General features: G+C 41.3%; 1 protein-coding gene and 1 pseudogene across 1 annotated transcript; one reads left to right on the top strand and one right to left on the bottom strand.

Moving 5' to 3' along the window:
- Positions 1-59,371: 59,371 nt before the first annotated feature.
- CWH43 (cell wall biogenesis 43 C-terminal homolog) lies at positions 59,372-131,688 on the top strand. Its single transcript, XM_002745854.5, has 16 exons — positions 59,372-59,555; positions 61,548-61,739; positions 64,852-64,972; positions 65,282-65,436; positions 67,983-68,184; positions 72,634-72,722; positions 84,870-85,127; positions 88,319-88,444; positions 92,264-92,343; positions 96,823-96,928; positions 98,008-98,143; positions 99,745-99,894; positions 105,691-105,835; positions 110,561-110,622; positions 120,794-120,949; positions 131,422-131,688. The coding sequence occupies exons 1-16, from the start codon at positions 59,513-59,515 to the stop codon at positions 131,498-131,500; spliced, it is 2,100 nt and encodes a 699-aa protein (XP_002745900.2). The 5' UTR covers positions 59,372-59,512; the 3' UTR covers positions 131,501-131,688.
- On the bottom strand, positions 91,423-92,175 carry LOC100392279 (triosephosphate isomerase-like; annotated as a pseudogene).
- Positions 131,689-135,642: the final 3,954 nt, after the last annotated feature.

Here is a 135,642-nt window from a genome sequence, read left to right as displayed (position 1 = left end):
GCTTTAGAGGGAGCAAGTCCCAAGCCTTGGCAGCTTTCACATGGTGTTGTGAGTACACAGAAGTAAAGAACTGGGATTTGGGAACCTCTGCCTAGATTTCAGAAGATGTATGGAAACTCCTGGACGCAGAAGTTTGCTGCAGGGGTGGGACTATTGTGGAGAACCTCTTGATAAGGCAGGGTGGAAGGGAAATACAGGGTTGAAGCCCCCACACAAAGTTCCTACTGGGGCACCACCTAATGGAGCTGTGAGAAGACGGCCTCTGTCCTCCAGACCCCGGAATGGTAGACTCACTCACAGCTTGCATTGTACACCTGGAAAAGACACAGACACTCAACACCAGCCCATGAAAGTAGCCACAAGGGCAGAGCTGTACCCTGCAAAGCCACATGGGCAGAGCTGTCCAAGGCCATGGCAGCCCACCTCTTGGCAGCTCACATCCAGTGTGACCTGGATGTAAGACGTGGAGTCAAAGGAGATCATTTTGGACCTTTAAGATTTGACTGCCCTGCTGGATTTTGGACTTACATGGGGCCTGTAGCCCCTGTGTTTGGGCCAACTTCTCCTATTTGGAACTGCTGTGTTTACCCAATTACTGTATCCCCTTTGTGCTTTTGATTTTACAGGATCATAGGTGGAAGAGACTTGCCTTGTCTCAGATGAGACACTGGTCTCTGGACTTTTGAGTTAATGCTGAAATGAGGTAAGACTTTGGGGGACTGTTGGGAAGGCATGACTGATTTTGAAATATAAGAACATGAGATTTTGGAGGGGTCAGGGGTGAAATGATATGGTTTGGCTGTGTCCGCACTTAAATCTCATTTTGAATTCCTACATGCTGTGGGAGGGACTCAGTGGGAGGTAATTGAATCATGGGAGCAGATATTTCCCATGCTGTTCTTGTAATAGTAAACAAATCTCATGCAATCTGATGGCATTATCAGGGGAAGATTCCTTGCATAAACCCTCTTCTCTTGTCTGCCACCACGTGAGATACACCTTTCACCTTCCACTGTGATTGTGAGGCCTCCCCAGCCACGAGGAACTGTGAGGCCAATAAACCTCTTTCTTCTATAAATTGCCCAGTCTTGAGTATGTGTTGAGAAATGCTGAGTGTGTGATTGCTGAGAAATGCTGACTGTATGATCAAATATATTGTTTGCTAAGAAGAGCAGCAAGGAAAACCTAGCCGCTCCCCACCCTAACTGGAAAACTGCTTGGGGCATTCTAAAGTAGCACAACAGTATATGCATATCATACACCAGTGAAAACAATTCTTTAAGCATGGGATATGTGACCCTGCCCCCATGGCTCCCTCATGGGGAATACTTTTTAGTTTGTCTGTGATCAGTGGTAGGCAGGCACCAGTTGCCTACCTGGTTTATCTTGGTTCTATGAGAAAACACCAAACACCTGTTTGTTAATAATAATCACTGTTCAGAGAGAATAAAAATGTGGGTCAGAATCTGCCTGAGGCCTTCACGGAATGCTGTCAGCCCCCTGCGGCTCTCAGCTGGGAGGCTGTGGCCCTCCGATAGTCCCACTTTGCTGTTCTGTCTGGGTGTCTGCTTCTTAGTGCCTTCAGCGCCGCCTGGGTGGGGGTCTCTACGGCCGAGCTTGTCTAGGTAGGTATGTCTTATCAGCAGCATGAAAACCAACTTATACATTTGGTGAATTTTTTCTTTTTTTGTAGAGACAGGGTCTTGCTATGTTTTCTTGCCTTGTCTCAACCTCTTGGCCTCAAGTGCTCCTCCTGCCTCGATATCCCGAAGTGCTGGAATTACGGGTATAAGTCACTGTGCTTGACTCCTACCCACTGATTTAAGAATTGCACTGTAACAATTCTAAAACCTTGCATGAAACACCACCATATAGGATTTCCAGTTTCATGGTTTTGGAATTGACTTCCTAAAATTAAATGAGTAGCTCAAGATTAAATACAACCTACTTGTCTCTCTGTTTTCAATGATCTGAACTGTTGTATCCTACTTGAAACTTAATAATTGTTTCTGGAAATTAGTCCCTCTTAAGCTGTCCCTTAGCGATTTCTGAGTGAGCCCCAGGATGTACTTCATGTCTCCTCCCTGGCCCAATCCTCACAGGATCCTTCTCTGTCAGATGAGGCTGTCCTCTACTGCTAACTGATGCCACTGTCACCGCCTTGTGTAGGTGAAGGGGATGCCATTTACACGCCTGTCTCTTATTTCCCTATGCCTATACATTCTAAGGATATTTTCTTGGAGATCTGAGAATAATAAAAGAGGTGTACAATACAACATGGGGGACCAAACCAGTACTCAGCTCCTCTAACAAATCCACTCCCCTGTGGAATCCCAGGTCTCCTTTCACCAGGTTGGGGAGGCTCATCCTTTGCTGGAAAGTTCTGAATGCTTCAGGGTTTGTGCCAGTGGTCCTCCAGCCCTAGAAAGAAAAGGGAGTTTCTTCCTCTCTTCTATCTTTGGCCTAGTTCTTTTTTTTTTCTTTTCTTTCTTCTTCTTCTTCTTCTTTTTTAGAGGGAGTCTCACTCTGTCACCAGGCTGGAGTGCAGTGGCATGATCTGGGCTCACTGCAACCTCTGTCTCCTGGGTTCAAGTGATTTTCCTGCCTCAGCCTCCTGAGTAGCTGGGACTACAGGCATATACCACCATGCCCAGATAATGTTTGTATTTTTAGTAGAGATGGAGTTTCACCATGTTGGCCAGGATGGTCTTGATCCCTTGACCTCATGATATACCCGCCTTGGCCTCCCAAAGTGATGGGATTACCGGCGTGAGCTGCTGCGCCTGGCCCTCTTTCTTTCTTCTCCTTCTTCTTTTTTTTTGAGACAGGCTCTCACTCTGTCACCCAGGGTGGAGTGCAGTGGCATGATCACAGCTGAGCACAGCCTCCACCACTCTCTGGCTCAGGTGACCCTTCCACTTCAGCATCCCGAGTTGCTGGGACTACAGGTGCATGCCACCATACCCAGCTAATTTTTATATTTTTTGTAGAGATGGGATTTTGCCATGTAGCCCAGACTGGTCCCGAACTCCTGGACTCAAGCAATCCACCCACCATGGCCTCCCAAAATGCTGGGATTACAGGCATAGACTACTTTCCTTAGAAGTAATCCCCTGTCTGAATGACTGAGAGTTGGAAACGCTCATTCCCCACAAGGGAAAGTATACAGGAGAGAATGGTCTGGCCCTGTGGTGTCAACAAGATACTCATGCAATGGTTTGATGTTAGTATATTTCCCAAAAACTGGTTATTTGGACTTAAAAAAAAAATGTGAAATATCAAGAACCCAATCCAGGTTTAGTTCTTTCAAGTTCAAGCCAGTTAACTCCGTCTCTTTTCATCAGGGTTTATGAAGGGGTAGGGGTGAGGGTCTTGTCTTTCCTGAATCATCTTGCTACATAGACAAACATTCTTCAATGTGATACTTTTCTGAATATGGATAGAAAAGTGCCCTCACCATGAAAACCGCACTGTACAGGTGCCTCCATGTCATGGCTGAAGTGTGAGCATCCTCTCTTCCCTCATCCGTGTGCATTCTTCCTAGAGCTGCAGGCCTGGTGGGACAAGGAAGCCCCATGGGGAAGTCCCTTTGGGTGAGAGAGCAGGAAAGAAAGAGACATTGAGTGAATTTGAGGGGACAAATGGAGAAGAATCACCACCAGTGCCTGACATGAAAGTATTTGGGGGAGATTCTGATTCCCTTCTGGGAGGCTTAGCACATCTTAATTCAACCCAGACCTTGATTTTGCTGAAGACGGGATGCATTGCTGCAACCTGGCTGTGTGTGTGTGGTACGTGTGTGTTTCCCTGAAAGCAAGGGTAGGCTGGGACAGAGAAGAGGAGAAGCTTCTGGGGCTGAGGAACTCACACTCTGGATGATTCTGAGTCCATGTGGCGGTGGATACTCCAAACTGTGCTGCCCAGGCATCGTGCGCAGAGCTGACTGGCAACTGGAAAAGGGATCATGGGAGTCTGAATGGCTGTGATTTTGGTTATTCAAGGCAAGTTTTGGCTGGCACAATGGAAAGAGAAGGAGCTTCTTTCCTAGAAGAATCATCAGGCCAGGCCTGGCCTTAACAGTTGAGGGACCCTGTGCGAGAGTACAAATGAGGCCCGGTACGGTGGCTCACGCCTGTAATCCCAGCACTTTGAGAGGCCAAGGTAGGCAGATCACTTGAGACCAGCCTGGAAAACATGGTGGAACTCCATCTCTACTAAAAACACAAACATTAGCTGGGTGTGGTGGCGAGTGCCTGTGATACCAGCTACCCAGGAGGCAGAGGTTGCAGTAAGCCAAGATCATGCCACTGCACTCCAGCCTGGGCGACAGAGAGACTCTGTCTCAAAAAAAAAAAAAAAAAAGAGTACAAATGAGGCTGGGTGTGATGGCTTATGCCTGTATAATCCTGGCACCTTGGGAAACCGAGGCAAGGAAATTGCCTGAGCTCAGGAGTTCAAGACCAGCCTGGGCAACATGGTGAAACCCCATCTCTACTAAAAACACAAACATTAGCTGGGCCTAGTGGTGTACAATTGTAGTTCCAGCTACTCGGGAGGCTGAAGCATGAGAATTGCTTGAATCCAGGAGGCCGAGGTTGCAGTAGGCTGAGATCATGCCACTGCACCCCAGCCTGGGCAACAGAGGGAGACTCTGTCTCCAAACAAAAACAAGAGTACAAATGAAAGCCCACAGAAGTTGCAAATTACACCATACCCACGATCTCTGGCTTGGTCCTGACCTGGGCCACTGTGCTCCCCAGGGACTGTCCTGCAACCTAGAGGTTGAAAGAGCCACAGTCTGCCAGCCTGAGTGGAAGCACAGCTCTGCCTGGGCAGGCGGGGTAGACGGGGGTCCAGGCTCAGACAGCTGTGCATGAATTCACCTGCTGAGGCTGGGGCAGGGACTGACCTGGGCCAAGCTTCTCACGGAGTTCTCAGCGCCCAGTGCCTCTACCATGAAAACAGAAGAATGTCACTGTCAAATTGCTCTGGGAAACCCTGCCTGTTAACTTCCTTGCCCATCCCCTTGGGGATTCATATCTTATATTACACTCTATAGTAAAGATTCTGACAGATCATAAGATATAAAAACCTGCTTAGCTTTGTTTAACTCAGCATTTTCCACATGGAATGCTTTTTTGGGAAATCTTTCTCTTTTTTCATAAGTCTTAGTAATATCTTTTTTTCCCCATAAGTCAGAGATCTTCAACACACCTAAGGAACTGCTGTTTCTGGAAAGGTTTTTGGACCTAAAATGCAGAGCACTGAATGAATCATACTCCTCAGTTCCTGGCACACAATTATCACTGGTTCCTACAAGGACCTGCTGTCATTTATTTATTCAGAGTCACATCAAGCACAGAAAGCACAGTATCACAGTATCTTAGGGCTCACGATACATTTAGGGGCCCAGGAATACATATATATATATGTACATATATAATAGAGACAGGGTCTCACTATGTTGCCTAGGCTGGTCTTGAACTTCCAGCCCCAAGGAATCCTCCTGCCTTGGCCTCCCAGAGTGTTGCAATTACAGCCGTGAGTCACCATCCCTGGCCCAGAGAAGATGTTTTAATATATAATATTAATATATTTGCCGTTATACCAACATAGCTGTAAAATATGATTTTTAAATACTTTTCTAATGGAGGAAAGGACCCACGAAAGCAAAAGGGACTCGGGCCATGCATTTATCCAATTCCCTTTATTTCATATCCTAGTCCCATTGTCCCCAGTCGATAATCCTTTTAATGTGTATGTTTATTTCTATTTGAATGTGTCATTGAAAAGCATGTATTACTGATTTGTGTATTGTTCAAGTGATGTTGTATTTTATATTGTTCTGTTTCTTGCGTTTTTTACTATGTACCATATTTTAAAATCAGTTTCTGCTGCTCTAAGTATGCCCAACTAATTGCTTCTACCCACTGCAAACTACTCTGTGGTGTGCCTGTACCACGTTTTACCCATTCCCTCTCCCAGTGATGCCAACTCCCTGCCACCACCATGCTGTAATGATCTGCCATGTACATTTCCCTCTTGAGCCTGCCTGGGAATGTTTCCAGGACATGCGCTCAGCAGCAGAATTTCTGAGTCAGAGGGCACCTGCATATTTAATTTGGCTATGTAATGCTAGAAGCCTCTCTAAAATAAATGTTGTTTTTATATTTTTCTTTTCTGTGCTGGTCATGTTGGGGTCTGCTATCATTTATGTTAGCTTTGTAGAATAAATTGGATAATTCTTTTTTAAATCCCGGAACATTTTATATTGGACTGGAGTTAACTGTTCTTTGCAAGTGTGAGACCATGGACAGTTTGACTGCTTGATACTAAAACCCATATATAGAGGCATTTCTTGAAAATATTTTCAGTTTCTTTCTTGATTATTGGTTCGAATAAATTTTTATGGTTCGAATACATTTTTATCTGATATTGGCATCTAGGCAGGAATAACTAGGTCCATGAGACACAGGCACAAATATGTGTATTGTTTTGGTTTTGTTTATGACTTTGGGACTTGCTGTAATACCTTAGGAAGGCACACTGTGCCCAGGAGTGCTCAATAGCACCATTGATGGGCTTGAAATTATTGGCCTCCAAATGTACATGGCAAGGGTTCATTCTCTGCATGTCACGTAAGTCTGCCCTGGTCAACGAATAGGCTTTCCCCCCTCTTTTTATAGTCTCTAATTTTTGCTTTTAAATTAACAATGATGTCATGCACTTTTTGGCACTTAAAAATATATACATGATATATATACAAACCCTCAAGGATTTTTCTCCTCTGAAGAAGCCAAGGCTGGCAAATTACTACTTACAAATCATGTAATACTTTTGGAGTCTGAATTGTTCTGACTACCTGGAGAACATTGCTTTCTTCCTTCATAAAAGTCATTCCAAAATTGTACTTGAGTCACAAAACTGCCCTTTCCTGAATCCTATTTCAGGAACAACTAGCTCAGAGAACATGTACCCTTTCCTCACTAATGACTGCAGCTAAGATTAGTACCTTTCCAAAAAAGAAGCTATAAGGAAGAATGATTTATGTGTGTTTCATTTCTGAAGCTCACTTGGCAGATACAGATATCCCTCATTTTAAATAAATCCACTGGACCTACATTAGAACTTACAGAATTATAAAGTAGGAGGCTCATGTGTTTCAGTTGAATCTAGCAAGAAATTATTCTTCCCCCCCACCTCAGAAAATGTACCACTAATTTTGATAGTCATTGAGAGAATGAGATTTACTCTTCAGATATTAATGCTATAACTCATGTTGCTGGAATATGACTGTTATATAACAGAAAATATATGACAGTTGGATAGCAGGATCCAAAATGACTCAGAGGCGTTTCTTCTTTCCCTGACATTTTTCAAAAGTAACCTAAAATCCTCATGTTTAAGGAAAGTTTCCAGACGAAAACCCTGATATGAAAGCAACTTTGTGAACTTCATAAACCTAATTTTGGGGTAACATGTACAAGGTCCATTTTCTAATTTTAATTTGCTTATGCCTTCCCATTGTAGTGGCAGACTGAAAAAAAATGAAAAAATTAAATTTGCTTGTACCTGACTGGCGGTGTTTTCTTGCATCATCGAGAGTTTGTTGCTTTAATCCATTAATTTCTCCAACAAACATTTGTTGGTCTTTATTCTTTTTTTTTTTTTGAGACGGAGTTTTGCTCTTGTTACCCAGGCTGGAGTGCAATGGCGCGATCTCTGCTCACGGCAACCTCCGCCTCCTGGGTTCAGGCAATTCTCCTGCCTCAGCCTCCCGAGTAGCTGGGATTACAGGCACGTGCCACCATGCCCAGCTAATTTTTTTTGTATTTTTAGTAGAGACGGGGTTTCACCACGTTGACCAGGATGGTCTCGATCTCTTGACCTCGTGATCCACCTGTTTCAGCCTCCCAAAGTGCTGGGATTACAGGCGTGAGCCACCGCGCCTGGCCTGTTGGTCTTTATTCTATGCCAGAGAGATAGTGGTGAACAATAACAACCACAGAAAAGCAGCGCCCACCTTCCTCAAGCTTGCATCCAATGGAGGAAGTAGGCAGCAAACAAAGAAATCTTCAAGGGCTGTTAGGGTTCCCTGGGGTTGCTGTGTAGAGAAAGGCATGTGATATCACAGGGGAGAAGAAAGAGAAATGGTGGCTTGGATGAGGTAGCTATGGAGATGATGACAGATTGGATATATCATTTGAGATAGAGTGACAAAGACAGATCTCCAACAAACTCTGTGTGTGTGTGTGTTAGATCAGGCTCCCTGGAAACAGACTCTGAGATGGAGATTTGATGGTGAGATGAGGAGAGCCCTTGGATACCTGTATAGGAGCGAGGGGCAGACAAAGTTGAACTGCACGAATAAGAGAGGCCTCAGGTGATCTCAGACGGAGAGCAAAAGCTGGGATGGCCCTTCAGATACGCCCCACATTGAAGCAATGAGGGAGTGGGTCTTGGTACCCACCACATGGACCAGTCGTTGGAAATGGGTGGCTTCCAGAGTGAGAACAAGGCAGCTCCTTTCACGGGAGGGCAACCCCTTGGGAGGGACTCACCTGAGAGCTGGGAAGAGCCACACTCTCCTTCCCCAGCTGGAGAAGCGAGTGTATAGGTCCTGATGGCATTTGGGCTGAACACCACACAGAGTGGAGATGATGCTAAATTCTAACCCAGGTTGATGAAACACCACTCTGAAATTCTAGGTTCTCCAATTTTCTTTCTTTCTTTCTTTTTTTTAAGATGGAATCTTGCCCTGTTGCCCGGGCTGGAGTGCAATGGCGTGACCTTGGCTCACTGCAACCTCCGCCTCTCAGATTCAAGTGATTCTCCTGCCTCATCCTCCAGAGTAGCTGGGATGACTGGTGCCTGCCACCATGCCTGGCTAATTTTTTATATCTTTAGTAGAGACGGGGTTTCACCATGTTGGCCAGGCTGGTCTCAAACTCCTGATCTTGTGATCCACCTGCCTCGGACTCCCAGAGTGCTGGGGTAACAGGCATGAGCCGCCGCGCCTGGCTGGTTCTCCAATTTTCTTGCACATCAGAATCAGGTGAGAAGTTTGTGTTATGTGGCCATTCCCAGATCCAGACTCCCTGGAGATTGATTCAGAGGTCTGTGGGGTGACCAAACAATCTTCACTTTTAATGAGTTATCGTCAGTTAACATTCTGATGGCAGAGTCTGCAGAAAACACCATGAGAAACAAACAAGCTCTGTGGTAGGCGGAATTAAGAAGCCACCAAGATTTCCCACCTGTGGTGCACAAGACCTGCCTAATCCCAGGACTGTGAATTTGGTGGATTTTACCCACATGACTAGATTATGATATATGGCACGGTTCTTCTTAAAATAGGGAAATTATCCCTGTGAGCCTGGAGCTGGACCTAATCACATGAACCCTCTCTCTCTTTCTTTGCTTTGCTTCTTTCTTTCTTTCCCTCTCTCCCTCCCTCCCTTCCTTCTTTCCTTACTTCTTCCTTTCTTCTCTGTTGCCCAAGCTGAAGTGCAGTGGCACAATTTTGTCTCACTGTGGCTTCAAACCTTTGGGCTCAAGTGATCCTCCCACCTCCGTCTCCCAAGTAGCTGGGACTACAGGTGCGCACCTCCATGCCTGGCTAATTAAAAAAAAATTTTTTTTTGGTAGAGATAGGGGTCTTGCTTTGTTGCTTAGGCTGGTCTCGAACTCCTGGGCTCAAGTAATCCTCCTGCCTTGGCCTCTCAAACTGCTGGAGTTACAGGTTTGAGTCATTGTACCCAGCACATGAACTCTTTAAGAGGAGAGCGTTTTCTCTGACTGGTGGCAGAAGAAGAGATCAGAGGTTAGAAGTACAAGGAGGGTTCAATGTGCTGTTACTGGCTTGAAGATGAAGGGATGACAAGGAACGTGAGCAGCCTCTAGGAACTGAGAGTGGCGCCCGCCTGGCAGACAGCAATGAAACGGGGATCTCAGGCTGCAGCTGCAAGGAACTGGATTCTGCCAATGACAAGAATGATCTCAGAAATGAATTTTCCCCAGTGTCAGCCCAGCTGATACCTTGATTTTATCCCTGAGATATCAGAGCAGAGTCCAGCCACTCTGTCCTGGACATGTGACGGACAGAACTGCAAGCTAATAAATGGGTGTTGTTTTAAGCCACTACATTTGTGGCATTTGTTATGCATCAGTAGAAAATTAATAGAAAAACCATTGTGTTAAGCACATGTTAGAGAGAGAAGAGAGAAGAAATAGAGAGACTCAGTTCTGCCACTAGTTGGTCCAGGTGAGAGCAGACAGGAGAGGGAGCTCCCTCCCAGGTTCTCCCTGGTGGTGGAGATGATGTGTCTACTCCGCCTCCCTCATGGAGTTGTTAGGAGAGTCAAATGAGGTATAAACGTAAGACAGGAAGAACGGAATGGTTATGAAAATACAAGTTCAGGGACTTTTATAAGATTCTTCTCAGGCACTCTTGTGAATAGAATATATGGACTTTTAAATGAGAAATTTATTGTACACCCAAAGATGTACAGAAAGTACTTCTGTTAAAAAGATTTTTTGTTTGTTTTAGCAACAAGGACTCCCTATGTCATCCAGGCAGGAGTGCAGTGATGCGATCATAGCTCACTGCAGCCTGGAACTCCTGGACCCAAGGGATCTCCCTCCTGTGCCTTCCAAAGTGCTGGGATTATGGCATGAGCCACTGCACCAGGCCCGGAAAGTACTTCTCTATGGCAGTGTTAAAACAAACAGAGCATCTCCCTATACACTGGGGCTTGCTGCCAAGTGCCGACAGACCACGGCTGGCCTATGAGGATGGATTCAATGTACCCTGAGCCTGGGGCGACTCCTCCCTTCTCTTTGTGAACCTGGATCAAGATCTCTCAATGGGACAAGGGGAGTGAGTGGAATCTAATGATGAGTCAGGATCTAGCCAGGGAAGCAGAAACCACACTGGCTACTACAACAGAGGGAAGCTAATGTGATGACTCGGTGTTGGAGGGCTAAAGGAGCAGAGGGAACACCCACGTAAACAAGAAATAACCCCAGCAAGTAGCTCCTGCCCCATAGGGCTGCGAGAACAAAAGGAAGTTGCTGGGATTATTAGAATCTAGACATTTCAAGGAGGAATCTTTTGGAGCTGGGATGGGGATCCCTGAGGAGGAAGCCATATCCAGGTGGTGCTGGCATCACTGCGAGGGTAAAATGAGGCCGGCTCCTGGTACGTGGACAAAAGCTGGAGTCTGCAAGTGTCTGGCTAATCTTACAGCCTCTCTAGTGCCCCCTATTGGCAGGACCTAATAGAGGAGCAAGCAGGCCAAAGAACAGAATTTTTTTTTTTTTTTTTTTTTTTGGCCAAGTTCAGCCAGAGCTTCGCAAAGCACTTTATGAAAAATGGGTTTGGAGCTGAGAAACAATACCTTAATAATCAGCTCAAGTGGTTTCCAGTGCAAACCGGAGAAGCCCAAACTTATTTGAAGGACTCTAACCGTGGTAGGAGATGGGAGGTGGGAGGGCTGGATTATTTTGAACTCCTTCTTTGCTATAAAAATTTCTCTAAGATTTCAAGGCATCTGAAAGGCAGCTTTCTCACAATAGTAACCCCGGGGTGGAGATAGAGAGGTAGGGGGTGGGGCTGAAGAGTACCTGTTAGTGCGTCTGGTAGAATCATATTCTCCAGCTGCGCTGGGCTGATGGTCTAAGCTTTTGCTTCTCTAGCAAGAGCACTTGTAAGGTGTTTAGGGAAAATATTTTCACACCAAAAAGATGAGCAATTGTATCATCTTGGATCTGTTCAGAGGTCACTCTTAATAAGGAATGGGGCACAAAATTTACTTTTAAAGATAATATTTCAGATATCCAAGCGAATGTATGTTTCAGCTGGCCGCCTCGACAGTCACCCATCCTTCCGGGGTCCTTGAAAATGTTTGAGAAGCGTTCCCTAGTTATGTGATCTGTCACCTACATTAAAAAAAAAAAATGCTCAGGGAGGTTTTTTTTTTGGGATCAGGAAAGAACTATTTGTAGGATTTTTTGTTCATATTTAAAATTTTAAAAATTTTAATTACAAATATTAAGACTTAGTTTTTAAAGCCTTAAATTTAGACATCTTGTTAGACTTTTTATAAAGCTAACGAAACAAGAACGATCACCTTTATTGGCCTCAGATTAATGTTAGAATAACTGAATGTTAACAGATTAAGCTTCCCTAAACATTGCTCCCACTTACAATATTAATTCAATTTCCTTAAATGTTTGAAACTACACTTGTACATACATTTATTTTTTGAAAGTCCTTCAAGTGCCTGACAAGGAAAATTTATGACTGAACAAACAAAAGCCTGCCTAAGTACTTAGACTAACTCTTGTGCATACAATAAATCACATTCATAAAGTATAGCTATCCTTTTGTTCTCTTAAATATTCAATGCTGTTTAAATATTTATTCCAGATTAGTTATGCTTTTCAACCTAAAATTAGAAGTCAAACCCAATTACACCTTTCAGATGGAAGTCACAAAGCTAATCCATTGAATTTTCTAATTTGCTATATTCTCAAAAACCTTTAATTAAACCTTTAGGTTGTCCTAGTGATTACAGATGATTACAGACCTGATTGCTAAAGCAAACATAAAGCTATTAGTTTTTTAAGCTTTTGGTTTACTTCATCATCTCTATTTAATTCCAATCTTTTCCAGAATTGAAAAGGCAGTTACACAATTTCAGGGAGCAATTGTACCATCTTGGATTGGTCCAGAGTACAGGGTTAACCGCTCCTGACTGTGATAACTTTGGGGTTTAGAGCAGGGACCAGACCTGATGGCTCTATGCTCCCTGTACGACAGATGATCATGTTGAACCTTTCTTATAACACTTGTGAAGATGGAGTTTTGCAACTCTCTCATGGGCTCCATTTAATAAATATGTTTGTTGGCAGATTCAATTCTCTATTCTTTCATTTTCTCCTCTTGTCTGATATTTTAATGACTCCTCTTGTCTGAATCTGTTCATAATTTAAAGACAGTTTAATTTCTCATCTTCTGATCTTCCAGCAGAGCATTATACTCTTGCTAGTAGATGTGAAAGTTGATTATGTAAATTGAATCATTCTTGTCATACCCAACCGTATTCGTCCATTTTCACACTTCTATAAAGAAATATCCAGGACTAAGTAACTTATAAAGGAAAGAAGTGTAATTGACTCGCAGCTCATCGTGGTTGGGAGGCCTTGGGAAACTTACGGTCATGGTGGAGGGGGAACCACGCACATTCTTCACATGGTGATAGGACAGCGACAGTGAGTGAAGGGGAAAGAGCCCCTTATAAAACCATCAGATCTCGTGAGAACTCCCTCGCTATCACGAGAAGAGCATGAGGGAAACTGCCCCCCTGATCCAGTCACCTCCCACCATGTCCCTCTCTCCACACATGAGGATTACAATTCGAGATGAGATTTGGGTGGGGACACAGAACCAAGCCATATCACCAACTAGATCAGAGTTGAGGGGCTGGGTGGAAAGTTCTTGGGGCATATAGTACTTGCTCCCAGAATTAAATTTTCCACAAGCCCAGCTGATGAAATGGCCTGCTGTAACCCTGTGATCAGTTTTACCTAGTAGCTGCCTAAAAGAACTGCTGTGACACTAAGACTACTACTGTCATTCACCAGTTAGAGCTGGCCAGCTTCCAGAAGCTTCTCTAGTGCCAGTGAGAGTTTTTTCTTCAAAACAATATGTAACAGTTGTCTTTCTAATGAAACTTCCAACCTTCTCTTTGTTCTTTGGAGATACTGAAGACCGCCTGGTCTGTGTGTCTGCCCTGAATTCTAATTGTTGCTTCACAATAGAGTATTTTAGATTTAGAGATATGTCTCTATATTTTATTTGACTCTATCAAAGTGGATAGCAGATAGAGGTCCATGTGGGAGAAGACCTCCAATCCCTCTTTTGCCATACAATCTGCAGTACGAATAATCAATTCTTCCTCAAGGCGAAGGAGCCAATGCATTTGAGGGGGAAGAGGTGAGAAACTAAGTCAACATCTTTCTCCCATGCTCTCTTTTCTTTCTGTTGCTGTCCCTGCAGGATGTAAAATTTGTGCTAACCAGAAGGGGGCAGAAGAGAATATGGGGCTTGGGCTCTTAAAGTGCCTCTTGACATATCCCAGGAGGGATAAAATAGATGTGAAGTTGAACCTTGCCTCCATAACTTAAGAAAAGCATGACTGGGGAAATGTATCTAACCGCCGAACCCTATTTTCTCAACTTTAAAGTACCTAACTCACAGAGTAATTATCATCGAGATTATATACATAAAGCAGACACCTCTGGGCCTGGCATGTAGTTCATTATAATTGCCAGTTTATTGATTCATCTATATAGCATAGTCCGCATCTATTTTGGTCTGCGTGCTATCTCTGCCACCAAGCACAAGGCCCACCAAGAACAGGGATTTGTCAAATGACTCTTCCTCTCCATGACAATATCTGGGCCACTGTTCCTGGGCTGCAAGAACTGTTAATGCTGGATGCAGCTTGTATCTGAATGACTTACCTGGGGCCATATATGGAGCACTGGTGTTAAGTGGGTGTTGTGATTGTTTTGCATAATGCGCGTTTATGCTGTTGGATGAGAGGGTGAAGTCACAGTTGCAGTCATGGGTGTAAGGAATGAGGTCATACCTGAGGGGTGAGATTATTCATTGCATTATCAACTGGACAAAGGGCCTGTACCCCAGAACTGCATGAGAATAGTGTAGGTGGATGACATCAGGAGGATGTTCCCTTTTCTGGACTTGAGCAAAGAGAGATGAGGATGACTAGGGGAGGGGTCATGAGAAGGATGCCTTTACATGACACCCTTCATGTGGGGACAGGTTAAGAGCCGAGAAAAAAGAGGTCCCAGGCCTTTGGAGCCAGGATGTAGTTGTCCCAGATGGCAATGAGAATAAGATAGGGCTGGGATTCAGAGAGTGGCTCCCTAGAGTTAGGAATCATATAAACTGAGCAGGGATTCTCAACCTCATCGCTATTGCCATTTTGGACCAGATAATTCTTTGTTGGAGGGGGCTGTTCTGAGCATTGTGGGACGGCTAGCAGCAGCTCTGCTGTAGGCACTATAGCAGGGATTCATGGGATGTTCTACTCCCTGGAGACCAGTAGTACCTAAGCAGTTGTGACAGTAAAAAATGTCTCCAGGCACTGCCAAATGCCCCCTAAAGGAGTGCTGCTTGAGAACTACTTACCCAAACTATTTCTTATGTTTTCTATGTTTGCTTCCTCTGTGTGCCTGTTGGCATTTTGCAAAATCTTTTTGAAAATTCTTTCCTGTCTCAAATGTGTTAAATGGTAAAGAAATGTTTCTTGGATATGCATAAACCAGGCCCTTAAAGAAAGAACGAGCAGGGCTTGGCAGCTGCTGGAGTTGGTGTCAGTAGAAATCAACGTGAAAGATTCTTAAGGGAAAATGAAACTCAGAGTTCTGTTTCCCACCTAGAGATCTCTTCAAGAGTTTGGCACTTTAAGAAGGGATGGTAGTTTTGCTTATGTTGCTCTTCCTATGAGTGTTTGGATTTTTTCCCCCTATAAGGCAGGTGCATATCTAAGAAGTTCTGAATAAGTGCCATATCCATTTATTGAAGCCTAATTAAAGATGTAATTAAAGATGACTTTCATAATGTTTAATGGTAAAATTTTAACTGGGAAAGGAAATACAAAGGGTAAAATACAAAGGGTAAAGAGTAAAAAAACCTAGGGTAAAAGCCCAAGAAATAAACATGCAATATACTTTATGGTCTTTCCAGCTCTATCAGAAATTAAGAGAGAATGACGGTGTAGTTTTCTGGGGCCCAAGCATCTGGAAATGTTTTCCCCTTGTTTTTATGGGCACTATGGTTGACTCCCAAGGGACTCCCCCTCTTGGCATGTTTGACATGGAATGCTAGTTGCAACTTGTTGGCACAGATAAGACTTACGAATCTTTCAATTCCCAACACTTTCCATCCCTGGTCTATCCAGGATCCAATATGCAAGCCAATGGAACAATGCAACAGGTGGCCTGCAAAGCATTTGCAAAGTTTTGGAAAACTTTCCAGTGCAGGTATCCTTGGACAAGTGACAACCCAATAAATCAATGTTACTAGCACTAATTTCAATTTGTAAAATATGAGATATTGTAGGATAGGCAGGGCTGTTGCTAGGAGACACTTCTTATTAGTTCAAGAAACATGATTAAATGAGGCAAGGGAGTAGGCTTAGGCTAGATGCTGGCTAGGGGAAGAGATCACTTTTGGGAACATACTCATTGTTGTAAGCAAGTGAAGTCAAGCATGAATGTAACCCTGATAACGCTTTAATACTTTGTAGATGGCCAAAGGCTATAGGAGGAAAGAGGAGGGGGAGACTATTTCTGGTTCAGAAGGGTGTGGGATGATTTAATGGAGGAGAAGTCATTTGAACTGAGCCCTGAAATTTATGAAGGATTTTGACAGATGCAGATGGCTGGATGTGGAAGGGTGCTATAGCAGGGAGGAATAGAATAGCATGAGCAAAAGAACAGAGATGAGGACTAGGGTATATTCTGGGATTTAAGCATGGCTGAAGTTTAAGATATGTTAAAGGCAAGAGTAGGAGATAAAGCTGGAAAGACACATAATAGATGTTCTATAAATAAATAGCCACTACATGAATAAAGGAAAGGTAGGCTGTAGTCAAATTAAGAAGCTGTAAATGCCAAGTGAAGGGGTTTGAACTTTTCATCTGTAAGCAACGTGGGGCAGTGGGCACTGACAATGTTTGATCAGGAAAATAACATCAGATTGTATTATAGGAAGATTAATTTAGCAAAAGAACGTAGCCTGGATTCTGGCAGAGTTTCTACAATATGGTAAGTGCTCCACTGGTGACATGGTGCAGGCTCACACCCAGACAGGAAGAACCAACGGAGCCCTACTACCCATTCATATTACCTCCGCAGTTCTGGGTTGTTAAATATTTCAAACATGACCTCTAGGTACACAGACACATTTAAAAATGTTGATAGTTGTATTCCAATGTGAATTTAAAAACTACTGTAAAAGCCAGGCACAGGGGTGTGTGCCAGTAGTCCCAGCAACACAAGAGGCTAAGATGGGAGGATCTCTATCCTCCCATCTTAGCCTTGAGTCCAGGAATTCAATCCAAGGACTCAAGACATGAGCTTTTAAAAAGAATTTTAAAAGTTATATATTTTAAAAACTACTGTAAAAAAACTACTGTGTAATATAAAATTTTCCTTTAAAATATTTATTTAAGAAGAAAAAGTTAGCTAATTAAGAGAAAAAAATTAAGAGAAGAGGTGGATAAGGAAAAACCCCAATGTGGGCATGTAAATGACTGAAGCTTGGGAAACACCAGGCGAGAGGGACAGGAGAGCAGGGGACTGGAACTGGTTACTGGTTAACAGCCATTTGATCCACCTCAGTGCAGGCAGCTCGATCATGACCAGGCTTGTCCCATAGTATGATAGTTTGCAGTGTTTAGCTCACCCCAAACTTAACGTCTAGCCTTTTATCTTTGCTGGTGCATGAAAACTTCTATTCCAGTCAGAGGATTACGGAGCAACGTGGAGAAAACTTGTAGGACCAGCAATGCCCAAAATGTCAGGATGGGACTTTTTGTTGTGGGAAGGCAAATGCTACTGTTACTGGTTAAGGGTGTCCAGGTTCTTGGTATCTTGAACAAAGAACTGGACAAAGTGCACAAAGAAAACAGGAAAGAATGAGACAACAAAAGCAGAGATTTACCAAAAGCGAAAGTACACTCCACCGGGTGGGAGTGGGCCGAGCATAGGGGCTCGAGAGCCCCGTTACAGAGTTTTTGGGGGTTTCAATACCCGCTAGAGGTTTCCACTGGGTACTTGGTATATGCCCTATGTAAATGAAAAGGATGAAGTTAAGTTACAAAGTCATTTACTCAGTGTAGGCCCTATGCAAATAGAGAGAATATTTCCTGTCATACCTGAAGTGTTTCCATTTGATTCAGTTCTAGGAAGTCTTATGTTCCCTGGTCTCCAAACCCTATTCTACTGTCTCATTATGATCCTCTAAGAGTGAATTTGTGGGTAGGGTAGGAAGCTAGAAAAAAATAGTCTTTAGTTTCTTCTTTCTTGGGGTAACTGCTCACCCAGGAAACCATAACCCAATTGTGGCTGGAGGTCACACATACTTGTATGTATGTACATTACTTCTCCAAGCGCTCACAAGAAGCCTATAACTGTAGTTGCCTTTGGGGCATGGACAGTCATGGGAAATGTTTTTTTAAAACTGCATATTGATTTATACCTTTTACATTCGTTATGATATGCTTGCATTTTCTGTTTGAAATATACATTTTTAAAAATGTAAAATTAAAGTACCACAGGCTCATATCCAAAGTTTGCTAAAGCCTATAATTCTACTTCTGTTCATATTTTGAGGATTTTCTTCTAGTCTTTTCTCTACTTACATGCATATATTTGATAAAGTGGAAATTATACTTTGTAAATAGTTTGGTACCTTCTTTAACCATTATGGTATAATAATTTCATGAGCGTTTTCCTATATTACATGTATTCCAAATTCCCTCAAATATTGTTTTCATTTGTAGGGACATACCATCATTTATTCATTCCTAATATTGGACTTTTAGGTTTACCCAGTATTTAGGGCAGCTAGTAATGTTGTTAGAAATATCCTCTTTATTAATAGAGGCATTCTCTATGGTGCCTTTTGTCTTCTCCTGTACTAATTACCTCCTGTATTATTTACCATTTGGCATGTGAATGAATTATCCATTATCTCAGCAGATTGTAAACTCCTTGAGAAAAGAAGTCATACTTACACCAATTTTTGTTTTTTTAAATCCAGCTAATGATCACTAAAGATTACCTAACAGTTCAATTAAACAAACACAAACTAGTAAACAGATCTCCGTAGACTTTAAGCATGGTTTCTCAAGCAGAAAGGAAAAAGAATCAGCCAGGTGCAATGGTGCATGCCTGTAATCCCTGCGCTTTGGGAAACCAAGGCAGAAGGATCACTTGAGCCTAGGAGTTCAAGACCAGCCTGGGCAACATGGTAAAATCCCATCTCTACCAGAAAAAAAAGAAATGCAAAAATAATGGCCAGGCATGGTGTCACACACTTGTAATTCCACCTGCCAGAGAGGCTGAGGTGAAAGGATCATTTGAGCCTGGGGAAGTTGAGGCTGCAGTGAGCCATGATTGCACCACTGTACTCCAGCCCGGGTGATGAAGCAAGACACTCTCTCAAAAAAAAAAAAAAAAGTGTTTTTTAAAAGCACAGCCCCATTGAAATATAATTTACGTACCATAAAATTCACCTTAAAGGATACATTTCAGTGTTTCTTTTTTTTGTCAGATTAACGAAGTAGTGCACCCATCAGCACTAATTCTGGAACATTTTCATCACCACCCAAAGAAACCACATACCCATTAGCAGCGTGGTCTCTGTGGACTTTCCTATTCTGACCATTTAACATGAGTAGGATCATACAACATGTGACCTTTTGCGCCTCGCTTCTTTCACTTAGTGTGATTTTTTGAGGCTTATTTATCTTGTAGCATGTATTCTGAAAGTATCTTTTCAAAAACGACTTATCTTCTTCGTTTGGAAAAAGATACAACTTCTAGTTAGCTTCTGACAGGCACAGCAACAATGCATTCCTCCCAGAAAGATACGTTTTCTCAGTCTTGCTTTAGTGGGTAAATTCTGGCTCCTTTTCTTAGCTACCCTTCTGTCCTCTCCTCTTTCCTCTCCTCCCCTCCCCTTCTCTGCTCTCTCTGTCCTTTCTTTCTTATGGGAAATAACTATCTTTCTCTTCTTCACTGTTCTCCAGGTTTCAGTGTTACTGAAAAAGGTGACCCTCCTATCTCAGCCTCACAAGTAGCTGGAATTACATGTGTGCATTATCACACCCGGCTAATTTTTGTATTTTTAGTAGGAACGGGGTATCGTCATGTTGGCCAGGCTGGTCTCAAACCCCTGACCTCAAGTGATCCACCCAGGTTGGCCTCCCCAAGTGCAGGGATTACAGATGTGAACCACGATACCCAACCAAAAGTCAGAATTTTCTCAAATAATCTGGAAATATGCATTTATTCAGTCGTGAATCTATACAATACTCTCTGGAATATAAACATGAGAAAAACCAAAGACCTGCTTTGCTAGATTATATTCTAAGAAGGGATTGCAAACATTCTTACATATTTCTTCATAGTTGTTTATTGGATTACACTCCTAGATAGCGAATTCCTCAGAGGTTGGACCACCTGTTTTCCTTTCTAATGCCGACAACACGTTGCACAAAGTGGCCTAATTTTTGTTAGGATGCCCTACAGGAAGTGCACATAAAGTGCTGAGGAAAGTCACAGGAGGGATAGGTTTCTTCTGGCTGGAGAAATCCAAGAAGCCTTCATGGAGAGCACAGTTTCTGTGTCAGGCTGTGAAGGATGAGTAAGATCCAGGCATGTAGAGCTGGAAAGAGAATTCTAGGAAAATAGAAAATGTACAGATGCGAACTCTGTGAGGCATGGAAGGGGAACCGTGAGTAAAGTTAATGACAAGTTTGAAATAAAATGAGGAATGTTGAAAAGGATCTCATTAGGTGGGCTTACCTTCTGGGTAAGGAAAGAAACAAGATTGTCTGTAAAAAAGGAAAGGAACAGGAGTAGAATGTGGGTCTAAAGGAGTGTGGAGAAGGTTTGGCTGTAGGACACTCAAAGACATTAAGATATGAGATCTTGTAGGCCTGGCGCAGAGGCTCAAGCCTGTAATCCCAGCACTTTGGAAGGCTGAGGCAGGCAGCTCACCTGGGTCAGGAGTTCAAGCCTGGCCTGGTCAACATGGGAAAACCCCGTCTCTACTAAAAATACAAAAATTAGTTGGGCATGATGGTGGGTACCTGTAATCCCAGCGGCTTGGGAGGCTGAGGCAGGAGAATCGCTTAAACCTGGGAGGAAGAGGTTGCAGTGAGCCGAGATCATGCCTGGGCAACAAGAGTGAGACTCCAGCCTGGGCAACAAGAGTGAGACTCCATCTCAAAAAACAAAACAGAAAAACATATAAGGTCTTGAGGTGTTAGTGGGTCACACAAATGGAGATATCTGCAAATATTGGACCATCCAGTTATAATTCATCTAATTTCTTCGGTAGAGTGTTATGCACAATGTTTTACATTTTCATAATTTATATGCTATTAAGAATTAAAATATAGTATATGTAGCAAACAAGAATAAATAAAAGGTTCCTCTTCAAAGCTTTCCTCTTAGTTCATTAAGAATAAGTAATTGTTTCTTCAAAGGTTAATTTACCTTAAAGCTTTGCTAATAATCTTAAAGCAGCTGTCAGTCATAATAAGTAAGTGCATCCCACGTTCTCAGTTCTTACACTTTAACCGAGATATTTGCCCTGACATGCCTGGACAAAACCAGGCAAGTCTTAGGTCATAGCTTATTCTCTTTCCTTATTTGGAAATGTTATTTCTTCTCTGAGCATTCCTCAAGTTATTTCCTCTTTTCCTTTGTTCTCCTCTGCCTTTACCTCTTTTAGAAAATTTTCGAGCTTTTAGCCAATCGGGTCAAGCATAGAATGTGAGGTCCTGTTCTGGCCCATGGAAACTGCACACAGCAGTAGGGCGATTGCGTTTGGTTATGAAAGTTATAAATGTCCCCGTCTCCTTGTTCAGGTGTGCTCTCGTGGCAAGACTGCCTGCGAGTTTCACCCTTCCTGCAGGAAGTACACTAGCCTTGCTGAGTGATCCATGGTCTCGGTGTGGATTTTTCCCGATGCCATAAACCCATTTCCAACAGTGTACATAATATACATTCATTTCTTCATTTTCTAGCTGACAAATCTTATTTAAACACTATTTAAACTCTAGGGTAGACAAGATTCCTGCCTTTCTGAACATTTCCATTCTCGTGAGGGGAGACAGAAAAAAAAGCCACAGGAACAGAAATGTGTGTAATATTAGCAGAAACAAGTATAAACATCATTAATTCAAAACTATTCAAAATAATCCACAAACATAAACAATGACTGCTTTCTAGCTAACCACATCACCAAATGTTTTCTGACATATAGAAAATCAAAACATAGTGCATTTAAAGCCCGTCTTCTCTAGAAGAGAAGTCAAATCAATAAGCTTTTACTGTTATCAAGGTGTCAGGTGTATGAACCACAGCAACTCCATCTTAAATAGGAGCTGGGTAAAATGAGGCTGAAACCTATTGGGCTGCATTCCCAAGTGGTTAAGGCATTCTAAGTCACAGGATGAGACAGGAGGTCAGCACAAAATACAGGTCATAAAGACCTTGCTGAGAAAACAGGCTGCAGTAAAGGAGCCGGCCAAAACCCACCAAAACCCAAATGGTGACGAGAGTGACCTCTGTGTCCTCACTGCTGCACTCCCACCAGTGCCTTGACAGTTTACAAACGCCATGGCAACCTCAGGAAGTTACCCTATGTGATCTCAAAATGGGGGACATGAATAATGCATCCCTTGTTTAGCATATCACCAAGAAATAACCATAAATATGAGCGAACAGCCGCCTTTCGGGCTGTTCCATGGAGTAGACATTCTTTTATTCCTTTACTTTCTTTTTTTTTTTTTATTGCATTTTAGGTTTTGGGGTACTTGTGCAGAACATGCAAGACATTTGCATAGGTACACACATGGCAGTTTGTTTTGCTGCCTTCCTCCCCTTCACCGGCATTTGGCATTTCTCCCCAGGCTATCCCTCCCCAGCTCCCCACCGCGCTGTCCCTCCCCTCTTCCCCCGAGTAGGCCCCAGTGTTTGGTACTCCCCTCCCTGTGTCCATGTGTTCTCATTTTTCATCACCCACCTATGAGTGAGAATATGCAGTATTTCATTTTCTGTTCTTGTGACAGTTTGCTGAGAATGATGTTCTCCAGATTCATCCATATCCCTACAAACGACACAAACTCATCGTTTTTGATGGCTGCATAATATTCCATGGTGTATATGTGCCACATTTTCCCAGTCCAGTCTATCATCAATGGGCATTTGGGTTGGTTCCAGGTCTTTGCTATTGTAAACAGGGCTGCAACGAACATTCGTGTGCATGTGTCTTTATAGTAGAACAATTTATAGTCCTTTGGATATATACCCAGTAATGGGATTGCTGAATCAATTGGAATCCTTTACTTTCTTAATAAATGTGCTTTCACTTTGCACTGCCACTCGCTCTGAATTATTTCTTGCATGAGATCCAAGAACCCTCTCTCAGGGTCTGGATCAGGATGCCTTTCCTGTAACACAGGCAGGAAGTTATTTAGCAAAATATGAAAGGCAATTTGAAAATGTCTGGGACACTTCAACATAAAACATATTTATAATTAATTTCCAGAGAATCATGCTGGGTAGGAAAGTCTTGGTGACAATAAATAACAATGTAATTTTTTCCTCTCGAATGTATTTATGTGCATATTTAGATGTGTAAGATGCAAAGATATGTGAGACTATTTTTACTTGCAAAGAGTCTATAGGAGAAAGCAGATACATTAGAAAGTGAACAAAATACACTGCGTGACACTGGTTCCAACTACTGAGGAGGGTGTGTGGAGCTTGCTGTGAGGGCTGGGAGAACCTTCACCAACGTCACAAATAACTTTTGAACTTGCCTTTGAAGTGGGGTTCTGCTCAGGTAAGAAAGAACTGCATTGACGAAGGTGAGGAGGAAGTAGACATAGAGAAAATGAACTAATACTTAAAGAGTTCTAAGCACACTATTTGGTACACAGTAGATACTCTGTAAAAATTTGTTCAGTGAACAAGTATCCTTGTTAGGAAAAGATCATTGTAGCTATTTTGCAGATGAAGAAACCGAGGCACAGAGAGATGGTTCTAAAGTCACGTAGCTAGAAGTCATGGAGTTAGATATTGACTCCTAAGTTGCCTGCCTAACAAGCTTATGTTCTTTCCCTTTTCCAGATGTGGTAAAGTGTCGGATGTCTAGGTGAAGGAGTGGAGTGGGCATTACAGCCAGAGGTGAACTTAGAAACACAAGTCAGGACTGGACTGTAGCAGTCTGTAAGATGACTTTTTAGGGAACATGGAAGGTCATTTAAGGAAGCTACCAAATATCTTAAAGTTGGGGAATGACATCGTTGATCTGTATTTCAGGAAGATAAGTGTAACAAGATGGAACTTGCGGATGGGGTGGGTGTGGGAGTGATGAGTGTAGGCTGATAGACAAGTCAGGAAACGCTATTGCTCAGAGCTAATATGGATGAACATGAGACGGAGCCAGGGTAGCGGCAGTGGAAATGGAGCCGAAGAGGCATGAGGACTGGAAGCATATCAGAGGAAGAGTCACCACCACTCATTGACCAGACAGATTTGAGGGAAGGGAAGGGATGCAAGATGCTGCTGGGATTGCCAGCTTTGGTGAATGACCATGCCCTTAGCTGAAAAAAGGGATGGAATAAAATGCAGTCAGTGGGCAGAAGATAATATTTTGGACATTTTGAGTGAGACATCCAAAGTGGGATGTAAAACGGACAGGGGGAACTATAAGATGAGAATATGAAAGAGCAACTGGAATAAGAGAGTGTTGGGATCATCAGCCTTGAAGGGACAGCTGAGGCCGAGAGCAGGAGTGAACTGGGGAAAGGTTTAGAAGGAGAGAAAAGAATGAGAGGGTGGGAAAAGGAGGAGAGGGTGGGTAGAGGAGAATCAGCAAATGAGGCACAGGAAGAAGGGACAGAGATGTAGGAGGAGAGCCACTGATGCCAAGGGAAGGGTCTAGAAGAGGTAGGTGTGGCCGACTGAAGGTTCTTGGTGGCCTCACTGAGATCAGCTTCCAGGGGTGCCAGGAGTGGAGGGGCAGAAGCTGGGGTTGAGGATGGAAGAGCCAGTGGATGATTCAGTGGTAGGGAAAGTGAATTCATTCTATTCTTTCAAAGAAAGTCACAGTCAGAAAAGTAGATGCTCCGGATAACCTGAGGGGAGAGTGACTAAGAAATCTTTGTGAGATCCACGTGGAGTTGTAAAGCTGGCAGCAGTCTTGGTCAGTCACTACAAGAGAAAAGTGAGTGAAGCTGAGTTCTCTCTCTTCCAGCCTTGTGCAATTCCTTCTTAGCATGAAGGAATCAAACTTAATAACCACACCCCTTTCATCAGCAATATTGATAAAACACCAGCTACTGATTGTTTTATAAAGATGTTCTCTTGGGAAAGGAGAAAATAAGACTGTATTTGTAGCAAAAGGTATAGCATGGTGGTGAATCGCCCCAGTCCTTAAGCCTGGCTACCTAGATCCAAAGCCCAGCTCTGTTACTTACTGTGTGACCTTAGTTAAGTTATTTAACCTCTCTGTGGCCCAGTTTTCTCATCTGAAAGCAAGACTAATAGTGCCACCTCATGGGATTGTTGGTGAGTACTATTAAAGTGAATAAAATAATATGGAGAACTTGGAACCATACCTGGCACAGAACTGGCCCTATGGCTGTAGTCACTCTTATTACTAAATAGTTGTTCCAAGGATCTTGGTTATCAGTATTGGAATGGACCCTGGGTTAATGGATCATAATCTTTCTACCAGTCACTGGCCCTAGTTGTTGTTATGATCATGTTGGTTGCTCTTTATCAGCATGAAATCTTTTAGTTTTGTGTGTAACAGACCTTGCAAACTAATATTTACTTTTTGAGATAAAAAGAGGCTCCTTGTACATCTGGACTCTCTTGTATTATAAGATTCTTCTTGTTCTGAATATCTTGGGATTACAGCTATCAAAAACATAAACCTGTGTTTTAGATCTGTTTTCTGACATCTCTTAACCTAAAATCACACGCAAGAATTGACTTTGCAGCTACTAATGTTGACTCATTTTAGATCTGTAGAAAAGCGTGTTGTGTTGAAGCAGCAAACCAATAAGTGTTGCATTTTGGATATTTAGTTTTATCTTTTGTTAAACACCATCCCGACGTATTCATTTATACCATCTAATATATGACACACTGTTGTAGTATGTATAATTTTGTGATCTTTATTTTCCTCTCTATTCATTTTAAGCATCTAAATAAATTGCTGTATTGTGCTTAAAAAGAAAAAAAGAAGAGACTCTTCTAGGGTGGAGAAACAATGGCCTATTTCATGGAAAAATGAGGCAGAGGACACACTTTTGGAGTAGATTCTGAAGCATGGTATTCATGATAGTGTAATCCAAAAAGCACTAGACAAGTACCAACCAATGTAAGTGAAGTGACATCATTTATCTGGGGTATTACCTGAGGTTTTTTGTCTCACACCAAGGAAATCAAGGATGTAGGCACATAAGGAGTGGAGGTTTAATAGGTGAAAGAAAGAAAGGAGCTCTCTCCTGCAGAGAGAGAGGTCCCAAGTGGGTTTTCTGGTCCACAGTGAAATGCAAGGGGTTTATAGATGAGCTTGAGGAGGCAATGTCTGATTTCCATAGGGCATGAAATATTGGTTGGACCAGGTGTACCATTTGAATAAGGCACACACAAAAAACAAAACAAAACAAAAAAAACTGGTTAGGGCTAGGCGTGCCATTTGCATAGCACATGAAAATCTGGCTGCCACCACCCTAATCTTGTATTATGCAGATGGGTTCTCTGCCTGGCCATGTTGCCTGGTTCTTTACTGTACACATAAGTGACAAAGAAAAGGGGAGATGGAGCCTCCATGCTGAATATACCTGGCCCTTGGGTAGCCCTTTTCTATTGGGACAGCTGCTGACATACACCTGTGCAAGCTCCCAGCTTGCTTATTATGTATGTATGCAGCTTGATTTTTCAGGCTGCTCTTTGTTAGAAAAGAATGATTTTGGGGCTGCTTTTTGTTAAAAAGGAAATTCCATTGAGGACTCTTTTACCCTCACTATCTGTCTAAATAATTTCTTTCTATCTCCTATATCAGAAGTTTCTTTTGCCAATGTTAAGGATATGCCCATGACCCAGCCTCAGGAGTTCCTGATGGCACGTGCCTAAGGTAGTCAGGTTACAGCTTCATTTTATACATTTTAGGGAGACATAAGATATCAATCAATACATATCAGATGTACATGGGGTTGGTCTGGAAAGATGAGATGACTCGAAGTTGGGGGTGGGGGTGGCTTTTACGTCATAGGTGGATTCAAAGATTTTCTGACTGGTAATTGTTTTAAAGAGTTTATCTAGGCCTGGCATGGTGGCTCACACCTATAATCCCAGCACTCTGGGAGACCAAAGCAGGCAGATCACGAAGTCAAGAGATTGAGACCATCCTGGAAAACATGGTGAAATCCCATCTCTACTAAAAATACAAAAATTAGCTGGGCATGGTGGCATGTGCCTGTAATCCCAGCTACTTAGGAGGCTGAGGCAGGAGAATTGCTTGAACACGGGAGGTGGAGGTTGCAGTGAGTCGAGTTTGCACTGCTTTACTCCAGCCTGGTGAAAGAGTGAGACTCCGTCTCAAAAAAAAAAAAAAAAAAAAAAAAAAGGAGTTTATCTAAAGACTTAGAGTCCCTAGAAAAGAGTGTCTGGGTTAAGATAAGGGGCTGTAAAGACCTAGGTTCTTATTATGCAGATGAAATTTCCAGGTAGCAGGCTTCAGAGAAAATAGATTGTAAATGTTTCTTATCAGACTTGAAAAGGTAACAGAATCTTAATTTTCTCTTGGATCAGGGTAAGTACCTGGAAAAAAAAAGAGATTCTCTACAGACTGTAGATTTTCCCCATAACAGACAGTTTTGCAAGACCATTTCAAACTATGTCAAAGAAATAAATTTCAGGGTAAAATACTTTGATTTCTTTCAGGGCCTGCTACCTGTCATGTATGCTATACTACAGTCAGGCTGGAGTTTGATGTCTTATTGCTACAAAAAATCTTAAGATTTCTGTTTTAATGTTAATGCTGGTCAGTTGTGCCTGAATTCCAAAGGGAGGAGGGTATACTGAGGCACATCTGACTCCCCTTCCCATCATGACCTGAACGAGGTTTTGGGGTTTGTTTTGAGCCAGAGTCTAATTAGATTGCCCAGGCTGGAGTGCAGTGACATGATCTCAGCTCACTGCAGCCTCGACCTGGGTTCAAGCGATTCTCCTGCCTCAGCCTCGCCAGTAGCTGGGACTACAGGTGTGTGCCACTGTAGCTGGATAATTTTTGTATTTTTGGTACAGATGGGGTTTCACCATTATGGCCAGGCTGGTCTCGAACTTCTAACCTTAGGGGATTCACCTGTCTTGGACTCCCAAAGTGTCAGGATTACTGAGCCACTGTGCCTGGCTCTGAACTAGTTTTTCAGGTTAACTTTGGAATGCCCTTGGCTGAGAGGAGAGGTCCTTTCAGATGAATGGGGTGGGTGAGGGGGCTTAGAATTTTATTTTTAGTTTACAATAAAACCAAGTAATTCTAATATGGGTAAGAATTGATGTACTATTAAATGTAAAACTCCTTTGGTATATTTCAACTGTATAGGGAAGATATATTTCTGGTTCATATCTTTCTGATAATATTCTTCTAAAATAACCCACAACACCAAAGTGAAACATCTGGTACCAGGCAGTATACAAAAATAATCTCTTATCTTGCTGGTATTTTTGACGGCAAACGTAGACATTATTTTGAATTGCTCTACCTTACTGCCACCTGCTGGTCACAGTGCAGTATAACTAACATTCTGGTGGCCATACTGGTCAGCATTTGAATGAGTGCCTCCTCGAGGTTGCAAAAACAGGCCACAGTTTCTTTCTATTGAGAAAATACATTGTTTTTCGACTTACATGTAGAGACAGGTCCAAGTTTTTGTGGGAACTATAGCATATTCATTTTTAGAACTCCTCTTTATTTAATTTATTTATTATTATTTATTTTTTATTGCATTTTAGGTTCTGGGGTACATGCGCAGAACATGCAAGATAGTTGCATAGGTACACACGTGGCAGTGTGATTTGCTGCCTTCCTCCCCTTCACCCGCATCTGGCATTTCTCCCCATGCTATCCCTCTCCAGCTCCCCCGCCCGCTGTCCCTCCCCTATTCCCCGCAATAGACCCCAGTGTGTAGTGCTCCCCTCCCTGTGTCCATGTGTTCTCATTATTCATCACCCGCCTATGAGTGAGAATATGCAGTATTTCATTTTCTGTTCTTGTGTCAGTTTGCTGAGAATGATGTTTTCCAGATTCATCCATGTCCCTACAAACGACACGAACTCATCATTTTTGATTGCTGCATAATATTCCATGGTGTATATGTGCCACATTTTCCCAGTCTAGTCTATCATCGATGATCATTTGGGTTGGTTCCAGGTCTTTGCTATTGTAAACAGGGCTGCAATGAACATTTGTGTGCATGTGTCCTTATAGTAGAATGATTTATAGTCCTTTGGATATATACCCAGTAATGGGATTGCTGGGTCAAATGGAATTTCTATTTCTAGGTCCTTGAGGAATCACCACACTGTCTTTCACAATGGTTGAACTAATTTACACTCCCACCAGCAGTGTAAAAGTGTTCCTATTTCTCCACATCCTCTCCAGCATCTGTTGTCTCCAGATTTTTTAATGATCACCTTTCTAACTGGCGTGAGATGGTATCTCAATGTGGTTTTGATTTGCATTTCTCTAATGACCAGTGATGATGAGCATTTTTTCATATGTTTGTTGGCCTCATGTATGTCTTCTTTTGTAAAGTGTCTGTTTTTTTTTTTGCCCATTTTTGAATGGGCTTGTTTGTTTTTTTCTTGTAAATCTGTTTTAGTTCTTTGTAAATTCTGGATATCAGTCCTTTGTCAGATAGGTAAACTGCAAAAATTTTTTCCCATTCTGTTGGTTGCTGATTTACTCTAGTGACTGTTTCTTTTGCCGTGCAGAAGCTGTGGAGTTTCATTAGGTCCCATTGGTCTATTTTGGCTTTTGTTGCCAATGTTTTTGGTGTTTTGTTCATGAAGTCCTTGCCTACTCCTATGTCCTGAATGGTTTTGCCTAGATTTTCTTCTAGGGTTTTTATGGTGCCAGGTCTTATGTTTAAGTCTTTAATCCATCTGGAGTTAATTTTAGTGTAAGGTGTCAGGAAGGTGTCCATTTTCTGCTTTCTGCACATGGCTAGCCAGTTTTCCCAACACCATTTATTAAACAGGGAATCCTTTCCCCATTGCTTGTTTTTGTCAGGTTTATCAAAGATTTTATGGTTGTAGATATGTTGTGTTGCCTCCGATGCCTCTGTTCTGTTCCATTGGTCTATATCTCTGTTTTGGTACCAGTACCATGTCGGGGTCCGGCACGTCTGCCAGGGGACTACCGACCTGCAGGAGTCCCCGAGACCACCAACGTAGATGTCTCGTTCAACCTGAGGGAGAGAGTGTGCGGAAGTGAAAGGAAATAGAAAAGCGGAGTCTGGAGGGCTGGCTTAGGCTATGTCCAAGCAGCAATTTTATTTTTGCAATATGTTTCCTTATATACTTTTCTGAAGTCAAAGTTGTTTACACCAGATCAACGTACTTAAGTTACAGTAAGCAAGTTACACCCACTAAGTTACGCCCAGTAAGTAAGTTAATCCCATTAAGTAGGTTACGCCCAATAAGGAGGTTGCTTTCAGTAATTAGGTTATGCCCAATAGATCAATGTAAGTAAGTTACAGTCACGCCCAGTAAGCTATGGGAAGTAAGTTACAGTTACACCCAGTAAGTTACGGTAAGTAAGTTACCAAGTGTAAATACTTAAGTTAATATCTTACAATGAAGGTAACAAGAGTCCAAAATGAACACAATCAAGCAATAAACCATAAGAAGCCGAAAGTGGACACATTGCCTCCCAAGTCCTCATATCTGTAAAGTAATGTCTTAATTATTTAGAATAACATAGTCCCTCTCTCAGTTCCTGCTTTCCCTCAGCTCGACTCCCCCAACCAGGGATCTGTGTCTGGGCTCAAGCTCACCATATGGCAAGGCCCATTTCCCAGGGGCCTCACACGGGAGCAATCCCCACAGATTCCCTCAGTACCGTGCTGTTTTAATTACTGTAGTCTTGTAGTATAGTTTGAAATCTGGTAGTGTGATGCCTCCTGCTGTGTTCTTTTTGCTTAGAATTGACTTGGCTATGTGGGCTCTCTTTTGGTTCCATATGAAGTTCAAGGTGGTTTTTTCCAGTTCTGTGAAGAAGGTCAATGGTAGCTTGATGGGGATAGTGTTGAGTCTGTAAATTACTTTGGGCAGTATGGCCATTTTCACGATATTGATTCTTCCTAACCATGAACATGGAATGTTTCTCCATCTGTTTGTGTCCTCTCTTATTTCGTTGAGCAGTGGTTTGTAGTTCTCCTTGAAGAGGTCCCTTACATTCCTTGATAGTTGTATTCCTAGGTATTTTATCCTCTTTGTAGCAATTGTAATGGCGGTTCGTTCTTGATTTGGCTCTCTTTAAGTCTGTTATTGGTGTAGAGGAATGCTTGTGATTTTTGCACATTGATTTTATATCCTGAGACTTTGCTGAAGTTGCTTATCAGTTTCAGGAGTTTTTGGGCTGAGGTGATGGGGTCTTCTAGGTATACTATCATGTCGTCTGCAAATAGAGACAATTTGGCTTTCTCCTTTCCTATTTGGATACCCTTTATTTCTTTTTCTTTCCTGATTGCTCTGGCTAGAACTTCCGGTACTATATTGAATAGGAGTGGTGACAGAGGGCATCCTTGTCTAGTGCCAGATTTCAAAGGGAATGCTTCCAGTTTTTGCCCATTCAGTATGATATTGGCTGTTGGTTTGTTGTAAATAGCTTTTATTACTTTGAGATACGTTCCATCGATACCGAGTTTATTGAGGGTTTTTAGCATAAAGGGCTGTTGAATTTTGTCAAAGGCCTTCTCTGCATCAATTGAGATAATCATGTGGTTTTTGTTTTTGGTTCTGTTTATGTGGTGAATTACGTTTATAGACTTGTGTGTGTTGAACCAGCCTTGCATCCCCGGGATGAATCCTACTTGATCATGGTGGATAAGCTTTTTGATGTGCTGTTGCAATCGGCTTGCCAGTATTTTATTGAAGATTTTTGCGTCTATGTTCATCATGGATATTGGCCTGAAGTTTTCTTTTCTTGTTGAGTCTCTGCCGAGTTTTGGTATCAGGATGATGTTGGTCTCATAAAATGATTTGGGAAGGATTCCCTCTTTTTGGATTATTTGGAATAGTTTCAGAAGGAATGGTAAGAGTTCCTCTTTGTGTGTCTGGTAGAATTCGGCTGTGAACCCATCTGGACCTGGGCTTTTTTTGTGTGGTAGGCTCTTAATTGCTGCCTCAACTTCAGACCTTGTTATGGGTCTATTCATAGTTTCGACTTCCTCCTGGTTTAGGCTTGGGAGGACACAAGTGTCCAGGAATTTATCCATTTCTTCCAGGTTTACTAGTTTATGTGCGTAGAGTTGTTTGTAATATTCTCTGATGATGGTTTGAATTTCTGTGGAATCTATGGTGATTTCCCCTTTATCGTTTTTTATTGCATCTATTTGGTTGTTCTCTCTTTTCTTTTTTATCAGTCTGGCTAGTGGTCTATTTTGTTGATCTTTTCAAAAAACCAGCTCTTGGATTTATTGATTTTTTGAAGGGTCTTTTGTGTCTCTATCTCCTTCAGTTCTGCTCCGATCTTAGTTATTTCTTGTCTTCTCCTAGGTTTTGACTTTTTTTGATCTTGCTCCTCCAGCTCTTTCAATTTTGATGATAGGGTGTCAATTTTGGATCTCTCCACTCTTCTCATGTGGGCACATATTGCTATATATTTTCCTCTAGAGACTGCTTTAAATGTGTCCCAGAGATTCTGGTATGTAGTGTCTTCATTCTCACTGGTTTTGAAGAACTTCTTTATTTCTCTCTTCATTTCATTGTTTATCCAGTCAACATTCAAGAGCCAGTTGTTCAGTTTCCATGAAGCTGTGTGGTTCTGAGTTAGTTTCTGAATTCTGAGTTCTAACTTGATTGCACTGTGGTCTGAGAGACTATGGTACTATTGTACTATGGTATGATTTCAGTTGTTTTGCATTTGCTGAGGAGTGCTTTACTTCCAATTATGTGGTCAATTTTTGAGTAGGTGTGATGTGGTGCTGAGAAGAATGTATATTCTGTGGATTTGGGGTGGAGAGTTCTGTAAATGTCTATCAGGTTTGCTTGTTCCAGGTCTGAGTTCAAGTCCTGGATATCCTTGTTAATTTTCTGTCTGGTTGATCTGTCTAATATTGACAGTGGAGTGTTAAAGTCTCCCACTATTACTGTGTGGGAGTCTAAGTCTCTTTGTAAGTCATTAAGAACTTGCCTTATATATCCAGGTGCTCCTGTATTGTGTACATATATATTTAGGATCATTAGCTCTTCTTGCTTTATCGATCCTTTTACCATTATGTAATGTCCTTCTTTGTCTCTTTTGATCTTTGTTGCTTTAAAGTCTATTTTATCAGAGATGAGAATTGCAACTCCTGCTTTTTTTGCTCTCCATTTGCTTGGTAAATCTTCCTCCATCCCTTTATTTTGAGCCTTTGTGTATCCTTACATGTGAGATGGGTTTCCTGGATACAGCACACTGATGGGTTTTGGCTTTTTATTGAATTTGCTAGTCTGTGTCTTTTGATTGGTGCATTTAGCCCATTTAAATTTCGGGTTAATATTGTTATGTGTGAATTTGATACTGCCATTTTGATGCTACCTGGCTGTTTTGCCCATTAGTTGATGCAGATTCTTCATTTTGTTGATGCTCTTTAGCATTTGGTATGTTTTTTGAATGGCTGGTACTGGTTGTTTCTTTCTATGTGTAGTGCCTGTTTCAGGAGCTCTTGTAAAGCAGACCTGGTGGTGACAAAATCTCTGAGCACTTGCTTGTTCGCAAAGGATTTTATTTTTCCTTCACATATGAAGCCCAGTTTGGCTGGATATGAAATTCTGGGTTGAAAGTTCTTTTCTTTAAGGATGTTGACTACTGGCCTCCACTCTCTTCTGGCCTGTAGGGTTTCTGCCGAGAGATCTGCTGTGAGTCTGATGGACTTCCCTTTGTGGGTGACCCACCCTTTCTCTCTGGCTGCCCTTAGTATTTTCTCTTTCATTTCAACCCTGGTGAATCTGACGATTATGTGCCTTGGGGTTGCTCTTCTTGCGGAATATCTTTGTGGTGTTCTCTGTATTTCCTGGACTTGAATATTGGCCTGCCTTGCTAGGTTGGGGAAATTTTCCTGGATAATATCCTGAAGAGTATTTTCCAGCTTGGATTCATTCTCTTCATCACATTCAGGTACACCTATGAAACGTAGATTAGGTCTCTTCACATAGTCCCACATTTCTTGGAGACTTTGTTCATTCATTTTTGTGCTTTGTTTTTCTAATCTTGCCTTCTCGTTTTATTTCACTGAGTTGATTTTCGACTTCTGATATCCTTTCTTCTGCTTGGTCAATTCAGCTGTTGAAACTTGTGCATGCTTCGCGAAGTTCTCGTGTTGTGTTTTTTAGCTCCTTTAATTCACTCATATTCCTCTTTAAGTTGTCCATACTTGTTACCATTTCCTCACATCTTTTTTCAAGGTTCTTAGTTTCTTTGCATTGAGTTAGAACATGTTCTTTTAGCTCACAGAAGTTTCTCATTACCCACCTTCTGAAGTCTGATTCTGTCATTTCGTCACACTCATTCTCCATCCAGCTTTGTTCCCTCTCTGGTGAGGAGTTGTGGTTCCTTGTAGGAGGCGAGGTGTTCCAGTTTCGGGTGTTTTCCTTCTTTTTGCGCTGGTTTCTTCCTATCTTTGTGGATTTATCCACCTGTCGTCTGAGTAGTTGCTGATTTTCTGATTGGGTCTCTGAGTGGACGTCCAGATTGTTGATGATGAAGTATTTCTGTTTCTTAGTTTTCCTTCTAACAGTCTGGTCCCTCTGCTGTAGGACTGCTGAGGTCCACTCCAGGCCCTGCTTGCCTGGGGAACACCTGAACAGCTGCGGAACTGTGAGGGTTGCTACCAGTTTCTTCTTCTGCTATCTTTGTCCCTGAATGATGCCTGCCAAATGTCAGTCTGATCAGTCCTTTGTGAGGTGACTCTTTGGATATATTGGGGTCAGGGAGCTGCTCGAGGAGACTGTCTGTACTTTATAGGAGCTCAAGTGCTGAGCTGTGAGCTCCATTGTTCATTCAGGGCTGCTGGCAGGTACATTTAAGTCTGCTGCAGAACTCATAAAGCCCCTTTTTTCCTCAGGTTCTCTGTCCTGGGGAGTTAGGGCTTTATTTATGAGTATCCGTTGCACTGTCCTGCCCAGCAAGGAGGCAGTCTAGTCACTGCCTGCCTGTAGTGGCTATGCTGAGCTGCTCTGGGCTCTGCCCTGCTGCCATGGGCTCCGCCCTGCTGTCATGGTTTCTGCCGTGCTGCTGTGTGTAATTCCCTGTAGTCCTGTTTATATGGGTGTGTTTAGAACTGCCGTGGTGATGGTGGCTCGCCTCTGTAATGGCAGAGTCTCTCTGTTATGATGGGTTGCCTCAGCAACGGCAGGCTGTGTCAGCAACGGCAGGCTGCATCAGCAATGGCAGAGTACCTCCGTAGGGGTCGAGTGCCTTGGTAATGTCAGATGTCCCTCCCCCACCGAGCTGCACTGTCCTGGGTTCAGCTGTGCTTGCCATGAAACTCTCAACCCCTAGCATTTCCAATTGCTGTTTTGTTTGTTTTTTTGGGGGTGGGACCTGCCGAGCCTGATCACCTGGCTTCCTGCCTCAGAGCCCCCCCCTTCTTTTTTAAGTTGAACGGTTGACTTTCTCCCAGGTGTTCCAGTCACCTGCTGAAAGGGTGCCAGGATCTGTGTGATTTCCCATGCGGCGACCCAGTGCGCCAGCTGAAACAACGTTGCTGTCCGGGAACCTCCTCGCCTGGCTTTCTGTTTAAGTCCCGTTTAATCAGATGAATGTGCTAATCTGCCTTCCAAAATCTCCAATTGCCGGTTTAACAGGGCAACCAAACCAGTGTATTTTGTATGGAGTGCTGCTGCGCTGTGGCACCAGCCCAAACAGTTGTGCTGGCGGCCCATGGGGCTCCTGCACCTGGAAATTTCCTGGTCTGTGGGCAATAAAGATCCGTCTGGAAATGCGGCGTCCATTCACCGTCTGTGCTTTCACTGGGAGCTGCAATCCTGAGTTGGTCCTACAGTGCCATCATCTGCCCAGAACTCCTCTTTAAGATGAAAAAATATAAAGTTACAAATATAATATAAAGTATGGAAGAAAATATGTATTTTAGAATGAGAAACAAAATTGCTGCAAATTTAGAAAAGGTAATAATTACCATGCATACCACACAAGACAGAAAAATACATGTGTTTTATAAATTAACTGTCTCACACGCCTCTTTCCTTTAAACATAATTATTTGTCTCTTCATAAAAATGATTTTGCAATTTTTTTTTTTGAAATTGGAGTCTCACTCTCTTGCCCAGGCTGGAGTGCAGTGGCATGATCTTGGCTCACTGCAACCTCTGCCTCCTGGGTTCAAGCAATTCTGCCTCAGCCTCTTGAGTAGCTGGGACTACAGGCACATGCCATGATGCCTGGCTAATATTTTGTATTTTTAGTAGAGAAGGGGTTTCGCCATGTTAGCCATGCTGGTCTTAAACTCCAGACCTCAAGTGATCTGCCTGCCTCAGCATCCCAAAATCCTGGGATTACAAATGTGAGCCACCGTACCCAGCCAGGCAATATTTTTTATAATGAGAATAGAAAGACCTTTTGGCTTTTCTTCTGTCATGGTTCATCAAAATTTGTTTACTGTGGACAGTTGAGAAGAGTTTCCAGAGCTTCACAATTTACTTCCAATGCCATGTGCATTTTGAGGCTTGTGGTCAGATTTGGGGAAGTCTCTATAACTCACTCATGAACTGTAAGATCTCAGGACATTTTCTAGTTTTCTTGTGCAGTGTCTAATATTGAATACTGTTTGCTGACAGCACTCATTCCGCAGGTGGTTTCTCTGTCCGCCTTGTAGTGGAATACTGTGATTTCTCTCTTTTCAGATGGCAGTAGCATGTCCAATTAGCAAGAAGTTTAAATATTTTCCCAGTGTGTTCACATTGTTTGCTCTTTGTCATTAATGGGATTATCGAACAATCCAAACACCTATTTATTATTTCTATTTGAAATGTTTCTCTTCCTCTTTGCTGTGATCTGAAATTTTTTGGTCATAATTTCCTTCTCAGTGTTAGATTTCTTTTGATTCCATTCTTCATTTTGACCACTTTTGCTTCACATTCCATTTTTTCCCCCTGAATTTTCTTCCAGTTGTTTAATAAGTAGATGATAAGGTCGGGCATGGTGGCTTATGCCTAAATCCCAGCATGTTGGGAGGTTGAGGCAGGAGGATTGCTTGAGGCTAGGAGTTTGAGACCAACCTGGGCAACACAATGAGACCATACCTCTACAAACAATAAAAACTTAGCCAGGTGGGGTGGCATGTGCCTGTATCCTAGCTCCTTGGGAGGCTGCAGTGGGCAGATTGCTTGAGCCCAGGAGTCTGAGGCTGCAGTGAGCCATGATCATTCCCATGCATTCCAGTCTGGGTGACAGCAAGACCCTGTCTCTAACACAAAACACAATTTAAAAAACCAATAAATAAATAAACAATAAGAAGTCAAATGATGTCTGTCACTTTTCATTTGGTTCACTGGAACTTTCCAAAGCAACTTCCCAAATTTCCACTAAAATGACATATTCCCCAGTCAATTTCTCCCTAGCAGGATCCCAAAACTGCTTGCAGCCATTCTAATGCCAGAGGCATCAGGCAAATGTGACAGACAGGAAGTGCTAGTGAAAGGAGACAGCTGTCTGACCCAATTGTAGTTAAAATATCTTACCTTAGAACATTTTATGTAAACATATGACCAGGTAAGCACATTGCTGGGGCCCCTTGAAAGGGTCATTAGCTGCACAGGAAAGCTGCCACATCTCACTGTAACTCTTCTGTTCCCCAGGAAGAGCCAGAGTGTGAGGACAATTTTGTATTACTTACTGCTTCCGTTCTGCTGTTCTTGTCTGTATAAAAAAGAAAACATTGCTTTCATTTAGATCAGGCGGATGGAAAGTCAGTCTAAAGTAGAAACAATTCAGAATTAGAATTGTATTTTTAAAATATACTTTTTAAGGTACCAACTAGAAAACTAAAGACTGGTCTGGTTTTGTTCCTGGAATAACTTGGCCTTGGGTAAATCACATACTAATTTGTAAAATCAGAGGACTGGGGTATCTACTGAAGTAACCAAGTAGGTAATTTCTAAGATCCCTTCTAACTTTAAATTTTGAAAACAAAAATAAAATTCTAAGTCCCCCCAACCATCTTAATTCACCCATCCTCTGGGCCAAGAGCATTCCAAAGTTAACCTGAAAAACTAGTTCAGGCTGTGATGGCAAGGGGAAGGCAGACACACCCCCATTCTGCCTGCCTTCCTTTTAGAAGTACTTATAGAACAGACTCTTTAACTCTGATAAGAAACATTTACAATCTATTCTCTGAAGCCTGCTACCTGGAAGTTTCCACCACATGATAAAACGGTGGTCTCCCCAACCCCTTATTTTAATCCAGATATTCCTTTCTATGGATTCCAAGTCTTTAGACAGTAACTTAAGAATGTTTTGACAAATTGCTAATCAGAAAATGTTTGAACCCACCAAGGATCTGGAAGCCCCTTTGCTTCTAGTTGCCCTGCCTTTCCTGAATAAATCAGTGTATATCTTATATGTATTGATCGATGTCATTTGTCTCCCTAAAATGTATAAAACTGAGTTGTAGCCTGATCACCTTGGGCACACGTTCTCAGGATGTCCTGAGGGCTGTGTCACAGGCCATTGGTCACTCATATTTGGCTCAGTATAAATCTCTTCAAATATTTTACAGAGTTTGACTCTTTTCATCAGAAAACTCTATAAACTTAATGTGCATGTGGAATACACACTAGGCTGTTTCCAAGAAGACAGCATATCAGGCCTCTTTAAAATTAAGGAATGAACTTGCAATAATTATTTGTAATTAGTGTAATTATCTTTTATAAGTGTGCTGGAATATTTTGGTTTTATTAAGTAGGCTAAATGTTTGAACTAGTCACTATCTCATGCATGTTATCAATTGGCCTAAAACCTCACATACTTCTATTACACTATGCAATTTTCATATAGTCCTGTTTGTGGTGATTACCACAGATTCAGTATTGTCAGTATTGTCAAATTAATGCATGTGTATGTATACGTATATGTATACGTATACATATACGTATGTATACATATACGTATACATACACATGCATTAATTTGGCAATACTGACAATATACATACATATACATATACATACACAGTACTTGGCAAAAGCATCCTTTGAATGAATAGGCTTTCTTTTCTATTGTTGAAAATTTGCCACTTTCTAGGCAAATGTATGTTTTTAAAAATAAATAAAATATAAAAGTCATTTACTATAATCTACTTTGTATTTCCAAGTTTTACTGTCTCTTGGGAAGGGTTGACGCTATTGTCACCGTGGTATTGCAACTAGCCAGTTTCTAGGTTTTCAGATCTGTGAGAGCAGGTGTTGGGCCCCATTCTTTCTTTCCCCAAAGGCCCTTATGCAAATTGACACCATCCCTGCTTTCCGTTTCAGAGATCTCCAAGAGGAACCGTGCTGGGATTCTTTTGTACACCCTTTACCATCCTCCCATGCCTCCTGGACAAACACTTCATAAATAATAGGGGCTGATCAAATGATTCTTCCAGGACAAGAAGATGTGCTGCAGCTTCCATTTGTAGAGAGTAGACCAGCTGGAATAACTGAGCACCTTCTCTGAATAGGCCTCTTGTTTGAACTTGGCCTTAGTAAATTCCCATTACATAGACAACCAAGCAGATGCATGGCTAGTGATGCCACACATGGAGGAAGACTCTTAGCCCCTAACGACACTTACTTTTAGCCCCGAGGACACTTAGCCCCTAAGGACACTTACTAGGTAACACTTCTGGCCTATCATACCAACTGGCTTAAGTCTCCCTCAGCAGGTACTGGTGGTTTGGGAAAAAGCTGATAGTCTGCTTCATTCGGGCCTCTCCCCTCCCTTTCTGTTTTTTGAGACTGACCTGCCCCAGAGCACACACTCTGTTCTGCAGTTGGTTATGAAATACAGGCTCTGCACCTGCGGGTGAGACCTGTGGTTTTTCCAGGGCTGCCTGTGGCTGTGTGGGTGAGTCTGCCTAATTCTTGGATTCAGTTATCAGGACAGTCCTTGTTGTTGCATATCTAAGCCACATGCTCCCATTCAGCTTTGATGAGCAGTTAAGCTGCTGATTTTTACATCTTTATCTGCTTGATTCCTTTATATCTTTCAGTTGGCTCAGAGATTGGGTGGGGAAGAAGGGTGTTGTGTGTACTAACTCTCAATCCTCCACACTATGTGCTAGACACAGAGAACTAAATTAGTCAAGACACAGATCCTTCCCAAGGCGAATGGACAATCTGGCAACTATGAAGACCCCAAAATGACAAACTTGCAATGATAGCACACACCCAAACCTGGGCGGTCACAACTCCCCACACCCTTATTCACCCAGCACAAGTTACTCCACCCTCTGGATGAGCCATCACACAGGAATACTTGTGGACTTAACTACATGTATTGAAGCCAATGGTGAAAGTAGCATTGCAACATTTTTTTTTTTTTTCCTGTATGTGTGTTGGAACGGGAGCAACTAGACAGGGAGGCGAGGGAAGGGGAGAAGCAAGTTGACTGGAAACACTTTGAGGCAGACTCTGGTGCTAACTGGTTGTAACCTGCCAGGGCTCAGCCAAGTGTATTATCTCATCTGCCTGGTCCTGCTCATTTAATTCAGCAAACTCCATGTGAGCATGTGCTAAGTGGCAGGTACATTTCACATTCATCCTTGGTTTCAAGGTCCCTTCATTAGGCTGTGCTGGCATGATTGGTAAAACTTCTGCTTTAAATCAACTGATTAATCCTTGAACCCTGAATGCAACTTCCCTTTTCCTGACTTTGCTCCTTTTCTTGGTGTCACTCTGTTCACCTGGAACGACCTTCTCCCAATCCTTGCCCTTCGTGATCCCCTCCGCCCTTCCAAGCCATCTGCCTTGATTACTTGAGTGGATGTGAGCTTTTGCTTTACAAGGACCCTTCTTTTGCTATTCATGAATTGTTTCTTTAATGAGCTACCTGCTGAATTTCATTTTCTTCTCCAGATTCTCTCTGGTGGGGCCCCTGAATTGGTTTTTCATAGTTCTGTCATGTCAGGCATCTGATATAAAATGACTTCACAGACACAGAAACAATCTCGTACTTCTCAAAAGACACATATGGATATCTATTTGATTTATGGTTTTAGATATCCTGTTTTGGAGGGATGTATGTTTTGCATCTTTTTAGATACTTATTTAACAACTTATTTAATTAATAGCAACAGAAAATGCACAAGTTTTTCCCCAAATTCTGGAAGACACATATCAGAGAAGTCTACTATGAACTCAAAATGCTTTGTCCTAAAACTTCATATGCATTTTGCATTATTCTCTATAGTACATCCAAGCTTGTTTTAACACAAAAATGTAATGAATTTTGGGTAAGGTATGGTGGCTCATGCCTCTAATCCCAGCACTTTGGGAGGCTGAGGTGGGCAGATCACTAGGTCAATAGATCGAGACCATTCTGGCCAACATGGTGAAACCCTGTCTCTACTAAAAATACAAAAATTAGCTGGGTGTAGTGGTGCGTGCCTATAGTCCCAGCTACTCAGGAGGCTGAGGTAGAAGAATTGTCTGAACCTGACAGGAGGAGTTTGCAGTGAGCCGAGATTGCGCCACTGCATTCCAGCCTGGAGACAGAGCGAGACTCTGTCTTAAAAAAAATAAAAAAAAGTTATGAATTGCTTACCCTGAGTAAACCTAATGCTCCAAGCTCTGCAGTGTTGAATTGCTGAGTCTCTGTACCATCTGATACACTGCCACGTACCGCTGTTGTGTATTCCAGTTTGAGAAGCATGGGTAGTAGATGCTCAAGAAATGTTTATTGAATGAAGAAATGAATGAGAAATCTGATAATACTAATGGAATTCTTGTATTTAGGTAATTCCTTCTAGAAATTTATATACTGAGTCACAGTTTTCCAAGGGAGCTAACTCACAGCATGATGTAAGCTGCATTTGATCTGTGTTTCTTTCAAGTCAGACCAGTTAGTGCACTGATGCGATCGTTCTTTAATTAGCTTCACTTCACTGGTGGGAAAATGGAGGCTTAGGAAGGTAGATGAACACCACAATTCGCTATTCATAACTAGACCATTGCAACTCTGCTTCTGGGGCCCCCAGCCCTCTCCAAAGGCAGCTGTTATCCTACTGGACTGTGATCACCTGAGCTGACTCCACCCCTGGGCCATGAGCTCCACCTGGCTGGGACTACGTCTTGCTCAACTCTAAACACTTAGGGATAATGACGGTCCCTCACCCACAAAGAGCTCACATGTAATGTTCAGAGGATGACTAATTAAAAATGTATATATCCAAAAAAACTGTTGAATTATCCATATTTTTTTTAAATGTAGATGTTTGATTTCCTAGACGTGCCTTCTAAGTAAACCTGTGCTAGGATGGTTCTCTTGATAAGCCTAAGGGAAAGAAAACCTAATGTTCATTGGTATGCGAACTCAATGTTTCTTAAAATTTTCTAATTTTATTTTTACTACATGGAAAATACTTGCTCAAGCAAACCTTCTTTACTTTGAGGGGACTTTTAATCTCATTGAGAAACCCTTGGGCCCTGGCCACAGGGATAAATTTGGTTGGCACTTCCGACCTGCTGTTGCAGGAACATGGCTTGTCTTGTCCCTTGTGGGGATATTAATTGCCATCACCCCCTTTTTTTTAAGAAACCCATGTTTAAATCTGCTGCAGGTGAATATAACAAAGATCATTGGTTGTTTTCCAAGTACAGATGTCAATTCTAAATTTATAACAGTTTTCAGAAATAGCTTTATCAAGATATAATTCACATACCATAAAATTCACTTATTTAAAGCATGCAGTACACATGGCTTCTCATATATCCCCAGAGCTGTATGTTCATCATCAATTTTGGAACATTTTCATCATCCCCCAAAGAAACTGTATACTTTTTGCCATCACTCCCTAACCTCCCTTACCCTCCCATCCTCTACCCCTATCACTCCCTGCAACACACACATGCACGGGAAACTAGCCATGTGCACAATGAGAAAGCTCTGTTGCAAATACAATAAGCGACTTTGAATAGGGTTATTCAAAGTTATTCAGGATTATTATTGCTATTTTAATTTATTTATTTAATTAATTTTTTTAGAGACAAGGTCTCACTATGTTACCTAGGCTGGTCTTGAACTCCTGGGCCCAGGCAATCCTCCAGCCTTGGCCTCCCAAAGTGGTGGGATTACAGGTGTGAGCTACCATACCCAGCTGCAAGGATTATTTTGTTTTCAAGTGACCGAAACCCAGACTTAAGGGTCTTGGACAAAAGAGAGAAATTACTGACTATAATGGTTTGTTTTATTTGTCAACTGGGTCTTGGGGTGCCCAGATATTTGGTTACGTATTATTTCTGGGTGTGTGTGTGTGAGGGTGATTTTCGGTAGGATTAACATCTGAATCAGTAGACTGGGTAAAGCAGATTGCCCTCCCAAACGTGGGTAGCCCTCTTCTAACCAGTTGAAGGCCCGAATAGAACAAAAAGGCTGGCCCTCCCCCAAATAAAAAAGGGGACTCTTTCTGCCTGACCACTCTGAGCTGGCACTCAGTCTTTTTCTGCCTTCTGACTCGAACCAAAACATCTGGTTGTCTTGGGGCTTGAGCCTTCTGGCTCATGGACTGGAACTACATCATTGGCTCTTCTGGGTCTCCAGCTTAGCAACTGCAGCTTGTGGGGCTTCTCAACTTCTATAATCATATGAGCCAATTTCATATAATACATTTCTCTCTCCACGCCCCTCCCCCCCCACACACACACTCACTCTCTCTCTCTCTCTCTCTCTCTCTCTCTCTCTCCCTTACAGACACATCCTGTTGGTTCTGTTGGTTTGGGGAACCCTGACTCATACACTGAGTAATAGGAACCATGGAACTATTGAACAACCAAACCATGGGAAGAGCACAGATGCAGCTGAATCTTAAAACAGAGTGAGGGGCTCAAATGCTGCTGAGAGTTTTCTTCCTCCCTGCTTTTCCTTTATTTTTAATTGTTATTTTTTGAGATGGGGTGTGACTCTCTCACTCATGTTGGAGTGCAGTGGTGCAGTCTCGACTCACTTGGCCTCCCAGACTCAAGTGATCCTTCCACTTCAGCCTTCTGAGTAGTTGAGACCACAGTTGCATGCCACCACTCCTGGCTAATTTTTTTTATTTTTGGTTGAGATATGGCTGGTCTTGAATTCCTGGGCTCAGGTGATCCACCTGCTTTGGTCTTCAAAGTATTGAGATTTTACGCATGAACCAACATGCCTGGTCCTTCATTTTTAATTGACAAGTAAAAATTGTGTATATTTACGGTGGTACACACGTGATAGGTTTTGTTTCCTCCTCCTCCTTTTTTTGTGGAGATGGAGTCTCAGTTTATTGCCCATGCTGAAGTGCAGCAGCACTATCTCAGTTCACTGCAACCTCCACCTCTTGGTTCAAGCAATTCTCCTGCCTCAGCTTTCTTAGTAGCTGGGATGATAATGCAGACACCACCATGCCCAGATAATTTTTGTGTTTTTAGTAGAGATGAGGTTTCACCATGTTGGCCAGGCTGGCCTTGAACTCCTGACTTCAAGTGATCTGCCCGTCCAAGTGCTGGGATTACAGGTGTGAGCCACCATGCTGGCGTGGTATTTTGATCATATGTATACATTTTGGAGTATCTAAACCAACTTAATTCAAAGAACTTCTTTCTTCGTTGCCCTTTTATTAACATGGAATTCATTTTCTCTTGATGCAAACCGCCTTACTCAGCATGGTGGGAAACAAAACATCTCCCCTGCTTTACATCACATGACCTCCCTACCAAAAATGATAAAAATAGTTCTGAAGCCTAAAGCTACCAGTATTGGCCAGGTGTGGTGACTCATGCCTATAATCGTGACACTTAGAAAGGCTGAGGTAGGAGGGTCACTTGAGCCCAGGAGTTCAAGGTTACAGTGAGCTGTGATTGCACCACTGCATTCCAGCCTGGTCAACATAGCAAGGCCCTGATATGGTTTGTCTCTGTGTCCCCACCCGAGTCTCATCTTGAACTGTAATCCCCATATGTCAAGGGAGGAACCTGGTGGGAGGTGATTGGATCATGTGGGTGGTTTCCCCCTTATTGTTCTCATGAGATCTGATGTTTTGAAAGAATGGCACTTCCCCACCCCCCCACTCCCCCTGCCCCCACCACTCGCCCACCACCCCCGCCCCTCCACTCCCCCAACCCCCGCCCCCCAACTCCCACACTACCCCCCCCCACCCTGCTCCTCCTGCCGCCTTGCTTCCCTTTTACTTTCCATCTTGATTGTAAGATTCCTGAGGCTTCCCAGCCATACATAATGGAGCTGTGAGTCAATTAAACCTCCTTTCTTTATAAATTAACCAGTCTCAGGTAGCATCTTTATAGCAGTGTGAAAACAGGCTAATACAAACCCCATCTCTACAAAAAATTTTTAAAAATTAATTGGATGTAGTGGTTGATGCCTGTAGTCCTAGCTACTCAGGAGGCTGAGGTGGGAGGATTACTTGAGCCTGAGACCAGGAGTTCAAGGCTGCAGTGGGCTATAGATTGTGCCACTGTACTCCAGCCTGGGTGACACAGGAAAATCCTGTCTCGAAATAAATAAATAAGTTACCAATCTGCACAAAGTTCCCTAGGAAGATAATCAGGCCAACCTTCAAAAATTATTAATGATTTGTGGAGTGAACTTTCTTCTGGGGGAGTATGATAATATTGTGCTTCAAACTAATAGAGCCTACAAAACAGAAGTAATGGTTAGTGATACCCAACATCTGGATTACTAAGTGAAGATATAAAAATAATAAAAATTAAGAGGCATGTTAATGTCACACCATATGCTTAAAATCTAATAATAGTAATGATGCAGACATACAGGTACAGTAAAATCTGTGGGAGGTATCATGGAAATAAGGTTAAACACAAGGATAAAGGAAGGATGGACCGTTCAATCAATCAGATGACTGCATTTTGGTCAATGAGTTGGAAGTAGAAGTCACGTATGCAACTTTTAGGGAATGTCCTGAAAGGGTGGTCCCCTGTTCCTCTGCTTCCTTTTTCTTATTCTTGTAGATTGGACTGAGGATGTGAAGCCTGAAGCTGAAGCAGCTATTCTGAACCATGAAAGGAAGGATGCCTGTTGAGGATGGTGAGCACCCAGATAGAAAGAGCCCAGGCTCCTGATGCCTTCAGAGCCAGCACACCAGTCCTGGATTACTTATGGCAACCTTTATGTGACAGAGATAAAACCTCAATCTCACTTATGTCACTGTTATTTTGAAATTTCTGTCGCACTTGGCTAAACCTGGGGATGAATAATTGCAATACGGCATTTCCTATTCTAATAATTTTTCAATCTCAATGGATTGTACTAACATGCACAGGGTAGGATTATAACATTTGCAGTGATGAAAGGCCTCAAAAACACTTACTTCCCGCGCAGTCTTTCTCAGGAAGCTGCTGGAGTAAGCCAATTAAGAGGAAGACATGGGATCTTATAAAGGAGGAGTCCAGTATAGCTGAGAGATGAAGCAATGCCTCCAATGAGGCTGCAGGGAAGTTCAGAACAACAGCCCTGCAGTAGGCTTAGAAAACACATTGCCCAGATTGGAGCAGAAGAGCAGAGAACACCAGGAGCCACGACTCTGGGGGGAAAAGGGGAGCTGACAGCTCCCTTTGGAGCCCTCTCGTGGGCTTGACTGCCCTGAGGCTTTACAGTGCTGGAGGATAGTTTGGGAATGAGTTTGTGATTGTCACAGACAAGAAAAACAACAAACAAAAATCAATTATAAACTAAAGAGAACACAATAATTAGATGAGAAATAAAACATAATAACAACATTTTGCATGATTAGCAGTGATGCAATCTTAATGCAATAAACACATTACTGACTTAATCAAAATTTGTGAAATAGCTGAAACAACTATATTGAATGGGAGAAAGGTGTGTGTGTGTGGGGTATGTGTGCATGTTATGTGTCTGTGTGCATATGTTTGTCAGGGAGAAGCACTAAAAGAGATTTAACCCTTCATCTTCTACAATTAAACAAAGATGTCAAAAATTTAAAAAATCAAGAAAAAGCAATATGGAAGTAAATACCGAAAAAATAGCTACAAAGATATTTGCCCCTGAAGAATAGGAATTAGGGATGGGAGGGCTAGCGCCAGGAGAAAGAAGTTTTGTCGTTACTATGTGACCCCCTCCAATCATTTTTTTTTGAGACAGAGTTTTGCTCTTGTTGCCCAGGCCTATCTTGTTGCAATGGCACTATCTTGGCTCACTGCAACCTCTGTCTCCCGGATTCGAGCGATTCTCCTGCCCCAGCCTCCTAAGTAGCTGGAATTACAGGTGTCCACCACCATCCCTGGCTAATTTTTTGTATTTTTAGTAGAGACAGGGTTTCACCATGTTGGCCATTCTGGTCTCGAACTCCTGACCTCAGGTGATCCACCCGCCTCAGCCTCCCAAAGTGCTGAGATTATAGGTGTGAGCCACATTGCCTGGCCACTATGTGATTCTTAAAACTATTTTGATAAAATTAAAAATTTTACTAGGCCGGGCATGGTGGCTCACGCCTATAATCCTAGCACTTTGGGAGGCCGAGATGGGTGGATCACCTGAGGTCAGGAGTTCAAGACCAGACTGGCCATCATGGTGAAACCCCATCTTTAAAAAAAAAAAATTTCTGTGATAAGAATAATAACATAATGAAATAAAATAAACTCTTTGAGTATATGATCTTTAAGCTCCTTGAAGTGATTGAATGGAATGCAAGAAAAAGAAAAATAAAGGGGAAGGGAGGATATTATTAGAAAGAACCAGTCTGCAGAACAAAAATTCCAGCTTAAAATGATTTATGCAGCTTTGTCTTTGTTATCTATCAATAAGAAAAAATGTTCATTCATTCATTCATTCATACCCACTGAATATCTGCTAAGCACCTGGTATATGCCATGCTCCACTACTGATTATCAGAACATCAAAGATGAGGCCAGGTGCAGTGGCTCACACCTGTAATTCCAGCACTTTGGGAGGCTGAGGCGGGCAGATCACCTGAGGTCAGGAGTTCGAGAATAGCCTGTTAACATGGTAAAACCCTGTGCCTACTAAAAAAAAAATACAAAAAATTTAGCCAGGCATGGTGGTGGGTGCCCGTAGTCCCAGCTACTCAGGAGGCTGAGGCAAGAGAATCACTTGAACCCAAGAGACGGAGGTTGCAGTGAGCTGTGATTGCACCACTACACTCCAGCCTGGGCGACAGAGTGAGACTTGGTCTCAAAAACAACAACAAAATATAAAAGATGAATGTGGCACAGTACCCACCCCACAGAGTGTTCACTCTAATCTTGGTGCTCCATGCTCTGCTTATCACCAAGTAACTTTAGCACTCTTATTTTCTCAGGGCCTACTCTGGGTCAATCATTTGATGTATGACTCAAATCCTCACAACTCTGCAAAGGAGGCTTTACAGATGAGGAAACTGAGGCTTGGAAAGGTTAAGCAGCTTTTCTGATTTCACTGGAAGGCTGGAGTCCAGATGTGAGCCCAGGAGAGATTGATGCAACAACCCATTCTCTCTCCATCCCTCTCCCATCTCCTCTCAGTGTGGTTAGTGAAGATGGCAGCTTCCATTCATCCAGTTGTCTGTTGTCTGCCAGGCCTGAGGCTCAATGATTTACATGCTATAGTGGACACTCATTTGTTTTGACATTTTCTCCTTTGGTGCTGCAAATGCCAGCCACTTGCTTCTCTAGGCTTTCTTGCAGTGAGGACACATGGTCTAATCTCCATCAGTTAGACTTCAACCCAGGACCTAGTGATGCCAAGCATTCCTTTGGCAGCATGGAGTTGTGCCACTCAGATATGCCATCAAGAGAACCTGCTGTGAGGAGTGAAATTAACTGACAGTCTTTGGCATCTGCTACAGCATTCGTTCCATGAGTCTCTGTTCTATCAAGGCAGCTCCAGTCAATGAATGGGCACAGAGAGGATACTGGCGCTGGGCCACTCCACCCCAGTACCAGATACTCTAATAGGCTTCCTTGCTTCCTGCAGAGATGTTTGCAGAGGTCACTATAGTCTGAGTCTCTCTTACCCAGTCCTCTCCTTCTGCTCCTTTTTAAAGTGCCAGATCTGTACCACAGCTGAAGTTTCTCCCTTCTGACTTCTGCTCCCTCCCTCTTTGTCTTTCAGGGCATTTCCCTCCTAATCTCTTTGACTTCTAATTCGGTCTTGGAGTCCGTTTCCTAAAGGACCAATATTGACCCGCCCTCTCTGGAGGTGATGGCAGAAACAGTAGCTGAAAAGTCAAGGTCGGGGTCAGTGTGGCTTTGATGCTGGTAACTGGAGCAGTTTCGAGGTAGTCGAGTTCCTAGCACCAATGTGGCGGTGGGAAACCGTGGAATCTAGTGTTCAGAGCAGCCAGGGGAGATCTTCTTTTCAGACCAGTTATGCAGCATGGTTTTTGGTCACTGTTCCTGGAAGTTTAGCCTTGAGTGAGCTAGTCAATGGTAAAGGCGAGATTCAAACACAGGTTGCTTTATTTCCAAGGTCCCCCTCTTCATAGTTGTGTCATGCTCCCCATTTTTCTAGTCAAAGAACGTGGTGGTTTCACATGCAACCTCTGTTTAAAAACTTAATAGAGGATTCTGGGAGTGGAAAAGACTGGATCCCTGCCTGAACTGATTGCCCTGAATAGTGTTTACTGAACAAATATTCATCTCAGGCAGCATAACAATTCCTAGAGGAGAAATCAGTTGAAACATTAAACTCCCATTTTGTAACTTGATTCTCTTTTTCTTTCCTGTGCCTAGAAGAGCACAGGATGAATGCTCAATGGTATTCCCTTTAATTTTTATACCATCTTAACCCTCTGGGGGGAAAAAGGAGGCTGGGCATGTCGAAGATTGGGCAATGCTAGTCCGTAATAAGTAAACGCCACCATTTCGGTGATCTCAAACAATCGTACACAACAGCTCAAAGTCTGTGTTCCCAGCAAGGGCTCCCTTCCTCTGTGGCCCAGTCTTTCCCTAGGGCCTTCTCATTACAAGCAGAAGAGGAAAGGGGGGTGAAAAAACCACTTAAAAATTATACTTTAAATTTGTACTTTAGTTTAATTATCTGGGGTACATGTGCAAAATGTGCATTGCAAGATCGTTACATAGGTATACACATGCGGTGGGGTTTCTGCATCCATCCCCCCCATCACCTACATTAGGTATTTCTCCTAATATTATCCCTCCCCAATCCTCTCATCCCCTGCTATCCCTCCCCTAGACCCCACTCCCCAACAGGCCCTGGTGTGTGATGTTCCCCTCCCTGTGTCCATGTGTTTTCATTGTTCAACACCCACTTATGAGTGAGAACATGTGGTGTTTGGTTTTCTGCTCTTGTGTCAGTTGGCTGAGAATATTGGTTTCCAGCTTCATTCATGTCCCTGCAAAGGACAGGAGCTCATCCTTTTTTATGGCTGCATAGTATTCCATGGTGTATATGTGCCACATTTTCTTTATTCAGCAGGTCATTGATGGGTATTTGGGTTGGTTCCAGGTCTTTGCTATTGTAAACAGTGCCACAATAAACATATGTGTGCATGTGTCTTCATAATAGAATGATTTATAATCATTTGGGTTTATACCCAGTAATGGGATTGCTGGGTCAATTTCTATTCCTAGATCCTTGAGGAATCACCACACACTGTCTTCCACAATGGTTGAACTGATTTACACTCCCACCAACAGTATAAAAGCATTCCTATTTCTCCAATTCCTCTTCAGCATCTGTTGTCTCCAGATTTTTTAAGGATCGCCATTAAAAAATACTTTTTAATCTTCTTCTCTGGAAGTATCACAATTCAGTGACTCTGGCCACATTCAGTTGGTGAGAACTAATCACACAAGACCCTGGAGATGCCAGGAAAGCTGAGAAATGCAGCCTTTCGCTGGCAGTTCCTTTCCAGGAACTACTCTACGGACGATGGAGGATAAGCATGATGTTTGGTTGACAGTTAACCTCCTCTGCCATAGGGGGTTTCCATTTTCTTTCCAGTCTTCTGGACTTTCTGGTTTTTTTTTTTTGAGACAGAGTTTTACTTTATCATCCAGGCTGGAGTGCAGTGGTGTGATCATGGCTCACAGCAACCTCTGCCTCCTGGATTCAAGTGATTTTCCTGCCTCAAGGAAAGAAACCACCTGTCTCAGTGGAGGGAGGTAGGTTTCAGACAAAGTACATTCCTTCATTTCTTTAGAGTCAGAGTGGAAGTCTAGCTCTTTCAATTTTGATGATAGGGTGTCGATTTTAGATCTTTCCTTGTTTCTCATGTGGGCATTTATTGCTGTAAATTTCCCTCTAGATATTGCTTTAAAGATCTGGTACATTGTGTCTTCATTCTCGTTGGTTTCAAACAACATTTTAATTTCTGCCTTCATTTCATTGTTTATCCATTCATCATTCAGGAGCAAGTTGTTCAGTTTTCATGTGATTGTGCGATTTTGAGTGCTTTTCTTAGTGCTGAGTTCTAATTTGATTGCGCTGTGGTCTGAGAGACTGTTTGTTATGATTTCTATTCTTTTGCATTTGCTGAGGAGTGATTTACTTCCAATTGTGTGGTCAGTTTTGGAGTAAGTGCAATGTGGTGCTGAGAAGAATGTGTATTCTGTGGATCTGGGGTGGAGAGTCCTATAAATGTCTATTAGGTCCACTTGGTCCAGGTCTGCATTCAAGTCCTGGATATCCTTGTTGACTTTCTGTCTCATCGATCTGTCCAATATTGTTAGTGGAGTGTTTAAGTCTCCCACTATTATTGTGCTGGAGTCTAAGTCTCTTTTTAGGTCATTAAGAACTTGCTTTATGTATCTGGGTGCTCCTGCATTGGGTTCATATATATTTAGGATCATCAGCTCTTCTTGTTGCATTGATCCTTTTACCATTATGTTATGCTCTTCTTTGTCTCTTTTGATCTTTCTTGGTTTAAAGTCTGTTTTATCAGAGACTAGGATTGCTACCCCTGCTTTTTTTTTGATCTCCATTTGCTTGGTAAATCTTCTTCCATCCCTTTATTTTGAGTCTATATGAGTCTTTGCATGTGAGATGGGTCTCCTGAACACAGCACACAGATGGCTCTTGACTTTTTATCCAGTTTGCCAGTCTGTGTCTTTTGATTGGGGCATTTAGGCCATTTACATTCAATGTTAATATTGTTATGTTTGAATTTGATCCTGCCATTTTGTTACTGGCTGGTTGTTTTGCCTGTTAGTTGACGTGATTTCTTCATTGCATCATTGTTCTTTACCATTTGGTACATTTTTGCAGTGGCTGGTACTGGTTGTTCCTTTCCCTGTTTTGTACTTCCTTCAGTAGCTCTTGTAAGGCAGGTCTTGTAGTGACGAGATCTCTCAGCAATTGCTTGTTCATAAAGGATTTTATTTCTCCTTCACTTACGAAGCTTAGTTTGGCTGGATAAGAAATTCTGGGTTGAAAGTTCTTTTCTTTAAGGATGTTGAATATTGGTCCTCACTCCCTTCTAGCTTGCAGGGTTTCTGCTGAGAAATCTGCTGTGAGTCTGATGGTCTTTCCTTTGTGGGTGACTCGATCTTTCTCTCTGGCTGCCCTTAGGATATTTTCCTTCATTTCATCCCTGGTGAATCCGATGATTATGTGCCTTGGGGCTGCTCTTCTTGAGGAGTATCTTTGTGGTGTTCTCTGTATTTCCTGGATTTGAATTTTGACCTGCCTTGTTAGGTTGGGAAAGTTCTCCTGGATAATATCTTGAAGAGTGTTTTCCAACTTGGATTCATTCTCCCCATCACATTCAGGTATGCTGATCAAATATAGATTAGGTCTTTTCACATAATCCCAAAGTTCTTGGAGGCTTTGTTAATTTTTTTCACTCTTTTTTCTCTAATCTTGTCTTCTCATTTTATTTCATTGATTTGATCTTCTATCTCTGATATCCTTTCTTCTGCTTGATCAATTCGGCTGTTGTAACTTGTGTATGCTTCACGAAGTTCTCGTGCTGTTTTTTTCAGCTCCATCAAGTCGTTTATGTTCTTCTCTCAGCTGGTTATTCTAGTTAGCATTTCATCTAACCTTTTTTGAAGGTTCTAAGTTTCTTTGCATTGGGTTAGAACATGGTCTTTTAACTCAGAGAAGTTTGTTATTATCCATCTTCTGAAGCCTGCTTATGTCAATTCATTCTCTGTCTTTTTTTGTTCCCTTCATGGTGAGGAGTTGTGATTCCTGGGAGGAGAAGAGGTGTTCTGTTTTTTGATGGTTTCATCCTTTTTGCACTTTTTGCCCTATCTTTGCGGATTTATCTCCCTTTAATCTTTGAAGTTGGTGATTTCAGGAGTCACTGAGTGGACGTTTTTTTCTATTGAGGTTGGAGCGGTATCTTTTTTGGCCTGTAGAGGGCGTTGCTGGGCTCTCTAGGGTTCAATCAGGTTGTTGGGTGGGCGGTCCTTCCCTGGAGTTTGTTTGCAGGTGAGATTGGCCCCGCCTTCCGCATGTCCTCTCTCCCAGAGCTCCTTCCTGGTTGGGGACAAGCTGGTGTATTTGCTGCTAAGCTCTCTAGCGAGGGTTTCGGTCTGAGTTCTGTGGAGGTGGGGCCTGCCAGGCCTTATGGTCTGTTCCCCTGCTTTCAACCCTGCCTCCCTCTGTGGGACATCCGCCCTACTGGCGTTAGTCCAAACTTCTGCCTAGGTGGTTCAGACAACTTGCCACACCAGGCAGGAACCGTTGCTCAGATTTGCATCAACAACCGACGGTGCCTCACAGTCTGGCAGGGCTCTCGTGGACTGTGGGTTGCAGGAGGGATGAGGTAAGCACAGGATCCGAATTGGAGCACCGAGTGAGTGAAGTCCTCCAATCCTCCAAGCCGGTGGCACGTTTCAGGTGGGGATCCCCCCCTTGCCCCCACCGCCCCATCTTGATTTGCCCCCCTGGGCAGCTCTCACCCTGCGGCTCCTTCCCTGGGCCTATTTTCAGAGCCCTATCAGTCCCACAGAAACGAACCGGGCACCTTGTTTGGAATCATGAAGTCCTCTAGCCCTCTGCCTCTCATTGGGTGTTGCATTCCGATGTTGTCTTCTCTCAGCCATCTTGGCCTGACTCCCAGCTATACATTTTTGTAAAACAAAGAGGGTTGCAATAGATCGCATCATTGTTCAAAACACTTCCTGCCCTTTTGCATAGATGTTGCCCATTGAGGTTGTCTTGGCCACCATGTTTGCTGAGTGTGAGAGGAAGTGACGTGGTCTTCCATGACACCTGCAAGGGAAGCCTGCCCCTTCAGCCTGAGTCCCAGATCCTGATGGAGCGCAGTTGCAGCTGTCCCACGATGGACATGTGATACAAGGGAGAAACAGACCTTTGTCACTGTAAAATACGAACTTGGTTTTTCCTAAAGTGGCAGAGGTGTTTTTAAAATTAATGAGCATAATTGAAGGCCTGAAGTGGCACAAAGGGGTTTCTCCTTATTTTATCTCTTTAAAGAAAAGGAAGCAGGCTATGATGCCTCATGCCTGTAATCCCAGCACTCTAGGAGACCAAGGCAGGAGGATGGCTTGAGCCCAGGAGTTCAAGCCCAGCCTAGGCAACATAGTGAGACTCTGTCTCTACAAAAAAGTTAAAAAATTAGTCGAGTGTGGTGATGTGTGTCTGTAGTGTCAGCTACTTGGGAGTCTGAGTGTGTGTGGGATAGGGGCAGATTGCTTGAGCCCAGGAGTTCCAGGCTTCAGTGAGCTGTAATTCATGCCACTGCCCCCTAGCCTGGGTGATGTAGTGAGACCTTGTCTCAAAAAGAAAAAAATGAAAAGAAGAGGATTTCTATTTTTCACTAGGTGAATAGAAAGTCTTTATTATATGATAAAAGGGGTTATCTCCTAATAGAGATTCTTGTCTGCCTGCCTTCCTTCTTTCCTTCTTGTCTGTCTTTCCTTCCTTCCTTCCTTCCTTCCTTCCTTCCTTCCTTCCTTCCTTCCTTCCTTCCTTCCTTCCTTCCTTCCTTCCTTCCTTCCCTCTCTCTCTCTTTCTTTCCAGCTTTTCTTTCTTTTCTGAGACAGGGTTTCACTTTGTTGCGCAGGCTGGAGGGCAGTGGTGTGATCTCAGCTCACTGCAGCCTCCGCCTCCTGGGTGCAAGTGATTCTCGTGTCTCAGCCTGCCAGTTAGCTGGGACTACTGGCAGGCACCACCACGCCCAGCTGTTTTGTATTTTTAGTAGAGATTATTATCTCTACTAACATTATCTCAACATGGTTTCACCATGTCACCCAGGCTGGTCTCAAACTCCTGACCTCAAGTGATCTGCCTACCTCAGCCTCCCAAAGTACTGGGATTACAGGCATGAGCCACCATGGCTGGCTGATCCTTCTATTTTTTTAAACAATTTTTCCCTTTTATTTTTAATTGACATGTAATAACTGTACATATTTATGGTATAGAGAGTGGTATTTCCATACATGTATATAATGTGTAATAATCAAATCAGGGTAATTAGGATACTTGTCACCTCAAATGTTTATCATTTCTTTACACTGTCTTGTCTTCTGATGAAAATAAAAGTAGTCTCAACATGCTCTGAGTGAACTTCATGTGTTCACACTCCAAGAAATAGGGAAGGAATAAAAAGGCGTGGGCAGTGTCATAATGGACTTCATTCATTTCCATGTAAAATAAGTATGCAAATGGCAGCTTGAGGTCTAAGAAGAGATTCCAACAGCAATGAAAAGACAGTGGCCTTCAAAATTAAATTAAAAACCAGGCAGATTATAAATATGAAAATTGACATGACAGCAGTAAACTTACATATAATGGATGCATTTACAAGACAAGTCAAACTGAATGATGCTGTTATTTCATCAGCCACATGATAACTCATCCTGTGTGCTCTGAGTAAAAGTTATATAATATCAGAGTTGGCACGGTGGCTCATGCCTGTAATCCTAGCACTGTAGGAGGCTGAGACAGGCAGGTCACTTGAGGTCAGGAGTTCAAGATCAGCCTGGCCAACATGGTGAAAACCTGTTTCTACTAAAAATACAAAAATTAGCCGAGCATGGTGGGCTGTGCCTGTAATCATAGCTACTTGGGAGGCTGAGGCACAAGAATCACTTGAACGCGGGAGGTGGAGGTTTCAGTGAGCTGAGATCGCACCACTGCACTCCAGCCTACTAATATATAGTATCAGTAGTTGAACAGCAGTGACACTCAAGAGAGCAAACATTTATATGAGTATTCTATTTGACTTTATGAGTATCCCATTTGACTTATGATATTTGAGAAAGAAATTAAAAAGCAGCTTCGTAATTAACCTGTTATAAGAACGATAATGCAAACTAAAAAACTACATAGGAAAATGTCAGAAATCATGACAAATTTTCCCGTAATGTGCCTCGGAGGGACAAACTGTCAAATCTGAACAATGGTTGCAAACACAGCCGAAACATCTTGAGTCCTTTGTTGAAGGGTGGGGGGGTCCTCTGATGAAATTCTTCCAGGCATACTCAGTACCATTCTTGTCTCTGCAGTTGGAAAAAAGACAGAATGAGTTGTAGAAAGCTAGAGAAGGCAATTAAAGTGATCACAGGTTGGAGATGCTGTTGATGTAATTACCAATTGTGTTTTGCAGACCTACCATGTGCTCGACAAGGTGAAACATTAGGCGTGGATGCATACTTACAATAATATAAGTACTGCTTCCTGAATACTGTGAATTCAAAGGTGCTGTGCTGAGCAGCTTAAAGCTTTGTCTGGTGTGGTGGCTCATGCCTGTAATCCCAGCACTTCGGGAGATGGAGGCAGGTGGATCTCCTGAGGTCAGGAGTTCAGGATCAGCCTGACCAACATGATGAAAACTCGTCTCTACAAAAAATACAAGAATTAGCTGGGTGTGGTGGTGGGCGCCTGTAATACCACCTACTCTGGAGGCTGAGGTAGGAGAATTACTTGAACCCAGGAGGCAGAGGGCACCACTGCACTCCAGCCTGGGCAACAAGAGTGAAACTCCATTTCAAAATAAATAAATAAATATTTTTCAGAACAACCCTATATATATAAAGCAGTTTTTGTCACAGAGATAGATAGATGCTCACTAAAACTTGGTTTCTTTCTCTTTCTGGGCTCACAGGTAGACTGTATTTTTCAGACTTCCTTGTGGTTAGCTGGGATCAAATGTTTAATGAGGCAAAAAATAAAAATAAAACCAACAACACTAAAACCAAAAATTGAGCTCTGAGCCGAGGAGAAGGCACACTGCATCCTTAGTACAAGTAACGTTTTTTCCTAGCACTTAGCTTTGTAGAGGAACACACTTTACAAGGCTTCTGCTAGGCACCACAACACTGAGCTAGATCATCCATCACACAGTATTGAGCTAGATGCTTTCTATAGGTGCATGGAAAATTAACATATATGGGCAACAAAGAAGGAAAATGCAGTGTCTGATGTCTGTAGTCACTGAAGGAACAGAAAACCAAACACCACATGTTCTCACTCATAAGTCGGAGCTTAACAATGACAACACATGGACACAAGGAGGGGAACATCACACACCAGGGCCTGTTGGGGGTGGGGACTAGGGGAGGGATAGCATTAGGAGAAATACCTAATGTAGATGACGAGTTGATGGCTGCAGTAAACCACCATGGCACATGTTACCTATGTAACAATCCTGCATGTTCTGCACATGTATCCCAGAACTTAAAGTATAATAAAAATAATTCTCTCCCATTGTGTACATTGTCTTTTCACTTTCTTGATGGAGTGTTTCAATTTTAGTGAAGTTCAAGTTATCTATTATTTCTTTTGTTGCTTATGCTGTGGCATTTTATCTATAACAAGAATCCATTTTAATTAGAGATAATGAAGGCTTACTTTAATGTTTTCTTCCAAGAGTTTTACAGTTTTATCTCTTACATTTAGGTCTTTGATCCATTTCAAATTCATTTTTGTATATGGTGTGAAATATGGACCCAACTTTATTCTTTTGCATACAGATAGTCAGTAGTCGTAGAATCATTTGTTGAAAAGACTCTTCCAGGTGAAACTGTCTTGGCAAGCTTGTGAAACTCGTTTGACCCTAAAAGAGAAGGTTTACTTCCAGTCTCTCACATCTACTCCATTAATCTATATTATCTACTCTTGTGACTGAGAGTACTAGCTAGTAATTAACCAGTTAAGAACTTTTTGCTCAAAACTCCTATGGACTTGATAGCAATGATTGCTGTGAAGGTGATTCTAGTACTTTCTGGGCATGCCATCATTGCTTAATTTCAGAGCAAACGTTCTGAAATTGATAAATGATAAGCTTGTCTTAAGAAATTAAAGTGAATTAAGATAAATTGGTCTGAGGGGTTCTTAAGCAACTTCAAGACATCCTGGGGTGTGATATATTTGAGCGAGAAATAGCTGGTCTTGTTCACTCACGACATTAATCAAAACGTCTCCCACCTTCTCTTTAAGGAAAGCACTGTCAAATATCATTATTCATAAACTGGGGGAGGGCCAAGTTTCCACCTGCATCAGTTATTTCCTCTTCCCTGAGAAAATCTTGCAGGCGCTAGAATTTTGGGCCCCGTTGCTAGGTCGCAATTAACAAATTCCATTTTTACTATCATAGCTGAGAAAGAGTGGCTCAGCAGTGGCCTTTGTCCTGCCTGCACGCTTCCGACGCGTAGCCCTGGCCTGAAGATCACGCCGGGTGGCCCCATAAGGCTCTCAGAGCGCCGGAGCTGGCACACAGGACCCGCTCCCGCCGGGTCCCCATCTGGGTCTCCAACGGCCCTTTCTCTCTGCCTTCTCCTCGCGGCGCACCCCCTGGGCCTCGTCTAAACGAGGGCACCACTGGTCCGGAATTGGCACTTGTTCGCTCCCCGCTGGGCGCTGCTCCCTCCATCTCCTGGGAAGCTCCGGGTTCTGCTCGATAGCAAAGTCCGAGCCGGGATGCGTGTCCCCTGCGCCGGCCCAGGGTGCCGCTGGGGCTTGGGCCGAGAAGGAGAAGGCGGTGCGGGGACCAGAGGCGCCCAAGGCGGCGCAACGCGCACAGGTGGCGCCCGGCCCGGCCCGGCCCGGGCAGGCGAGGCTGGGTGTGGTCCGGAAGGGGCGGGCAGACCGGCCCCACCCCGCCTCGGCTCGGCACGTGGGCCAGCGGGCTGGGTCTGACTGGGCGAGGGAACGCGGGGATGAGGGGCGCGGACGCAGGCCCAGGAGGACGCGGCGGCGGGGTCTGGGGGCGCAGGGCGAGCCCGGAGGGGCCCGGCCTGCACGGCTTTCCTGGAAAGCGCCGCCCCGCGCCGCGGCGATGCCGTCGCTGTGGAGAGAAATCCTCCTGGAGACGCTGCTGGGTAAGTCGAGGCTCCTCGTCTCGCGTTCGCGGGTGCCGGCTCCCCGGGCCCTGTCCCCAGCCGCGGCGCTCGGCCAGGTTGGCTGAGCTCCGGGAGGAAGAAAAGCGCGCTCGGTGCCCAGAGTGGAGATGCTTATCGTCCCCTGGGAACTTTTCCTACTGAAGGGAATAAAGGAAAAAACCTAGACTGACGTCCCAAGCTGTGTCTGCGAGGCGCCTGCGGGAGACGCCGCCGCCCGAGTTCCCAGCAGCCCTGGGATTGAGCCCAAGGAGCGCGAATTCCCCTTGTGTTGGCCTTGACCCCGCGCGGCCGGTACCGTCCCCAAAGTCCCCCACCCGTGACCTTTAAGTTTAATTTAATTCAGTTCAGTATAAAATTTGGTCTATTTTTAAATTTGCTGAACTTTAAAATTCAGAAGTAAAGGGGCACCCATTTTCCCCAGGCACTGTAGGTGAGCGCTGGGCGGCAGCTGCTGCCTGCCGTGGGTTGGGCCCAGGACAAGGAGCCTTGGTGTCGGCCGCACACTTGGGAATTTGGCGAAAAGCATCAGACTCGAGTCTCATGTTTGCTCTCTCACCAGCTTTACAAAATCCAGAGAACAATTTTATTGGTGTAATTCTCTTGGAGCTGTGTGATTAATAAAATCAGAGTTCCCAGACAAACATTTGGGATATTGCTAGAATACCCCGTACATTACAAAACAAAGATCCCTCTGGCCTGCGCGGGGCGCCTTCCTGAGAACTTGATTTTCTGCGAGCTGGTAGTTTTCAGGAGGGCTTCAGACTATTTTTTTCTGGCTCAGTTTGTATAAGTTGGGAGATGTACAGTGCCTGGTATTCAATAAGTACCTCAGGTGCTAAGTACCCAGTGCACTTGCTCTCATTTAATCCTCCCAACAACTCTGTGAAGGGGTTGCAAGTCCTGTTTTGCTGATTGAGAAGGGGAGGTTGGAAAGTCAGTTGGTAGAAAGTTCCCATGTTTAGTGGTTAGATGGGCTACCTTTGGAGCCAGGCTGCTTAGAGTTAGGGTCACTCTGACATTTGCTGCTTGTGTAACCTTAGGTACTCACTGAACTTTCTGAGTCTTGGGATTTTGTTTGTTGTTTTGTTCTTGCTTAGTTAATTTTTGCATTTGTAAGAGGAGAGTAGAAATAACACCCATCTCATAGTATATGAGGCTGTATGAGAAATGAGACAGATGCTCCATGCTAATACTTAGCATGGAGCCTAGCACATGGCAAGTGCCCATAACATTAATTGCCATTATTGCTCAAGATTACACAACAGTTGTTGGCAGAGACTTCAGATCTGGGTATTCCACTACCCTGCACTGCCTCCTAAGGACTGGACTGAAAATGGTCTTCTCAAGGGAATGACTGCTGCCTCACTCAAGTGTTTTTGGGTGTAGTCTGGGGTCCGGGGAGGGAGTCCTGCTGCTTGCTGCCCTTTGGACTCTCACACTATAGGTAAGAAAATTTTGTTGGTCAGGGTCCAGGAAGCCAAATTCAACTCAGATGGTCCAAATGAGTAGGACTTAATAAAGAGAATGCCTACAGCCATATGGGCAAGGAAAAGGAACAAGCACGGGATGCAGAGAAACTCACGGCAGCAGGAAGTCATCCTCAACCAGGGCCTGGGGCCGGAAGTCGAGGAATGTGTACATTTCACCAGAAATTCACTTCTGGGAATACATCCTACAGATACACTCACAGTCGTGCATTACATAGCGACATTTCCCTAGGAAATTGCCATCACTTTTCTGTCCATCAGTCCCTGAAGGCCCAACACAGTCAGTGCAGTGAGTTCTGGGATCCCCACAAAGGTGTAGAGCTCTTGTTTTGTTTTGTGTCAGTGGAGACAGCTGGAACCCAGTTCTGGCCAGAGTTACAAGGAACAATGGCCAGCCCATGCGGTTGGAGTGGAGGGAAAGGGCTATTAGAAAGAATGCTGAAGTTACACTTTCTCTCTTTTTAACTTTTCCTTTTTTTTGTAGGATACATTTCTTGGTCTCTCTACCATGACCTGGGGCCGATGATCTATTACTTTCCTCTGCAAACACTAGAACTCACTGGGTTTGAAGGGTTTAGTGTAGTGGTTCTTTCTCCAGTACTCCTCACAATTACTCCTTTCTGGAAATTGGCTAACAAGAAGTGGATGCTAACCCTGCTGCGGGTGATCACTGTTGGTAAGATTGCAAAGAGTTTCTTTAAGACTTTTTTTGTTTTAGTTAAAAATCAAGTGAGATTGTGGAGACTGTTCTTTGAATGCTGGATGTTTGAATTAAAAAAATCAAATATTTCTCTTTCCCTTACCACTACCTTAGAAGAGCTTTAGTAATTGGAAGACTAGAGAGAGTCAAGCATTTTGCATTTCCCGTTTTTGCCAGACTAGAAAGGCCTAAAAATCACTGAAATGAGGAGGGGAAAGATACCTTAAAGAACGAATCAGCTCTTGAATATATTGTGTTCTTCTTTCCAACTATGACATAACACTCAGAAGCCATTTTTAAAAAGTTTGTTAAATAATAATCCACAGGAGATATGAAAATTATGATGACAGACACCACAGCAAATAGTCAAACAAGAAACTAGGAGAAATATTTGCAACTCTTTTAGCCAAAGGGCTAATTTCCCCAATATATAGAGTTCCTACAAACCAGTAATTAAAAAAAGAAAAAACCAACCACTCAATAGAAAAGAGGGGCACAGGATCTGATTAGTTCACTGGAAAGGAAATGCAATTAGTTCTTAAAAATGGAATCAAATGTGTAGAAAACAACTTATACAAATACAGATATATTTATCTATAGTTTGACTAGTAGATCGGCAAAGAACAGTCTGACTGCACTGTGCGGTAAGGGTGGGGAGACAGGCACTCATACGTTGCTGGTGAGTGTCCAATGGCACAACCTCTATGGAGAATAATTTAGCAGTATTATCAAAATTACAGATATGCACATTTCACCAGCAATTCCACTTCTAGGAATGTGTCCTACAGATATACTCACAGTCATGTGTTGCATAGTGACATTTCACTAGGACATTGCCACTACTTTTCTGTCTGTCAGTTCTTGAAGTGCAGTGAGTTCTGTGGATCCCCACAAAGGGATAGAGCTCTTGTTTTGTTTTGTGTTGGTAGAGACAAAGTCTCGCTATGTTACTCAGGCTGGTCTCAAACTCCTGAGCTCAAGCCATCCTTCCTGGCCTCCCACAGTGCTGAGATTAGAGGTGTGAGCCTTTGTGCATGGCCCAGAGCTCTTGTTTTTAAAACAACTCAGGCTCAGAAAGATAGTGGCAAAAACTCCTGAAAAGTGTGCCCTTTACAAAGTTGATGTCCATAGGAATTGAAAGACATGTCAAATGGTCTTGAAATTTTCAGCTCCAGAAATAACAAATAGAGTTTCCTACCCTGAACTGAGTATATAGGAATTGATTTCAACTGGCATTGGCTTACAGTATCCTATGAACCACTGTAGCTCTGAGTCTTGCAAGATTTATTTTCTTATCACGCTTCAGGATGATTTTACGGGAATGATCTCATAGGTGGCACTTCCTTGTCACCTTTGTTTGGTGCTGCCTTTGTGGGACTTACCTATAGATCCACAGAAGGAGTAGTTACTGGGACAGTTTCCCTTACTTAAGTCTATTTCTGGCTGAGTAACTGCTGGTGGCTGTAAGGGAAGTGATATTAAGTAAGTTTGGGGTAGACATTGTATTTGATTTTAATGCTTCCTGTTCCCTTTTCACTTTCTTCCTCCATGAAAACCTATCCCCTTGAGCAGAAGTAGAATTATATTTGGGATTATGGAATAGGTAGGAAACATCACTCAGAGTGGAAGAGGAAGTGGCTAATCTCGGCCAAATGCTGTTCTAGGTGACCATGGGGTTTTGTTGTTACTAAACAGAGGCTGAAGTCAGCCATGATTTGCCTTAAAACTCTCTTCAAATGCTTCTTAAGGACTTGAAACAACTTTGTTTTTAGAGTCCTGAGATACTCTTATATAACCACAGAAAGGGTCTGAGCATTACATGCCATCTTACTTCTGGCACCTAAGATATTTTAGGTTAATTACTATGTAATTAGCTATGAAACCAGTTCATATTCCTATTAATTTAGATTATTTTTGACCTACTAGGATGGCTATAATAAAAAAAGACAGACAATAATAAGTGTTGGCAAGGATATGGAGAAATTGGAACCTTCACGCATTACTGGTAGAAATATAAGAAATGTACAATGGTACAGCTGCCTTGGCAAAGTGGGAGAGAAGCAGTTATCATATAATCTAACACTCTACTCCTTGTTATATACCCAAGAAAAATGGAAACATTTGTTCACACAAAAACTTGTACACAGGGCCGGGCGCGGTGGCTCAAGCCTGTAATCCCAGCACTTTGGGAGGCCGAGGCGGGTGGATCACGAGGTCAACAGATCGAGACCATCTTGGTCAACATGGTGAAACCCCGTCTCTACTAAAATTACAAAAAATTAGCTGGGCACGGTGGTGCGTGCCTGTAATCCCAGCTGCTCGTAAGGCTGAGGCAGGAGAATTGCCTGAACCCAGGAGGCGAAGATTGCGGTGAGCCGAGATCGCGCCATTGCACTCCAGCCTGGGTAGCAAAAGCGAAACTCTGTCTCAAAAAAAAAAAAAAAAAAAAAAAACTAGTACACAAATGTTCATAACAGCATTATTCATGAGAGCCACAAAATGGAAACAACCTAAATGCCCATAAACTGATACATGGATAAACAAAATGCTGCATATACATGCAACGGAATATTATATAGCTATGAAAAGTAATGAAACACGGATACATGCTACAACACGGATGAAACCTGAAAATATTATGCTAAAGGAAAGAAGGCAGTCACAAAAGGCCACATATTGTACAATTTAATATGAAATGCCCAGAAAAGGAAAAATCCATAGAGACAGAAAATAGATCAGTGATTACCAGGGGGTAGGGGATGTGGGAGAACGGAATGAGAAGTGACCTGTTAATGGGTATGGGTTTTCTTTTTGGGGTGACGAAATTGTTCTGGAATTAGATAGTGGTGATTGTTGCACAACTTTATGAGTATACTAAAAACTATTGAATTGTATATTTTTAACATGGCAAATTTTATGGTATGTGAATTATAGTTCAATAAAAATTTTAAATATGTATATAAAATTATACATTAATTCTGTCTTCCTGAGTATAAAGACAGTATCAGATAACATTCATCAAATGCAGATCACTGAGTTCCAATCCATGCTTGCCAGAAATTCTTAGCTCTCCCTATTTTGTTTGTAGGTGGCATAGCCTCCTTCCAGGCTCCAAATGCCAAACTTCGACTGATGATTCTTGCACTTGGGGTGTCTTCCTCGCTGATAGTGCAAGCTGTGACTTGGTGGTCAGGAAGTAGTCTGCAAAGGTATGGTTAATGTCTCATGTACTTAGGGGCCAGGAGGTTCAGCTTATAATTTTTATCTTCCATGCCTTGTTGAAGTCTCCTTCTTTTTACAAAACATGAGTACTTGCCATCAATCTCAATAATGTTTTGAAAATGAAAGAATTACAGCAAGTTGCCTAAGTTGCTATATAGAGGCTAAGTCACGTTCATTATTGCAAATTACCAACAAGACTATTTCAGCTACTTATTCTATGAAACTGTGAAATTCATGATGGACATAGTACATTGACTGTACATAAAAAGTGTTTAAAAATACTTTTGCACTTACAGGTACCTCAGAATTTGGGGATTCATTTTAGGACAGATGGTTCTTGTTGTTCTACGCATATGGTACACTTCACTAAACCCAATCTGGAGTTATCAGATGTCCAACAAAGTGATACTGACATTAGGTGCCATAGCCACACTTGACCGTATTGGCACAGGTAATATAGTAACTCAGGAATTTTCTCTTTTGCAGAGCTTACCCTTCCTATGTGAATGTTACATATCTTGGAGAGAAAAATCTATAAAAGTAGTTTTTCTGCATTATATCTGTATTTCAGCTTTTCCTTCCTCTGCAATAATAATTGGTAAAAATAGCTAGTGGGCTATTTGCTAAGCAGGAGGCACATTATCCTTGCCAGTACAGACAGAGGGTGAAAATAAGATACCATTGCTGGTTTGTAGCACTGTGGCAATGGGAGATGAGAACCAGGCCTCATACCCCAGCTCACATTCAGTTCTGTCTTCCTCCTCTTTCCCCCTAGACAGAGCTCTCTAGGATGGAATTCTCCGTCCTGAACTTCCACACTGACCCCTGTACATCTCTAACACTATGAAAAGTTCCTGTGACCTATAGCTATGGGAACTCCCTGGGTTTTTTCCCCCAGAGGTCTGAAGCTCCAAATCTGAGACTTGAAAAGAAAAGAAACCTATCTTGCATATGCATCCACCTTTCAAATCCCCTGTCTCTCCCTGGGCTGGCTTTCTCGGAGACAGAAACATGTCCAGCTTGGAGTTTATTTTATTAGCCAATATGAGATTCTTCTAAAAAGAAGGGAGAAGTATTAGTGGATTCTAGTTAACTTGCTCCTGGCTTTTTGTGTGACTCTCAGTGAGTCACTGTTCTTCTGTAACTGCAAGGTGAAATCTCACAGATGAATGGAAGTTTAGAAGGTATTGGCTCACCATGAGCAAAGTGCTTGTGTAATTTCGCCTCTGACCCCCAGTTTGGCATGAAACGAGAATAGAGGGAAGTTATGTCAGTATATTGGTCATGTGATGTTAATAGTGGAAGATTTAGAACTCAGTCTGGTCCCTAACATATGTTTAAAGAGGTGGAGACTCGGGCAGCCCATTTTGCAGGTACAGCCTGATAAGGATCTGGACTTCAGGGTACTGTTGACATTTCCTGACTTTTCTTCTCTCTGGCCTTTGTTTTAAATGTGTGTGACCCAGTTCCTGGCTGTCAGTTCCTTCCTCTGTTTCTGCTCTGTGCCCCCCTTTATAAAACTGACTGTTCACCCTGCACCTTCTCAGCCTATCTGAACATACCAAGTATTTTTTGTAGTTCCTTTGAAGATTTTGTTCGGTCCTGGGGGGCAGTGGGGTGGGGGGTGCGGGTAGAGTCACCCACTGTAATACACTGCATTTTACTCAGCAAATTCAGTTTAGATGGCTCTTTCCCCTAAACTCTCTGCTGAGCCCCTAGACCCCTGGCCTGCCTTCTGTCACCACTGTCCTCTCCCACTCCATCCCATCCCCATAGCTCTCAGCTCTGCCCCTCCTCCCTCTGATCCCATCATCATCAGAGAAGCTTTCTTGGTAAGTCGGACTGCCAGCTATGTACAGTCAGACCTGAAGACTTTTTTTCCGTACTGTAGAGGGCTAGATGGGGGTCACAGAACATCTGCCCAACAGGCTCTCTCTGTTTCTATGAAGCAATCCTGCTGCTGGCATCTTCTCTAGCTGTTACGTTTTTGTGTGTGAAGTCATGGCTGTGACAAATTGGACCTCTTGGCTAAACAGTACCAGGGAGCTACGCTGCCTAAGCTCCAATCCCAGGTTCCTAGGTTCACTTTACTAGCTGTGTGATCTTGGACAGGTTACCTGATCTCTCTGGGTCTCTTCTCTTTTTTTTTTGAGACAGTTTCCCTCTTGTTGCCCAGGATGAAGTGCAGTGGCGCAATCTCGGCTCATTGCAACCTCCGCCTCCTGGGTTCAAGCGATTTTCCTGCCTCTGCCTCCTGAGTAGCTGGGACTACAGGCACCTGCCACCATGCCCGGCTTACTTTTTTTTTTTTTTTTCAGGTAGAGATGGGGTTTCACTATGTTGGCCAGGCTAGTTTCAAACTCCTGACCTTAGATGACCAAGTCGCCTTGGCCTCCCAAAGTGCTGGGATTACAGGACGAGACCAGGCACTGTGGCCAGCCTTGTTTTCTAATCTATAAAATAGGATTAATAGTAGAGCTTACCTCAAAAAGTTGTTGTGAAAATTAAATGAGTTAATATAAAGTTACTATATGGGGCTTAGAAGAGTGGTTGGTGCACAGTGACTGCCCAGTCAATGCACTAATATTACTCTGCATCCACAGAGGGTTAGACGAGAGCCCTGTTTTTGGGAGGAAGCAGCCTGTGTACTGGAAATGTTCTGTTTGATTTGTACAACATTTGTTCTTGAACGTGTCACTCAATTTTTCTGCAAAGCATTAACTTCACATGAAGCAAATAATTTTCTGCATTTTCACTTGTTGAATTCCAAAATGGCTGTTCTTCCTTCAGCCATTCCTTATCTGGCCTGCATGGAATCATCTCTCCCACTAAATAGCTGTCAGTATGTTTAGCTTCGTATTGTATGTCTCATCTCTTGTTCCGAAGTAAGCTTCTTGAAGCCAAATATCATTTATTCCTTGCTAAAAGTCTGTTAAGTATAGAGGGCAAATTTCCATCTAACTGACCTTTTTCCATGTATGTGTTTTTAAATTCTAGATGGTGACTACAGTAGACCTGAGGAAAAGAAGACTGGCAAGGCAGCCATGGGGATGGCCTCTAGACCTAACTGGCTGCTGGCGGGGGCTGCCTTTGGTAGCCTTGCGTTCCTCACCCACTGGGTTTTTGGAGAAGTCTCTCTTGTTTCCAGATGGGCAGTGAGTGGCTATCCCCATCCAGGGCCAGACCCTAACCCATTTGGGTGAGTTTGGGTTTGGAAGTGATCAATCCCAAAATTGGCAGTTATGCTTGGAGGAAGCAATGCCTCCTTTGTCAGACAGCTAGGTCTGTGCTGGCCAGATATTTCATACCCACTCTCCCTTGATATCAGAATGTGGCATGGAATTATTGTGTGCTCCGGAGAGAAGGGCACCAGCAGGGTCTTTTCCCCTGTGCTGAAGGACTGCTGCAAAGTAGATGTGGGAGGACCGTTGCTGGTGCACAGCTAAGTAAGAGGTTCCCAGAGCTCCAGCATGGGTGCGCCTAGGAATTCCTGCACTGAAGACTATTCTGAGTGGCAGGGGAGGAGCAGCACTCCCTGGCCATTTCCTCCAGAATCTGGTTATAGTTACAGGCATTTAGTAGGACGAGACCAGAGTCCCCTGAGGAGGGAGGCTAGGTTGGCTGCCTGGGGCACAGATCTCTATTCTCAGCAAAGGGGGGCAGCCCAGGAGATCTCTGCGTCTTTTGGTACTTTCTTGTTCCAGCATGGGACACCCAGGGAGTTAGCAGTCTGGAGTCAAGTGTTGGTCCTTGTGTTCGGTCTTTATTAACCCTTTCTCTACTCTTCCAGGCATGTCTTTTCTCCTGTGACTGGCTCCATCTTTTCTTGCAAAAAAATTGGAAGAACCCTTAAAGATCTGCCTCTGATGTCTTTTCTCTCTTGTAGCACTGGAATTCCTACAATCGGAGGCATGCAGCTGCCTACTGGATCTTTTCCCAGCAGGGATCTGGCATGTTCCACAAGCTTGTCAGCCTCAGCTGGTCCAAATCTGAATGCAGTATTTCCCAGTCCCCCATGCAATGTTCTTCTTCCCCATGCCTAGGTCCACTCTGTATGCCCACCTCATCATCCAAACCTGAAACCAAGAGTTCGCCCAGAATTCTCCATCTTTCTCATTTTCTCCATCAGTTCTACTTCTCTCAGATCCATTCCTTCCTCTCTATCCCTAAGCTCATCTGCCATAGTGGAGTCCTCACCATTTGTTCATTCAGGCTATTACTGTTGTCTCCTAATTGTCTCTCTTTAGCAGAATCTTCTCTACACGGCTCCAGAATGATCTCTCTAAAATGCAAATCTGATTCCACCACTCCTTTACTTATAACCTCTCAGGAGTTTCCTCCCCCAATACTCGGGGAAAATACTGCCCCCAATTCTCCCATATAAGGCAAGATCTGGCCCCCCTACTTACCTTTCCAAATGCTTTCTGATCTCATCCTCCCGCTTCACTTCAGCTGAACCCACTTGTGCTTCTCTGGAAGTGTCAGTCTGTTCCAGTGCCTTCTCTGCCTAGGCTTCCCTTTCTGCCTTGATGTCCTGGCAAGCCCTACTCACCTTTCAAAACACAGCTCAAACATTTTCTCTGTGAATTCTTCTCTTATTATCACAGGGGATCTCTCCTTTGTGCCATATACTATAAGACTTTGAATCAATCTATTTTTATATATGTGTCATTGTAACCGAGCAAGCGCGAAATTACCACTGAGACAAAGACTAGGCTAAATTACAGGGTCTTTATTGCTGGTGGCTACGGAGGATTCACGTCTTTCTAACCCCTGGCCCTGAAAGGAGGGTCTTAAGACCTTTTATGCCTATAAACCACCTCCTGTGCAGGGGAGAGGGTGAGGGGCTTCGGACATTCCAAGGGCCAGTGAACTTTGGACATTCCGATTGTTACTTAAGTGGTTTACAGAAGTCAAGATAAGCGTTAGTTTATACATTGTCTGGGTAGGGTGGAAATTAGAGACTTTAGTTACTTATTACAAGTCGCAGGGGCCAAGATGGTGTGTGTTTGGACTGCTTGCCTGTCACATTAGGGTTACAGAGAGCAGTTTCAACGGAAAGCCGAGGTGTGGTCGAGGTATGCAGTTTATGGGGCAGTTACCACGTCACATCATATATGTGTGTATACACACACCCATATGTATCTGTTAGAAACCTTATTATTCTGTATTACAGATTTTTTAAAAAATGTATTTCTTCCTGTCTAGACACTAAGCCCACTGAGGGCAGGGAATGGGAAAAGGAATGAATATTGATTATTTACTCTGTGTCAGGTACTGAACAAGGACATGTGTACATATTATTTCATTTAGAGTCTGTATCTTCCTCCATATCTGGGAGAAAGGCAGAGAAGAAAGAAAGGAACAAAAGGACCGAGTGGAAGGAAAGAGTTTTTTCCTGTGTGTTAAAGCTTAGTTTCCAAAGTTACCTGTGAAAACAAGCATAAGTTGTGTGGCAGAGTAAAGGAAGAACTTTAATGGTAAATGGTGGGCAGGAGAAACTCACCATTCAACTCTGGGCCAATCATGTTACATCCCTGGCCTTGTTTTTCTCACAACTAAACTTCAGGGGGAATCTTTCCCATGTATGTAAAATGAGGGTTTGCTTTTCTGACATTTCCTAATTCTGTGTATTAGAGTGAGACACTGAAGATGGAAATGCAGCTCACCAGACCAGCATTTCCTGAACTGTGGTCTGTGAGACACTGGTTTCTTGAGTTGTTAATGGTTACTTTGAGAAAAAGAAAATGCTTCTACATCAGATAGGTTTAGGAGGTATCAACCTTTCTTTGTCAGTCTTCCTTTCTTTGTGCTTCACAATGCACATCAGCATATTAGAGATTTTTGGAGGTTTCCCAAAGTTATTTGAGCATGGAATTCTTCCTTAGAACACCAATTGACATCTCACAGAATAGGCGTGTTTCTCGGAACCTGCTTGAGAAATGTTGGGTTAGACCATCCTCGCTCATCCTCATCGTAGTAGGAATTGCTTTCTGAAATTCACCAGACTCCACTAAAGGAAATGGGTCGTAGGTCTGTTTTTATGGGAGAAAGGTGAGAGGGAGGCTCAGAGAGTGCTGCAGGGCTTTGGGAAACCAAAGGAGCCATGTCGTCCATGGGCCCTGGGAGGATGAGGGAGGACAAATTGTGTCTTAGTCACATGTTCTGGCTTCTCCTTAGCCCACCTCAACAGTAGTGACCCCATCACTCTTATTGCTCTGTAGCACTTTCTGCCTTCTGATAATCTTCATTATTATTATTATTAGAAACAGGATCTTGCTCTGTCAGCCAGGCTGGAGTGCAGTGGCACACTTATAGCTCACTGTAACCTCAAACTCCTGGGCTCAGGTGAGCCTCCTGCCTCAGCCTCCTGTTGTCATGAATAGCTGGGACTACAGGCACATGACACTATACCTAGCCTTTTTTTTGTAGAGATGGGGTCTCACTATTTAATCCAGGCTGGTCTCAAACTCCTGGCCTCAAGCAGTCCTCCCACCTCTGCCTCCCAAAATGCTATTATCGTAGAGTCACTGTGCCTGGGGCTGGTCCTATCTGCATTATTTATTAATGGTGTTTATTGTATGTGTCCCTGACTAGAATGGGAGCTCTATGGGGGAAAGGGATGGTTGTTCATTGATGCATCCCAAACACCTAGAATAGAGCCTGGTACATGGTGGGCACTCAAAAATATTTGTTGTTGATTTGGGAGTAGAAAAAGAACCACACTGTTCCTCATGGCCTCTTCTCTTATCTGGTCTTCTGTAGCCTCAGGGCCATTCTTACACAGGTAGGAGCAGGCAGTAAAGTGCCTAAGAACCTCACCCCAGAGCCTGAGGACCATTTCAGATTCTTAGTCCTATGTGGGCTACTATGTATGACCTCAAACAGATTACTTATGTGCTCTTTCCCCCAGTATTCTCCATTGTAAAATGGGGATAATAATAGCATTTACCTTACAGGCACATGAGAGTTAAATGAATAGTAATTGTAGGGGGAAAATCTTACAACAGTGCCTACTATGTAGTGCATGCTATGTTTTTGAGCTTAATTTATGTGACAGCTACTGAAATGAGTCCTATGTTCTAGCTGTTATTGCTGCTGAGTTTCCTTCTAAAGTTTAGTTAATGTTTTTTCCTCTTCCTACAAGTTTTTGCCAAAATCACAAAAGAATAAAATAGTTTGTGGTTGTTTTAAAAGGCACACAGCTATGAGTTATTTATTAAACTGACACCAGTCTTGGCAATGCAGAGACTATAGGCAAGAGCAGTATTGAGGAAGAAGGAAGAAAGGAATAAAAGCGAACGAAATAGAAACCATTCTAATGACTTTTTCTTTTTGTCCTTTGGCAGAGTCACTTAAAATGTGACATGACCAACATGGACTATACTTTAATAGTCTGAGAAAGCTCGGTTACTGTGCTTACCTGATAAGATGGTAGATACCATTGATCTCATGTCAGAGCTTTTATTATTCTCTGTTCTGAATGTATATAATATTGGCTCCCAGTGGGCTTTTGTGATCTCACTGGTTGTTTCACACACATCATCTCTTGTATGTACCCAGAGGTGGGAGGTATATTTCTATTTTATATTTGGGACAATGAAATATTACTAACGTCATGTGTCTTAGAACATGTCCTTTTTCACAGAGGTGCAGTACTGCTGTGCTTGGCAAGTGGATTGATGCTTCCAGCTTGTTCGTGGTTTCGTGGTACTGGTTTGATCTGGTGGGTTACAGGTATGTGGAATTTACCTGCAGATGGACCATCACTGAGCTTGGTTACCCAGTTTGTTTGCACGCATGCGCAACTCAACTGAAAGCAGATACAGCCATACGAATGTGTACTGTGGCCAAATGGGCTGTTGCAACCAGTGGCAGCAACTATAATGCAGATGTCACCAAGGTCGCAGGTGGCTACCTGCTCTGAGTTCCTACTTCCTCCTCCCTCCCCTCCCCCTCCTCCTGTGGCTGTGCCAATTTTCCAGACTACACTGCCATAATATTACCTACCCTCAAGAATACTTAAATAAGGCACACATGTAAGTAGCAGATTTATAAAAATTCTTGATTTTTAATTGAAATATTTTTTATTTGTATAAATTTATGGGGTACAAAGTGAGATTGATTGATTGATTGATAACTTTTGAGTTCAGGGGTACATGTGCAGGTTTGTTTTATAGGTAAACTTGTGCCATGGGGGTTTGTTGTACAGATTATTTTGTCACCCAGGTAATAAGCCTAGTACCCGTTACTTTTCCTGGACCTCTCTCTCCTCCCATCCTCCATCCTCTGGTAGATCCCAGTGTCTGTTGTTCTTTGTGTCCATGTGTTCTCATCATTCAGCTCCCACTTAATAATGAGAACATACAGCATTTGGTTCTATGTTTCTGTGTTAGTTTGCTAAGGATGCCTCTAGCTCCATCCATGTTCCTGCAACAGACATAATCTCATTCTTTTCTATGGCTGCATAGTATTCCATGGTGTATATCACCACATTTTCTTTATCCAATTTACCATTGATGGCATTTAGGTTGATTCCATGTCTTATCTATTGTGAATAGTGCTGCAATGAACATACATGTGCATGTGTTTTTAAGATAGAACAATTTATATTCCTCTGGGTATATACCCAGTAATGGGATCGCTAGGTCAAATGGTAATTCTGTTTTGAGGAATCACCACACTGTTTCCCACAACTGTTAGACTAATTTACACTCTCACCAGCAGTATGTAGATGCATAGATTTGGGTAGTGATCAAGTCAGAGCTCTTAGGGTATCTCTCACCTGATGGATACAGTGAACCCATTAAGTAATTCTTGTTAGTAGCAGATTTCATTGAGGAGATGAGGGCTGTGCACTGCCATGTTACTAGTTGCCAGACCCCTTTCACTCCTTAAGATTCCTTGATTTTCTGTTTTTCAAACATGTCCTTTGGAATTCCATGATGAAGCTTCATTTCCCTTTCTCTTTTACATGTAGCAGTGGACTCCCCAGCCTTCCACGCAGCTTTGGGTTCCATGTCTGCTTACTCAAACACCTGACCCATCTCTTCCCAGTTCCACCCTTTAGTACCCCAAAAGTATCAGTGAAGGCAGTCGTGTTTCGCCCTCTCCCTTAGTCATTGTAAACAGGAGGGAGCATTGAACTTATTTTCCTGTAACAGAATTATGCCACCCCTCCTCCATTCCCTTAAAAGGCAGTATTTAATGATTATAGTCAGGCTTGCTGATTAAGTAAAAAACACTTTATTATATAGCAAATACTATATTTGGTTTTTCTGAGGAGAGATGTTCTTTTTTTTTTTTTTTTTGAGACAGAGTCTCACTCTGTCACCAGGCTGGAGTACCGTGGCACGATCTCGGCTTACTGTAACCTCGGCCTCCCGGGTTCAAGCGATTCTCCTGCCTCAGCCTCTGGAGTAGCTGAGACTACAGGCCCACGCCACCACGCCCAGCTAATTTTTGTATTTTTAGTAGAGATGGGGTTTCACCATATTGGCTAGGCTGGCTTTGAACTCCTGACCTCGTGATCCACCCGCCTCTACTTCCCAAAGTGTTGGGATTACAGGCGTGAGCCACTGTGCCCAGCTGAGATGTTCTTAATCAATGTTCATTAAGAAGGTGATTCAGAGTGGTACACTAGATGCTGTGTGTGGGTTTGAGAGACTGTATGAGTAATAGAAGATTTAGAGGCCAGGCACGGTGGCTCACGCCTGTAATCCCAGCACTTTGGGAGGCCGAGGCGGGTGGATCACGAGGTCAAGAGATCGAGACCATCCTGGTCAACATGGAAACCCCGTCTCTACTAAAAATACAAAAAATTAGCTGGGCATGGTGGCACATGCCTGTAATCCCAGCTATTCAGGAGGCTGAGGCAGGAGAATTGCCTGAACCCAGGAAGTGGGGGTTGCGGTGAGCCGAGATCGCGCCATTGCACTCCAGCCTGGGTAACAAGAGCGAAACTCCATCTTAAAAAAAAAAAAAGATTTAGGATGATAACATAACAAGTGGATTTCTGTACACCATAAGCACCATCACCTTTAAGTGGAAATGTGTGTGTAATACAGATACATGACTAAATTGATGAGATTGGCCAGGTCCTCTTCCTCCTGGAGATGTGTGAGCACACTGTTGCAGTCTGGTTGAGCTGTTTGTACTTGCTGGTGTGTTTTCTGTTAGGTGTTATATTTGGAGGCTGTGGAGGTTTGTGGTACATAGGAGTAATTTTTCTTCTCATCAGAGAGTTTATTTGTGAGATTCCTCAGGAAAAGGGCTAGAAAACTTTGTCAATGCTGAGTTTGCATTGACCATATACGGTAGCTTCTTAATCTGCATGTAACTTGGAAAAGGAAAAATAAATGCATAGAGCGTTTGTTCAGCGTTTATATCATTCCTTTTCTCATAAAGTATAAGCAAAGTGCTGATTGGACAGGTAGTCAGCAGCTTCATTTTAACTTTGGAAAACTGAGGAAAACAGAGACATAGATTGTTAGTTAAGGAACAGAAAAGCTGTGAACTTAGAGTCTTATACTTATTTCCCCAGACAAGTAAGGTCATAACCTTGAGAGCCAAACCTAATCTAGTTTAACAGTCTCTCCGGAGTGTTAAGCAGTAGCTTTAAAGCGTCTAATAGAAGCAGATTTAAGGCTTCTAGAAGGGTGCTTGCAAGAGAGGAAAGCAAGGCCATGATTTACCAGCTTCATCTTCCTTTCTGATCACTGACTCACCTGCAGTAGGTTGGAGCTCAGGCTTAATTATCTGGAGGCGGTGCCCACTTTTCACTGTGATTCATCTCTGGAAACCAAACAATAAAGCAAGCTGTAGCCAAAGGAATCCTGTTTTCCCATTGTACAGTTTAAGTTGACAATCCCAACTGGAGACTCGGCATGAAGTTAGTTATGGCAGTAACTGAAGAATTTCATATAAGCAAAGATACAGGTGCTTTAAATCTTGATAGCAGTTAAATTAGTAAAGCTAGAGTTCTATTTTTTAAAAAAGCTAAATATAGTAAACACATTGATAGGGATCCCAGTGTACTATACAGTGTTCAGAGAATTTTATTGTATGGAAAGCTTGATTTATTGAAAACTTACATGTCAGTTATTATCGATGTCATTGAAATAGTCAGTTACTATTACTTCCGCTTGATGTCTTTGATGTTGTACAGATTTGGTGGAGATTATTGGAAGGACTCAAACAAAAGCAGTTAAGGAATACAGTTAAGTGAAAAAGATAAAGTGACTAACAGTGCATATCGTGTACTATCCTTGGTGTAAAAAAAGGAAGGGAAATGCATGCAAATCTATATTTCTTTGCATGCATAGGGTATCTCTGGAAGGACGCAGAGGTAAGTGCTAATAGTACTGGATTGCTTGCCTTCACTAAAAGGAACTAATGGGTAACAGGTCAGAAAGTTACTTTTCTAGCATTTGAATTGTAATTTTGAATTAACAGCCTACTTAAACAGTACAGTTTTGGTGAATTTAAAATATAGAGCCTATTTAAAACTAGAAACAGAAGTGATAACAGTCAAGGCAAATTTGAGAGTTGTTTTCATTCCCTCCAGAGAATTCCCTGCAGTAAGACAAAGAGAACAATATCATTCTAACATCTTTGGATTAGAATGTCAAATTCGGGGTCATTCTTTTTAAAAACAGTCATTGTAAGCCAGTAAGTAAGAAAAATTCAACCTCATAATAGTCAAATAAGTGCAATTTAAAATGTCATAGCATTTTTGCCCTTAATTCGGTAAAGATTTTTTTGGTATTATATATATTTGGTAAAGATTTTTAGCAAATTAATCAATAAATTTTGGCAGGATTTAAAAGGCATGAGACTTGGCAAGTTTTCTGCAGGAAGTAAAGACAAGTATTAAGTTTCCCAAAAGTTGGGTATAAGGTTTCCTGAAAGTTGCTTTCAGGAAAGCAACTGGTCACATGTCATGACTTTAAAATACTTATGCCCCTTGATATAATAGTTGTATTGCTAGGAATCTGTTTTAAGGAAGTAACAGGCAGTGTGGTAAGAGATTCATTGACAAAAAAAAGATGATCATCACACTGTTGTTTTAAAAGCTTAACATAGGAAGCTTCATACATGGCCAGCAATAGAAAAATGCTTACTTATATTGTGGTATATTTATTCAGTAAAGTATTATATATACATTAAAATGTTTTAGAAAAAAAATTATTTACATAAGTAAATGTTCCTGATATAATGTTTCATAAAAAGCAGGATATAGTCTTTAATATGTGGTACAATTCCATTTATATAAAAATACTCTTCCATTTATATAAAAAAAGTATTTGTGTAAAAATACTTCTGTGTACACATAGAAGATGACTTAGGAGAAATATACAGATGTATTGGCTGTGGTCATCTCCATCTGAGGCAGTCCTTAATTGTTTCTTTTCAGTTCTGTGTTTTTTTTTTTTTTAATTTTTATTGCATTTTAGGTTTGGGGGTACATGTGCAGAACATGCAAGACAGTTGCATAGGTACACACATGGCAGTGTGTTTTGCTTCCTTTCTCCCCTTCACCCACATTTGGCATTTCTCCCCAGGCTATCCCTCCCCACCTCCCCCTCCCGCTGGCCCTCCCCTTTTCCCCGCAATAGACCCCAGTGTTTAGTACTCCCCTCCCTGTGTCCATGTGTTCTCATTTTTCATCATCCGCCTATGAGTGAGAATATGCGTGTTTCATTTTCTGTTCTTGTGTGTTTTGCTGAGAATGATGTTCTCCAGATTCATCCATGTCCCTACAAACGACACGAACTCGTCGTTTCTGATTGCTGCATAATATTCCATAGTGTATATGTGCCACATTTTCCCAATCCAGTCTATCATCGATGGGCACTTTGGTTGATTCCAGGTATTTGCTATTGTAAATAGTGCTGCAATGAACATTCGTGTGCATGTGTCCTTATAGTAGAACGATTTATAGTCCTTTGGATATATACCCAGTAATGGGATTGCTGGGTCAAATGGAATTTCTATTTCTAAGGCCTTGAGGAATCACCACACTGTCTTCCACAATGGTTGAACTAATTTACACTCCCACCAACAGTGTAAAAGTGTTCCTTTTTCTCTGCATCCTCTCCAGCATCTGTTGTCTCCAGATTTTTTAATGATCGCCATTCTAACTGGCGTGAGATGGTATCTCAATGTGGTTTTGATTTGCATCTCTCTGATGACCAGTGACGATGAGCATTTTTTCATATGATTGTTGGCCTCATATATGTCTTCTTTCGTAAAGTGTCTGTTCATATCCTTTGCCCAATTTTGAATGGGCTTGTTTGTTTTTTTTCCTGTAAATCTGTTTGAGTTCTTTGTAAATTCTGGATATCAGCCCTTTGTCAGATGGGTATACTGCAAAAAATTTTTCCCATTCTGTTGGTTGCCGATTCACTCTAGTGATGGTTTCTTTTGCCATGCAGAAGCTGTGGAGTTTGGTTAGGTCCCATTTGTCTATTTTGGCTTTTGTTGCCAATGCTTTTGGTGTTTTGTTCATGAAGTCCTTGCCTACTCCTATGTCCTGGATGGTTTTGCCTAGATTTTCTTCTAGGGTTTTTATGGTGCCAGGTCTTATGTTTAAGTCTTTAATCCATCTGGAGTTAATTTTGGTGTAAGGTGTCTGGAAGGGGTCCAGTTTCTGCTTTCTGCACATGGCTAGCCAGTTTTCCCAACACCATTTGTTGAACAGGGAATCCTTTCCCCATTGCTTGTTTTTGTCAGGTTTATCAAAGATTATATGGTTGTAGATATGTTGTGTTACCTCCGATGCCTCTTTTCTGTTCCATTGGTCTATATCTCTGTTTTGGTACCAGTACCATGCTGTTTTGATTACTGTAGACTTTTAGTATAGTTTGAAATCCAGTAGTGTGATGCCCCCCGCTGTGTTCTTTTTGCTTAGAATTGACTTGGCTATGTGGGCTCTCTTTTGGTTCCATATGAAGTTCATGGTGGTTTTTTCCAGTTCTGTGAAGAAAGTCAATGGTAGCTTGATGGGGATAGCGTTGATTCTGTAAATTACTTTGGGCAGTATAGCCATTTTCACGATATTAATTCTTCCTAACCATGAACATGGAATGTTTCTCCATCTGTTTGTGTCCTCTCTGATTTCGTTGAGCAGTGGTTTGTAGTTTTCCTTGAAGAGGTCTCTTATGTTCCTTGTGAGTTGTATTCCAAGGTATTTTATTCTTTTTGTAGCAATTGTGAATGGCAATTCGTTCTTGATTTGGCTTTCTTTAAGTCTGTTATTGGTGTAGAGGAAGGCTTGTGATTTTTGCACATTGATTTTATATCCTGAGACTTTGCTGAAGTTGCTTATCAGTTTCAGGAGTTTTTGGGCTGAGGCGATGGGGTCTTCTAGGTATACTATCATGTTGTCTGCAAATAGAGACAATTTGGCTTCCACCTTTCCTATTTGAATACCCTTTCTTTCTTTTTTTTGCCTGATTGCTGTGGCTAGAACTTCCAGTACTATATTGAATAGGAGTGGTGAAAGAGGGCATCCTTGTCTAGTGCCGGATTTCAAAGGGAATGCTTCCAGTTTTTGCCCATTAAGTATGATATTGGCTGTTGGTTTGTCATAAATAGCTTTTATTACTTTAAGATACGTTCCATCGATACCGAGTTTATTGAGGGTTTTTAGCATAAAGGGCTGTTGAATTTTGTCAAAGGCCTTCTCTGCATCAATTGAGATAATCATGTGGTTTTTGGTTTTGGTTCTGTTTATGTGGTGAATTACGTTGATAGACTTGCGTATGTTGAACCGGCCTTGCATCCCTGGGATGAATCCTACTTGATCATGATGAATAAGTTTTTTGATTTGCTGTTGCAATCGGCTTGCCAATATTTTATTGAAGATTTTTGCATCTATGTTCATCATGGATATTGGCCTGAAGTTTTCTTTTCTTGTTGGGTCTCTGCCGGGTTTTGGTATCAGGATGATATTGGTCTCATAGAATGATTTGGGAAGGATTCCTTCTTTTTGGATCATTTGGAATAGTTTCAGAAGGAATGGTACCAGCTCCTCTTTGTGTGTCTGGTAAAATTCAGCTGTGAACCCTTCTGGACCTGGGCTTTTTTTGTGATATAGGCTCTTAATTGCTGTCTTGACTTCTGCCCTTGTTATTGGTCTATTCATAGTTTCGACTTCCTCCTGGTTTAGGCTTGGGAGGACACAGGAGTCCAGGAATTTATCCATTTCTTCCAGGTTTACTAGTTTATGTGCGTAGAGTTGTTTGTAATATTCTCTGATGATGGTTTGAATTTCTGTGGAATCTGTGGTGATTTCCCCTTTATCATTTTTTATTGCATCTATTTGGTTGTTCCCTCTTTTCTTTTTTATCAATCTGGCTAGTGGTCTATTTTGTTGATCTTTTCAAAAAACCAGCCCTTGGATTTATTGATTTTTTGGAGGATTTTTCGTGTCTCAATCTCCTTCAGTTCAGCTCTGATCTTAGTTATTTCTTGTCTTCTGCTGGGTTTTGAGTTTTTTTGATCTTGCTCCTCTAGCTCTTTCAATTTTGACGATAGGGTGTCAATTTTGGATCTCTCCATTCTCCTCATATGGGCACTTATTGCTATATACTTTCCTCTAGAGACTGCTTTAAATGTGTCCCAGAGATTCTGGCATGTTGTGTCTTCGTTCTCATTGGTTTTGAAGACTTGTTTATTTCTGCCTTCATTTCATTGTTTATCCAGTCAACATTCAAGAGCCAGTTGTTCAGTTTCCATGAAGCTGTGCGGTTCTGGGTTGGTTTCTGAGTTCTGAGTTCTAACTTGATTGCACTATGGTCTGAGAGGCTGTTTGTTATGATTTTTGTTGTTTTGCATTTGCTGAGTAGTGCTTTACTTCCAATTATGTGGTCAATTTTAGAGTAGGTGTGATGTGGTGCTGAGAAGAATGTATATTCTGTGGATTTGGGGTGGAGAGTTCTGTAAATGTCTATCAGGTTTGCTTGCTCCAGGTCTGAGTTCAAGCCCTGGATATCCTTGTTGATTTTCTGTCTGGTTAATCTGTCTAATATTGACAGTGGAGTGTTAAAGTCTCCCACTATTATTTGTGGGAGTCTAAGTGTCTTTGTAAGTCATTAAGAACTTGCCTTATGTATCTGGGTGCTCCTGCATTGGGTCCATATATGTTTAGGATCGTTAGCTCTTCTTGCTTTATCGATCCTTTTACCATTATGTAATGTCCTTCTTTGTCTCTTTTGATCTTTGTTGCTTTAAAGTCTATTTTATCAGAGATGAGAATTGCAACTCCTGCTTTTTTTTTGCTCTCCATTTGCTTGGTAAATCTTCCTCCATCCTTTTATTTTGAGCCTTTGTGTATCCTTGCGTGTGAGATGGGTTTCCTGGATACAGCACACTGATGGGTTTTGGATTTTTATCCAATTTGCCAGTCTGTGTCTTTTGATTGGTGCATTTAGTCCATTTACATTTAGGGTTAATATTGTTATGTGTGAATTTGATACTGCCATTTTGATGCTAGCTGGCTGTTTTGCCTGTTAGTTGTTGTAGATTCTTCATTATGTTGATGCTCTTTAGCATTTAGTGTGATTTTGGAATGGCTGGTACTGGTTGTTTCTTTCTATGTGTAGTGCCTCTTTCAGGAGCTCTTGTAAAGCAGGCCTGGTGGTGACAAAATCTCTGAGTACTTGCTTGTTCACAAAGGATTTTATTTTTCCCTCACTTATGAAGCTCAGTTTGGCTGGATATGAAATTCTGGGTTGAAAGTTCTTTTCTTTAAGGATGTTGAATATTGGCTCCCACTCTCTTCTGGCTTGTAGAGTAGAGTTTCTGCCGAGAGATCTGCTGTGAGTCTGATGGGCTTCCCTTTGTGGGTGACCCGACCTTTCTCTCTGGCTGCCCTTAGTATTTTCTCCTTTATGTCAACCTTGTTGAATCTGACAATTATGTGCCTTGCGGTTGCTCTTCTTGCAGAATATCTTTGTGGTGTTCTCTGTATTTCCTGCAATTGAGTGTTGGCCTGTCTTGCTAGGTGGGGGAAATTTTCCTGGATAATGTCCTGAAGAGTATTTTCCAGCTTGGATTCATTCTCTTCGTCACAATCTGGTACGCCTATCTGATGTAGGTTAGGTCTCTTCACATAGTCCCACATTTCTTGGAGACTTTGTTCATTCCTTTTTGCGCTTTTTTCTCTGATCTTGGTTTCTCATTTTATTTCATTGAGTTGATCTTCGACTTCTGATATTCTTTCTTCTGCTTGGTCAATTCGGCTTTTGAAACTTGTGCATGCTTCGCGAAGTTCTCATATTGTGTTTTTCAGCTCCTTTAATTCATTCATATTCCTCTCTAAGTTATCCATTCTTGTTATCATTTCCTCGAATCTTTTTTCATATCTTTTTTCAAGGTTCTTAGTTTCTTTGCATTGATTTAAAACATGTTCTTTCAGCTCACAAAAGTTTCTCATTATCCACCTTCTGAAGTCTAATTCCGTCATTTCGTCACAGTCATTCTCCGTCCAGCTTTGTTCCCTTGCTGGTGAGGAGGTTTGGTCCTTTCTAGGAGGTGAGGTATTCTGGTTTCGGGTGTTTTCCTCCTTTTTGCGCTGGTTTCTTCCCATCTTTATGGATTTATCCACCTGTCGTCTGTGTAGTTGCTGACTTTTCGATTGGGTCTCTGAGTGGACACCCAGATTGTTGATGATGAAGTATTTTTGTTAATTGGTTTTCCTTCTACCAGTCTAGCCTCTTCACTGTACGACTGCTGAGGTCCACTCCAGGCCCTGCTTGTCTGGGGTGCACCTATAGCAGCTGTGGAACAGTAAGGGATGCTACCAGTTTCTTTTTCTGCTATCTTTGTCCCAGAATGATGCCTGCCAAATGACAGTCTTTTGGATATAGAGGGTCAGGGAGCTGCTTGAGGAGACAGTCTGTACTTTATAGGAGCTCAAGTGCTGAGCTGTTAGCTCTGTTGTTCATTCAGGGCTGTTAGGCTGCAATGTTTAATTCTGCTGCAACATAACTCATAAAAAAACCCTTTTTTTCTCAGATGCTCTGTCTGGGGGCGGGGTTGGGGCTTTCCTTGTGAGTGTCTGCCATGCTGTCCTGCCCAGCTAGGAGGAGTCTAGTCACTATTTGCCTGCCGAGGCTCCGCCCTGCTGGTGTGAGGTTCGCCCTGTTGCTGCAGGCTCTGCCCTTCTGCTGTGGTCTCCGCCCTGCTGCCATGGGCTACGCCCTGTGGCGGAGTCTGTCTGTTGTAGCAGGTTGCCTCGGCAATGGCAGGCTGCGTCAGCAATGGGCGTGTACCTCAGTAGGGGCGGTTTGCCTCGGTAATGGCAGACGCCCCTCCCCCACAGAGCTGCGGCCTCAGGGATCCCCTCCACGGGGAGCATTTGGAATCGCCGTTTTGTTTGTCCCACTGCGCTATCCCAAACACTGTGACCCTGGAATCTCCTGGGCTGGCTCACTGCCCAAGTCCCGTTCAGTTTCAAGTTCAGCCCTCCCAAGTCTCAGGTTGCCAGCCCAACAGGGCACCCGGACGAGCGCGCTTTGTGGGGAGCACTGTGGAGCGCCGCCACAGCGCGGGCCACCGCCGCACCGACTGTCGGCTACGCCAGCCAAAACCTCTGCCTGGCGTCCCGCGTCTCCTCTATACCTAGGAATTTCCCCGTTCTGTGGGCAACAAAAATATGTCTGGAAATGTGGCCCTGACTCACCCCTCCGCGCATTGACCGTGAGCTTCAATCCTGGGTTGTTCTCACAGTGCCATCTTGAGTCCTCCCCCACAGTTCTGTGTTTTTAAAATTTCTATAGTAAATGAAAATTAGTATTGTTTTATTTTAAAAATGAAAAAATTCCATTGAGGATCTAAGTGTTTGAAGATCTCCCTATGGAGTTAAAGTGTATGGGGTGTAGAGGACCTTGGAATCTAGCTCTCATGCTCATCTGAGAGAAATAGGCAGTCAGGTGGCCTTGCTCTGTGATGGTGCAATGCAATGTATTGATAAACTTATCTGGCTGTGGGGCATTAAGAAGCTGGCTGGGGCCACTTTCTGCTTCCCACTCATTTCTGGAATTCTTGGTCTAAGTAGTGAAGAGTCTGCTGTAGCTACCCTTGAAGGGTGGGTCCCGATTACACAATATGGATTAGAATGTTTCAGAAATGCTGTATTTTCTATGGAAAGGAGTTATATTGATAGTCCCAAGATGGGGTGGACCCTCTAGTGCTATTTCAAAGCTGATTTCACAGAAATTGGGGGAAAGGTTATATGACCTCAGCATTGGCCCAACAAACACTTACTGAGTGCCTGCTGTGGACCGGGCAGAATGCACAGCTCCCGACAACTAGCAGGCTGTTGGTCAGTGAATGAACTGACTGCAGAATTGCTAACACAGTGAGTCCATAAATGCTGTCTCTTCTCTTGGGGCTGTGTGGTTGGGAAAGTCAACGTACCTCTTGTAGGACAGCATTTAGATAGACAGAAATTCCTTTAGAAGTCCCTTAACAGAAGCGTTCTAGAAACCACACTCTACCAGTTTTCTAATGTCCTGTATCTGATTGGTCAAATGTAATGGACATATTTTTGGTATTACATATCATTTTAGTTTTTATTGCTGTTAGGTCTTAACAGCAGTTACCTAAAAATGCCTTTTTCCCTCCTCCTGGCCTTTCTGAAGAAATAGCACTGAACTGAGATTTACTACATCTACATTCTACCACCAGTTGAGACAGCAACTGGCTGTGTGACCTTGGGCAAATCACCTTTATCTTGTCAGACCTTACTTTTCTCATCTGTCTGGAAATTGGATCAGTGTACCCCTAAGGTCTATTCTGGTTCTAAAGGCTATAAGTTAGCCATCCTCTAAGCTTGACTGCTTTTCTGTCTGACTCATTTCTCTCTCTCACAAACAGGAGCAGCTTCAGCTATGGGACTCCTTTACCTGCACACATGGGCAGCTGCTGTATCCGGCTGTGTCTTCGCTGTCTTCACTGCATCCATGTGGCCTCAAGTACTTGGACAACTAATTAACTCAGGGACAAACCCTGGGAAAACCATGACCATTGCCATGATATTTTATCTTCTAGAAATGTTTTTCTGTGCCTGGTGCACAGCTTTCAAGTTTGTCCCAGGAGGTGTCTACACTAGAGAAAGATCAGATGTGCTTTTGGGTAAGTACATTTGAAAGGTCTGGATTAAAATAACTCTCAAAAATATCTTTATGGACTGACCAGGATTTAGCACCTTATGCGACTGGTGAAAATAAACAGGATGATCTCTCTTTCTTGGTAAAATAGACTCTCTTGATTAAAACACAAAACCTGGAGGGATGTCTAAATTATAAATTAAAAATGAATGTCTTAATTTATCAGCACATTTCAGTATTATTACTGTAAAGGTCTTTTAAATAAATTGGTTGTGAAAAGAGTCAATCCATACTAAAGCATAAACAGTGTTACACTGTGTTAAAAGATGTGTTAGGAAAAGGTGACATCATGATACTCATGTTGCCACTTCAGTGATTGGCTCCTAAATATACACAGGGATTGTGATTTTTTGGGGTTCCCATGAATTTTATTTGTGAATGTTTTTTTTGAGACGAGGTCTTACTCTGTTGCCCAGGCTGTAGTGCAGTGATGTGATCATAGCTCACTGCAGCCTTGAGCTCCTGGGTTCAAGCAATTCTTCTGCCTCTGCCTCCCAAGTAGTTGGGCCTACTAGGTGTGAGCCACCACACCCTACTAATAAAAAATAATTGTAGAGACAGCGGTCTTGCTGTGTTGCACAGGCTGGTCTTCAACTCCTGGCCTCAAGCAATCCTCCTGTCTTGGCTTCCCAAAGTGCTTGAATTACAGGTATGAGCCACCACACCCAGACTCTATTATTTTAATTTACTATATTTTTAACCAATAAAATACATATATCTTAGTGTAAATTATAAATCCCCAAATCATAGAATAAATATGTTTATCATTTTAGTGGTTATGAATTCACATACCAAAATTATAATTTCATAAACTTAGCTCAGTTTAATATGTTAAAAATTGGTTCATGTACAAAAATTATAATTTTATAATCTTAGCTCAATTTTAATATTTTAAAAGTCGGTTTCTGGCAATAATAAAATTATTGCTGTATCCAGGCATATACAAATCAAATGTGAAGCATTTTAGTTTATGTAATTTTAGTTTAGCATGTCAAATACTTCTACAAAATGTTTGAAAGATGAGAAAAAACATGTTAATAAGGGATCTACTTCTTGTTCATTGGTTCACTTATTCATTAAAACATCAAAATTTCACTAGTTGTCTAAATTTTGAAAAAAAAAATGATCATGTAACTTATATTTCAGGAACAGTGCCAGGTGATAAAGATTATTTCCCCCCTTTTTATGTGTACAAATTAGTGGGGTACAAGTGCAATTCTGTACATGCATAGGTTGCATAGTGGTTAAGTCAGGGTTTTTAGAGTATCCATTGCCCTAACAGGGTACATTGTACCCATTAATCAATTTCCCATCATTGCCCCCTTTCCCACCCACCTACTCTTCTGGTCTGCTTTATCTACCATTCCCAGATGTGGAATATTAGAAACACCTACTGTCCTTGCCTACCTGGAGCTTTAGTTAAATGAGGGAAATACCATATATAAAACGAGACAAATACGTAAGAAATTACTGTTGTGTGAGTGCTATTCAGGAGAAGTGAAGGCTTCTATTTGGGTTCTGTTTTTTTTTTTTCTTTGAGACAGGGTCTTGCTCTGTTGCTCTGGCTGGAGTGCAGTGGCAAGATCATAGTTCACTGTATCTGTGAGTTCTCCCAAGTAGCTGGGACTCTAGGCACACACCACCATGCCTGGCTGATTATGTTATTTTTTGCAGAGATGGGGTCTCACTCTATTGCCCAGGCTGGTGTCGAACTCCTGGGCTTAAGTGATTCTCCTTCCTCAGCCTCCCAAGGTGCTGGGATTATACTACCTGGGTTCTCTTGCAGTTCCCCTAGTACCCCCGACAGACATCCAACTACTCTGTACATTTTCCCATGTGCTTTTATACCCCATGAGCTAGACATCTGTCAGGACAGCTTGGTTTGAAAGACATAGTTTAAAATTATGTGAAATATTTTTGAATTCACTTTTGAGAATTTGGTATTTCTGGTAAATACTCAAGCTCTCATCTAATGGGAGAAATACATTACTGCATTTCCTCTATGGTAACCTTGGCTTTGCAAACTTTGTATTTCTTCTGATTTCTTTCAGGTGTGTGTACTCTCTCCTGCTTTATTTTCTTGTCCAATGCCCTGCTTTCTTTCTTATACCAGCTTGCTTAGGCATCTGCCATGAGAAGAAAACAAATGAAAGTAAGAGCTGTTCCATGCATGAATTTGTTTCTTTAGAATGTTATAAACGATGAGGTTTTTTTTTTTTATAGTTTCGTCTCACTACTTATGGGATTGTAGAAACAGTGCATAATTATAGCTTCACACAACTAACAGCTTTAAAGAAAAATGAGTGATGTTATTTGTTGAGGTCATAAAAACCAAGAGATGTTGGTAATATTCAGAGTAACTTTTAATACAATTGAATTGAAAAGAATCTGTATTATATCAGAATTTAGTTATAAATTTATTTTCTGGGTTTCTTCTGCTATTTCCTGGAAAATTTGATATAGCTGTTTTTGCTTGGCTTCTGACTTTTACTTGACATTTCCTAAATGGCTTAATTTCTTAATTTCCATATGGTGGCGTATCTCTGTTTCCATTCTTAGTATGTACAGTTTTAGATGAAGTAACTGAACTTTACATCTAAGCTAGTTTGTTGTGCATCCCAATTTAGCTCCACTTTATTGGCTGCCCTGTTGGCACACTGTGAGTTTTGGCATGTATCCTCTGTGAGGCCCCTGTTCCCAGAGAACTCACATCCCACCACAGAATGATTGGAACAAGCACTGCCTTATTAAGAACCTACATATGCTCCATTGTGCTTCTCCACCTAGTGCATGGAAGGGCTCTTACTGCATCCCTATGGCAGCTCAGAAGCCTTCTCCATCCCCTGCCCAATCAACAGTCAGTCACAAACACCTTCAGCAACCTAACAACTAGGAAATACTCAAGAAATGCAAAGAAATTTTCATCAGGAAAAGGCTGCGGTCCTCTCACTTAAAGCACGATTCCTAGAAGCCTACCTGATTTTTTCCAGTTATCAAAAGCACTGCTAGAGTAATTGTTTAGGTTCTGAGATAAATTAACTCGGTACAGGAATTTCCAGGGTATGTTTCTTTAAAAGAAATCGCAGCTCTTGGAATACAACATTGGAAGGACTTTTGGATCAGACTATAATATACTCTATTTTTCTCTTCTAACAGGGACAATGATATTAATTATTGGGCTGAATATGCTATTTGGTCCTAAGAAAAACCTTGATTTGCTTCTTCAAACAAAGAACAGTTCTAAAATGCTTTTAAGAAAGAGTGAAAAATACATGAAACTTTGTAAGTACAGTTTTACATTCTTTAAAAAAAAACATTTATTATATAAAATTCTAAACATATGAAATTAAAGAGTATAATGGCCCCTCACGTATCCTTCATACAGTTTCAGCAATTCTCAATATTTTGCCAATGTTGTTAACATCTATCTTCTCTTCTTTTTTAGTTCGTACTTTAAAGCAAATCTCTGATATCATGCCATTGCCACCATAAATACTCTGTATTGGTTTTATTTCACTTCTAACATAGCTAAGAGAATTCAACATGCAGAATTTCCAAAATGCTTTGTTCTAATGGTTGAGATTATTTATTCCACGTCTTGCTTTCCTTTTTGGGGAGATAATGTTTGGAATGCTGATGAACTAAAAACTCAAACATAAAATTAGTTTATTATTCAATATAGTAAATTCATATAAAATGGACTGGATTAAATAAAAATTTATTGAGTGTATTTAATGTGCAGATAGTGTGTTAAGTAGTTGTTGTGTAGGATACAAAGACATGTGAAAAATGGTCTCCATCTTCAAGGACTTGGTGCTTTACAAAAGAGACAAAATATTATTAGTATAGGAGATAGAAAAAAATCGAGAAGTTGTATTTTCCAAAAGAAATGTCACAAAACAAACTATTATATAAAAACCTTCATATGTATTTCATCTTAATTTGAAAGATCATATTTGGCCAGGTGCAGTGATTCACTACTGTAATCCCAGCACTTTGGAAGGCCAAGGCAGGAGGATTGCTTGGGCCCAGGAGTTCAAGACAAGCCTAGGCAATGTAGTGAGACCCCATCTCTACAAAGAATTAAAAAATTAGCCATTTTTGGTGGCGAGCCTGTAGTCCCAGCTACTGGGGAAGGCGAGGGTGAAGTGGGAGTATCCGTTGAGCCTGAGAAATGAAGGTTGCAGTGATGGTGCTACCGTACTCCAGCCTGGATAACAAAATGAGACTCTGACTCAAAAAAAAGAAAAGAAAAAGAAAAAAAGAGAAAAGATTCTATTTAAACTTAGGGAGAAATGAGTTTTTTTTTTTTTTTGCATGTCTTCTTATGTTTTGGTATGTCCCTTGAAACCAATAACCAGCAGTTTTTGTTTTTAATCCTGGCAATCTTTGTCTTTCTTTTTTTCTTTTTTTTTTTGGTTAAGAACCATAATTCCAGCTGGGCATGATGGCTCACACATGTAATCCCAGCACTTTGAGAGGCTGAGACAGGCAGATCACCTGAGGTCGGGAGTTCAATATCAGCCTGACCAACATGGAGAAGCCCCCATCTCTATTAAAAATACAAAATTAACCAAGTGTGGTGGTGCATGCCTGTAATCCCAGCTACTTGGGAGGCTAAGGCAGGAAAATTGCTTGACCTTGGGAGGGTGGAGGTTGTGGTAAGTTGAAATTGTGCCACTGTACACCAGCCTGGGTGACAGAGCAAAACTGCGTCTAAAAAGAAAAAACAAAAAACCCCCATAATCCTTTAATTCACTTATCCAAGTGAAGCATTTGGAATAGTTTATTTACAGAGTGATTTAGTCATTTTTGTGTGATTAAAAAAGACTTAATTTTTTTAGAGTAATTTTAGGTTCATAGCAAAATTTTATGGAAAGTGCAGAGATTTTTCCATGTGCCTTTTGCCCCCACATACATGCAGCCACCCCCACTATCAAAATTACTAACCAGAATAATAAATTAGTTATAATCAATGAACCTACATCGATATATTATTATCACCCAAAGGTCATAGTTTACATGAGGGTTCACTTTTAGTTTTGTACATTTTATGGGTTTTGACAAATGTATAATTACATGGATCCCTCATTGTAGTATCATGCAGAATATTTCTCTGCCCTAAACATCCCCTGTACCCCACCAAATCATCTTTTGCTCATCCAAACCCCTGGCAATCACTAACATTTTTTCTGTTTTCATTGTTTTTGCCTTTTCCAGAATGTCAGTTTTTGTCTTTTACCTTCAGAGTTTAATCTATTTTTACCATGATTTCTGAATGTATTTTTATTTAATTTGATCATCTTACTTTTCATTTTCATTTTCTACTTTTTCTAGGTATATTTGTTCCTTTTTCTTCTTGATTTTTTTTTGGCATTGATTAGGGTTTTTCTTCCCCCTTATGCCCCTCCTCTCCACTCCTCTTTCTAGTTTGGAAATTGTACTTTCAATATCTATTCTTTTAGTAGTTGCTTGTTTTTCTCTCAGCACATTGAAGATACTACTCTCCTGTCTTCTGCTGTTGAGAAGTCAACTGTCAGTGTAATTGTTGTTCCTTTGAAGATCATCTGTCTTCAAAGGAAACTTGTTTTCTTGTATGTTTTATGACTTATTTTTACTTTCAGCTCATGGTCCTTGGAACATTTTTAGGGAAAATTCCTGAAACCTGGGTTTAAAGAGTGGTTGATGTACATAGGTCACACATGAAAATTAACTCAAGAACTACACATTTCTCCTTTACACAAAATTACTGGCGGTAAATTCAATAATTTTATAAACCTTGTTATTTTAAAACAAATTTGTTTTTTCTTTTGTGTTTGTTTTATTTTTGTTTTTGTGCCAGGTATTTATTCCCTTACCTGTGCATGGTTCACATACACAGCACACACAGGCTCAGGCACTACTGGCTTCTGAGGGGAGGATCTTGGCCTCATGGTGTAAGAAGGGAGAGGATGGTTTCTCTCTCCTACCCTCACTAGGGCCTAGGGGACCCAGGAACAAATTATACCCCTTCCACCTCTCAGCCAAGGATAAGCTTGGTGACATTTCGTTCCAGCCATTATAGTAAATGGAGAAGGGATTGGCCTGGTCCCAACTGTTACAGGATGAAGACAGAAATAGTAAAGGAAGGTACAGTTTGGATGAGACCACCAGAGGCCAGATGACACTGTCAGAAGCATGTACAGGGGAGGGGCAGTTACTAGGCTTCTGGGCTGTTTAGTTCGTGGCTTGGCAGGAAGGGTAGGGAAGATGGATGGGCCTCATTGTTTGACATTGATGATATCCATAAATTTGAGCTTAAGGGAAGCACTACCCATGAGGAAGCCATCTACATCAGGCTGGCTGGCCAGCCCCTTGCAGGTTGCCCTGGTCACAGAGCCTCATAAATGATATGTATGGGTGCTCTGAGCCATTGCATCAGAGACATTGGACTTAAGCCATCCTCGAGCTTCTTGTGTACTCCCTGGGCTTGCTGGGGTGTTACAGTCTTGCCAGTACCAATGGCCCACACAGGCTCATAGGCCAGGATGACCTTGCTCTAGTCCTTCACATTATCTGTGATGACCTTTGTCTGCTCGAAAAAAACCTTCTTAGTGATGCCAGCTTCCTTATCATCTAGCTTCTCCCCAATGCAGGCAATTGCTCTGAGTGCCTCTTCCAGAGCATGGGCCACTTTCTGCCCAATCAGCTCATCTGACTCCCCAAAGGCATGCCTTCTCTCTCAGTGCCCCAGGACAACCCATGTGGCTCTGCAGTCTTTGATCACGCCAGGGCTGATCTCCCCAGAAAAGTCTCCATTAGTCACTTTGTAGCAGTTCTACGAAGCCACAGCAATCTTGGAATCTAGCTTCTGCTGGGCGAAGTTGATATAGGCAGTTGGGGGAGCGCAAACCACCTTAGTGTCTGCCGGCACCTTGGCTGAATTCAGAGTGTGGATAAGCTCTCCCAGACTCTTCTTCCCCGCATTCAGCTTCCAGTTCCCTCCCCACAAAGAACTTCCTGGAGGGTACCATGGCGCTGAAGCCAAAGCACTGAAGGTCAGTGTCAACAAATTTAGTTTTTTGTTTTTTTTTTAAACGATTATTTCTTTTTTCTATTTAGTTCTGTGGCTGCTTGTTGGTGTGGGGTTGTTGGGATTAGGACTACGGCATAAAGCCTATGAGAGAAAACTGGGCAAAATGGTAAGTAATTAAAAACCTTGAAATAGAATTTTATATGGTATATATATATATGTGCATATTATATTTGTATACTTTACCATTCTTATTGTACCTGCATCTGATGACTTCAGAGCCCTGGACCCCATCTTCTTAACCCTTATGTCCCCAGCTGATAAGATAGTAGAACTATTTTGTGAAAAATTGGGTTCTTGGAATAGGATATAGGCCCATATATTAGAGGCAAATTGTTGATGATTTTGCTTTATGGGGTTATTTTTGCCATTCATGATTTCACATAGCTAAACTATGTATACTAGCTTGTTTTGCACTGCCATGAAGAAATACTTGAGACTGGGTAATTTAAAAAGAAGAGTTTTAATTATCTCACGGGTCTACAGGTGTACAGGAAGCATGGATACATCTGCTCGACTTCTGGGGAGGCCTCAGGAAACTTGCAATCATGGTGGAAGGCAAATGGGGAGCTGGCCATCTTACATGGAGGAACAGGAACAAAAGAGAGAGGGGGAAAGTGCTACACACTTTAAAACAACCAGATGTCACGAGAACTCACTCATTCACTATGACAGCAGTGCCCAGGGGGGTGTTTTATCATTTATGTATTTTGTAGAGAACAGTACCGAGGGGATGGTGCTAAACCTTTCATGAGAATTCCGCCCCCTTGATCTGGTCACCTCCAGGCCCCACCTCCAACACTGGGGATTACAGTTCAACATGAGATTTGGTAGGGATGCAGATCCAAACCGTATCACTATGAAATAAGCAAGTATTTTATATTGGGCTTTCTGTACTTCTTGGTAGATATTGCTGAAGATAGCAATGTAAGATTCTTTAGGAAGACTCTTACAGATAATTCTTGATTTTGCACATTATGGGTAGCTATTGCCTTGACAGGTAGTAAAACTTTTCTTGTCTCTTTCTTTTCTCTTTTGCTATCTGTAGTTTTAAATGTTTTAATATCCTTTTCTTTTCTAGAACAGTGGGCAGAAATAAGAATAAGTTATTGAATGCTGTGCTTTCTATCTGATCTGATAAAACGTCTAGTATGTTTCATAATGCAGTCAGAGTTATCGTTTGTGTTAAAATAGAAATTGTTGAGGGTTGACTTTGAATTGTAGCAATCTGTACTATCAGGAACATTTTTCATTTTGAATAAAAAGCTACACTGAGAACACAGACCATGTTTCTCTTCTTCATCTTAGTACTTCCAGTACCTTACAGAGTGCTTGGCAGGTATTCAGAGCTAAGTAACTATTTCTTAATAAGTAGATAATAGCAGACTATCATTACATGTTCCTTTTATGCCCTTTAATTGTCTGTCATTATTATTGCAACATAATGTCCATCAGAAGAGGATACCTAAAGTCAGCCAGGAATTCTTTTTGGAAGGAGTAATTTGAATTGGTTATAATACCTGTTCTTTTGCTCATTTGCTTATTCATTCATTTGGCTAATGATTACTGAATGTTTCTTTACTACCTGGTGCCAGGGATACAGACATAAACAAGTTGGACAAGAACCTGCCCTGTCAGAGTTTGCATTCTAGTAGGGGAGAATGACAATATTCAGAGAATGAATAAATAAATGGTCTAATTTTAGATCAGGCTGCCATGAAGGAAACAGGATTGTAGAATGGAGGGTAACTGGGTCTAGAGGGGTTAAAGAAGGCTGTCTGAGGAGGTGACATTTGAGATGAAGTTTGCAAGTTGAGAAAAAAGCCAGTTGTGAGGGCTGGGATGTCAGCAGAAGTAACACACATAAAGGACTGAGGGAGAACCACACTTGGTGTGTTTGAGAGACATCAGGGTAACTAGCATGGCTGAAGCTTGGTGAAGAGTTGTAGAAGATGATGTGAAGAGGCTGGGGAGGGCCATACCAGGGCCTCATAGAACACAGTGAGAAGTGCTGGTTTTATTTTTTATTTTCATTTTATTATTATTATTTTTAATGTCAACGGTTTTTTGTTGTTTTTTTTTTTGATGGAATCTTACTCTGTCACCCAGGCATGATCTCAGCTGATCTGAGTGCAGTGGCATGATCTCAGCTCACTGCAACCTCTGCCTCCTGGTCAAGTGATTCTCTTGCCTCAGCCTCCGGAGCAGCTGAGATTACAGGTGCTCACTACCATGCCCAGCTAATTTTTGTGTTTTTAGTAGTGGTGAGATTTCACCATGTTGGGCAGGCTGGTCTCTAACTCCTGACCTCAAGTGATCCTCCTGCCTTGGCTTCCGAAAGTGCTGGGATTACAGGTGTGAGTCACTGTGCCTGGCCATTGTCAATAGTTTTTGGGCAGGTGGTTTTTGGTTACATGGATAAGTTCTTTAGAGAACTTAGAGATGATTTTGAGATTTTAGTGAGCCCGTCACCCAAGCGGTGTACACTGTATCTAGTATATAGTCTTTTTTGTGATTACATTTTTTTTTCAATAGGTTTTTGGGAAACAGGTAGTGTTTGGTTACATGAATAGGTTATTTAGTGGTGATTTCTGAGATTCTGGTGTACCCACCACCCGAGCAGTGTAACTGTACCCAGTTTGTAGTCTGCTATCCCTCACTCCCTCCCACCCTTTCCCCCGAGTCTCCAAACTTTATTGTATCATTCTTGTGCCTTTGCATCCTCACAGCTTAGCTCCCCCTTATGAATGAGAACATATGATGTTCAGTTTTTTATTCCTGAGTCACTTCACTTGGAATAATGGTCTTCCAATTCCATCCAGGTTGTCCCAAATGCCATTATTTCATTCCTTTTTATGTCTGAATAGTATTCCATAACGTACACACAAACACACACAGGCATATATATATAAAATCATATTTTCTTTACCCACTTGTTGATTGATGGGCATTTGGGCTGGTTCCATATTTTTGCAAGTTGAAATTATGCTGTTGTAAACATGCATGTGCAGCTGTCTTTTTTGTATAGTGACTTCTTTTTCTCTGGGTAGATGCTCAGGAGTGGGATTTTGGATCAAACTGTAGATCTACTTTTAGTTCTTTAAGGAATCTCCATGCTGTGGGATGAAGGGTGGTGGTACTTCCTGGGAAGAATGAAGGAATAACAGGTTTTGGAGTGATGACATCCAGAATTAATTACAGATGAACAGATGTAAGAAAAAGGATAGCATGATAAGTATAATATTCCTCTTGAAACCTCTTTTGATGGTTCTGTTTCTTTACATTCATTATACTGAGTAACACTTCTTGTGTAAAGATGAAACCCCAGCTCACTGCTGGCAGAACACACACAGACCTGTTTATGTAAAGCGGTGGCCCTCGTCCCAATCTGAACTTGCGTGGTCTAGTTTGAGATTTTGTTGTTATTATGGCCATCGCTTTTTCATCCAGCCACCCTCTTTCACAGGAGAGCCCTGCTATAGATCAGTAGGTATTCATTTGATTTTTTTTTCTGTTTTTTTTTAGCATTTTAACAATTATTTAAAATTTTTTGTGGGTACTAAGTAGGTATATATATTTTTAGGGTACACAGCATGTTTTGATACAGGCATGCAATATGAAGTAAGCACATCATGGAGAATGGGGTATCCATCTCCTCAAGCATTTAACCTTTGGGTTATACACAATTCAATTATATTCTTTATTTTTAAATATACAATATGTTATTATTGACTATAATCACCTTATTGTGCTATCAAATAGTAGGTCTATTTTTTTGGACCCATTAACCATTCCCACCTCCCTTCCCAAGTCCCCCACTACCCTAGGAGGTAATTATTTGAGATGGATATTTAGGGTTGGGCAGTTCATGATCACTCACGATCCAAGAAAGGACCTCATACAGGGGGCTGTGCTCCAGGACCTTGACTTTTCCAGTACAGCAGGGGTGTAACATTATTCATAACTAGGTTAGAATAGGCTGACTACTTCATCAATATGTTGAAGGCCCCTCTTTATCCCTCTGTGTGATTTATTTCCCATGAAAAAGTAGCCAGTATCCTGAGTATTGGGATTTTTTTCACACTTACATGAATTTCTTTCTATTGTTACTATATATGACAGATCCATAGACAATACTGTTTTTTTCTAAATTACATCCGATATATTTTGCAACATGCTTTTTTAAAAATTAAAATCATCTTTGTAAGATTCTTCCTTGTGGAAATGTATAGCCCTAATTCATTTATTAGGGCTGTGTAGTGCTCCATCCCACATATGTAGCACCATTTGTTTATTCATTTTCCTGTTGATAGATAGCCAGGCTGTTTCTAATTTTTACTATTATAAACACTCACTTTTCAAATGTCCCTCCTAATTTCCAAGCCTAAGCTAGAAGTTCACAGAAGACTAATTTGAAAATACCATATGGCAAATATCTCCTTATTTTCATGGATTAAATGTTGGAAAATGTCTATGGAAATGTCTTTACTGAAATAAGAATTTTGGTGGAGAGGAGTGGAGAAAAGTGGGTCACTGAAACTGCCATTGTTCACCGTCATCCTAAATGACCATTGAAACAATTCCTCAGGCACCAGCCAAAGAGGTCTCTGCTGCCATCTGGCCTTTCAGGTTTGGATATGACAATGAAGGGTGGTCTAGTCTAGAAAGATCAGCTCGCCTGCTCAATGAAACAGGTAAGTCTTCCTGGAATTGGTTCCAGGTTTTGAGAAACTATTATTGTTATTTTTATTTTCAGCAGGGTCAAAAGCCATAGCTTAATACAGGTATAAATTAATTCAATTTATGACCAGCAGGATGATCATAAACTCATCTCAAAAACTCTTTACTTTGGTGGGCAGCTGCAGGGGGCCTGAGCTTCTGTAACACATCTGTCTTTGTTTGAGAGCAATTAACTCAGTTGATTCTGAGCGACTCCTCATACTGAGTATCAGCAGGGGATTTGTGTTGTGTGGTTGTTCTTAGGAATGCTCCTGCTGGTAGCTCCTCTCACCTGGGGACCCACTGTTAGGGACCAAAAAACTGTTGGATCAAAAGGCAGAATGGGTCAGAGGGAGGCTGATTTGTGAAGCAAATTGCTTTAAACAGACTGAGGCCAATTTTATTCGTTTCATGCTCTGGGATGCTCATTTTGTATGAAGCATCTTTGAAATACGAACAGTATTTTTGGTTCTTAGATCAACGACGGGACTTCTGGCTATTCTTAATGATAAGTGTGCCTCCTGAGATTTTCTGAGTGTCTGTATGGACATAATACCACTAAAAAATTTCTTTGGCCCTTAGCCCTTATTTAGTTCTGATTACAGGCTTCCAAGGCACATCTGGCCAAGCTCTAAAGAAGCCAATAAACTTCATTCTGGGTCAGTACCATGGAGCTGTCTATCCTGGAATAACATGCTATTGTGCACCATTCTCTTGTGTCTAAACGTAAATTAGATATTTGAGAAAGGCATTAAGATTATTTGAAATTTTGGGAATGATGTTGAGCACATTTGAAAATTTTGAAGAGTCAGGCTTTTATCCTTCTCGGTATTCCGGAGGTGTTTCATGCTTTAATGACATTCTAAACATGAGAACATTCCATCAGAGCTCATATCTGAGCCACTTCCCTGTAGTGACTCATGAAAAATTACCTTGTTTTTGGGATTATCAGTAAAGAAAAGAAGGTTAAGGGTCAAGAATAAAGTGTTGCTAATTGTTTTTTGCCTTGCTGGGATTCGTCACTATATGCTACTTTTTTTTTTTTTCTGAACAGGCGCAGATTTCATAACAATTTTGGAGAGTGATGCTTCTAAGCCCTATATGGGGAACAATGACTTAACCATGTGGCTAGGAGAGAAGTTGGGTTTCTATACAGATTTTGGTCCCAGCACAAGGGATCACACTTGGGGGTGAGTATACTTTGGGAATTAATCCTGAACATAGTCCTGAAAGGCTAGGCCATATAGGCTTGGAGTGGAAAGTTGATATTGTCATATCTTTGTCTGGTGAATGTGCCCCAGTGATGCTTCTTGGGGGAAGAGGAGGTGCCAGAGAGATGTACATTCTATAGTTTTTCAAATGGTTTTTCTCTGTGGCTGGATATTTCCAGTTCTTTACCATTATAATCTAATCAATCTAGGAGCTGAGGTCACAGCACCAAGCATGTCTGGCCTGGATGCTGTCATCATGTAGCTTACCTTCCAGTGTAAGACAGAAAGTCAATATGTACACAAAAGGATAAATAAGGTACTTCACAATCATGAGAAGTGCTGTGTAGAAAAGAAACCACTGAGGGAGAGTAACTGGGTGGGCAGTGGCCATGGGGATGCTACTATAGGCAGGGTGGTCAGGAAAGTCTCTGTGAAGATGTCATGATGAGCAGGACGCAGGACCAGCGTTGGGAAGAGCTGAGGGAAAAGTCAGGGTGAAGACTGAGGCAGGATCTGTCTTGGTGTGCCTGAAGCATGGGGGGCCAAAGAGCAACTGGTGAGGAAGGAAGTCAAGGGTGGGCACCTGATTATAGAGGACTCCGTTTTATCCAGTTGTGATGGGAAGCCACTGGAGGATTTTAAACAGGGTAGTGATCTGGGAAAACAGATTCTCAGGGGCAAGAGTGGGAGCCAGGAGTCAGAGATGATAGGAATAGCCCAGAAGAGAGATGACAGTGGGAACAATGGAGACGGGGAGAAGAGGACAGACTCAGGAACTATTTTAGAATAGAGCCAACAGAACTTACAATGGTTTAGATGTCAGGGGAGGGGAAGGAAGAATCAAGGGCAATGTCTAGGTTTTTGATCTGAATACTCACTAAGAGATGATGCCCTTTAATGGAATGGGAACCATCAGGAGAGCTGTAGGTTTGTGCTAAGTGTGAGACAGTCAAGTCACGTCCAGCAGGCAGTTGGGTATGTCCTGGAGGGCTGAGTAGGACAGGCCAGGCTGGAGATGTGCCATCAGGTATCATCGTATAGGGATAGACTTGTCTCAGAGACTCTGTGAAGGTGACAGAGCATGTGTCTAGCTAGGGAAGAGAGGCCTGCTAAGGTCTGAGCTCTGTGGCTTAAAATGAGGCACAGTGCCTTTTCATGTGCCTATAGGACAGTGTTTCATTTCTAATTTTGTAAGTTGTTATTGTATGTGCTAGCTGGCAAGATTGTCCCTTCCCATATGTGTTGATTAATATTAGAATTGTTTATGCAAATGTGTTGTCAGAGTAACTGGAAATACAATGAGCTTTGTGTATTACTAATGCTGCCCTTTTCATGTGTCCATAGCACTTATTAAAACAGAGTTGATGGCATTTCCTTAGTGACACAGTGAGACATGCTAACTAGCAGATACAACAATCTGACAAGTGGACTGCCATATGAGTCTCTGCCACATTGCTCTGAATGTCCCTTGGTGGGATGTGTGTAGTGGGACACATCCCTTTTTAATGCATTTGCTTAGTCCTGTGCATGATAGAGTGGGACTGGCAATGATGCCCATGTCTCTTTTCATTCCAATACAGGATTATGGCTTTGTCAAGATACCCAATTGTGAAATCTGAGCATCACCTTCTTCCGTCACCAGAGGGCGAGATTGCACCAGCCATCACACTGACAGTTAACATTTCGGGCAAGCTGGTGGATTTTGTCGTGACACACTTTGGGAACCACGAGTGGGTTTCTTTGGCCTACCTAATATTACACGAATGCCAAGAAATGTTATTAACAATTTACTTTGATTTCTATGAAATCACCTTTCTCATTTTCTTGTTTTTTACCTCCCAAAGTATTTTCCCCTGTGTAGCTAGTTTTAAATGTCGGACAGAATCATTTAAGATGCAGGCAGCTGTTAGTGCTGGTGTAAGGACAGGCTGCGTTAGTCTGCAGTTACTCAGCTGTACAGTCAATTCCCTGTGCAGGTGCTGTCCAAAGTGCATTACTGTTTGATCTTCACTTTGTGTAAGGTAAGCACTATTAGAGCCCCATTTTGTAGGTGAAGAAACTAGGCTGAGAGAGGTCAGACAACCTGTCTAACCAGGAGCAGACACACAGCCAGGGCGTAGGTGGCCCTAAATCCAGGGCTGCGAGTGCTTGCAACCACACAGCAACCAGACAACAGAAAAAGGAATTCCCTTTTCCTACAGGATTACTGCTACAAATGGAAGTACTGTTGGGATTTGAGGGTATTGAATGACATCTCTCCTCTCCCTCATATTTTCACAAACAACAGATAGGCAGAGGAATCTGGCAGAGGGAGATCAAAATTTCACTTTGAATACTGATAAGCCTATTTGGACAACCTGGCTTAAGTGCCCATATGGACTTGCGAATACATCCCCAAATACACATGAAACTGACTCCCCCCAAATGGTGGGCCTACTCTGCCTGCCCTGGCAAGCTCTCTCCCTGATGGAAAGAAGAGGACAGAAAACAGCCTGTCTGCAAACTGGCAGGTTCCAGGGAGACTAGAAAAGAAAGATTTGAGACTAGCACGTGCAGTTAATTTCAAACTTAATGAATTAGAAAAGTCCACCTAAAAAAGTAAAGAATGGGGAGAGAGGCCAGTGACGGTTTTCTAAGGAAGTCCCTCTACAAGCAAACATGAAGAGTGGGGAATGAGTTTCATCCCCAAAGAATAACGTTCACAACCAGTGACGATACGGAATAAATCATGAATAATGCCAGCAGTATATTGTAAAAGCAAACATGAAAGTATGTAACTTACAGTCTACCATACTAAACTACAATAATTTAAAGATGAATTAAAGAGCTATGTGCTATGACATATACATGCAGGCTTTGCCTGCACTCATGACACAAGAGGCCACAGAACTTTCAAGTGACATACGTTTAGACAACAACATTGTTGTACTGTAAGTTTTATTTCAACAAACCAGTGTGTCTGCTACTCTTATTTTCCTGGTTACCTCACTGTTTCTAGCAGTATTATGTGAATATGTGAAAGCATATTTGAACATTTTCTTAAATAAGTCAGAGCATAAGAAATATAAAATAAACCATCCAAATATAATTAATATGAACCATTCATGAACCAGACTCTTGTTTGCCTCCTTAGAAATAAGAAGGGTGTTTGGAGGATGGATGATATACATGGTTCATATCTCTTTAAAAAGCTGGGCTGGGTGTGGTGGTTCACACCTGTCATCCCAGCACTTTGGGAGGCTGAGGTGGGTGCATCACCTGAGGTTGGGAGTTTGAGACCAGCCTGACCAACATGGAGAAACCCCATCTCTACTAAAAATATAAAAAATTAGCCAGGTATGGTGGTGCATGCCTGTAATCTCAGCTACTTAGGAGGCTGAGGCAGGAGAATTGCTTGAACCTGGGAGGTGGAGGTTGCAGTGAGCCAAGATTGTGCCATTGCACTCCAGCCTGGGCAACAAGAATGAAACTCCAACTGAAATTAAAAAAAAAAAGCCGTTTGAAGACATACTTTCTGTCTCTCCCAGTGATTTTCATGTAGCAAGTACAGACATTCAGAAATAATTCCCCTGACCTTATGTCGCACCTAACATTGGGTATCTTTAAAAAAAAATAGATGCTTTTGTGTTTTAAGGTTGCAAGGTCTCAACCTAAGCAACAGTTAAACTACTTCCCTTTTTTCCTTTGCTTTTTTCCCCTGTCCCCTTTAATTCCCGCCAATATATCCCAAAATGTAAAGAATAGATCGGAAAAGGAAGAGAAAGCTAAAAGAGAGCCATGGGGATGTGCTTGGAAAAGAGGAGGGAAGGATTGCATTTTCTCACTTTCTGTTAACCACAGACTTAAAGCTCTCTGCATGACACTATATCCTTTACTTGCTGTCTTGCTCATTTGCTTCAATAATAATGACAACAACAACAACAGCAGTAACAATAATAGTGAACACTTATTAAGGATACGTAACTCCAGGGAAGAAGGCAATGTAGTTTAATGGTTAAAAGCATGAGATTCCAGTACATGGAATCAGACAATCTCATTTGAATCCTAATTCATTGCCTAGCTGTGTATCCTTCACTGAGTTACTTAACTACCTTGAGCTTTAGTTTTTTCATCTGTAAATCGGGGCAATAGTCCTACCTATTGCATGGGGTTCTGTGCCCATAATTACCTCATGCAAAGTACATGAGTGTAGTAAGTGCTCAACTAATACTGGCCATTACTAACCCAAATCAGACAACTGTGAGTATAAGGTATATCGGGCAGCTTACAAAACAATTTATTTATCAAACATGAATCAAGCATCTGACATGTGCCAGGCAGCTTAAAAAACAATTTATTTATCAAACATGAATCAAGCATCTGACATGTGCTAGGCAGCTTAAAAAATAATTTATTATCAAACATGAATCAAGCATCTGACATGTCCCAAGCACATGTCAGATGCTTGATTCTTGTTTGATAAATAAATTATTTTTTAAGCTGCCCGATATACGTTATCGGGCAGTCTAGCACACAACTAGACTCAGTCCTTGTCTTAGGAACCACTGGTCTGGGCCACTACCCAGAAGTACTGTCCAGGACCCTGCAGCCTCCCAACGAGCAACATAGGAGAGTTAACACCTTGAATAATTTGTGATGCAATCACGACATGTTTTATTTGCCTTTGTTTTCTACAATACTAGACACACAAACTCTTACTGTGAATAAATATTTAGAGATTTCATTTTCCAGTGATTATGGCATACAAATGTGAAAATCCTGTTAGGAATGAGTAATTCCTAATGCTTCTGCATGTCATTAGCTGATTCAACAAGATTTTTAAAAGTACTCACTACACAAATATGTCTTTTATGACCACTAAATAGGTAACAGCAGCATTTTTTAGAAGTCATTCAGGCAAACACCATAATGAAAATTGATATTATTTTAGGTAATTGAACTGGGCCACTAATCACCATTTTAAAAAATCTATAACATGCATCATATGCAGAGAGGAAAGAACACAGAATCCACAGTCTGACACCATGTGACACAGAACCAAACCTGGGTTCTAGGTTTGGTCCTGTTGCAGGTTAACCTTGGTAGGTTCCTGTTCTCATGTCTCTGAAAATGGGATAAAAGTCTCTTTTCCAGCTTACTTTATAGGGTTACTGCACTGACAAAATATTAACAGATAAGAAAACATAAAGCATGTGTGAGCTCTCTCTCTCTCTCTCTGTCTTGCCCTCTTGCCTCACACACGTACATATACTTTTTACTTTTATTACTATCACTAGGTAAGATTTATCTCCTGAGAAAATGTAAAACCAAGTTCACAGATTATTTCCAGTAAGATGTTACTGAAACATGTTGGATTGAAAACACTGCCTGTGGTTCAGTGGCTTTGGAATTTTCTAGACCTGGATTTGAATCCTAGTTGTAGTTACCAGAAGGAACAGAATTCATTGCAGACCTAATGAAAGGACTACTTAACAAGATGCTGGAGGGACCCATGGAACAAATAAGAGAGGCCGAGGCACTCAGACACTGGTAACAGTGGGAAATCCTTGTCTGCCTTAGGGCTGAAGGAACAGGCAGAGCAAACAGTGTTCCCAGAGCCCAGTGAGACCCGGAACCAGGACAAGGGACCACCTGGCATAGAATGCAGCTACTGCCAGAGGGACTGGAGAAGGAATTCCTGAATGTTGCCCTTTTCCCACTTTTTCATCTCCTGCTGTGCCTCCAGTTGGCCAAACCTAACTGGAAACCAGCAGAGAAGGGAATCCAGGAGATGAAATCTGCAGGGATCAGCCTCGCAGGGCATAGAGAAACAGAAGATGGATGTGGGCAGGGGAGATGGAGAACAACCATAGGCATATTACTTACCCTCATTTAAAAATAGAGCTACCACCTGCCTTCATTTGTGAGAATTCAGTATCAAAGGGGTTTAACAAATGTCCATTCTTTTAACTCTTCTATTTCTTGAGACATCTTTTAATAGCCCTCAGCTGTTTACACATATTTATTCAACTCAGTCCTGTCTTGAGATCCTAACTCAAAAAGGTTTCTCCAGTCTTCTCAGTACTGGGTGATCTCCTTCTATTTTTCTTTGTCATTTTCCTCTTTTAACACTCATGTATTAGCTACCTTTCTATGTAAATGCTCTTGTTTGCCTACTGCGTAACTGTTCTAGGGAAATACATTTCCCACAGTCCCTTTGCCTTCTGGCTTCTGGGTAGGTTTAGGCAATGGGAGGCACTAGTGCAAGGTTGGAGGGAGTAGAGAAGCCAGGGTATTTCTCCCCTTCTCTCTCTGCTTCCTTGAGTTTCTCTGGCAACAGGTGAGTCTCTTCCGTGGCTCCAGCTCCTCCTTGGATGGTCCCAGCTCCTCTGGGAAGCCTCCTTCATAGCTCCGTTTCCCACCAGTCAGTGCTGGCTTGTGGACTCTGATAATATCACCTCTTCTTCTTGTCCTTCTAGCTGCAGAGGTAGTACTGGTTTCTCATTGTTGTTAACCTCTGATTGCCTCATTAACTCCTATCTGGCTTCCCATCACCTAGCTAACCAATTCCCTATATTAAATTCACTTTGTTTGAAACACCTAGGGTGTTTCTATTTTCCTGGCTGGATCATGTAAAATAAGATGTCCTATTTTTCCCCAAACAGACTGACTCTAAACTCCCCCTATAGATGTACCCACCTAAGTATCTTAGTTATAGGTTTAGAGTGCTTAGCATAATAAAAGCACCATATTCAGCTGGTGTTTGAGCAGGAGACCCAAGAGGGCTTTCAGAAAGTGTTCAGTTGGACCAGGTGCAGTGGCTCATGCCTATAATCCCAGCACTGGGAAGCCAAGGTGTGTGGATTGCTTAAGGCCAGGAGTTCAAGACCAGCCTGCCCAACATGGACAAACCCTGTCTCTACTAAAAATACAAAAATTAAGTCGGGTGTTGTGGTACATGTCTGTAATCCCAACTACTTGGGAGGCTGAGACACGAGAAGAGCTTGAACCCAGGTTGAGGCTGCCAGGGGCTGAGATTGCACCATTGCACTGCTGCCTGGCAACAGAGCTAGACTGTCTCTAAAAAAAAAAAAAAAAGTATTCAGTTGAAGGAGCTTAGGTTACATAAGGCTGATATGCTCTGTGAATGTCAGGCTTCTCCATGTTATCAGTATTCCTGGCTCTGTTTACTTTTTTAAAAAACTACTAATTCTTTATATGTAATACTGAAGGTGAGTTCTCACATTATTGATTTAATTTCTTCTGATGAAAAGTTGAACAAATGCTGTATTTAGAGTAGATCTTTAAATCAACTTGACTCTAAATGATTTGTGGAGAAAGAGCATGTTCTTAGCCAAATGTCTGTCAGCCTGTTCATTTGAAGCACTGTATCTAGGTCTTGTTCATTTGTATAACGTTAAGACATTTGCCTGAATAGGAATGACTGGGTTTGTACACTATATGCAGATACTCTTTGGTGACTGAGGTATGTAAGACTTTTTAAAGATTGTTTTATAAATAAAGGGTCATATTTTTACATTTTTTAGAGATGACCTCGATAGGAAACTGCAGGCTATTGCTGTTTCAAAACTACTGAAAAGTAGCTCTAATCGAGTGATATTTCTGGGATATATCACTTCAGCACCTGGTTCCAGAGATTATCTACAGCTCACTGAACATGGCAATGTGAAGGTAACATAATCTTAATAGGATTTCTGATTTATTAAGTAAAATGCTTCTTTTTCCTTTCATGTTTTTTTTTTTTTAAAAAAACCAACCCCATCTAACAATTTAATATGCAGTCTGAGTATCTACTGCTGCACAGAAAATCACCACAAAACATGCTAGCTTAAAACAATAGCAATCATCTATTTGCTCATGAATCTGCAATTTGGACAGAACTCAAGAGGGTAGCTCATTTCTGGTCCATGCTAGGTGACTCAACCAGGGACTAGAGGATCTACTTCATAGATGATTTATAGCTCGCAAGTTGTGCTTTGCGCTTGGGACCCTGGTTCCTCGCCATGGGCTACTGGGCTTCCTCCCTGCCTGGCAGCTGGCTTCCAATAGTGAGTATCCCAAGAGAACCAGAAAAAGCCTATTTTGCATTGTGCCACGTAGTCTTGTAAGTCATATACTGTTACTTCTGCTATTGTCACAAGTCTGGTCACATTCAACTCTTGTTGGGAGGAATATGAAAACCACAGGATAAGAATACTATATGGAAAGTGAGATTTTTGTTGTAGCCATGTTTAGAAAACACAATCTGGCACATTATGAAAGTTAATTATGACATTGAGAGTAAAAGACAAAATGAAATGTCACACAGAGAGAATGGCTAATCAGCTGACAGGGCCACAGCAGATGATTGTGAATTACTCTACCTTTTCAGGTCTAACACACTTGAATTTGTCAGTGTACCAAAATATAATCACGTTCTGGGGAACTGCCACACAAATCAAATTCTCAGGAGACTGATACATATATACTAGAATGCCAAATGAATGAATTTAGAATGAGAAATATGATAGTTAGGTTTAGTTATGCCCTATGCAGATGTCTTAGTGCCTTTCATTCTGTTTTCAACTTCATGTCTTTAGATAATATCTACAGAGAAAAAAGCTTATCCATCTTATCTTGATTTAACTACTTTAACTCTTCTTGGAGTGTAATATTATTTTATTTATTTATTATTATTATTTTTTGAGGTGGAGTTTTGCTTTTGTTGCCCGGGCTGGAATGCAATGGCACAATCTTGGTTCACTGCAACCTCTGCCTCCCAGGTTCAAGTGATTCTTCTGCCTCAGCCTCCAGAGTAGCTGGGATTACAGGCATGTGCCACCATGCCTGGCTAATTTTGTATTTTTAGTAAAGATGGGGTTTCACCATGTTGTTCAGGCTGGTCTCAAACTCCCGACCTCAGGTGATCCACCCGCCTTGTCTTCCCAAAGTGCTAGGATTATAGGCTTGAGCCAACACTGCTGGCCGAGTGTAACAGAAAATAACAGAGTGTCTTTCTTTTCTCTTCCTTTCTCTTTCTTTCTTTCTTTCTTTCTTTCTTTCTTTCTTTCTTTCTTTCTTTCTTTCTTTTTTTCTTTCTCTTTTTTTTCTTGAGATGGAGTCTTGCTCTGTCATGCAGGCTGGCATGCAATGGTGTGATCTCAGCTCACTGCAACCTCTGGCTCCCATGTTTAAGTGATTCTCCTGCCTCAGCCTTTCAAGTAGCTGGGATTACAGGCACCTGTCACCATGCCCAGCTAATTTTTGTAATTTTAGTAGAGATGAGGTTACACCAGGTTGGCCAGGCTGATCTTGAACTCCTGACCTTAGGTGATCCACTCTCCTTGGCCTCCCAAGTGTATTTCTTTATGTAAAAGTCTGGGCAGGTGAATCAGCACTGGAATGGCACTCTGTGGTGAATCTGTGTTCTATTTTGCGGCTCCATATGACAAGGCCTCCATTCCCAAACCAGAAGTCTAGGTTCTAGTTAGCAGGATAGAGGAAATGATAAAGAATGATATGCCAGTCCCCTCTAAAGGCAAGTCCCAGAAACTGATCTCTAACACTTCTACTTATATTTCATTGATGGGAATTTAGTCTAATGGTCATACCTTGCTGTACAGAAAGTCGAGAGGTATAATGTTTAGTCCTGATGGCCATAATCCAAGCTAAAAATACTATAACTTTGGAAGAAGGGCAAGGCAGATATTAGGAAGATGAGTTAGTCTCTGCATTTTTGGATAGGCAGAAATTAGAGTGTAGAAACAACAGCAGTCATCTATTTGCTCACGAATCTGCGGTTTGGACACAGTTTGATGGGGATAGCTCATGTCTACTCCATGCAGGATCAGCTAGGAGACTCAGCCAGGGACTGAAGGATCTACTCAGTAGACGACTCACAGGTGGTGAGTTGGCGCTTTGGGTTGGGGTGCCGGGTTCCTCACCGTGGGCTACTTGGGCTTCCTCCCTGCCTTGTAGCTGACTTCCAATAGTGAGTATCCCAAGAGAACAAGAAAAAGCCTGCATTGTCTTGTATGACTTAGCCTTGGAGCCACAGATAGATCCTTGATTTTTGGCTCCAGTCAGAGGGTTTATGACAGTGACATTTATTTTCATGGAGAATACAAAAGGAAGAAAAGTTTTACAAAGAAGATGAGTTCAGCTTTGGGCTGAGTTTGAGGCATCTGTGGGACATTAATGGAGATGTCCAATAGGCAGGTACATATGTGGATCTGGAATCCAGAAGGGCAGTGAGAACTAGACTTACGGATTAAGGAGTGGAAACCGTGTAGGGAAGCATTGAGCCGGGGAAGTGGGTGATACTGCTTGCTGAGTTAGAGAAGTACGAAAGGAAGACCCAAGAAAACCCTGATGAAGCCACATTGAATGTGGTTATCATGGGGGTGTAGGTGAAAGAAGAGAAGGCAGACGATTTCAGGAAAGGGAGTAAGGGGAGTTCAGAAGAGAAAAAGGAAAACCTGGAAAGTGTGCAATCACAGAGACTGCATCAGTTTATTACTGTGTAACAAACCACCTCAAAACATAGTGGCTTAAAACAGTAACAACTGAATCTTCCCATGCTTCCATGGGTTGACTGGGTGGTTTTCTGTTCTTGCCTGAGTTCTCCTGTGCAGTCAGCTGATGGCTTACCTATGGCAGGAGGGTCTAAGATAGCCTCACACATGCATCTGAGCTCTGGCGCTGAGTGTCTCTCTCGTCACATGGTCTCTCATTATTTACTAGCTGCATTTACCAGCTGTGTGACCTTGGGGCAAGTTACTTAGCCTTTCTGGGCCTCAAGTTCCACATCGGCAAAGTGGTGAGAGCAAAATCTGTGGGATCATAGGGTTGTTTGAGGATGAAATAGAAGATAGCATCTGCAAAGCCCTCACACTTACATGACATAGATTATGTGTGTCTGGCTGTATGTAGAAAATCAAATAAGAGAAATGTGGGAGTACATGGCCTACAAAGCACAAACGAATATTAGACAAGATGAAATTTGGCAAGTCTAAGGTGAAATTGCATCCTAATAAGGCCATACTTACATTGTGGGTGTAAATGTGCATGTGTGTGTGTGTGTGAGGAATATACATGGTGTTGAGGGAGAAAAATTTGATTTGATTTGATTTTCATTTAATCCTCTCTTGGTTTCCACTGTCACGGTCAAAAGCTGTGTCAAGACTGGCAGTGGATTCTGATATTGCTTTCTCTAGAAGGAAGTTTATTAATGTGGAGAAGAGTTTTAATCATTAATGCTTGCATGAACAGATTTTTCTCTTTAAGAAATGAGTATTTAAATTCTGCAGTCTTAAAACTTTCCAGCATCTTTTTAAAAAAAATCTAATAAATAAAATGGTAGTTCAATTTATAGTTTATTATTCCCAGTGCTACAGCTAAAATTTTATATTTTCCCAAGACAAACCAGAACAGTGCTTCTTTATTTCCTTCATCATTAACATTTTAAATTTAATCTTAAAAATTTATTTTAATTTTGTATGTATACAAAGGGTATATGCATGTGTGTACTCTAAACAATAAAGGTTAGTTAATACACCTCCATGTGTCTACCACTATGCTTAAGAAAAAAATAAAGAATTATATAATAAATTGTGATGTGTATTTTTAGTGATTTAAAAATGTGTTTTTAATTAAATGTTCATAGTAAAATTAAAAAATGGTAATAATTCATGTATATTTTTAATTTATAAGATATTTAAAAAGAAGAAAATGAAGATTTCCTTCTTCAGAATAAAAGCTTCATATTTATAGTTTTCTCAACACATGATAGAAAAGAATATGTTTCTGTTGGCTTTCTCTGATGAAAAATAACCCTGGTCCCAAGCTCTCGACATCAAAAAGACTCATGATTGCTCTCAAAATGTTCTTATTTCCATGATTCAATTTAACAAACACAGATTGAGCACCTGCTCAATGCCAGGCTTCATGCTGAGTGCCAGGCGACCAAAAGTGATTAAGAGTCCCTCTGTGCAGGAGTGGGAGGATGGAGACATAAAAACAGATACCTGACATGCTGGTGTCTCTAGTGTGCATAAAGTCCTGCAGAGGATGACCGATGAAGGCACGGTCAGTGCTGCTGGGGATGAGAGAGTTGGAAAGCTGCTGGCAGCCAGGGGCTATTTTGTAATCACTGATTTACCTAAGTCACTCTCCAGACCTTCTTCCTCTTTGTTTGCCCAGCATGTAGTACAGGAGCTAGATGGGCACATAGTAGGTGCTCAATACATATATGTAGAATGAGCAAATAATTTGGACTGAAAAAGATCAGTAGGAACCAGGAAGAGAAAACAGCAGGTACGAAGGGATATTTATCATGTAGCTCACACATTCTTTGGCAATGCGGAATAGAGCTTTGTTTTTTATGCTTTAAACATTCTCCTCTCTGTTCTTTATTAGGATATCGACAGCACTGATCATGACAGATGGTGTGAATACATTATGTATCGAGGGCTGATCAGGTGAGCACAGGGGTTTAATTTTTTGTTGTTTTTTTTAAAATCTGTTATTATTGTGACCTTCTGTGTCTATCTGAGAAGGAAAAACAACTTTATGGAAGCAATTACTTTGTGTTGCTTTTTATAAACATCGATGTGACTATATAATTTAACATCTTTTTTAAGGCACGGTCTCATGATTTACAAAGGTAGAAATAGCTAAGCAAATTAAGTTTAATTATATAAGAGGATACTGTGTGGGCTATTAAATACGGTGAGTATGTAGCTGTCAATACATGTGAGGAATGGCACCAGTTTTGAATGTATAATTTAGTGGAAACATCATGAACCATTGGATGAGAAAGTCTTGGGCTTGAGTTCCAGCCTTGCCAGCTTCTAATCAACAATCTTGGGTAAGTAAACTCATTTGCTGGGGCCATTACTATATTGTAGTGAGATCTCTAGGTAAGTTATATCTTTACAATATCATTCCACATATATATTATCCAAGTATATCCCATACATACATATGCATGTATATGATATACTTGGATAATACATATCTGAACATATATAGTCATATGCTGCTTAATGATATTTTCGGTCAACAACAGCCTGTATCTACAATGGTGTCCCATAAAATTATAATATCATCCTTTACTGTACCTTTTCTATGTTTAGATACACAAATACTTACCATGGTGTTACAGTTGTCTGTAATATTCAGCACAGTCATGTGCAATACAGGTTTGTAGCCTAGGAGCAATAGGCCATATCATATAGCATAGATGTGTAGTAGGCTGTACCATCCAGGCTTGTGTAAGTATGCTCTATGATGTCCACACAATGATGAAATCACCTTATGACACATTTCTTAGAATGTATTCTTGTCATTCAGTGACACATGGCTGTATACATACATATGTGACCCAAAATAATACAGCTGAGATTTTAAAATTCAAATATGTAACTGTATAAATAGTTTTGAAGGCAATATTTGTATTGATAAAGCAAAGAACAGGCCGGGCATGGTGGCTCACGCCTGTAATCCCAGCACTTTAGGAGGCCGAGGCGAGTGGATCACAAGGTCAAGAGATCAGGACCATCCTGGTCAACATGGTGAAACCCTGTCTCTACTAAAAATACAAAAAATTAGCTGGGCATGGTGGTGTGTGCCTGTAATCCCAGCTACTCGGGAGGCTGAGGCAGGAGAATTGCCTGAACCCAGGAGGCGGAGGTTGCTGTGAGCCGAGATCACGCCATTGCACTCCAGCCTGCGTAACAAGAGTGAAACTCTGCCTAAAACACAAAACAAAACAATTTTGTCACCACCAGGCCTGCTTTACAAGAGCTCCTGAAAGAGGCACTACACATAGAAAGGAACAACCAGTACCAGCCACTCCAAAATCACACTAAATGCTAAAGAGCATCAACATAATGAAGAATCTACATCAACTAACAGGCAAAACAGCCAGCTAGCATCAAAATGGCAGTATCAGATTCACACATAACAATATTAACCCTAAATGTAAATGGACTAAATGCACCAATCAAAAGACACAGACTGGCAAATTGGATAAAAAACCAAAACCCATCAGTGTGCTGTATCCAGGAAACCCATCTCACATGCAAGGATACACAAAGGCTCAAAATAAAAGGATGGAGGAAGATTTACCAAGCAAATGGAGAGCAAAAAAACAAAAAAGCAGGAGTTGCAATTCTCATCTCTGATAAAATAGACTTTAAAGCAACAAAGATCAAAAGAGACAAAGAAGGACATTACATAATGGTAAAAGGATCGATACAACAAGAAAAGCTAACGATCCTAAACATATATGAACCCAATACAGGAGCACCCAGATACATAAGGCAAGTTCTTAATGACTTACAAAGAGACTTAGACTCCCACACAATAATAGTGGGAGACTTTAACACTCCACTGTCAATATTAGACAGATCAACCAGACAGAAAATCAACAAGGATATCCAGGGCTTGAACTCAGACCTGGAACAAGCAAACCCGATAGACATTTACAGAACTCTCCACCCCAAATCCACAGAATATACATTCTTCTCAGCACCACATCACACCTACTCTAAAATTGACCACATAATTGGAAGTAAAGCACTCCTCAGCAAATGCAAAACAACTGAAATAATAACAAACAGTCTCTCAGACCATAGTGCAATCAAGTTAGAACTCAGAACTCAGAAACCAACTCAGAACCGCACAGCTTCATGGAAACTGAACAACTGGCTCTTGAATGTTGACTGGATAAACAATGAAATGAAGGCAGAAATAAAGAAGTACTTCGAAACCAATGAGAACGAAGACACAACATGCCAGAATCTCTGGGACACATTTAAAGCAGTCTCTAGAGGAAAATATATAGCAATAAGTGCCCATATGAGGAGAATGGAGAGATCCAAAATTGACACCCTATCGTCAAAATTGAAAGAGCTAGAGGAGCAAGATCAAAAAAACTCAAAACCCAGCAGAAGACAAGAAATAACTAAGATCAGAGCTGAACTGAAGGAGATTGAGACACGAAAAATCCTCCAAAAAATCAATAAATCCAAGAGCTGGTTTTTGGAAAAGATCAACAAAACAGACAGACCACTAGCCAGATTAATAAAAAAGAAAAGAGAGAACAACCAAATAGATGCAATAAAAAATGATAAAGGGGAAATCACCACAGATTCCACAGAAATTCAAACCATCATCAGAGAATATTACAAACAACTCTATGTACATAAACTAGTAAACCTGGAAGAAATGGATAAATTCCTGGACTCCTGTGTCCTCCCAAGCCTAAACCAGGAGGAAGTTGAAACTATGAATAGACCAATAACAAGGGCAGAATTCGAGGCAGCAATTAAGAGCCTACCACACAGAAAAAGCCCAGGTCCAGAAGGGTTCACAGCTGAATTTTACCAGACACACAAAGAGGAGCTGGTACCATTCCTTCTGAAACTATTCCAAATAATCCAAAAGGAGGGAATACTTCCCAAATCATTTTATGAGACCAACATCATCCTGATACCAAAATCCGGCAGAGACCCAACAAGAAAAGGAAACTTCAGGCCAATATCCATGATGAACATAGATACAAAAATCTTCAAAAAAATGTTGGCAAGCCAATTGCAACAGCAAATCAAAAAACTTATCCATCATGATCAAGTAGGATTCATCCCGGGGATGCAAGGCTGGTTCAACATATGCAAGTCTATCAACGTAATTCACCACATAAACAGAACCAAAACCAAAAACCACATGATTATCTCAATTGATGCAGAGAAGGCCTTTGACAAAATTCAACAGCCCTTTATGCTAAAAACCCTCAATAAACTCGGTATCGATGGAACGTATCTCAAAGTAATAAAAGCTATTTATAACAAACCAACAGCCAATATCATACTGAATGGGCAAAAACTGGAAGCATTCCCTTTGAAATCCGGCACTAGACAAGGATGCCCTCTTTCACCACTCCTATTCAATATAGTACTGGAAGTTCTAGCCAGAGCAATCAGGCAAGAAAAAGAAATAAAGGGTATCCAAATAGGAAAGGAGAAAGCCAAATTGTCTCTATTTGCAGACAACATGATAGTATACCTAGAAGACCCCATCGCCTCAGCCCAAAAACTCCTGAAACTGATAAGCAACTTCAGCAAAGTCTCAGGATATAAAATCAATGTGCAAAAATCACAAGCATTCCTCTACACCAATAACAGACTTAAAGAAAGCCAAATCAAGAACGAACTGTCATTCAAAATTGCTACAAAAACAATAATATACCTAGGAATACAACTCACAAAAAATGTAAGGGACCTCTTCAAGGAAAACTACAAACCACTGCTCAACGAAATAAGAGAGGACACAAACAGATGGAGAAACATTCCATGTTCATGGTTAGGAAGAATCAATATCGTGAAAATGGCCATACTGCCCAAAGTAATTTACAGAATCAACGCTATCCCCATCAAGCTACCATTGACCTTCTTCACAGAACTGGAAAAAACCACCATGAACTTCATATGGAACCAAAAGAGAGCCCACATAGCCAAGTCAATTCTAAGCAAAAAGAACACAGCGGGGGGCATCACACTACTGGATTTCAAACTATACTAAAAGTCTACAGTAATCAAAACAGCATGGTACTGGTACCAAAACAGAGATATAGACCAATGGAACAAAACAGAGGCATTGGAGGCAACACAACAAAATGTAGATGTACAACCATACAATCTTTGATAAACCTGACAAAAACAAGCAATGGAGAAAGGATTCCCTGTTTAATAAATGGTGTTGGGAAAACTGGCTAGCCATGTGCAGAAAGCAGAAACTGGACCCCTTCCTGACACCTTACACTAAAATTAACTCCAGATGGATTAAAGACTTAAACATAAGACCTGGCACCATAAAAACCCTAGAAGAAAATCTAGGCAAAACCATCCAGGACATAGGAGTAGGCAAGGACTTCATGAACAAAACACCAAAAGCATTGGCAACAAAAGCCAAAATAGACAAATGGGACCTAATGAAACTCCACAGCTTCTGCATGGCAAAAGAAACAGTCACTAGAGTGGATCGGCAACCAACAGAATGGGAAAAAATTTTTGCAGTTTACCCATCTGACAAAGGGCTGATATCCAGAATTTACAAAGAACTCAAACAGATTTGCAGGAAAAAAACAAACAAGCCCATTCAAAAATGGGCAAAGGATATGAACAGACACTTTACAAAAGAAGACATATATGAGGCCAACAAACATATGAAAAAATGCTCATCATCACTGGTCATCAGAGAGATGCAAATCAAAACCACACTGAGATACCATCTCACGCCAGTTAGAATGGCGATCATTAAAAAATCTGGAGACAACAGATGCTGGAGAGGATGTGGAGAAATAGGAACACTTTTACACTGTTGGTGGGAGTGTAAATTACTTCAACCATTGTGGAAGACAGTGTGGCGATTCCTCAAGGCCTTAGAAATAGAAATTCCATTTGACCCAGCAATCCCATTACTGGGTATATATCCAAAGGACTATAAATCGTTCTACTATAAGGACACATGCACACGAATGTTCATTGCAGCACTGTTTACAATAGCAAAGACCTGGAACCAACCCAAATGCCCATCGATGATAGACTGGATTGGGAAAATGTGGCACATATACACCATGGAATATTATGCAGCAATTAGAAATGATGAGTTCGTGTCGTTTGTAGGGACATGGATGAATCTGGAGAACATCATTCTCAGCAAACTGACACAAGAACAGAAAATGAAATACTGCATATTCTCATTCATAGGCGGGTGATGAAAAATGAGAACACATGGACACAGGGAGGGGAGTACTAAACACTGGGGTCTATTGCGGGGGAAGGGGAGGGCCAGCAGGGAGTGGGAGCTGGGGAGGGATAGCCTGGGGAGAAATGCCAAATGTGGGTGAAGGGGAGAAAGGAAGCAAAACACACTGCCATGTGTGTACCTATGCAACTGTTTAGCATGTTCTGCACATGTACTCCAAAACCTAAAATGCAATAAAAAATTTTAAAAAACAAAACAAAACAAAAAATGCAAAGAACAATTTAATACCAAAAAAGAGGGACTAATCATTCATTTATTCAACAAGTATTTACTAAATCCTCATTATGTACTGGGTATTGTTCTAGGGAGTGGGAAAATAATAGGAAAAAAACAAAATCCTTGACTGTCATAGACCTTACATTGAAATGGAAGGAGGCATAAAATAAGCAGATTAGAAATGATAGGCTATGGCCTGGTGCAGAGGCTCACGCTTGTAATCCCATCACTTTGGGAAGTCAAGGTGGGTGGATCATGAGGTCAAGAGATTGAGACCATCCTGGCCAACATGGTGAAAGCCCCGTTTCTACTAAAAATATAAAAATTACCTGGGTGTGGTGGCGCATGCCTGTAGTCTCAGCTACTCAGGAGGCTGAAGCAGGAGAATCGCTTGAACCTGGGAGGTGGAGGTTGCAGTGAGCTGAGATCTGAGATCATGCCACTGCACTCCAGACTGGTGACAGAGCGAGACTCTGTCTCAACCAAAAACAAAAAAAAAAAAAAAAAAGAAAGAAAAAAAGAAATAATAGGCTATGCCGGGTGGAGATACCAATGTTGAAAGAAAAGGAATAAATCCACTTAAGAAGGCAGGGAGTGCTGGGGGTGGCTGTGGTAGGTTACAAAGAGTGGGTAGGGTATGATGGAGTGGCTTCTGGGCAGTACCCCAAGTGGAAGCAGGGACCCCAGCTGTGTATACCCTGAGGAAGAGTACTTCAGGCAGGAGAGCAGAAAGTGGGAAAGTTTGCGAGGAGGATGCTGGATGTTTTGGAGTAAGAGCAAGGAGACCAGTGTGGCAGGAGTAGAGTGAGAGAAGTGATGTGAGTATGGCAGGTGGGGTAGATAATGTAGACAGTGGGTTGGTTCTCAGGTTCCTCTATGTACAAAGTTCTTCCCTGAAGGGAGCATGCTGGAGACCTTCCCTAAAACTTGCAAGGGCTCTTTTGTTAGGACAGAATCATTCTGGAAGTATTTGACCCGAGGCCTCTAACTGTCATCTTGGGGACAGTGTGGGGAGCCTTGGTGTGGGCTCTTAGGACAGACTATTCGGAGTCTTAGTCTCTTCTTCATATACAGCAGTTCATCACTCAAAGGCATCTTGCATTGCGTGCCTGAAGATAGGGGCCAGCATTGATGAATCACTCCTTAAGTAACTTTATCTTCTAAGATCTGTGGCCTACATTTATGAGAGAAAATAGTTGTCTTCTGGGATGATGTATAATCATGGAGTCGGCTCCTCTCCCAGTGGAGCTATGGCTTGTTCCATTATGAGTTACAGTCCAGTGAAAGTACATTGTTGGTTTCTCTTGCTCTAGAACCCATTTGCCATTCAACAAGTATTGATCTGGGAAAATAGATGCCAGGCACCAGGGACAAAGCTGTAAACAAAACAGAGAAGGATTCTTGTGCTCGTGGAGGGAGGACGGACAACAATCATGATAAATAATGGCAGGATGACCTGTTTTAGATGATGAGAGCGGTGAGAAAAACTGAGCAGGGGAAGGAACTTCCAAAATATGGAGGTGGGGTGGGATTGTAAGTAGGGAGCTAAGCAGGTCTTACTGAGACGATGACATTTCAGCCAAGATTGGAAAGAGGGAGCCATTTGGCCACCTGGGAGAAGATACTTCCTGGTAGAGGGATGAGCTAGTACAAACGCCCCAATGCAGGAGTGCTTCATGTGTTTGAGGAAAGGCAAGGCTAGTGGGGCTGTAAAGGGTTGGGGTAGAGTAGGGTGAGGGGTAGCCGAGGAAGGAAGGGGAGAGTGTGTGGGCAGGTGGGGAAGATAACAGATCCTGTAAGGCTCTGTGGCTCCTTAGTAAGAACTTTGGACATTACTTAGTAAAATAGTGACCTTGACTGGTTCTTGGACAACTCCATGGAGCCATATGCTTACTGAGGTGGGCCAAGGAGGCCCTCAAGATGTTAAGATGGTTCCGGTTACACCACTAACTCAGAAACTCTAAAAGGCCCATCACATGCCCAGATGGCTGCAGGACAGATAGCTATAATTTGGTGTTTCCAAAGTGTTACGGTAAAAGAGAAGGTGCTGAAGGGTGAGTTTTGTAAAGTATTTTATATCTCAGATTGAAAACACTGTTTCTGTTTAAATATTTGTTAAACTGATTTTTTAAATAAAGATATCATAAATTCTAGAAAATAGCTTTTCATGTATGCTGAAACAGGTATAAGTTCAAGTTGTAAAAAATGTTGGGCACTAAGGAACAGTGGTATTTATAGTAACCAGTGCCCATAATAGCTCACTGTGAGGCTCTGAAACCTTTATTACCTCTCCTTAGGAGAAAAGGATGGCAGAGTTTATATATATATACATAATATACAGATAACACTATATAATATATATATTTATTTATGTATAAATTTAATACTCTATGCCATAACAAAATGCCATAGACTGGGTAGTCTAAACAACATAACTTAATTTTCTTTGCAGTTCTGGAGATTCTAAGACCAAGATTAAGGGGGCAGCAGGGTTGGTTTCTGGTGAGCACAGTTCCCTTGGGTTACAGATAACTAAGTGTCTTCTTGCCATATGCCCACATGGCCTTTCCTTGGCAGGTGCCTGCAGAGAGAGAAGTGAGCTTTCTGATGTCTCTTCTTATAAAGCCACTACTCCTGTGGGATCAGCCCCCTGACACCTTATGACCTTATTTAACCTTAATTATTTCCTTAGAAGACCCATCTCCAAATACAGCCACACTAGGGGTTAGAGCTTCAACAAATGAATTTTGGGGGAAACACAAAATAGGAAGGTAATTTTTAAAAATTCCCATATTAATGAAGTTAGGAACTAGTGTTTCTCAGTTTCTGTCCGCAAAACTAATTTCGTAAGCTTTCATTTCAGTCACCAAATTCAATGCCCTACATGTAGTAGGTAGTAGGTGCTTCATAAATACTTACTTGACAACAATGGGAAAGCCTCTGTTTTAATGGAAGATTTGAATTGTCAGATTCCTCAGCTTCAAGGCTTTTGGAGTATCTTTGAAGGCAGTGTCTGTGAAACAGGTTAAAACTTTGATCTTAGAGATTTGGGAATAAGTAACCTAGATTTACTAAAGACAGTGACCTAGAATTACACAGAAGTGCACAGATTTAGGACTTGAGCCCAGACAAATGCATTAAGCTGTCTGACAGCTCAGAGATGCATCTGATGCTCAGTCACAGCTCTGCTTACCTTTCCTGGTGGGCAGACTTGCTGCCTCTGCCCATCCTGGCTCTGGGTTTCTGTTTCAATTTTGTGTGGATTTATAGGCATGTCTCCTACCACTCAGGTCCAAGCCCCCATTATTTTTTACCTAAGTTATTGCAGTGGCCTCCCGACTTGTCTCCCTGCTTTGACCCTTTCCCCAAAGCTGATTCTCTACCTGGTAGCTATCACAGACATCTGCTTCAGACCCCTCTGATGAATTCTCATCTCACTCTCAAAAAAAAAAAAAAAAATCTGAGGTCCTCACAGTGGCCTGTGAGGAAGGCTTTGCATCACTGTGCCCTACCCTACCCCAATCTCATCTCCTACCATGTTCCCTCTTATGCACTTCACTCTGGTCATGGTGGAGTTGGCCCCCAAAACACCAAGCATATTTCCATCCCAGGATGTTTGCATTTGCTGTTCCCCTTCCTTAAACACCATTCCTCCAGTATCTATATGGCTTGATCCCTCCCTTCATTGATTGTTTTTTGCTCTAGTGTCACTTTATTGCAGAGGTACGCCCTGACCATCCACCATAAGATAGCAACCTCTGCTACTCATCACTGCCTGCCCTCCTTACTCTGCATCCACCCCAGTGCTTACTTATCTATCACTACCTGACTGATTGTGAACATATATATGTGTTTAATGCATCCTGTCCTACTAGAATGAAAGCTCCATGAGGGCAACTTGTGGTGCCTGCATGTGGTAGGGACTCCATATATACACATATGTGCTTCATTGAATAAATGAATGACCTAATTCTTTTCTTCTAGAAGAGCACAATGTAATAAAATACAAGGAATTCTTTGTTGTTGTTCATGGATCCCCCTGTTTTCCACGTGAGCTCCTCAATAAGAACTCTTTGCATGATGTCTATAAAGTGCTTTGAATTGAAAGCTCTAAGCCAAAATATAAAATATATTTTTTATATTTTGGCTTAGAGATATATATAAAATATATATATATATATAAAATCTTTGATTTTAGACCTGAAAGTTGGCTGAAAATATGCATGTGGCATTTGGATTTTTAAAGGTAAGAAAGAACTTAGGCAAACACACCTGTCACTCTGAAGAATTCCTGTTATTAACTCAAAACATGATTGTGTGCGAGGCAATTTGTATGGATAGCATATTCATCAGTATAAAAAAAGTAGAGTAAGGTTGCTAAGAATATTTAATTAAATCTATGTACATATTCCTTATTCATTTATATCATAAAAGTAATATTTTGTCAATATTTAGATTAACAATTTAAGTGAATTCCAGTTGTGATATGCAGAGTAGAGTTAGAAGTGGGAAACTGGCTTAATGATGAAGGTGCTGTTCCTTGGATCTCACTAGATTTCTATGTAATAATAAAACCTTTACAAACCATTTCTGTTTCTGCTACAGGCTGGGTTATGCAAGAATCTCCCATGCTGAACTGAGTGATTCAGAAATTCAGATGGCAAAATTTAGGATCCCTGATGATCCCACTAATTACAGAGACAACCAGAAAGTGGTCATAGACCACAGAGAAGTTCCCAAGAACATTCATTTTAATCCCAGGTGAGTTCCTTTATGTTGTAGTTCCAGTTATGGCTATGGCATCCCTCTAGGGAACCTACATATTACCTCAAAATGAGCTAGAAATTATATTTTGTCCTAGAGGTTTATTCCAGGTAAGAAAGCCTGTGGCAAAGGTGATAAAATCCAGTTTGGGTTGAAATTATGGTGCTTGCTTTCTGGAATCAAGAAATTTTTTGTAATCTCAGGTTAAAAAAGGTCACATCATCATCATCATCACCACTATCATCACCACCACCCCCATGATAGCAAGTATTTGAATGCACCTACGTCCCAGACCCTGCTCTAGGTGCTTTTTGTGTTATTTCAGTTACTTCTTATTGGTTGGTCCTCTTGTTATCCCCTTTTAATAGATGAGGAAGCTTAAGCTTAATAAGAACATGAAGTAACCTCACTGGGGTCACATGGCTAGTCAGTGATGAAACTAAGTAGAAAGAAAGCCTGTTAGCATTCTTGAGTTGCTGGGATTCTCAGCGCTGGCTGCACATTAGATTCACCTGGACAGCTTTTAAAAAAATACCACTGCCTGGGCCCCAGCCCAGACTAATTCATCAGGACCTCCTGGGGTGGTACCTGGGTTTTAAGATTGAAAAAAATTTTTCCAGGTTATTCTAATGACAGTTAGGATAGATCATGGATAATTCATTTACATTGCATGTGAAAAATTCATTGCCATGTGAAATATAATGGGTTTTTTCTTTTTGAGATGGAGTCTTGCTCTGTCACCTAGGCTGGAGTGCAGTGGCGCAATCTCGGCTCACTGCAACCTCCACTTCCTGGTTCAGGAAATTTTCCTGTCTCAGCCTCCCGAGTAGCTGGGAATACAGGTGCATGCCATGATGTTTGCCTAATTTTTGTATTTTTAGTAGAGACAAGGTTTCACCATATTGGCCAGGCTGGTCTTGAACTCCTGACCTCAGGTGATCCACCTGCCTTGGCCTCCAAAGTGCTGGGATTACAAGCATGAGCCACTGCGCCTGGCCTTGTTTTGTTTCTAAAAGAGAAATCTCTTTGCAGCAAAACATATGAGTTGGAGTATGTGCTTTTTTCTCCCCCCATGACTGGATAATTAGAGGAAACTTCCACATAAAGCCAAACACAGAACATATCATATATATTATTATTATTTGACATTTCTACCAATTTTACCAGCTAATAGCAATAGACATTTCTCATTTTGTTGGGGGAAAAAAGAAATTTCTCCATTCTCTTTTTCTTCTTTGTTCCTCCTTATAACAAGAAAAAATTGTACCAAAGTGTAGGTGATGAATGTGAGGAGAGTTATCACCAAGTCTCGATTTGTTCCAATGCCTGTGTTGATCTTGCCCTGTGTAAGTGTAATGTGACTGTGAAGAGCCCGGGTCCTGGGATCATCTCTCTGGTTCAAATCCTCACTCTTGCCAGTGAACAGCTGGGTGACTGTGAGCCAGTTGCCTAACCTCTCTGAGCCTCAAGTTCCCCATCTAAAAATGGGAAAATTAGTAGTGCCTACCTCCTAAGGTTGTTTGAGGTACGAATGACACATGAGGTTCTTACAGTAGTACATAGTGGATGCTCATTGTTTTACAGTAGCTGCAGTAGCAACATTAGTATTTGCAGTAGTAACGGTAGAAGTAAAATAGAAGGATTCCCTCCTTTTGCTGATTGAGCTGGTTTCTTAAATGGAAGCTAGAAAATCAGGAAAGAAAAAGATTTTCTTATGTCGTTATTCTTCATATCGCAGGAGTGCAGAGAAATCCAAACAAAATATTTTTGGCTAACCACAACTGCAGATTGATCCAAACCAACTGTGAAGGGAGCTAGATCTGCTTTCCCACTCAGTTTAATTATGAAATTAACAAAGGCGTAAGTAGAAGGCAGGCCTTCATTTTAAAATTGTGATGAGAATATTTAAGATCTACTCTCTTAGCAATTTTCAAATATACAATGCATTATGATTAACTACAGTCACAATGATTTACAATAGATCTCCTGAAATTTTTCATCCTAATTGAAACCGTATCCTTTCACCAGCATCTTCTCAACTCTCATCCCCCCCAGCCCCTGGCAACCACCATGGTACCCTCTGCTTCCACAAATTCAATTTTTTCAGATTCCACTTATAAATGATATTATGAAGTATTTGTTTTTCTGTGCCTGGATTATTTCGCTTAGCATGATGTTCTCTAGGTACATCCATGTTGCTGCAAATAAGATTTCCTCTTTTCAGGCTGAATACTATTCCGTACATATGTACGTATATATATATAGCTGCATTTTCTTTATCCATTCATCTGTCAGTGGACACCTAGGTTAATGATATTTCTTGGCTATTGTGAAAAATGCTGCAATGAATGTGGGAGCACAGATATTTCTTCAATATTAATTTCTTTCCTTTGGATGTATACCAAGAAGTGGGATTGCTAGATCATATGCTAGTTCTATTTTTATTTTTAAAGGAATTTTCATAATGTTTTTCATAATGGCTGTAATAATTTACATTAACATAACAATGAACAAAGGTTCTTTTTGCTGTACATCTCATGCCAACATTTGTTGTCTTTTGCCTTTTTGGTACTAGCCATTTTAACAGGTGTGAGGTGATATTTCATTGTGCTTTCAATTAGTATTTCCCTGATAAGTAATGAGCGTTTCTTCACATACTAGCTGGCCATTTGGATGTCTTCCCTTGAGAAATGTTTATTCAGGTCCTTTACTCATTTACAAAAAAATTAGTTTATTTGTTTTCTTGCTGTTAAGCTTTTTGAGTTTCTTATATAGTTTGGATATTAGCCATTTATTAGATATAAGATGAACATCTCGAGTAAAAAAATCCAAAATCCAAAATGCTCCAAAATTCAAAACTTTTTGAGCACTGATACAGTGCTCAAAGGAAATGCTTGGGCATTTCAGATTTTGTATTTTTGGATTTGGGATGCTCAAACAGTAAGTATAATGCAAATATTCCAAAAAATAAATCCCAAATCTGAAATACTTCTGGTCCCAAGGATTTTGGATAAAGAATACTCAACCTATATATGTTTTAAAAAAAATTTTTTTTTAATTTTTACAAGAGCCAAGTGCACATAGATAAAATATTTACTGGTTTGTAAATATTTTCTTATTCCATAGGTTGTTTCTTCACTCTGTTGATTGTTTTCTTTGCTATATAGAAGCTTTTTAGTTTGATAGAATTCCATTTGTCTATTTTTGCTATTGTTTCCTGTGCTTTAGGAATCAGATCTAAAAAATCATTGTCCAGACCAATGTCAAAGATTTTTCTTGATGTTTTCTTCTAGTAGTTTCACAGTTTGAAGCCCATAAATCTTTAACCTGTTTTGAGTTGATTTTTGTATATGGTATGAAGTTAAGAGTCTGATTTTATTCTTCTGCATGTGGATACCCAGTTCCCCAACCAGTACTTTTTTGAAAAGGTTGTCCTTTCCCCATTGTATGTTTGGGGTTCCATTGGCCTGTATGTCTGTTTTTATGCTAGTACCATGCTGTTTTAATTACTACAAGTTTGTAGTGTATTTTGGAATCTGGTAGTGTGATGCCTCCAGCTTTGTTCTTTTTGCTCATGATTGCTTAGGCTATTTGAGGTGTTTTGTGGTCTTACACAAATTTTAGGATTGATTTTTCTATTCATGTGAAAAAATGTCATTGGAATTTTGATAAGGATTACATTGAATTTACAGATTGCTTTGGGTTATATTTTTAACAATATTAATTATTCCAATTCATGAACACCAGATATGTTTCCATTAATTTATGGTCTTCAATTTCTTTCATCATTATTTTATGGTTTTCAGTGTACAGGTCTTTTACCTCCTTGGTTAAATTTATTCCTAAGTATTTTTTAATGCTATTGTAAATGGGATTGTTTTCTTGATTTCTTTTTTGGATAGTTCATTGGTAGTATATAGAAATGCTACTGATTTATGTATGCTGATTTTGTATCCTGCAAATTTTCTGAATTTATTAATTCAAACAGGTTTTGGGTGGAGTTTTTAGGATATATATAAAATCATGTCATCTGCAAATAGGGACAATTTAATTTTTTCCTTTCCAATTTAGATGTATTTTATTTCTTTCATTTAAATGCTCTAGCTAGGACTTTCAGTACTATGTTGGATAGAAGTGCTGACAGTGGGCATCCTTGCCTTGATCCTGATCCCGGAGAAAAACTTTCAACTTTTCATCACTGACTATAATATTAGTTGTGGGTTGTCATATATGGCCTCTGTTATGATGAGGTCCATTCCTGCTAGGCCTAATTCATTGAGAGTTTTTATCATGAAAAGAAGTTAAATTTTACAGATGCTTTTTCTGTATCTATTGAGATGATCGTATGGTTTTTGTCTTTTACTCTGTTAATACATTGTATCATATTTATTGACTTGCATACATTTAACTATCCTCGCTTCCCAAGGGTAAATCCCCCTTAATCAGGGTGTATGATTCTTTTAATGTACTACTAAATTCAGTTTGCTAGTATTTTGTCGAGGATTTTTTTACATGTGTTCATTAGGAATATTGGCCTATACTTTTATTTTCTTGTAGTGTCCGGGTCTGGCTTTGGTATCAGGCTAATATTAGCCTCATAAGCTGAATTTGCAAGTGTTCCCTCCTCTTCAATTACGAGAGAGTTTGAGAAGGATGAGCATTAATTTTTCTTTTTTCTTTTTTTGAGACAGAGTCTCATTCTTGTCATCCATGCTGGAGTGCAATGGCATGATCTTGGCTCACTGCAACCTCCACCTCCTGGGTTCAAGTGATTCTCCTGCCTCAGCCTCTCGAGTAGCTGGGATTACAGGCACCTGCCACCATGTCCAGCTAATTTTTGTAATTTTAGTAAAGACCTGGTTTCGCCATGTTGGCCAGGCTGGTCTCAAACTCCTGACCTCAGGTGATCTGCCCACTTGGCCTCCCAAAGCGCTGGGATTACAGATGTGCACCACCACACCCAGCCTAATTTTTCTTTAGATATTTGGTAGAATTCACCAGTGAGGCCATTAGTTCTGGGCATTTGCTTTTGAGGAGGTTTTTGATTACTAATCCAATCTCCTTATGCATTATTGAATAGTTCAGATTTTGTATTTCTTCATGTGTCAGTCTCGGTAGATTGTTTGTTACTATGAATTGGCCTATTTCTTTCTTTTAGGCTATTCAATTTTTTTTGCATATTATTGCTTATAGTAGTCACTTATGATTTTTTGTGTTTCTGTGGTATCAGTTGTAACATCACACTGATTTATAATTTCATTAATTTGATTTTCTCTTTTTTTTCTTAGTAAGTCTAGCTAATGGTTTGCCCATTTTATCTTTTCAAAAACCAACTCTTAGTTTTATTGATCTTTTTTATTTTCCTATTCTCTATTTCATTATTTTTGCTCTGATATTTATTATTTGCTTCCTTTTATTGACATTGCATTTTGTTCTTTTTCTAGGTCCACAGGTATAAATTTAGGTTGTTTGATGTCTTTATTTTTAATTAATGTAGGTGTTTTTGCTATAAAAATTTCCTCTTAAAACTGTGTTTGCTACATTCCATACGTTTTGGTACATTGTGTTTCCATTTTTACTTGTCTTAACATAATTTAAAATTGTCCTTTTGATTTCTTTTTTGATCCATTGGCTGTTTAGCAAAGTGTTGTTTAATTTCCACATACTTGTGAATTTTCCAGTTTTCTTCCTGTTATTGATTTGTAATTTAACTATTGTCGTTGGAAAGGATACTTAAAATAATTTCAGTATTCTCAAATTTGTTAAGACTTGTTTAATGGCCTAACAGGATTTGTCCTGGAGAATGTTCCATGAACATGTGAACCCCCAAAATCTGAGACAGGTCTCAGTCAATTTAGGAAATTTATTCTGCCAAAGTTAAGAACACACATGACACAGCCTCAGGAGGTCCTGACAACATAGTGCTCAAGGTAGTTAGAGTGCAGCTTGGTTTTATACATTTTAGGGAGACATGAGACATCTATCAACGTATGTAAGATGAACATTGGTTCAGTCCAGGAAGGCAGGACAACTGGAAGCCAAGATAGGACACAGAGTAAGGTGGAGTCTTCCAGGTCATAGTTAGATAAGAGACAAATGGTTGCATTCTTTTGAGTTTCTGATTAGCATCTCCAAAAGAGGCAATCAGCAGATATACATTTATCTCAGTGAACAGAGGGATGACTGCAGGTTTGCCCTAAGCAGTTCCCAGCTTGACTTTTCCCTCTAGCTTAGTGATTTTGGGCCCCCAAGATTTATTTTTCTTTCATATGCACTTGAAAAGAATGTATATTCTACTGCTGTTGGATGGAACACTCTCTATGTTAGGTCAATGTGGCCTATAGTGTTGTTCAAGTCTACTGTTTCCTTGTTGATATTCTGTCTGAATGCCTTATCCATTGTTGGAAGCGGGGGAAGTCCCCTACTACTATTGTATTGCTGTCTATTTCTCCCTTTAGTTCTATTAATATATTTAGATGCTCTGATGGTGGATGCGCATATATTTACAATTATTCTATTGATGAATTGAGCCCGTTAGCATTATATAATAACCTTCTTTGTCTCTTCTGATAGTTTTTGACTTAAAGTCTACTTTGTCTAAGTAGAGCCATCCCTCATCTTTTTTGGTTATCATTTGCATGGAATATCTTTCCAAACCTTTACTTTCAGTCTGTGTATGTCCTTAAAGGTAAAGTGAGTTTTTTATAGGCAGCATTTCTTATAGCTTATATTTTGAAATCCACCTAGCTGCTCTGTCTTTTGATTAGAGAGTTTAATCCATTTAATTTAGTTAAGGACTTAGTATTGCCATTTAAATAATTGTTTTCTGACTGTTTAATAGTTCCTTCATTCTACTCTTTCTCTTTCCCTTATTATTTGATGATTTTTTTGGTAGTAGTATGCTTCAATTGCTTTCTCTTTATCTTCTGTGTACCTACTATAGGATTTTTATTTGCAGATAACATGAGTCTTAAATAAAACATAACTATTTATTTTAAGCTGAAAACAACTTTGTCTGCTGCATATAAAAACTCTGAGATTTAGCTTTTCCTCCCACTACATTTTATGTTATTCATGTCCCAATTCACATATATTATATATCATGTATCCATTAACAAATTTTTGTAGCTGTATTTTTAATACTTCTGTTTTTTAACTCTTACACTCAAGTTTAAAATGATGCTGCATCAGCATTATAGTATTAAAGTATTCTGAATTTGACCATATTATTATCTTTATGATAAATTTCATACTTTCATATGTATCCACATTGTTGATGTCCTTTCATTTCAGTTTGAAAAACTCCCATTAGCATTTCTCATAAAGTGCATCTAATGATGATGAACTTCTGCAGCTTTTGTCTGTTTGGTGAAGTCCTTATCTCTCCTTCATCCCTGAAGGACAGCCTTGCTATATAGTATTCTTGGTTGGCAGTTGTTTTCTTTTAGCACTTTGAATACATCATCTCAATTTCTTTTGGCCTGCAAGGTTTCTGCTGCGAAACACACTGATAGTCTTATAACGGTTCTCTTGAATGTTTTTCTCTTTGTTTTTCCCTTGCTGCTTGCAAAAATTTTTTGTCTTTGATTTTTAAAAATTTGATTATAATGTGTCTTGGTGACATCTCTTTATATTTAATATATTGGAGGTTCATTGGGCTTCATGATCTGCATGTTGATCTTTCTCTCCAAATTTGGAAAGTGTTCAGCTGCTTTTCTCTAAATAAGCTTTCTTCTCCCTTTTCCTTCTTTCTCTGCTTCTTCTGGAACACCTGTAAGGTGTATATTGTTTTGCTTGATGATGCCCTATATTTTCTGTAGGCTATTTTCACTTTTTCATTCTTTTTTCTTTCTATTACTCTGATTGGGTAACTTCAATGATCAGACTTTGAACTTTCTGATTCTTTCTTCTGCTTGATTGAGTCTGTTATTGAATCTTTTTATTGAAGTTTTCAGTTTAGTTATCATGTTCTTTTGCTCTAGAATTTCTGTTTCATTCTTTTTTTATAATTTCTATCTCTTTATTGAACTTCTCATTTTGTTTATGTACTTTTTTTTTTTAATTTTGTTTGGTTGTCTGTGTGCTCTTGTAGCTCACTTAGCTTCTTTAAGATGATTATTTAGAATTTTTTATTAGGCAGTTTTTCATCTACATTTCTTTAGAGTCCATTACCTGTGCTTTATTTGTTCCTTTGGTGGGATCATGTTTCCTTCATTATTTGTGATCCTTATGGCCATGCACTGGTATCTGTACATTTTAAAAAGTGGGTACCTCTTTTAGTCTTTACAGATAGGCTTTGGCAGGGAAAGCCTTCACCAGTCATCTGGTCCAAAGATTCTCAGTGGGCTAGCTAGCTGGGCTTGTGGGTGGACTTATGCTAGAGTTATTGGGCAGACTTGCTTGGTGCCTGGGTCAGCAAGTGGATAGGCCTGGTGCCTGGGTCTAGGGGGGCTAGCCTGGTGCTGGGGTCCATTGGGTTGGACCTAGAGCCTATGTCAATAGGGACTGGATTTGAAGTCTGGGGCAATGAGAACCAACCTGATTCCTGAGGTAGATGTGTGGGGTTAGACCTTGAGCCTGAGTCTGCAGGAGCCACCCTGGTGCTCGAATGTGCCTGGTTCCATTAAGATAGATCTGGAACCTGGGCTCATGCAGCCTGGGCTTCATGTTGAACCTAGTGCTGGGTCTCTTATGGTGGGCCTGTACTCTGGGGTTGCTGGAGCAGGCCTAGATTCTGTTACCTGGGGCTGTAGGAACTGGCCTGGAGTCTGGGTTCACAGGGGTCAGTCTGGAGCCTGGAACTGACAATGCTGGCCTGGTGCCTGAGGTTATGAGGGGTGGCCTGGAACTGGTTGCATAGGGAACAGCCTAGCACTGGGGTGGGCCTGGAGCCTGGGTCTGTAGATATTGCTCTGGAGGCTAGATCCATGGGCACTGGAGTCAGGGACCACAGGGCTGGCCTGGAGCTGGGGCAGGCCTAAAGGCTGGGTCCAAGTGTTCTGGCCTGGAGTCTGGTGCTTCTGGGGGTGACCTGGCACTGGTGCCAGTCTGGAACCTTGGGTGGGCCTGGAGCCTGAATTTGCTGGGGCTGAAGGGCCTGGGGCTGTTGGGGCTGGCCTAGTGTTTGGGTGGGCCTGGAAGCTTGGTCTGTGGGTGCCAGCTTGGTGCCAGCCTGATGCCTATGTTCACTGGCCTAGGCCTGGTGCTGGGGTCTGTGGCAAAGTAAAGTGCTTACTTTACTCCTTTTACCCAGCAGATAGTACCTATCTCTTTACTTACTGTGCTTCCTAATCTTAGGGAAGGAGTAATAGAAGTAACGTGATGTTGTCCTTCCTACCCTTTTCAACGAGTCTTTTTATTTCTCTAATACATTCAGGTGAATATATTCTCTTATCTGAAGTCTTTAGCTCTTGTCAATATATTTTTGTATATGGATAGTTGTTCAAATGGATGTTTCTACAGGGACAAGCACTGGAAAGTCCTATTTTGCCATCTTGCTGACATCACTCTTGTATATATCTATATATCACACAATGATCCCACCTTTGTAAACTTATGACACATGTATGTATATGTGTATGTATATCTGTGAGTATGTGTGTGTTTTTGTTCTATTTGCTAATCTGATTCTTTAATCCGAATAGTATATTATGAACTTCATTCCATAATAAAGCATTCTTCTTAAAAATATTTTTTAATGATTGTATAACATTTCATTGTATGGATGCCCCAAAATATAGCTAATCAATTTTGTTATTTTTGCATATTTTTTATTTTATTACTATAAAAAGTCTTCTAGGGACTTGTTATCTATTTGAGCATATCCTTGATCACTTCCTTAAGGGTCTATCTCTAGATGTGAAATAGCAGAATCAAAGGTTATGCTAAATTTTATATTCCTTATTATTATTGTCCTTTTAAGATGACAAAGGAAGCAGATTTCCTGTCTCTTACACTGTAGAGGTTAGATATTGTGGTTGCTTATGAAGAAAAGGAAGGAAGTAGTCTCATATGTGCAAGTCTTAGCTTTTTTCTAGTGCCTTTTGTACTCTATCATATCAACCAGAGCTGTATAATTAACTAGTAAAGAGTAAATCTGCAGCACATTAACACATGTAGAGGATTTAGAGGTTCTGCCAAAATAGATTTTTATATGTATAAATGTAACATGAATAACATTTTGGGTTTCATGACTCCTTTGCCTATAAAATGAATATTATATCAAATGCCAGACAAGAGAGAGAATCTAGGCTTATTTTTCAGCAATTTTAGCCAATAATTCTTAAACAGTTGTATTTTTGGAATTATCCATAACCATGGAAAGAGGACTTTGGGGGTTAAAATTTCAGTTTGTCTTTTCCATATGCATGAATCATTTTTATTTATTCATTTCTTATATTATGGTTGAAATTTTGCATAAGAACATACCTTTCTGAATGGTTTTTACATGTCAATGACTTTTTTTTCAGATTTGGATCCTACAAAGAAGGACACAATTATGAAAACAACCATCATTTTCATATGAATACTCCCAAATACTTTTTATGAAACATTTAAATTAAGTTATTGGCTGAGCAAATATAAGAAAGAAAAGTATGTAAGATAAAAAGAAGAGATTGATGAAAGTGGGAAATACAGATGAAGAACCTCAACTTAAAAAAAAAACATGGTATCTATGCAGTGGGAAATTACCTCAATTTATAAACTATGTTGTTTAATAAAAATATTTCTCCAAATTGTTTTCCCTAAATTTTGATAAAAAATAGAATGTGGGGTAGTGTAAGGAAGTTTCATCATGGAGTTAAAATAATTAAAAATGTCTATCTTTTTAAGGCCTAAAAATAGGATTTTTTTTTCTTTTTTGAGACAATGTGTCTCTCAGTTGCCCAGGCTAAAGTGCAGTGGTGTGATTACTGCTCACTGCAGCCTTGATATCTTGGGGTCAGGTAATCCTCCCACCTCAGCCTCTGGAGTATCTGGGACTATAGGTGCTTGCTACCAAGCCTAGATAATTGTTTAGTTTTTTGTAGAGAAGAGGTCTCACTAAATTGCCTAGATTGGCTTCAAACTTCTGGGTTCAAGCAATCCTCCCACTTCAGCCTCCCAAACTGCTGGGCTTACAAACATGAACCACTGCACCCAGCTGGACATTGATTTATTGATGAGCCAGAAGGACTACTTGTAAAAATCAAACAATTTTAAATCCTTCTTGGAACAAACTGGGGGAAAATGTTTACAAATTAAGTCTAATTACTAGAAGAATAATGTGCATGTTACTATTATGGATCTACCATCAGCAGCAGGCCATCACTATCCTTCCCTGAACTGTGAGAGGGTATTAGTCTGTTCTCACACTGCTATAACGAACTGCCTGAGACTGAGTAATTTATAAAGGAAAGAAATTTAATTGACTTACAGTTCCACAGGGGTGGGGAGGCCTCAGAACACTTACAATCATGGCGGAAGGGGAAGCAAACACATCCTTCTTCACCTGGTAGCACGAAGGAGAAGTACTGAGCAAAAAGGGAAAAGCCCCTTATAAAACCATTAGCTCTCACGAGAACTCACGCATTATCATGAGAACAGCATGGGGGTGACCGCCCCCATGATTTAATCACCTCTCACCAGGTCCCTCCCATGACACATGAGGATTATGGGAGCTGTGATTCAAGATGAGATTTGAGTGGGGACACATCCAAACTCCAAATCATATCATATACTAAGCACATTGCTACATGCAAAACACTGCATTTTTATTGTGGTTTTAAAAATGAGTCCATGAATGATCCTGCACTTTCTTCAAAAGGTGGAACCTCATTCACTTCTCTTTGAGTGTAGGCTAGACTTAGTGACTTACTTCTAATGAAGAGAATAAAATGAAAGAGATGGTATGTGACTCTGAGTTTGGGTTATAAACAATATAACTCAAATGGGACTTCTGTCTTAGTCTCATTCTCTTGGTTATGAGAGAAGCCAGCTGCTGTGTCATGAGCAGCCCTGTGGAAAGGGGATGAGGAACTGAGGCCTTGCACCAACAGCCATGAGAGTGAGTCACCTTAGATGTGGAACTTCCAGCTCCAGACAAACTTCAGATAACTTCAGCACCATGTTGGCTACAATTTCATGAGAGATCCTGAACCCTAAGCACTTAGCTTAACTGCTTACAAATCTTGACAGATAATAACTGTTGTTTTAAGCCACTATGTAATGGGATAATTTGTTTTGTATCAATACATAAGTAATATAGTCCTTAAACTTATTTATATTTGAAAACTTTGGGAATCTGGCAACCACAAGCCTATTTATTCAGTAGGCATGTGGTAGTAGTGGGAGGTGTCACTTAACTGAAAAAGACATTGCCCTAAACACCAAATATGGGAGGTGGGAAAATACAAAGACAGCTTGAATAGCAACTACTGATTATTTACTCTCTATTGAGCTAGACGCTTCACCAGTGTTATCTCTTGACAACAATACTGCAAGGCTATTTAACTCATGTGTCAACTGGGTTCTCTCTACCTTTACGCCCTAGGTAAGAGAGCCAGAACTCCCATTCCACTCCTTCCAGAAGACAGTGTCTTCTCAAGATTTCTGTGAATTGTGGGAGGTGAAGGAGACAAGACTCACATTCTTATAGGCACTTCTCTTACTGATCTTCTACTGTCATATTTCAGTTCATACATGGTCTCATTGCATTTCTGACACCCAAATCATGCTGCTGTGCAAGGTAAGTGCAAGCAGAGAATGCATTTAACACACCTTATTAGTGCCTGGCAAGGCAGATCCACACACAGACAGTAGGAGCTGCGTCTGTTCTATGCCAGAGAGTTTGGTTCTTTTCTTGACTTCCTCAAAAGAACCAAATAAAAAACTCTTACCATGTGTCTCAGAGGGTAGCATCTTTTACTGAATGTTTGGGAAGAGAGAGAAGAGAAGCGTTTGCATTGTAGAAACTCATAACATTTTCAAATGGGGTAATTAGATATTCCCTTGTTTTACAAATCTTTTCTCCACATCATGTAGTTTGGCAGTATCCTATTTTCTTCTCTAGTTTTTCGTATCTCCCCGAAATTTCTGTTAATTTCTAATGCAACTCAGATTAACTATCTTTATTTTCTAGCCTCCTGCTTACTCATCAAGCTCTTGGGATCTTAACTTCTGTGTCAATGGCTTATCTAAATGGGAGGTTTTAATACACCTCTCTCAATAAATGGTAAAACAAGGAGAAAGTTTGAACAAAGCAATTAATCTAAGTGACATATGTAGAACAGTGCCCCAAGGCACTACATTTTACTCTACAAGTTACTCATTATTTTCAAGTGCATGCAGAACATTTACCAAAACAGACCATATGCTAGGCCAAAAAGCAAGACTCAGCAAATGTCAAAATATTGAATTCATACAGGATTATATTTTCTGATGGTGATAAGATTAAGCTAGAAACAAATAACAAAAAGATAATGGGAAAGTCTCAAGTATTGGAAATAGAATAATACACTTCTAGGTAAGCCATGCATCAAAAAGAGACCACAAAGGAAGTTAGAAAATATTTTGAACTAAATAGTAATGAAAATATGGCATATCGAAAGTTATATGATATAGTTTTGTGTTTAGAGGAAAATGTGTAGCTTTAAATGCATGAACTGGAAAAGAAGAAAGAATAAAAATCAGTTACATGAGGACCCATCAAGAGAAGCTGAAAAGAGAACAGAAAATTAAACCTGAAAGAGAGCAGGATAAAGAAAAAAAGGATAAGAGCAGAAATTAATGAAATGGAAAACAATTACAGTAGATAAAAGTGACAAAACAAAAGGTTGACTCCTTTGAAAAAAACTAATAAAATTGAAAACTTTTTGGTAGGACGGATCAGAAAAAAAACAAAAGAAAGAAGGCAAAACTGAACAACATCAGGAACGAAAATGTAGACACCACTATAGATCTTACAAACATTATAAAGAAGAGGACATTATTAATAACTTTCTACCAATTAATGTCTCAAAAAATATAGTTTAACACCACAAATACAAGAAGAAATAGAAAACTTACTAAAGAAATAAAATCAATAATTAACCAAACATAAAACACAACTTCTGGGCCGGGCGCGGTGGCTCAAGCCTGTAATCCCAGCACTTTGGGAGGCTGAGGTGGGTGGATCACGAGGTCAAGAGATCGAGACCATCCTGGTCAACATGGTGAAACCCCGTCTCTACTAAAAATACAAAAAATTAGCTGGGCATGGTGGCACGTGCCTGTAATCCCAGCTACTCAGGAGGCTGAGGCAGGAGAATTGCCTGAACCCAGGAGGCGGAGGTTGCCGTGAGCCGAGATCGCGCCATTGCACTCCAGCCTGAGTAACAAGAGCGAAACTCCATCTCAAAAAAAAAAAAAAAAAAAAAAAAGAACAAAAAAAAACCCCCCACAACTTCTGAGCCACACAATCAAGGTCGGAGTCAAGAAAAATTGACATCCGTTCCAGTCTACTCTCATGTGCGCCAGCTCATTCCTGTGGCTTCCAGCTTGTTCTTGCTTTCCCCAGCTTTACATCCTTTTTCCTTTCTCTACAGCCTGCCTTGCACATTTCACACTCCAATATTAGATCTGAAGACAACAACCTTACAGGTGACTTAATCAGCAACCACAGCTATGGAAGGTCAAGTCTCTGTAATAAATCCTTATTATATTCTAGCTGT

The sequence above is a fragment of the Callithrix jacchus genome, chromosome 3, assembly GCF_049354715.1.
Source record: "Callithrix jacchus isolate 240 chromosome 3, calJac240_pri, whole genome shotgun sequence".
Taxonomy (NCBI): domain Eukaryota; kingdom Metazoa; phylum Chordata; class Mammalia; order Primates; family Cebidae; genus Callithrix; species Callithrix jacchus.
Note: the sequence above shows the minus strand (reverse complement) of the source record. Positions and strands in the feature narration are given on the sequence as shown.

Coding starts and splice junctions, on each gene's coding strand:
- CWH43 (XM_002745854.5), top strand. CDS start 59,513: ATGCCGTCGCTGTGGAGAGAAATCCTCCTGGAGACGCTGCTGG. Junction 72,723..84,869: donor TTTGATCTGGTGGGTTACAG/GTATGTGGAATT, acceptor TCTCACAAACAG/GAGCAGCTTCAGCTATGGGA. Junction 92,344..96,822: donor AGAGAAAACTGGGCAAAATG/GTAAGTAATTAA, acceptor ACAATTCCTCAG/GCACCAGCCAAAGAGGTCTC.